General features: G+C 40.7%; 2 protein-coding genes across 8 annotated transcripts in view; both read right to left on the minus strand.

The window, feature by feature from the left end:
* Positions 1–7,906: 7,906 nt before the first annotated feature.
* Positions 7,907–93,268, minus strand: LOC127435485 (huntingtin-interacting protein 1-related protein-like). 6 transcript variants are annotated; one of them, XM_051689032.1, is made up of 32 exons: positions 93,025–93,266; positions 74,514–74,577; positions 73,726–73,868; positions 69,929–69,985; positions 69,718–69,804; positions 62,184–62,260; positions 58,561–58,622; positions 52,409–52,549; positions 51,362–51,419; positions 51,184–51,259; positions 50,901–51,059; positions 49,394–49,446; positions 49,155–49,227; positions 48,307–48,490; positions 48,130–48,218; positions 45,579–45,695; positions 44,755–44,856; positions 44,140–44,334; positions 43,708–43,855; positions 42,458–42,544; positions 33,051–33,158; positions 32,805–32,941; positions 22,493–22,603; positions 21,987–22,045; positions 21,768–21,798; positions 21,547–21,609; positions 18,611–18,711; positions 12,404–12,509; positions 12,036–12,159; positions 10,965–11,026; positions 10,077–10,310; positions 7,907–8,562 (listed from the first exon to the last, which is right to left on the minus strand). In XM_051689032.1, exons 1-32 carry the CDS (start codon positions 93,115–93,117, stop codon positions 8,554–8,556), a joined length of 3,210 nt encoding a protein of 1,069 aa, XP_051544992.1. In that variant the 5' UTR covers positions 93,118–93,266; the 3' UTR covers positions 7,907–8,553. The 6 variants fall into 6 exon arrangements, with proteins under 6 accessions (XP_051544992.1, XP_051545000.1, XP_051545018.1 ...); XM_051689040.1 differs by lacking the exons at positions 74,514–74,577; positions 93,025–93,266 and adding an exon at positions 70,474–70,616 and having other exon boundaries at positions 73,726–73,855; XM_051689058.1 differs by lacking the exons at positions 7,907–8,562; positions 10,077–10,310; positions 10,965–11,026; positions 12,036–12,159; positions 12,404–12,509 and adding an exon at positions 20,857–20,984 and having other exon boundaries at positions 93,025–93,268.
* Positions 93,269–116,634: 23,366 nt separating this feature from the next.
* The window catches only part of LOC127435450 (CAP-Gly domain-containing linker protein 1-like), a 96,927-nt gene continuing 69,382 nt past the window's right edge, over positions 116,635–144,179 (minus strand). For both annotated transcript variants that reach the window (XM_051688963.1, XM_051688972.1), the window contains 12 exons: positions 142,106–142,158; positions 141,409–141,526; positions 137,149–137,234; positions 132,975–133,095; positions 131,505–131,557; positions 130,770–130,887; positions 129,435–129,484; positions 129,019–129,136; positions 126,390–126,519; positions 122,123–122,175; positions 119,845–119,972; positions 116,635–117,471 (listed from right to left, as the gene is read on the minus strand). In XM_051688963.1, the coding sequence (XP_051544923.1) occupies positions 117,243–117,471; positions 119,845–119,972; positions 122,123–122,175; positions 126,390–126,519; positions 129,019–129,136; positions 129,435–129,484; positions 130,770–130,887; positions 131,505–131,557; positions 132,975–133,095; positions 137,149–137,234; positions 141,409–141,526; positions 142,106–142,158 (1,257 nt within the window). In that variant the 3' untranslated portion in view covers positions 116,635–117,242. The remainder of the gene's footprint in view (positions 117,472–119,844; positions 119,973–122,122; positions 122,176–126,389; positions 126,520–129,018; positions 129,137–129,434; positions 129,485–130,769; positions 130,888–131,504; positions 131,558–132,974; positions 133,096–137,148; positions 137,235–141,408; positions 141,527–142,105; positions 142,159–144,179) is intronic.

Here is a 144,179-nt window from a genome sequence, read left to right on the forward strand (position 1 = left end):
ACCTTTCCTGCGGTTTGCATTCAAGGGTCAGGCGTATCAATACAAAGTCCTCCCTTTCGGCCTGTCCTCGTCTCCTCGCGTCTTTACGAAGGTCGCAGAGGCTGCCCTGGCCTCGTTAAGGGAGGTGAGCATTCGCATTCTCAACTATCTCGACGACTGGCTAATCCTAGCTCACTCTCGAGACATGTTGTGCACACACAGGGACCTCAGCCGACTAGGGCTACGGGTCAACTGGGAAGAGAGCAAGCTCCTCCCGGTTCAGAGCATCTCTTTTCTTGGTTTGGAGTTGGACTTATGAATGAGCACGCCCAGTCGGTGCTGGCCTGTTTGAAGGCGTTCAAACAGAAAACAGCGGTTCCACTGAAACTTTTTCAGAGGCTCCTGGGGCATATGGCATCCTCGGCGGTGGCCACCTCGCTCGGGTTGATGCATATGAGGCCACTTCAGCACTGGCTCCAGACTTGAGTCCCGAGATGGGCATGGAGCCACGGGACACATCGCGTGGTCATCACGCCGGTCTGTCACCGTCTTTTCAGCCCTTGGACCGACCTCTCGTTTCTACGTGCAGGTGTTCCTCTAGAACTGGTCTCCAGGCACGTCGTGGTCATGACAGACACCTCCAAAAAGGGGCTGGGGTGCTGTTTGCAACAGGCACACAGCCGCCGGCCTCTGGACGGGTCCGCAACTGCATTGGCACATCAACTGCCTCGAGTTGTTGGCAATTCTGCTCGCCCTGCAGAGGTTCCAGCCGTTGATCCAGGGCAAGCACGTGTTAGTTCGGACAGACAACACGGCAACAGTAGCATATGTCAACCGCCAAGGTGGTCTGTGCTCTCGTTGTATGTCACAACTCGCCCGCCGTCTCCTCCTCTGGAGTCAGCAGCACTTCAAGTCACTGCAAACCATTAACATCCCGGGCAACATCAACACTACAGCGGATGCACTGTCATGGCAGATTACCCTCAGGGGAGAGTGGAGACTCCACCCTCAGGTGGTCCAGCTGATTTGGAGTTGATTCAGAAGGGCACAGGTGGACCTGTTCGCCTCCCAAGAATCCTCCCACTGCCTGCTCTGGTATGCCCTCACCGAGGCTCCCCTCGGCATAGACGCGCTGGCACACAGCTGGCCCCCTGGCCTGCACAAATATGCGTTTCCCCCAGTGAGCCTGCTTGCACAGAACCTGTGCATGGTCAGGGAGGACGAGGAGCAGGTCGTCCTGGTAGCACCCTATTGGCCCACCCAGATGTGGTTCTCGGACCTCATGCTCCTCGTGACAGCTCCCCCCTGGCGAATTCCCCTGAGGAAGGACCTTCTTTCTCAGGGACGGGGCACTCTCTGGCACCCGTGACCAGACCTCTGGACCTGCGGTGGTAGACACGATCACTCAGGCTAGGGCCCCCTCTACGAGGCGCCTGTATGCCTTTAAGTGCTGTCTGTTCGCTAAGTGGTGTTCTTCCCGATGTGAAGACCCCCAGAGATGCGCAGTCGGATCAGTGCTTTCCTTCCTGCAAGAGAGGACTTGTAAAGAAAGAGACGTTATGTTTAGGTTGTAAAACAATTAATAGCGAGATCCCTCCTCAGCAGTATTTCCCATGGCGAGCTGTACAGCATCTCCATCATTTCTGGAAATCATGGCTGGTTGGGCCATTTCGGCACAACTAATAGAACCGCTTCCTTGTGCTCTTGGACTTTGCATATGACAGAGTGAATCAGGCATACGGGGGGCTTGGAACAGTGGGCATTATCCACTGAGGCAAACAGATTGATTTCTGCTTTGCTGAATATTTCCCAAATCTTTAATACAGTTTGAGGATGGGGGCCAGGGTAGCTCAGTGAGTATTGATGCTGACTACCACCCCTGGAGTCGGGAGTTCGAATGCAGGGTGTGCTGAGTGACTCCAGCCAGGTCTCCTAAGCAACCAAATTGGACCAGTTGCTAGGGAGGGTAGAGTCACATGGGGTAACCTCCTCGTGGTCACGATTAGTGGTTCTCGCTCTCAATGGGGCGTGTAGTAAGTTGTGCATGGATGCCTCCACATGCTGGGAGTCTCTGTGGTGTCATGCACAACGAGCCAGGTGATAAGATGCGCGGATTGACTGTCTCAGAAGCAGAGGCAACTGAGACTTGTCCTCCACCACCCGGATTGAGGTGAGTAACCGTGTTACCACGAGGACCTACTAAGTAGTGGGAACTAGGCATTTTAACTTGGGGCTGAAAAGGGGATAAAAAAATGACAGCTCGCTATTTCTGACTGAAAAGCCTTTAAGGCTAGAAATACAGCCAATAGCTCTAGGCGGTTGATGTGCCACGCCCTCCTCGCACCTGTCCAGGTGCCGAAAGTGGGGCGTCCATCGCACACCGCCCCCCAACCTGTGTTGGAAGCATCCGTGGTCACCACTTTCTGCCTGACAACTTGCCCTAGCGTGACACCTCAAGGTGTCGCAGGATGCAGGAGCTGTCCATGGTGCTAAAGCAGTTATACAGTGGCAGGATATAGTGATGTGCCCTTGGCGCCAATCAGGTTGTGGATGATGGCGGATGCCGCCGCCATAAATCCTAATGCTTTCTGAAACAGCTTCAGTGGAAGTGTTCTCCCCAGTTTGAACTGAGACAGACACTGTAGAATGGCAAACCAATCGTGTGGGCGTACATGCAGTAAGATCCATTTCTGAGTAATCATTTTGAATGGCCACTTTATGAGTGCGTGATTTAAATGTCTCAGATCCAGGATTGCCCGAAGTCTGCTGTCTTTCTTTGGAACAAGAAAATAACGGCTGTAAAACCCTTTTTGTGCTTGACAATTTGGTACAATTTCTATCACATTTTTCACGATGAGATTGTGTATTTAGGCTCGTAATACTGACGCGTCTTTGGGTGAAACCATGGAAGACACAACGCCATTGAAACGGGGTGGCTGGCGTGCAGATTGGATTGTGTAACCATGTTCGATCATTTTTTGCACCCATTCCAAAACACCCGTTATGGCTCGCCACGCATCCACATAATGGGATCATTTGCTCTGAACTTCGGGGAAAAATGGGGCAGATCTGCAGAATGTGGCCGCTTGATGGCGTCCGGACTGCAAGAACCACTCATCAAGGTGAGACTGCCCAGGTTTCTGTGGGGGTGACCACTCGAGGTTGAGTTCTTCAACCGCCCTTGTAAGGACATGAAGCATCTCCGCATACATGGTCCTCACCCTCACTGGGGGGAGGGGTGGTAGCATCATCCATTGACCACTCGCCTTATGCAGCAAGAGACATGACATCGTCATTATCCTCATCATCTCCAGCGTCAGATCCACCGAACGAGACGAGGCTGCACGCTCCTTCAGAGGGCCGGAGTTCATCTCACACATAGCGTATTGGGAAACATGCGCTTCGTGGTGATTGAGGGGCTCGCGGGGCGTGTGCCAGCACGAGATCCACCTCAAATTCATCCTGCTCGACCTCACGGCCCCGTCGTGCCTCCTCGTGGGAATCCTCAGGTATCACAGAAGAGGCGGGCGGGAGGGCGCGAGAGGTTGAATCGTCCCCCAGAATGAGGGCGATTTGTGAGCGAAGCAACTTAAGACTCATGTCCTCACAGTGAGGACAGTCTGTATCCATGAGAGCTGACTCTGCGTGGGTGCAGCCCAGACAGAAAACGCAGCTCTCATGCTGGTCTGGCGGCAGGATGTGTCTCTCACACAGTGAATGACATCTTGAAAAAGACATGAACACGTAAGTGGTTCTATATATTTATATTTACATCACACAAATTACAATTGCTTTTAAAGGATACTCTACACCTGCTGACGAACTGCGGAGAATCAGGATGCTGAGGCCCGTTCACCAGTAAAGCGTCAAGCAGCGAAGTGAACTCCCCGGAACCAATGTCCAAGTGTGTGTGTGAGAGTCGAAGAGAGAGAGTAACAGTGGTCAGGCATGGTCTTTTAACTCTTTCTGTTCAGTCCAACCCCAAAGAAATTCTACCCAATCAGAAGTGTCTTTACGATGTCACATGATCAACTATCTCCCCCCTTCTTAGAGGTGATTTACGATCCATTGTGTGAAGGCCTCTTAAAATTTCTACTCGAAAAAGTATGTTTTAATCATGAATTGCTTAAGAGAACTATAACTGCAAATAACCCAAAAATACTTCACACCATCATTCTGGAATTTAAGAGAGAATAATTTACATACCAAACACTTGTACTTTCTTATTAAATTACAGTTATAGTTCAGTTATAATGCATGATAAACATCCTAATATTTAGTTTTTTAGTTTTAAACATGGATAATACATTACACATTATGAAAAACATAATTGTCGGGGTTATCATCTGCATAAGATGCATTTGTAAATTTTTGGTAAAATTGGAGAGTAGTGCAATAAGAAAAGTTCAAAGTCCATGTCAAATGTTCATGAATTAAGCTTCATGTGAGATGGTAAGCCAGAAACTTGCCTCATGATTAGTATAATAATTTTAAGTGTAGAGAGTCAGTTCTATTGAAGAACAATGGAGGCCTTAATTAGTTTGTTACGGCCACAATGAGAAAATAGTCTGATCAGTTATGTGATGAGTCGGGGTTTATCTGATTAACAACAAAGACTGAGGAGTTTTGCTGTGCTTCCCCCGTAGTTAAGATTTGCCAGATGCGACAAATTCAGACTTGCTGGCACCAGTCCGAATTTCTTTATAGCCCAGGAGAATGTCAGGCTGCATTTACACTGCAAGGCTTAATGCACAGATCTGATCATTTGACCGTATCTGATTTTTTGTCCCATCTGTTTACATTCACTGAAGACACGACTCGTATCTGATATCTGTGTTTACATTCATCTCCTGCCCAAACTTGAATGATTCCATTGCTGACCAAATCATTATCAGAAACTGCTCTTTTACATGGGTGAATATTTCATATTTAAAGGGCTCAAGTGCTGGAAAATGCAGATTTACTGACTTTTTATTAATTTGCACTGGATTGATGATACCAGGGGTTAATTTTACAGATTGTTTTATAGTAGGTAATCATGCTATCATTTTTACCAGTGTAGGAACACAGTTTGGAAAAAGTCAGGAAAACTTTCTGACATGACCGATTCGCACTGTATTAAAATTACTGAGAAGCTCTGGTAATTATTACATTACCCCACATCCCCATGTAAAACGAATTCCGTCCGAATAGGGCTAGAAGTCAGTAGTGGTGGGACCAAGTCCACACGTTTGACGATAGGGAGTGGGTACAAACATACACCTCAACAAGAGAACTTTTTGTGTGAGCGACTATAGGCACGTCTGCTTCATAAGGACACACAGTTAAGAAAAGCCAAGGGGAATCGGATATGCATGTTTAGACATAGGTCAGATGTCCAGATATCGGATATGTATCTGATTTAAAACCATGTTTGGAAATGGCTCAGATTGGATTAGAAAAAAAGCTGATCTCATGTGGATGCGTTTACACGCATGCAACAATATCAACAATATCACATCTGTCAGATGTGAGTAAAAAAATCAGATTTTTTGTGACTGTAAACAGCCTCAGTGTATTATTCTGGATTTAAGTCATTCTGCGTAGAATTTTTCAATTTCTCTTAGTTCTCTTCTGCCTCAAAGTCCTACATATAATTAAGAATATTGAATCAATGATAGTAAAAATTAAATGAGGGACATGCATCTCATGAAAACTGTAACAGGATGATTGACAGGTCGGTGTACGGTGACAAGATAAACGTAACAATGCGACTGATGGGTTTTTGGTTTCAAGACACGATTTTATGATGTGGTAGTATATACCAAAACTTGCACCCTTTTATGCTACACACTAAAGAGACTTCTCAAAAAGAGTGCACACTTTAAAGGGACAGTTCACACAAATACGAAAACTCTCTCATCACTCACTCACCCTCCCTCATGCCATCCCAGATGTGTATGACTTTCTTTATTCTGCAGAGCACAAATTATTATTTTTAGAAGAATATTTCAGCTATGTAGGCCCATACAATGCAAGTGAATGGGTGCCAAAATTTTGCAGCTCCAAAAAGCACATAAAGGCATCATAAAAGTAATCCATATGACTCCGCTGTTTTAATCCATATCTTCAGAAGTGATATGATAGGGGTGAGAAACAGATCAATATTTAAGTCCTTTTTTGCTAGAACAAAATTTATGATACCAGTGTTGTCAGATTTTATTGCTGATTTGAAATATGTTCTTTGATCATAATCTTGATCAACCATTTTTGAGATTTCGGTTTTCCCCCTTTTAATTAGATAGGAGCTGCATCTGTATGCCGATTGTTTACAAAAAGTTGCCCAACCTGCCTGGGAGCGTTCCAAAGATGGCCACTGAGTGGACTGCCTTGAAAGACTTTTGGGGGGCACTACATAACCTTTTGCATTTACAATTATATAAACACTAAAAATAATTTCATTTGATGTATGTGGAACTTCCCCATTAATATTAATTATTTAATAAATAATAATAGACCTATATATTAAATCATATTTTAGCATTTCCACATCCAAAATATCTTTATAATCAATGAAAAAAAAAAAAAGGAATCTATAGGTGTTTTCAGTGAAAAAAAATTCTGTATGTTTATGGGATCACTTCTAAGCTATATTTCATATGAAACTTCTTTTATTTTAACAAAACTGTTATCCAAGATTGATGCCAATTAAAATTTCCATGAACCAGCTGATGACAATAAGTCTGGTAAATGTCCAATGGAGAAATAAATAAATAATAATAATAAAAACAACAAAATAATAATAATACTTCATAATAATACTTTTGAAAAAATGTTGTTCTGGAAATTCACCCTTCCACCCTTGGGCTCAAATATTCTGCCCCAATCAGTGCAAACAGAGAAGACTCAAATAACAAAGGATAATGCATCTATGTACACTTCCGCAGTTAATTCAGAGTGGACTTCAAAGACATTTAGTCATTTATCGTACAATTCATACAAAATCCATTTGTTTAAACACTGGCCACCAACATCTACTCAGTTTACTAATTAAATTACTTACTTGACTCACACTTTGTCTGTTGATGTTGACACAATGTTGATGGGTGAATTTACCCATTCAAAATATTTAGTTGTTGTATTTCATGTATTTTAACCCTTTCCTAACATATTTAAAAATGTATACATTTATTTCATGATTTATATAAGCTGTTTTCTGGACTGGCCTATTCTGGGTGTTTCCCTGCCTTCGGCTCAAGGTAGTTAGGACAGGCTCCAGCACCTCTATGACCCTATAGGATAAATGGGTACAGGAAACATGGATGATGTGGCGGTGAGGGCGTGGTCAAGCACCCATCTGGGGAGAGAGAAAGCGGTAAGGACATCCACCTGAGATGAATTGTGACTAATTACCATCTCTACGTTCACAGTGAGAGTCGGGGGAGATAAAAGACGGCCAGTTCATAGAGAGAGGAGAGAGACAGACAGACCAGAGTCTTTGTGTCTGTCCCCTGAGATAGAGAGAGAGCCTTGTGTTGTGTGAAAAGCAGACTGTTTATTTGAGTTATGCTGAAAAGCCGTCTTGTGTTTTAAAGTGAAGCTGTACAGTGATTGCTGGTTATTTGTGAATAAAACGGACTCACGTGAACTGTGGAAACTGGTTCTCGCTTCCTCCTTTATCTGCCCAACCCGAACCTTTGTTACAGATGGATATATACATTAATATACTTGATTTCAAAAGCTAAATTGATGCAGCCAAATACTGTGGAAAGCCTGCAGAGATGGGGCCTATACACTTGCATCTCTGCACCTCTTTGAGTTTGTACTGTCTGGCCAGCTATGGAACTTTGCAGCACTTCTAACATAATTTATATAATGACAGTCACTGTAAGTCACTTTGGATCCTGGCTGTATTAATCATGCTACATAAAATGTCATCCAAAAACAGTCTCATTCATTTGGCAACAACGGAATCACATAATGACAAGTCAATAGCTTTTGTTTTATTCAAACAGTCAAGAGACAGTCAAACATGGCTAAAATATATAGATATGGATGTGTAAAGACATTTCATTAAGAAAGAGGGAGAGAAAAATGATAGACATTTTAATAAGATCCTAATTTAAAGAAAAAGGTTCAACATATACAGTTCTCAGTAGATATGCACATCATTGCAGAATTATTTTCTACCATGGTAATACTCTTATATTTATCATAAAATTAAGATGCTTTAAACATTTTATAAGAATCAAACATAAAATATTGTTAAAAATGCATTGCAACAATGTCATCTGTGATCAGAAGTCAGTATTCATGTTTTTGCCCTATTACATTCTACATGTTATCATTTACAACAAAATAGTTTGGAATTGCATGTAAATGATCAGCACCCAATACTATAGCTCAATATCTAGTATAAATAGAATGTGTAGCCTCTAAGGCACAAGTAACCCTCAAATGGAGAAAAAGTCTGACATGGAATATATGTCAGAACACTGTCATAAAAGCAGATAGGTGGCTAGAATTGTAGATTGTTTTCAATGCATGTTGATTTCCAGACACACATAGTCTTCAAATATCTTCATTCAGATGTGCTCACCTCAACTGTAAGAGACAGACAGAAAGCTTTACTTGATGATATGCAATAAAAAAAATAGGGTTTAGTCATATTCTTTTTTTTTTTTACTCTCATAGAAAAAAAAAAATCTACTTAAAAAGGTTTAAGGATGTTTTTATGACTCTCTTAATCAATTAACATGCCAATCTGCAAATCATTACCTAACACTATTGTAGTTGTACAAGATATACATTTATTTGGTAATATTTCAGTGTACCTAGTTGACATGCAAGGAATAACTGACCATATACAATTTAATTACCATTGAAAATTAATGCACACCCAATGTAGCACAGTATATGCTTAATGTTACATAACCAAACCCTTTTATGCTACACACTAAAGAGTAGACATATTTCCTTCACTAACTTTAAAGGTTTAAAAGTTCACCCAAAAATGAAAATTCTCTCATCATTAACTCACCCTCATACCTTTTCTTCTGCAAAACACAAAGATTTTTAAAATATCTCAGCTCTGTTGGTCCTCACAATACAAGTAAATGGTGGCCAGAACTCGGAAGGTCCAAAAAGCAGATCAAATCAGCATAAACATAATCCATCAAACTCCGGTGGTTAAATCAATGTCTTCTGAAGTGATCCAGTTGGTTTTAAGTGAGAACAGACCAAAATGTCACTCCTTTTTCACTATAAATCTTGTCACCAGTCTCCTTGGCCATCATGATTTAAAGCTTGATTACACTTTCTATAGCGCCATCTAGTGCGGGAAGTGTAATCGTGCTTAATCATGATTGTGTCTAGAGACTGCAATGGCAAGATATACTGTGAAAAATTAGTAACATTTGGGTCTGTTCTCACTCAAAACCAAGTGGATCACTTCAGAAGACATTGATTAAAACATTGGAGTTATGGATTATATTTATGTTGACTTTATTTGCTTTTTGGAGCTTCAAAGCCTGACCACCACACACTTGCATTGTATGGACCTACAGAGTTAAGATATTTTTCTTAAAATCTTTTTTTTGTGTTCATCAGAAGAGAGACAGTCATACACATCTGGGATGGCATAAGGGTGAGGAAATTATGAGAGAATTTTAATTTTTGGGTGAACTATCCCTTTAAAGCAGTTTTAAACTTCCAAACAAGGCCTTGCCAAGCCAACATTTTCTAGTTTTTGACAAAGTTTACATTTCTACTTTTCAGTAAAATCAATGCACATTCAAATTTTTTAATAACTTAACAGTCTGGAGTAAATGGTTTACTTCTACCACTGTTACCACATGTGCATGTACATAGTGTCTCATGACTTTTCAAATACTTGTCCCTAAATTGCTTGTGTTGAGAACTACATTATTAGTTCTTGTACACATGGCTATAACGTAAACCAGTTTGTTATTTGTTTTTGCTAATAGCTATAAAGACAAATTCAACCATGTTGTTAGTGTAGAAATCTTCTTGCAACATATGAAAACTCTCAAAGCCAATATGCAAAAATATATGCTTATAGAGGGAATACTACGCAACATTAAGAAAATGAGTGTTACCATGCTTTTGGGTGGGATGTTGGGTTTTTGTGCAAGGACTGGTTTCTTCATGAGAGAGGGTTTTGATGGTTTTGGAGAGGAGGGGGCAGCGTTCACATGTGACGGGGTCTGTAGGCCATTTTCCTGCACAAGCAGCTCCAGAGGAACTCCTACAATCTCATAGTGTTTCTTCCTGAGCTCACCCAAACGCAGACGCTCATTATCCAACATGCTCTCCAGCTCAAGAACCTTCACCTTATAGAGGGAAAAAACAGTGTTAAATACATGTTAGTCCTACTGCCTGATTTACATTCATATATGCCTAAATAACAACTGGGGCAGTGCCAGTCCTCCCTATATGCCCCCATGTTGACAAAGTCGCATTATTATACAAGCATAATGGTAAAAATTTTCTATAACATGCAAATATTTATTTCATGTGAACTGTAGAGGAGTCAGAATGTGAAATGTGGTGCGACCATGACTTCACTTATCTAAATATTACATTTCTCAACATTCAATACATTTCTCAACATTTTATATGGCAGCTGGAAACACATCATACATCCATTTCAATTGCCCCAAAATGTATTTGGACACTTAAATCACACTTAAAAATATATTAATTTCATTGCATTACATAAAATATCTAAGCAAGTGCCAACTGCTTAAAGCCACGCACAAATGGCTAGGAAAAGTGAAGTAAAGCTCTAGCATCTAGTTTGCAGGTGCCACTAGCTTTTATGTTTTGTTATCGAGTGCAATGACTAAAGTGTCTAAAAAAAGTGTTCACACTTATCTAACTGTGGCTTAAGTGTCCAAGTACTTTCTGGGGCTGCTGTACATGCCTTCAATACAATACCATTAAGCATGCGGTCTCAGTCTTTTGAATGTTTTGAGAGGACAAACCTGTGACTCCATTTCTTCTTTTTTTAACTTGATCAAAGACATGCCAGAGAAGTCCATAGTGTCTTAATATCCACAACAGAAGAGAGAAAAAAATCCATTGTCATTTTGTGAGTATTCTCTGTTGTTCTTATGAACACATGGATCATTGCAGTATCAACAAAATAGTATTGCATGTAGCAACACTATTTAATTCCCACTGAAGGGAAAGATGAAACCATGGCAAAAACACTGTAAAATCATGAGTAAATGACTATTTTTTTGTTTTGCTTTCCATTCAAAAATATTTAAACAGGGGGCCTGGGTAGCTCAGCGAGTATTGACGCCGACTACCACCCCTGGATTCCTGAGTTAGAATCCAGAGCATGCTGAGTGACTCCAGCCAGGTCTCCTAAGCAACCAAATTGGCCCGGTTGCTAGGGAGGGTAGAGTCACATGGGGTAACCTCCTCGTGGTCGCTATAATGTGTGGTTCGTGCTCTTGGTGGGGCGTGTAGTGAGTTGTGCCTGGATGCCGCAGAGAATAGCGTGGGCCTCCACACATGCTACTTCTCCGCGGTAACGCGCTCAACAAACCACGTGATAAGATGCGCGGATTGACGATTCGTCCTCCGCCACCCAGATTGAGGCGAATCACTACGCCGCCACAAGGACTTAGAGCACATTGGGAATTGGGCATTCCAAATTGGGGAGAAAAGGGAAGAAAAAAATAAATAAAATCTAAACATCCTTGAGACAAGATAAATTTACTTGATGAAGAGTAATTTAAAAATTATGCAAAATTGCAGATAACAAGAAAATAACATAGTATTAATAATAATAATAATAAAAAGAATATATCTTAAATTAATATTTTTTCTTATCCCACTGGCAACCTGTTTTTTCCTTTAAAAAGGATAAATCTAAAAAATGTGCAAGGTTTGTGCTTAGAACATGAAATAAACAATTTGCCATTGTGGTAAGAAAAAACCTAATTAAATTTATCATGTTTAGATATTTTTACTGGAAAACAAGACAAAATCCTGATTAAGACAATGATATTTGTAGTTGCAGGCCAACGTGACATCACACTGACCTTTATCCTCGATCTGCTCCAGTCCGGTCTTGGTGGACGCCACCACACTAGCAGCCATATCATTAACATGTCGTGAGGCCTGCTGAAGACTACTTAGCTTCTTACTGCCACGATCTGCTTTGACCTTCATATGGATAGAAAAACATGAGATTCAGAGAACAGCACAAGTGCGAGAGTGACAATTAAAATTTACCTTAGTCATTTTTAATCAAAGATTTGTGAGCTTAATTGGCTCACGTCCCCTAAATCTGAAAGTACCATCCTGTGAATTATGTAAGAAATTATGGTGTTACAGACCGACTGATAAAAAGGAACCAGAAATGAAACCGTGAGGTAAAATCAATTATATTATGATATAACAGTGGAACCTTGGAGGCTGCGACAAGCTGTGCAGTGCTAGCAGCGATCTCATGAGAGCAGACGATCAGTTCCTCATACTTCCCAGTCTGCAACACCACTTTATCAGCAGAATCACTATTAGGAGGGGCAAAACAGATGAGTTAAATACATAGAATCATCAAATACTGTTTCTGTAGCTCAACTGGTAAAGGTAAATGCAAATGTAATAAACCATGTGCAGTATGGATACGGATGTCAAATGTACTGGTAATTCAGTACCAAGTTTTCTGCAGTATTGTTAACTCAATTCAGTACATGGATGGGACAATAATGAATTGAACGATGGTAAAGGCTTAGCTCATAAATATTCATCAGGTCAAATCACTAACTGCCAATAGAATTTGTTAATTAAATTAGTCCACTGCACTTTTTTTTTTGTAATTAACATTTTTTTATTGATTCTTACAATAAAGAAAAGCAAAACATATACATAGAATCAACATTTAAACCCCACAACCACCCCTCCCCCTCCCAATCCCCAACCCTGCCCTGACCCCCAACAAACATCCCTGTGGTCACACGAGTATATACACAGAAAACAAAAAAAAAACAAAAAAAACAAAACAAAAAAAAAAAAACACACAAACAAAAATATGTATATATAACAATCACACACATTTATACCTTTGCCCATCTCCGTGCACCAGTCCCGAAATGGGGGCGCCCCAGCGGACCTTCAACCCCTCAAAATAATTTGCCTGCCGATTATCACACTAGTCAGAACCCAACTCTTTGTGTCTATTCCCCACATCGATGACCGCCCCATCGCCAAAAACACAGAGTCTGGGGCAAAACGAAACCCGAGTGCCCAATATGTCACACACAAAACTCTGAACCTTCAACCAGAATTCCTGGATCTCAACACACCATCAAAAAACATTGGCTGTCTCCATCCTCCGATTGGCATCGCCAGCAGGTGGGTGTGTCTTTAAGACCAAGCCTATACAATCTAGAGGGGGTCCAATAAAATCTGTGTAAAATCTTGAATTGCATAAGGCGCACGCTTGCATCTCTAGATGCAAACTTGACGTTTTTGTGAATCCTAGCCCACACTCCCTCCTCCGATACCAAGTTTAAATCTTTCTCCCATAATCTCTTGATAGAAGTTAAGAGCTCCGTCCCCCAGAGTCTGAATTAGCAGGGAATAATACACTGATGCCTCATGACCTTTTCCAAAAGCAGTAATCACCATTCCCAGAGTATCTGCCGATTTAGGGGGGTGTATGATACTCCCAAAAATAGTACAGAGCAGATGGCGCAGCTGTAAATACCTATAAAACTGAGATCTGGGAATCCCAAAATGTTGAACCAAATTTTCAAAAGGTCTCAATACTCCACCCTCATATAGGTCACTGAGTGCTAAAACCCCCCTCACAAACCAATCTGACCAACAGAAAGGGGACTTATTAATACATAGTTTAGGGTTCAGCCATATGCTCGAGGCTGCGTTTAAATAAATATCTGAATTAAACACTCTGGACACTTTTGTCCATATCGAGTGCAAATGCAAAATAACGGGGTGCGATTTAACCTCTCCAGCTAGTTTGATCGAAAGGCTTTGCAGTGGCGAGATAGGAGCAAGAACTTCCTTTTCAATACAAAACCAGGGAGGGGCTCTCTCAGGTGGAAGCGACCAATGAGCCAAATGTCTAAGACCGAACGCATAATAATAAAACAAAATCTTGGGTAGGCCTAACCCACCATTGTCAATCGGCCTATGTAACTTATTGAAATTTAACCTGGGGCGCTTACCATTCCAATTAAAGGACTTCACTATGCTATCAAATTGCTTGAAATAAGAGAGGGGGACATCTACAGGGAGAGACTAAAGCAGGTAGTTGAATTTTGGAATACAATTCATTTTAATAACATTAACCTTCCCAATCATCGATACATGTAATGAACCCCACCTGCCCACGTCGCTCAACTTTTTATTAAAGGGTCAATATTAACTGACTAAATCAGTCAAATTTGCTGGGAATAAAATCCCCAAATACTTAATGCCCTGTTTGGGCCAATGGAAGGTGCCCGGCTGGAAGGTAGTTACTGGACAATATTCTGTCAGAGCCAAAGCTTCGGATTTAGACCAACTGACTTTGTATCTTGAGAACTTGGAAAAGCAATTAATAATTCTGTGGAAGCAAGGCATAGATCTAGTAGGTTCAGAGACAAATAATAAAATATCATCTGCGTAAAGCAGAAGCTTATGCGCCACACTTCCCACAACCACCCCTGGAAAATCATCTTCCTTTCTTATCGCGGCTGCTAATGGTTCCAGGGCAAGACAGAACAATAATGGGGAAAGAGGGCAGCCCTGCCGAATGCCCCTATTCAGAGTAAAATAATCTGAAATTAATTCATTTGTTTGTACCGCTGCTACAGGGTGTCTATACAGTAACTTAATCCAACCATAAATGTACTCCCGAACCCATACATTTCTAAAATCTTAAAAAGATAATCCCATTCTACCATATCAAACGCCTTTTCGGCATCAAGTGAGATGGAAGCGATCGGAGATTGATCATTTGCTACTGACCACATGATATTGATGAGACGCCTGATGTTATCAGACTGATCCCGGCTTGTGTCATGGTTGGTGGAAGCTTTCCATTCTTTAATGATTCAATATAAATTTCTAACAAAAGTGGAGCCAGTTCTGTAGCATAAGATCTAAAAAAATCTGCGGCAAAACCATCTGTCCCCGGGGCCTTGCCTGTAGGTAGAGACTTAAATACCTTGTCAAGCTCCTCCAAGGTTATCTTGATTCTGAGAGAGTTTTTTTGCTCAATCGTCAGTTTAGGAAGATCTAATGGTTCCACAAAGTTTCTAATATCTTCATCAGTAGACGAAGACGTGGAACTATAAAGATCAATATAGAATTCTTTAAAGGCATTATTAATATCAATGGCTGAGGTAAATATTTCACCACCAACAGATTTCACTGAGGGAATGGTAGAAAAAGACTCTCTCTGCTTTATACATCTAGCCAAAAGCTTCCCTGCTTTGTCACCCGACTCAAAATATGAATGTCTTGCCCTGAATAACCAAAACTCCACTTTCCACGACAAAATAGTATTATATCTATATTTCAATCGGGTCAATTCTCTGAGGCCATCAGCTGACATTCAGCGCTTCAGCTCTGCCTCTGCACTTTTAATATTTCCTTCCGACTCCACAAGTTCTCGTGCTTTGGATTTTTTGATGAATGAGGCATACTGTATGATCTGACCCCTAAGAACCGCCTTAAGTGCCTCCCAAGCCACGCCCACAGAGGATAGTGAGGACCAGTTGGTCTCCATATAAACATTGATTTCAGTCTTTAACATTTGTTGGAAATCAGGATTTTGCAGAAGGGATACATTAAGGCGCCAACTATATGATTTCTTTTTCACTGTGGCATCACCTCTAAACTCACCAGGGCGTGATCTGAGACTAAAATGTTTCCAATTGAGCAGTCCACAACAGATGAAATGAGGGATTTTTAAAATTATTAAAAAAAAAATCTATTCTAGAATAAATCTTATGGACTGATGAAAAAAAAAAAATTACAGTCCCTACCAGATGGGTTCAAAAGTCTCCAAATATCTGTAAGACCAAGATTTTTTACACATACTGTGAAGCGTCAGTGTTGCTCTAGGTGGCTTACACACTTTTGCCTCACGATGATCAAGGACTAAGTCCATCAAAAGATTAAAGTCTCCTCCCAATATTTTATCATGACGGGTGCCAGCGGCTTGCAACATCCCTTCAAGATCTATACAAAAGCCCTGATCATCAGCGTTAGGTGCGTAAATATTAGCCAAAATCAACCATTGCCCCTGAATTTCTGCTAAAACTATAATGACTCTTCCTAATTTATCTTTAATCTGTTTGAGACATTTGAATTGTAGATGTTTACTTATCAGTGTAATGACTCCCCTACTTGAGCCAGTACTAAAGAAAATATGTCCACCCCATTTCTTCCCAAATTTTTCAGCTTCCTGCAGAGAAAGATGCATTTCTTTAAGAAACACTATATCATATTTCTTACGTTTAAGAAAAGAAATAACCTTCCTTCTGTTTATGGGGTGCCCCAACCCATTCACATTCCACGTGGAGAGAGAGACAATCCGCTCATATTAACATCTGACATTTTGACATATTAGAAAAATAGATTGTGTATATAATACATAAAATAAAAATTATAAAGACCACATTCCAACATTGGTGCAACAATCAACCTCCGAACATCCCCCAGAAAAAAAAAGAGAAACGTGTGCATTAACCCCGCACACGATGGCGCCAACCGGAATCCATCCCTCTAAACTCAAACAGTCCATGTACGCCTACGAGAGTCCCCGCGACAACTATGCCGTCGGATTGCTCAAGTCCGGTGCTTCTATACAAATTTTGTGAGACAGAATTACATAACACAAAATAATCTATAAAACAAACTCCAGCCAATAGGCGGAATAAGCACAAAGAACATGTAGATTCATCCACATAACTGTCCCGAAGGTGTGTTCCTCCACAAAACAAGCTCCAGCCACTAGCGGAACCAGCACAAAAAAAAAAAAAAAAAAAAAAAAAACTTACAGATTTCTTGGGCAGTCGGACGCATGTTCAGTGAGCCAGCCCATTCAGCTGTTACATGAATGTAACAAATGCCCTAATCACTCTAATGATTTGCAAGAAATATTCCACAAAACAAACTCCATCCAAAAGGCGGCACAAGCACAAAGAACATGCAGATTCATCCACAAACTGTCCCGAAGGAGTGTTATTCCACAAAACAAACTCCAGCCGCTAGGCGGAATCAACACAAAAAGAAACACAAAAGGCGCTCAGTTTCCTCAGACAGTCAAGTGAATGTTCAGTAAGTCAAGCCCACTCGGCTGCATCACACAATGACTTACTCATTCCATTGACTTTATAAAGGACATAAATTACTGTGGGCATGTACATATTTTGCGGCCATCCTTAGTATCTATTCTCAATTTGGCTGGGAACATCAGTGCAAAAGTGACCTTCCGTTGATGTAAGAGTTTCTTGCATTCCTTGAATCGATCACGTTTCTCTCTTGCCGAATTCACAAAGTCTGGGAACAAGAAAATGCTGTGGTTTTTCCACGAAAGCCTTCCTTTACTCCTCGCCTCACATAACACAAGATCTTTATCGGATGATCTCAGAACTTTGGCCAGAATTGATCGGGGCCTGTCTCCCTCTGCGGATCCCCGAGCCGTATCTCTGTGAGCTCGCTCGATTTCCAGCTTATGGCCTGTTATGTCGAGCAGACTCGGGAAGAGCTCATCTAGGAATTTCACCATATCTCGGCCTTCTTCGTCCTCAGGAATTCCAACAATTCGGACGTTGTTTTGCCGGTTACGATTCTCAAGGTCTTCCGACTTTTCCCAAACATGCTCCAAATCCACCTTGGTCGCTAGCAGGTTAGCAGCTAATTCCCTCTCCGATGACTCTAGATAATCAATCTGTTTCTCAACATCTGCAACTCTTGTAACCAACTCAGTGAATTTCATCTCCATGGCAGTGATCGATCGACGTATTACAGCAAGATCCTCCAAGTCAGCAACGACCTTCGTCAGCATTGCCATCATGTTCAACAGTTGACGCTGAATCTCTTTCACCTCTCTGGCCAAATTGAGTCCCTGGTCCGAGGCCTGCTGCTCAAGGGTTTCAGCTTGAGCACGTAAGAGTCTTTTAATGTCTCCAGAGCCCAAGGATTTTGAATTCTTTAATATATTGTCTTCATAGAACAGTTATGGAACAGGGTGTATCAAATCTCACCGGTTTATGACACAAAAATAATTAAAACTAGCAAAGTGTGCAGAGCTCACCTTTCACGCATCTGAACCCCGCATGGTGCCACGCGACTCTCCATTGCACTCACTTTTTAATACTCTCTGCTTTCTAATTTAGCAAACATCACTTAGTTATGCATACATAATATTCATGAGCCAAATTTTGTATAGTGAAAATACATCGGCTTGAAAGCTACATGCCACAATGTGACAAGCTACATTGTTTGTAATTTGTAAATATTTATGCAAACCTTTAAAAAAAAAGTAGTGTGTTTAATGGTATTTCAGTTTTTGCCTTTGAAATTGACATCAAGAATCATCAAATTATAATTAATATAATTAAGGAGCAGCTCTTGGACATGTAGCTAAAATACATACACCATCTGTGTTGCACCCCATCCCACTGCTTTAGAAGCAGAAATTAGACCCTCTGTCCAGCGAGAGTTGCGAGCATAGAACTCCTTTATTGTGGCTGCACCCTACAAAGAGAACATAGAAGCAAACAATGTAATGAATAAAACTGAATAAAGCCCATAAAGATGCAATTTGTAAAATATTATCAGAAAGACATTTAAATGATCAAAAATACAAATGTTTTAAAGTAATGGTGGGAATACATGAAGTGTTCCTTTCATATTTGGATAAAAATCCAAAGGTAATCCCTCTCTCTCCTCTTCCAGACGAGTTGTCTAATAAAAATTGTGATTGGACATTGCTCAAACATGGTTTTATTTCATATTTAAAAAAAACTATTATTGAAACTTAAAATGGACCTGTAAATGGATACAAATGCTGCAGGTAAGGTTTCTCTTAACTGTAAGTGGGAAATCAGCGATGAGTAGGGTTGGAGTGGAGTGATTACAAAAGGCTTTGAGAAGGGAGGTAAAATTCCTGACGCTCCACACCTTGCTAACATACTCTAGTGTTAACAATTCTTTCAAAAGTTAAGGTCTGTTTCTAATACTAGTCATTTGATATGTAATATCTGATATCTAAAGAATCTCAGAAAGTTTTACGTGTATGTGATTAATTCATGTCACAGACCAAAGTTAACGAGGAAGACAGGGTTTTCAGTGAACAGCAACTTAAATTTTGGTGTTTTTTTTATTTCCCACACAAAGCTATAGTATGTGTAGCTGGAAACATACAGCAAGTCAGTGGGAGGGGTTACCTGAGGTTGTGAGAACAGACAGTAGGTAGGAACTTGTGGAAAGCAGGGCTTGTTTCCAGTCGGCTGAATGAATCTAATAAATACTGTTATACTCAGTACTGAAGGAGTTCCCATTTATGCTGGGCACTTATTGGCTGCTTTTCTTTATTATTCAGTCCAAGACATCCATTTTAAAAAAAACATTTTAAAATAAAAATTTCGTTTTGTAATTAAATTAATATGCTGACAATTATATTTTTGTCTACAGAACTAATTTCAAACATTTAAGCATATGCCTTCAGATCAAAAGGTTTTTAAGATCATGAAAAACATTTAATTCAAGTGACCCCAAACTGCAATATACTGTGTATATATATATATATATATATATATATATATATATATATATATATACACACACTACCATTCAAAAGTTTGGGGTCACTTGCCCGAAATGTTTCTCATGATCTTAAAAACCTTTTGATCTGAAGGCATATGCTTAAATGTTTGAAATTAGTTTTGTAGACAAAAATATAATTGTGGCAACATATTAATTTATTTAATTACAAAAAAAAATAAAACGTTTTTGAAATGGATGACTTGGACCGAATAATTAAGAAAAGCAGCCACTAAGTGCACAGCATATAAATGGGAACTCCTTCAATACTGTTTAAAAAGCATCCCAGGGTGATACCTCAAGAAGTTGGTTGAGAAATGCCAAGAGTACATTTCTGCAAAATCTAGGCAAAGTGTGGCCACATTGAAGATGCTAAAATATAACAGTCTTAATTTATTTTGGATTTTTTTAGTCACAACATAATTCCCATATTTCCATTTCTATTATTCCATAGTTGTGATGACTTTACTATTATTCTAAAATGTGAAAATTAAAAAAAAGAATGAGTAAGTGACCCTAAACTTTTGAACGGTAGTGTGTATATATATTTACACTGGCGGCCAAAAGTTTGGAATAATGTACAGATTTTCTCTTAAGGAAAGAAATTGGTACTTTTATTCACCAAAGTGGCATTCAGCTGATCACAATGTTTAGTCATGACATTAATAACGTGAAAAAGTACTATTAAAAAAAAAAAAATTCAGAACTTCTTAAACTACTTCAAAGAGTTCTCATCAAAAAAATCCCCCACGTGCAGCAATGACAGCTTTGCAGATCCTTGGCATTCTATCTGTCAGTTTGTCCAGATACTCCACCCCACGCTTCCTGTAGCACTTGCCATAGATGTGGCTGTCTTGTCAGGCACTTCTCACGCACCTTACAGTCTAACTGATCCCACAAAATCTCAATGGGGTTAAGATTCATAACACTCTTTTCCAATTATCTGTTGTCCAATGTCTGTGTTTCTTTGCCCACTCTAACTTTGTTTCAAAAGTGGCTTTTTCTTTGCAGTTCTTCCCATAAGGCCTGCACCCCTGAGGCATCTATTTCTCAAACTAGAGACTCTGATGTACTTACCCTCTTGTTTAGTTGTATCTGGGCCTTCCACATCTCTTTCTGTCCTTGTTAGAGCCAGTTGTCCTTTGTCTTTGAAGACTGCAGTGTACACCTTTGTATGAAATCTTCAGTTTCAAGCATTGTATAGCCTTCATTCCCCAAAACAATGATTGACTGATGAGTTTCTAGAGAAAGCTGTTTCTTTTTTTGCCATTTTTGACCTAATATTGACCTTAAGACATGCCAGTCTATTGCATAATGTGGCAACTCAAAAACAAAACAAAGACAATGTTAAGCTTCATTTAATGAAACAAATAGCTTTCAACTGTGTTTGATTTAATGACAAGTGATTTTCTAGTACCAATTTAGCATGATTACTCAAGGATAAGGTGTTGGAGTGATGGCTGCTGGAAATGGAGCCTGTCTAGAATTGATCAAATTACTTTTTTCAAATAGTGATGGTGCTGTTTTTTACATCTGTAATGTCCTGACTATACTTTGTGATCAGTTGAATGACACTTTGGTGAATTAAAGCAGCAATTTACTTCCGAAACGCAAAATCTGTACATTATTCAAAACTTTTGGTTGCCAGTGTATATATATTTTTATCTTCATCAGATAATGAGCAAACACTATGGGTCATTAGTTTGTTTCTAAGGATGATTTAAGAATAAACAAGGATGACAATGTAAAAAACAATCAACACTTTACCCTTCCACCCTCCACAATCTCCTTCTGTAGATCTGTGGATGCCAACACTAGAAGACGAATGGCCTGCAGACAATTCATATACATTTAAAATGATATATAAATTATATTCTGATACAATAATGATAGAACAAGTTTTAGTGAACAAAACAAAACGCACCTGAAATCAACAGATTACCAATGTTAATTAAATTATAGGATCTATAATAAGGTTGTAATCTTACCTTCATAAGGTCAGTGCAGCTATTCAGGATTCTTGAAGAAAAATATGAAAATATACATAAAATTGCAATGTTGATTTATAATTGCAAAGGTGATTTAATGATTATACACCCTTAAATAATAAATTGATTAATAAAAAAACGTATTAATGATAATAGAAAAATGGATAATAAATGAGTGACAACTATTTACAGGCCTAAACAATAAAACAAAACACTGACCTCTCGTTGACCTCCAGTTTGACTCCTGTTGTGTCTCTCCTGGCTTGATTCATCATTTCCTGTAAAGACAAAACAATTAAAATCAAGACCAAAACAAACGTAAAAGCCAAAACTATAAAGCAATTACAAATTATTAGATTGAATGGATTGAAATAGTATGCATCATGAAAAGGTCTGACAATTAGTGTGTTGATATGTGAACTTTCCAACAAACACAACACAACTAACAGAGTTCAGACGCAAGAGCAATTGCTTGATATGCATAGGACAAAAAAAAAACCAAACACCAAAATTACATAATATGCCATGGATGTGCCAAACATAAAAAAGCTCCCTTAAAGGCACTCTGTTCGATCAAGAAGGATTGCGAGATGCATTTTGTCTGTCAGAGTGAACAGTCTCTGTAGTTCAGGATGATTTGTGTTAAATGCAAGAATTTACAGCATTTTCTAAAAACAGCAGAGATTTCTGTATCTAATAAATCTTCATCTGCTCTTTCTACTCACATCTATTCTTCTAACCGCTTCCTCAATAGCAGCAGAGGTGGCAGCCATTTCTTTATCCACCATGTCACCTAACTCTTCCTTTCCAACATCCATACCCTTCGGCCTCAGATCCTGCAAGAGAGGGAGAAAGAGAAAATGAAGAATGTGAGAGAGGGGAAGAGACTAAATTAAGCACGACAGAGAACCAGAGAATTTTTGTGTTAAACAACTGAAATAAGTGCATCCGGAAAGTATTCACAGCGCTTCACTTTTTCCACATTTTGTTATGTTACAGCCTTATTCCAAAATGGATTCAATTCATTATTTTCCTCAAAATTCCACAAACAATACCCCATAATGACAATGTGAAGGAAGTTTGTTTGAAATCTGTACAAATTTATAAAAAATAAAAAAAAAACAATCACATGTACATAAGTATTCACAGCCTTTGCTCAATACTTTGTTGAAGCACCTTTGGCACCAATTACAGCCTCAAGTCTTTTTGAGTATGATGCTACAAGCTTGGCATACCTATTTTTGGGCAGTTTCCCCCATTCTTCTTTGCAGGACCTCTCAAGCTCCATCTGGTTGGATGGGGAGTGTCGGTGCACAGCCATTTTCAGATCTCTCCAGAGATGTTCAATCGGGTTCAAGTCTGGGCTCTGGCTGGGCCACTCAAGGACATTCACAGAGTTGTCCCGTAGCCACTCCTTTGTTATCTTGGCTGTGTGCTTAGGGTCGTTGTCCTGTTGGAAGATGAACCTTCGTCCCAGTCTGAGGTCCAGAGAGCTCTGGAGCAGGTTTTCATCAAGGATGTCTCTGTACATTAATGCATTCATCTTTCCCTCGATCCTGACTAGTCTCCCAGTTCCTGCCGCTGAAAAACATCCCCACAGCATGATGCTGCCACCACCATGCTTCACTCTAGGGATGGTATTGGCCAGGTGATGAGCGGTGCCTGGTTTTCTCCAGACATGATGCTTGCCATTCAGGCCAAAGAGTTCAATCTTTGTTTCATCAGACCAGAGAATTTTGTTTCTCATGGTCTGAGAGTCCTTCAGGTGCCTTTTGGCAAACTCCAGGCGGGCTGTCATGTGTCTTTTACTGAGGAGTGGCTTCCGTCTGGCCACTCTACCATACAGGCCTGATTGGTGGAGTGCTGCAGAGATGGTTGTTCTTCTGGAAGGTTCTCCTCTCTCCACAGAGAAACGCCGGAGCTCTGTCAGAGTGACCATCGGGTTCTTGGTCACCTCCCTGACTAAGGCCCTTCTCCGCCGATCGCTCAGTTTGGCCGGGCGGCCAGCTCTAGGAAGAGTCCTGGTGGTTCCAAACTTCTTCCATTTACGGATGATGGAGGCCACTGTGCTCATTGGGACCTTCAATGCTGCAGAAATTTTTCTGTACCCTTCCCCAGATCTGTGCCTCAATACAATCCTGTCTCGGACTTCATGGCTTGGTTTGTGCTCTGACATGCACTATTAACTGTGGGACCTTATATAGACAGGTGTGTGCCTTTCCAAATCATGTCCAATCAACTGAATTTACCACAGGTGGACTCCAATCAAGTTGTAGAAACATCTCAAGGATGATCAGTGAAAACAGGATGCACCTGAGCTCAATTTTGAGTGTCATGGCAAAGGCTGTGAATACTTTGTTTCATCTGTGGCTGTGAATGTATGTATGGGGTATTGTTTGTAGAATTTTGAGGAAAATAATGAATTTAATCAATTTTGAAATAAGGCTGTAACATAACAAAATGTGGAAAAAGTGAAGCGCTGTGAATACTTTCCGGATGCACTGTATTACCACTACCATTTAGGACATTCACTTGACTGAATGTTTTATTTCTAATGACCTTTTGATTAAAACCATATTCTTAGATGCTTCTAATTAGTTTTGTAGATAATATAAGTCGTGCCTATGTATGATTGTCTTTAAAAACTAAAGTAGGGAGGGAAAAGTAGCACCAAGTACCCAGCAGAAATAGGAACTCCAAAGCTGTCTTAAAAGCATCCCAGGATGCACATCAAATTTGGTTGAGAGAATGCCCAGAGATTGCAGAGCTGTCATCTAAACAAAGGGTGGCATCTTTGAAGAAAATAAGATTTTAAATAACTTTAAAATAAGATTTGTTTAACATTTTTGGTCACTACATAATTCCTATACTTAAATTTCATAGTTTTGATCAGTTTTACTATTAAAATGTGGGAAAAACTAATACTAAAAAATGTGTATGTGTGTCAAATATTTGACTGATAGTGTATGAAAAGGCCATATAGAGCTAATGAAAGAGTAAATCACAGTCTCTAGTTTGAGAAACAGACTCCTCACAGGTCCTAAATGCCAAAGACCTGCATTGCTGCTAGAGGATTCTTGGACAACCAGAAAAGTTCAAGAATACAACATTTATTTAAATAGAAATAGCCATTTGTAACATTCTAAATGTCTCTAAATCGTCTCTAAACTTCATAATGTGCATTGTGACTGAAACACATTCCTGTTCAGGTTTATTCTCATTCCCGTATGTCCAAGTATTTTGGCTATTAAGTTATCATACTGTACAAAACGAATATAATGCAATATCATAGAGGAGGAACTTTATCCTCTATGATATTGCAGAAATTATCCAGATTTGGAATGAGATTATTAAGCAAACTGTTATCAACTCCTGCATGCCTACTGAATAAAATAAAGCAAAAATAAACATTTCACACAGTGTTTAGAGAGAGATATGATTGATTCAAACACTAAAAATGGCTGTTCTGTATATGTATTATTGTATTACAGTTGTAATAATAAAGTCTTAATTAACATTATAATTATTTAACATATTGAGATATTATCATTAAGTAAATGGTAGCATTTGGTCACATTTTGTATTGTGATTTCTCATACCTTTATATAACATCCATTCCTTGTGCACTATTGGCCTCTAGCGGGTAAGACAGGGCAGGTAAGTACGGTCCAGCACTGTGAGCGAGAGTGTTACCCACTAGGACAGTTTATTTTGAACAAGAGGGGCAAACGGTTACGGAATTTAACACGGGAGTACAATACCGAACTGATGCGGATTGATAGAAAAAAATAATGTTCAGTGAAAAATCAAAAGAAGATCGCAATGTATGTAATTGAAACTATATAAGATATCATTAATAAAACACGGGAACTTGTTGCGTGGGCATTTTTTGCCCCTATATTTAGAATTTTGTGGATATTTTGTCAATTTTGGTGACATTTCTGCTTCGAGTCCCCGTTAATTTCCAACACTATTGGCTTTGTATCTTTCTAAGGTATTTTAAAAGTTTGTTTTAGTAGCAAGTGTAAAGAACTTCACACCAGAAGGGAAGGAGGACACAGGGAAGCGGGTTTTCCAGGCTCAGGTAAGACTTTTAATCGGTCACTTCAGTGCTTCACAACTTCACAAACTCATCAGCTTCACAGGCACGTAGTCACTTAAACACATTAGCTTTTACAGGTACCTAGTTACTTAAACACATCAGCTTCACAAATACAACAGAATGAATGCAACAGCTTCAGGAGCACCGTGGCCTTCCTTGTGCCAGACTCTCTCTCCTCTCTGCTGGTGGCATGGCTGCTTATATGCCGCTCTCCCCATGCTCACTGGAATTAGAGACAGGTGTTACACATAATCTAGCTCAGGTGCAAGTGCCCTTACCGCTTTCTCTTTCTCCGGATGGACGCTTGACCACGCCCCCACTGCCACATATCCACACTGCCCGACTCAGGCCGGGGAGACATCCGGCCTGTCTACCACTCCCCCCCCATTTCTAGAAAGGAAGTCGGTGACAGCCATCTGTGCTCCCGGTCTTTGAACCACCTTGAACTTAAACAGCTGAAGAGCCAAATACCAATGGGTGATCCGTGCGTTGGTATCTTTCATGCGGTGGAGCCACTGGAGTGGGGCGTGATCCGAGCAGAGGGTGAAGGCCCGCCCCAACAGGTAGTACTGGAGAGTGAGGACTGCCCACTTGATGGCGAGACACACCTTTTCTACGGTGCTGTACTTAGTTTCCCTCAGGGAGAGCTTGCGGCTGATGTACAGGACCGGACGCTCCTCCCCCTCCACCACCTGCGAGAGCATGGCCCCCAGCCCTCTGTCTGAAGCGTCCGTCTGCAAGACAAAAGGGAGAGAGAAATCGTGTGAATGTAAAAGTGGCCCCCTGCAAAGTGCAGCTTTAACCTGCATGAACGCCTATTGACACTGCTCCGTCCACTGGACCAGGTCTGGAGCCCCCTTTTTGGTGAAATCAGTTAGCGGGCTGGTGACATCCAAATAATTAGGCATGAATCTCCTATAATAGCAAGCCAGCCCCAGGAACTGTCTCACCCCCTTTTTGGTCTTGGGCCTCGGGCAGGTTGCAATCGGCGTGGTCTTGTCAATTTGAGGACGCACCTGCCCATGGCCCAAGTGGAACCCCAGATACCGTACCTCCACCTGCCCAATCACGCACTTCTTGGGGTTTGCTGTGAGTCCCGCTCGTCGCAGCGATCTCAGAACCGTCCTCATATGCTGCATGTGCCGCTGCCAATCATTGCTTTAATGATGATATCATCTAAATAGGCATAAGCCGAATGCGGTCTGAGGATTCGGTCCATGAGACGCTGAAACGTAGCCGGGGCTCCGAACAAACCAAACGGAAGCGTCACAAATTGGTGTAATCCAAACGGCGGGGAGAAGGCTGTTTTTTCACGGGAAATTGGTGTCAAGGGGATCTGCCAATAGCCCTTTGTCAAATCCAGTGTCGAATAAAATCGAGCAGTGCTCAACCGATCAAGCAACTCATCAATGCGAGGCATTGGGTATGCATCAAATTTAGACACCGCGTTGACATTTTTGTAATCCACACAGAACCGTACAGACCCATCGCTCTTAGGAACTAGAACAACCAGGCTGGACCAGTCACTGTGGGATTCCTATATTACCCCCATATTGAGCATTGCATCCAATTCTTCCCGGACAATTTTCTTATTGTGCTCGGGCAATCAGTAGGGATGGCTACATACCACCAACCCCAGCTCGGTCTCGATGTGGTGCTGGATGAGGTACGTATGACACTGGTAGAGGGGAAAACATGTCTGCAAACTCCTGTTGCAACTTGGCAACCTCTGCGAGTTGCCACGGTGAGAGGTGGTCTCCGCAAATGACCGGGGTGAAATTATTGTGTTTTGTATTCACCTGCGGCCCGAGCTCCGCCCTCTCCGGAACTACCGAAGCCAATGTCACAGGGACCGCCTCCCTCCACAATTTCAGGAGGTTGAGGTGATATATTTGACGTTCACCCCCTCTATCGGTTCGCTTTACCTCATAATCGAGATCCCCCACACATCGTGTGACCTCAAAGGTTCCTTGCCACTTGGCAAGTAATTTGGAGCTCGATGTGGGGAGTAATACGAGTACCTTATCTCCCGGTGCAAATTCCCGCAGCTGAGTTCCCCTGTCGGCTCTGTCATTCTTGAGCTTGGAGCAAATTCTCCTGTGTTAGTTGCCCCAGAGTGTGGAGTTTTGCTCTAAGATCAAGAACGTATTGAATTTCATTCTTACTGTTTGAAGGTCTCTCCTCCCAAGCTTTGCGTATGACATCAAGCACGCCGTGCAGGCGCCACCCATACAGCAGCTTGAATGGGGAAAACCCAGTGGAGGCTTGCGGGCCTCTCGTACTGCGAATAACAGGGGATTGAGCCATTTGTCCCAATTTCTAGCATCCTCGTGCACTAATTTACAAATAATGTTTTTAAGGGTTTCATTAAATCATTCCACCAGGCCATCTGTTTGTGGATGGTAAACGCTGGTGCGGATCGATTTGATGCCCAATAATTCGTAAAGCCCATGTAGTATCTGTGACAAAGTTTGTGCCCTGATCAGTGAGGATTTCTTTTGGAATCTCCACCCGGGAGATTATTTTGAAGAGTGCCTCCGCAACACTATGTGCTGAGATGTTGCACAGGGGCACTGCTTCCGGATATCGCGTTGCATAATCCACCAGGACTAATACAAAGCGATGTCCGCGTGCTGACTGCTCTAATGGCCCGACGAGGTCCATTTCAATTCTCTCAAAGGGGACCTCAATCAATGTAAGGGGGCACAATGGCGCTTTTGGGGTGGCTTGCGGATTCACCAGCTGACATTCACGGCAAGCTGCACACCACCTGCGGACATCGCCGCCAATGCCCGGCCAATAAAAACGGGCTATTAGACGGTTCAGTGTTTTTCTTTCCCCTAGATGACCCGCCATGGGATTATAATGAGCCGCCTGGAACACCATTTCCCGACAGCTCAGTATTAAGAGCTGGGTTGCATCTTCCTTTGTTTGAGCGTCCAGCGTCACTCTATACAACCGCTCATTTATAATTGTGAAATAGGGATATGAAAGTGCAACATTTGGCTGGAGTTGTTGACCATCGATCACTCTCACTTGGTTGAAGGCGGTGCTTGAGGGTTTCGTCTCGTGACTGCTCCAAAGGGAAATCCCCTTTGGGAAATCCCCTGAGGACGGGAGGGGCTGCAGCCTCCCCCCCCCACGTCATCCTGACGTGGAGCTGACGAAGAAGGCCCCGGCTCCGCCTCCCCTGCCAGAGCATCGCACATTTCACATCTCATCGTTTTAGTGCAGGACCCATCCGCACATATTCCCTTTAATACATTTCTAAATTCAAGCCAATTAGTCACCAAAATCAGCAGATGGGTGAGGCGGGAACTAACCGCGGCCTCCAATCTGTTTTGTTCCCTGAAATTTAATCATAAGGGTCACCACAAGTAGTTGTGAATATCCCCATGCACACACTTCACCCTCACCGTTTTAGCTGTGCCCAAAGCCTCGTGCTGAACCAAGTGTTGGTGGATAGTGGTTTGATTACAACCCGTGTCCACCAATGCTTGGTTAGTACCCCCCTTGACACTTACCGGTATCCGGTACGCTCCGGCCCAGTCGGGGGCAGCCTGCGGAGTGTTGGGGATCCGGACCACCTTCCCCAGCTCCATCACAGGACACTGATCCTGGAAGTGTCCCGGATCTCCGCAACTCCAGCAGGCTGGCCCAGGTGCTACTCCCGCACCTGCATCAGCGGGCACCTCCACCTGAGGGGGAGAGCGGCGGGGCACCGTAGATGTTGGGGGTACTGTCCCCCGCACGCGGGGAGTTGGCCTCGGTGACAGGACTCCTCGCCTCTGCGGGGCAGGTACGGGCTCTGTGGAGACAGCAGAGTGAGAGAGAAGAGGGGAAGGGGAAGAGAGTGGGGAAAACACAGGGGGAGGGGGGAGAGAGTGGGAGGGCTCTTCCACCCTTGGGTACGCCGCCAAATGGTCCTCCGCCAGTCGGACAGCTTCCTCCAGTGACGCCGGGCGGTGGCACTGGAACCACTCTGTCATTCCTCTCAGTTGATGGATTAGCTGCTCCAACACCACCTGGTCGACAACTCCCATGATGTCGCGATCCCCTGCCAGCAGCCATTTCTGGCAGGCGTCTCGGAGCCGTTGGGTGAAAGCAAACGGGCGGCCAGTCTTCTCCAGCTTTGTGGACCGGAAGAGCTGCCGGTACTGCTCTGGACTGCAGCCAACCCACTGCAGGATGGACTTCTTCAGGTCTTCATAGGCCAGCAGGTTAGCCGCCGGCAGTTGTTGTGCAGCAAGCTGGGCTTCCCCGGACAGCAACGAGGAGTGATCTCGTGGCTAGATCCAGATCTCGGCGGTTATCTCGAACAAGTCGAGGAAGGCTTCCAGGTCATCTTCCGCCCCTATCTTCAGAACCGTGGGTCAAGTAAAAGTACTATTATTTATATATACTTAAAAAAGTTAAACAATTTGAAATATTTACTCAAGTACTGTAATGAGAGTAGTTGTAATTCGTTACTTTCCAACTCTGATCTTACGTGAGTTCTCTTATATCTCTAATTTAATATACTGTATATTGCAACATATTTGCCTTTGTATAATTTTTGTTAATAAACAACTTAATGGATCTCAAGTGTTTTTCTTCACCAAATATTAATAATATTAGAACTATTGCTGTGCAATCTGTGTGCCTTTGTATACCAAAAATGTGGTGCTTTCTCCACAAAATTATGTAATATTTATTGCTGAGCTTTCATTAAGTCATTAACAGCTCTGCTGCCATCAGCAGTGTTAAAATATCTAATAATATGTCAGACTGAAGATGGTTTTTGTGTTTATATGTTTTCATTTTTAATTAGTAACATGCAGGTTTGTAAGCAAATGTATAACACAAATACAGTAGATATACAGTACATGGCAATAAGATACAATCAGTATTGTTCCAAGTGACAACATTTGTTTTAACAGTCATTATATGTACAGAGTTAATTGGTCTAAATCCGAAGCTTTGGCTCTGACAGTGTACTGCCCGGTAACAGCTTTTCAGCCAGGCACCTTCCAGTGGCCCAAACAGGGCATTAAGTATTTGGGTATTTTATTCCCAGCAAATTTGTGTGAGTTAATTTTGACCCTTTAATAAAAAGATTTTCGAGCGATGTGGGCAGGTGGGCTTCATTACATTTATCTATGATTGGGAAGGTTAATGTTATTTAAATGAATTTTATTCCAAAATTCAACTACCTGCTACGATCTCTCCCTATAGATGTCCCCCTCTCTTATTTCAAGCAATTTGATAGCACAGCGAAGTCCTTCATTTGGAATGGTAAATGTCCCAGATTACACTTCAGTAAGTTGCATAGGCTGACTGGCAAAGGTGGGCTAGGCCTACCCAAGATTTTGTTTTATTATTATGCATTCGGTTTCAGACATTTGGCTCATTGGCCACTTCCACCTGAGAGATCCCCTCCCTATTTCGCCACTGCAAAGCCTTTCTATCAAACTAACCGGAGAAGTTAAGTTACACCCCGTTACCTCGTATTTGCACGCGGTATGGACAAAAGTGTCCAGAGTGTTTAATTCAGAAATTTATTTAAATGTTGCTTCGAGCATATGGCTGAACCCAAAATTATATATTAATAAGTCCCCTTTCTGCTGGACAGAGTGGATTGTGAGGGAGGTTAATACGCTCGGTGACCTACATGAGAGTGGAGTGTTGAGATCCTTTGAAAATATGGTTCAACATTTTGGGATTCCCAGGTCTCAATTCTTCAGGTATTTACAGCTGCGCCACCTGCACTGTACTATTTTTGGGAATAGCATACACCCCCCTAGAGCAGCGGATACTCTGGGAGTGGTGATTACTGCTTTTGGAAAAGGCCATGAGGCATCAGTGTATTACTCCCTGCTAATTCAGAGTCTGGGGGACGGAGCTTCAACTTCTCAAAAAACTCTCAAGAGTTTATGGGGGAAAGATTTAAACTTAGTATTGGAGGAGAGAGTGTGGGCTTCTAAAAAACGTCAAGTCTACATCTAGAGATGCAAGGATGCGGCTTATGCAATTTAAGATTTTACATCGATTCTATTGGACCCCCTCTAGATTGTATAGGCTTGGTCTTAAAGACACACCCACCTGCTGGCAATGCCAATCAGAAGATGGGGACACAACCCAAGTTTTTTGGTGGTGTGTTAAGATCCAAGATTTTTGAGGGTTCAGAGTTTTATGTGTGACGTATTGGACACTCAAATTTCATTTTGCCCCAGACTCTGTATTTTAGGCGATGGGGCGGTCATTAATATAGGGGATAAATACATAAAAAATTGGGTCCTAGCCAGTGTTATGATCGGCAGACAGATCAACCTTAGGGGATGGAAGTTGGCTGGAGCGCCCTCATTTAAGGAGTGGTGCACAGAGATGGGCAGGGTGATGGCATTCAAAGAAATGTCATATAGAAGGCTGGGAAACTTGGATTTATTTAATAAAATAAGGGGTGGCTATTTGGTATTTTTGAAAGTTTCTCGGGGAGGGGCAGTGGAGAGAGATGTGTAGTTTTAAATGTGTGTGATTATTATTATTATAATTTGTTATATATATATATATATATATATATATATATATATACACACACACACTGTATCTGCTCGCCAAGACAAGCAAAACTCGTTAGCTTGCATGGTTGTTTTGCAAACTTGTAAAAAAAGAAAAGAAAAAAGTAGTTCTTCTTCTACTGGGCGAAGGGCAGACCAGCTGAAAGATGTTCTGTGGCACCAACCATACTGTGGTAAAATTGCTTGTCGATTAGCATCACCCAAAAATGCAGCCAAAGGCGTGAATGTGTTTATGGCGATCATTCGCCTCACTTTTAATGAGAAAGGGCCTTTCGTCGGTTATTGGTTTCGCATTATTTTGTCACCTCTGGTGTGCAAAGGCCTTAGGGTTTTTCTTTTCTTGGGTAGTATTTTCAAATATGTTTTGGAACTCCTCACCTGTCCTATTCTGAGGATCTTCTGCACTGCTGCTCGAATGGAAGCAGGATCAGCCTTCTTTAAAGACACCTTTGATTTAAGAACTGTAAGAAACTGCAGACTCTGGGTGCCACAAGCCTTACAGTTCTCCGTCAAACCTACAGACATTCACGTAAACATAAATACACAGATCGGTCAGCACTTTAAATAAAGCCACTTAAATAAAACAATATCAAAGTATGTGTGTATGCAATTGTTTGTTCTCACGGTCAGCATGGTCAGTGGGAGCCATGTGTGCCGTTGCACTTCCATTGATTATTGTGTCAGCAGCAAGATGAGAGAACTGAGCGAGAGCCCTAACCAGACCACCAGCATCTATAACAAGAAAGAAAGTAAACATGGAATTAACAAGAATTCACATTCATAAGTACAGTAATGACAAACGTCTTTGGTACAAAAAACAGCATGTTGAATTGCACTAATTAAAAAATAACCGCATTGCATTAACAGTGCTTGCATTTTTGTGGGCTGCAATTTAACATCAGAATCAGAATCAGAATCAGAATGAGCTTTATTGCCAAGTATGCTTACACATACAAGGAATTTGTCTTGGCGACAGGAGCTTCCAGTGTACAACAATACAAAAACAGCAGCAAGACATAGATAATAATAAAAAATAAAAAATAATTATACACATACGTACAGACACACACATACATACATACATACACACATACACATGGGTATTGCAAATCTAATACAAATCTGTTATCTGTTACAGTGCAAATACAATCTGTTATGTAAATTGCAAATGTTTTTTTTGTTTGTTTTTTTGTTTGTGAAATGGCAGAAGAGGTTGGATGTGTTGGATAAATATAAGAAAGACTAAACTGTGTATTGCACAGTTATTGCTCAATGGGGCAATTTAACTGTTCATGAGATGGATAGCCTGAGGGAAAAAACTGTTCCTGTGCCTGACGGTTCTGGTGCTCAGAGCTCTGAAGTGTCGGCCAGAAGGCAACAGTTCAAAAAGGTAGTGGGCAGGGTGAGTGGGGTCCAGAGTGATTTTTACAGCCTTTTTCCTCACTCTGGAAGTGTATAGTTCTTGAAGGGGGGGCAGGGGGCAACCAATAATCCCCTCAGCAGTCCGAAATGTCCTTTGTAGTCTTCTGATGTCTGATTTCGTAGCTGAACCAAACCGGACAGTTATTGAAGTGCAGAGGACAGACTCAATGACTGCTGAGTAGAACTGTATCAGCAGCGCCTGTGGCAGGTTGAATTTCCTCAGCTGGCGAAGGAAGTACAACCTCTGCTGGGCCTTTTTCACAATGGAGTCAATGTGTGTCTCCCACTTCAGGTCCTGTGGTATGGTAGTGCCCAGGAACCTGAATGACTCCACTGCTGCAACAGTACTGTTTAGAATGGTGAGGAGGGTCAGTGTTGGGGTGTTCCTCCTAAAGTCCACAATCATCTCCACCATTTTGAGCGTGTTCAGTTCAAGGTTGTTTTGACTGCACCAGACAGCCAGCTGTTCAACCTCCCTTCTGTATGCAGACTCATCGTCATCTCGGATGAGGCCGATGACAGTGGTGTCGTCTGCAAACTTCAGGAGCTTGACAGAGGGGTCCTTGGCGATGCAGTCATTGGTGTAGAGGGAGAAGTAGTATCTTCTTTTAGCCACTCTGATTCCCTTATTCAGTGTGTTCCTGGCCTGATTGTACAAGACTTTATCCCCAACTCTGTAAGCATCCTCTTTGGCCTGACGAAGCTGCCTGAGTTCCACTGTAAACCATGGTTTGTCGTTGTTAAATGATAATAAGTCCTAGTAGGAATGCACATATCCTCACAAAAACTGATATATGATGTAACGATGTAACAGTATCTGTGAGCTCATCCAGATTGGTGTCTGCAGCCTCAAAAACACTCAAAAACATGCCTCTATATTAAAGTTGTAATTACTTTATCTTGTACAAAAATTTATAATTAAACTAAGTTCATTTAGTTTACTTCAACTAAGTTTGTTCAACATTTTTTTTTAAGTGTTTAAGTGATTTACTATATCAATTTATTTATCAAAACTGACTATCATCCATTGACAAAAATGCAGGTGAAACTTCGATTATGCAACTAATCGGAGCAAAATGTGATGACACACAGACTATGATCAAGGTTTATTTTAAGCCTGTTGCATGGAGCTAGTTGAATAAACTTTTCAGACATGAAACTCTGTTTCAGAGTAGGTTTCAGGTTGAAAAATATATGGAGCCAAACCGGACTAGATCGGCTTCCGCGAACTCAAGATGCTCGCTACAGAGAAAAATGGACGCCATGCAAGGAGCAGACGTGTGAGCGACGAGCTCCCCACTTTGCTGAATTTTCGATTATTCTCATGTTATAATCTGGTGAAATTTGATACACCCAGTTACACATTTGTCCTTTGTTGCAAAACATGGCAAAGAAGTCAAAATCCTTGTTCAGGATGAAAGCCCCGACAGGCCTACAGACCGGGGACTCGATTTGGATGGCAAAGCGGGAGAGGAGATCCAGCGTCAGTTGTCCAACATGTCGATGATGTTGACGAAGATTCTTGCTGACTTGGAGGATCTCCCTGTAATACGTCGATCGATCACGGCGATGGAAATAAAATTCTCTGAGTTAGGTACAAGAGTGTCTGATGTTGAAAAATGAATCGATTTTCTGGAATCTTCGGAGAGTGAATTATCTGCTAATCTGCCCGCGACCAAAGTTGATTTGGAACATCTCCTTGAAAAGCTTGAAGATCTTGAAAATAGAAACCGCAGGAATAACATAAGAATTGTTGGAATTCCTGAGCATGAGGAGGGCAGAGATATGGTGAAATTCCTGGACGAGCTCTTCCCGAGTCTGCTCGACATAAGAGGCCACAAGCTGGAAATTGAGCGAGCTTACAGAGTGCCGGCTCAGAGATCTGCTGAGGGAGACAGGCCCAGATCGATTCTGGCCAGATTTCTGAGATCATCTGATAAAGATCTTGTGTTGCGCCAGGCGAGGAGCAAAGGGAAGCTTTCTTGGAAGAACCATAATTTTTTCTTGTTCCCAGACTTTGCGAGTTCGACAAAAGAGAAATGCGATCGGTTCAAGGAATGTAAGAAACTCTTACGTCAGAAAAAGATCTCGTTTGCTCTGATGTTTCTGAGAATAGAAACGAAAAACGGTCGCAAAGTATTCACATGTCCAAATCTGGCAATGTCTTTTATAGAATCAATGACTGAGTAAACCATTGGATGTTTCTCATGTGAGTGGGCCTGACTCGCTGTACCTTACTCTTGAAGAAGCTGGGTGAAATTTTGGGTTTTTTGCGTTGGCTCCGCCGTGCGGCTGGAGCTTGTTTTGTGAATAACACTTTTCCTTAAAAAAACTTTTGCATTGATGGAAGATTACATTTGCATTGAAGTTCCCGGCCAATTTTGAGAGTGGACACTACGGATGACTGCAAAATATTTACATGCTCACACAAAGGATGTCTTTTATAAAGCTGACGGATTGTGTAAGTCATGGTATATACTTTTATGCAGCCTCCGAGTGAACTGACTTGACCATCCGGGGATCCGGGATGCCGGTTTTGTTTCTTTTTGTATTGGTTCCGCCTAGCGGCTGGAGCTTGTTCTATTGAATAACACTCCTTTGGAACAGCTGTGGATTAATCTGTTCGTTCTTCGTGCTTATTCCTCCTGCTGGCTGTAGTTTGTTTTGAGTTTTTTTTTTTTTTTTTTTTTCGCGGGACATTGGAATGATTACGTCATCCGCTGAACTCATAACAGCCGGCTCACGGAACATTCGTTTGTATGTCCGAGGAATCTGAATGGTTTTATATCAGCTGGAGTTTGTTTTGTGGAAGATCACATCCTTGAGACAGTTCTGTGAATGAATCTACACATTTTTTGTGTTCATTCTTCCTATTAACTGGGTTTATTTCACAAAGTATTTTCTGTTATGTAATTTTGCCTCACAAATTTGTGAGGCAAAATTGAGCAATCCGATGGCAAATTTGTCGTGGGGACTCGTGTGCGTTCATGGACCTTTTGAGTTTAGAGGGATTAACGCCGGTTGGCGCTGTCGTGCGCGGGGTTAACGCGCATGTTTTTCTTTTTTCTGTTTGTTTTGTTCCGGGGGATGTTCGGGGGTTGATTGTTTCACTAATGGGGAATGTGGTCTTCATAATTTTGTTTTTCACACACAATTTTTTATTTTTATTATATCAAAATGTCAAATGTTAATATGAATAAGTTGTCTCTCTCCACATGAAATGTGAATGGGTTGGGGCACCCCATAAAAAGAAGGAAGGTTATTTCTTTTCTTAAACATAAGAAATATGATATAGTGTTTCTTCAAGAAACACATCTCTCCCCGCAGGAAGCTGAAAAATTTGGGAAGATATGGGGTGGACATGTTTTCTTTAGTGTTGGCTCAAGTAAGAGCAAGGGAGTCATTATATTGATTAATAAACATTTACAATTCAAATTTCTCAAACAGATTAAAGATAAATTAGGAAGAGTAATTATTGTTTTAGCTGAAATTCAAGGGCAAAGTCTGATTTTGGCTAATATTTACGCACCTAACGTTGATGATCAGGGCTTTTTTATAGATCTTGAAGGGATGCTGCAAACCGCTGGCACCCCTCATGATATAATATTGGGAGGAGACTTTAATCTTTTGATGTATTCAGTCCTTGATCATAGTGAAGCTAAAGTATGTAAACCCCCTAGAGCAACATTGACGCTTCACAGGATGTGTAAAAATCTTGGTCTTTCGGATATTTGGAGACTTTTGAACCCATCCGGTAGGGACTATACATTTTTTTCATCAGTCCATAAGATTTATTCTAGAATAGATTTTTTTTCTTTAATCTGTTGTTGATTGCTCAATTGGAAACATTTTAGTCGCGGATCATGCCCTGGTGAGTTTAGAGGTGATGCCACATATAGAGAAAAAGAAATCATATAGTTGGCGCCTTAATGTATCCCTTTTACAAAATCCTGATTTCCAATAAATGTTAAAGACTGAAATCAATGTTTATATGGAGACCAACTGGTCCTCAGGTATCCTCTGTGGGCATGGCTTGGGATGCACTTAAAGCGGTTCTTAGGGGCCGGATCATACAGTATGCCTCATTCATCAAAAAAATCCAATGCACGAGAACTTGTGGAGTTGGAAGGAAATATTAAAAGTGCAGAGGCAGAGCTGAAGTGCCGTATGTCAGCTGATGGCCTCAGAGAATTGACCCGATTGAAATATAGATATAATACTATTTTGTTGCTGAAAGTGGAGTTTTGGTTATTCAGGGCAAGACAGTCATACTTTGAGTCGGGTGACAAAGCAGGGAAGCTTTTGGCTAGATATATAAAGCAGAGAGAGTCTCTTTCTATCATTCCCTCAGTGAAATCTGCTGGTGGTGAAATATTTACCTCGGCCATTGATATTAATAATGCCTTTAAAGAATTCTATATTGATCTTTATAGTTCCACATCTTCATCTACTGATGAAGATATTAGAAACTTTGTGGAACCATTAGATCTTCCTAAACTGATGAATGAGCAAAAAAACTCTTGATTCTGAGATAACCCTGGAAGAACTTAATGAGGTAATTAAGTCCCTACCTACTGGCAAGGCTCTGGGGCCAGATGGTTTTGCTGCAGAATTTTTTAGATCCTATGCTACAGAACTGGCCCCACTTTTGTTAGAAGTTTATACTGAATCATTAAAGAAGGGAAAACTTCCTCCAACCATGACACAAGCCCGGATCAGTCTGATTCTTAAAAAGGACAAAGATCCAAGCGAGTGTAAAAGTTACCATCCAATCTCCCTGATCCAACTAGATGTAAAAATATTGTCAAAAATTTTGGCTAACCGATTAAGTAAGGTTATGACATCTCTTATACATATAGATCAGGTGGGGTTTATTCAGGGCCGCAGCTCTTCTGATAACATCAGGCGTCTCATCAATATCATGTGGTCAGTGGCGAATGAACAATCTCCGGTCGCTGCCATCTCACTTGACGCCGAAAAGGCATTTGATATGGCAGAATGGGATTATCTTTTTAAGATTTTGGAAATGTATGGGTTCGGGAGTACATTTATTGGTTGGATTAAGTTACTTTATAGACACCCTGTAGCAGCGGTACAAACAAATGGATTAATTTCAGATTATTTTACTCTGGATAGGGGCACTCGACAGGGTTGGCCACTTTCCCCGTTATTGTTCTGTCTTGCCCTGGAGCCATTAGCAGCTGCGATAAGAAAGGAGGATGATTTTACAGGGGTGACAGCGGGAGGTGCGGCGCATAAGCTTCTGCTTTACGCAGATTATATTTTATTATTTGTCTCTGAACCTACTAGATCTATGCCTTGCCTCCACAGAATTATTCATTGCTTTTCCAAGTTCTCAGGATACAAAGTCAATTGGTCAATTGGTCCCAGAAACGGCTTTCCAACCGGGCGCTTTCCAGTGGCCCAAACAGGGCATTAAGTATTTGGGGATTTTATTCCCAGCAAATTTGTCTGATTTAGTTAGAGTTAATTTTGACCCTTTAATAAAAAGGTTTTCGAGCGATGTCAGCAGGTGGGCTTCATTACATTTATCGATGATTGGGAAGGTTAATGTTATTAAAATGAATTGTATTCCAAAATTCAACTACCTGCTTCAGTCTCTCCCTGTAGATGTCCCCCTCTCTTATTTCAAGCAATTTGATAGCATAGCAATGTCCTTTATTTGGAATGGTAAGTGCCCCAGGTTAAATTTCAATAAGTTACATAGGCCGATTGACAAAGGAGGGCTAGGCCTACCCAAGATTTTGTTTTATTATTATGCTTTCGGTCTTAGACATTTGGCTCATTGGTCACTTCCACCTGAGAGAGCCCCTCCCTGGTTTTGTATTGAAAAGGACGTTCTTGCCCCTATCTCGCCACTGCATAGCCTTTCGATTAAACTAGCCGGAGAGGTTAAGTCACATCCCGTTATTTTGCATTTGCACTCGATATGGACAAAAGTGTCCAGAGTGTTTAATTCTGATATTTATTTAAATGTTGCTTCGAGCATATGGCTGAACCCTAAACTATGTATTAATAAGTCCCCTTTTTGTTGGTCAGATTGGATTGTGAGGGGGGTTAATGCACTTGGTGACCTATATGAGGGTGGAGTATTGAGATCTTTTGAAAATTTGGTTCAACATTTGGCATTCCCAGATCTCAGTTTTGTAAGTATTTACAGCTTCGCCACCTACTCTGCACTATTTTTGGGAGTGGCACGCACCCCCCTAAAGTGGCAGGTGCTTTGGGAGAGGTGATTGCTGCTTTTGGAAAAGGCCATGAAGCATCAGTGTATTACTCCCTGCTAATTCAGAGTCTGGTGGATGGAGCCTTGACTTCTCTCAAGAGAGTATGGGAAAAAGATTTGAATTTGGTATTGGAGGATGGAGTGTGGACTAAGATTCTTAAAAATGTCAAGTCTGTATCTAGAGATGCAAGGGTTCGCCTTATGCAATTTAAGATTTTACATAGATTTTATTGGACCCCCTCTAGATTATATAGGCTTGGTCTTAAAGACACACCCACTTGCTGGCGATGCCAGTCAGAAGTTGGAGACACTACCCATGTCTTTTGGGGGTGTGTTAAGATCCAGGAGTTTTGGTTGAGGGTTCAGAGGTATTTGTGCGACGTTTTGAACACTCAGGTTTTGCTTTGTCCCAGACTCTGTATTTTGGGTGATGGGGCGGTCATGCATTTAGGGGACAATCATATAAAAAACTGATCGGCAGGCAAGTAATTTTAAGGGGTTGGAAGTCAAATGGAGCACCCTCTTTTTCGGAGTGGTGTGTGGAAATGGGGAAGGTAGCTGCATTTGAAGAGGCGGTAAGTAGAAGGCTGGGGTTGAGGGACTTATTTACTAAAAAATGGGGCAAATATTTAGTTTTTTGGGGGGAATCTCGGGGAGGGGATGTGGAGAGTGTAGTTTAATCATGTATGTTTATTATTTTATTTATTTGTGTGTGTATATATATATAAAATATATTTTATTTTATGTAAGTGTATGTATGTGTATCTGTGTATGTATATATATGTATATATGTGTATATGTATTTATTTTATTTTTTTGGATTGTGTGTATGTTATGTGGGACCACAGGGGTGTTCGTTAGGGGTCAGGGTGGGATTGTATTAGTAGGGTTTAAATGTAAAATGTTGATTCATTACATATGTGTTGAGTTTTTTTCACTGTCATATGCACATGAATCAATAAAAATGTTAATTACAAAAAAAAGATGCTCGCTACAAACGTTCTCTGTCAACTCAGAGTTTGATCCTGAATTTGAGCACATGAATGAGTGACATTTGCCACGAACAGCCAATGCGTAAAGCTTGGAGAGAGTCTGCGTGATTTACTTTTCGTGAGAAATTCAGAAATTCAAATTCCTCTGAAGATCAAGAGATCATTATGAAAATATGATGAATTCAAAGATTAGCACAGCCTGAAGAAACATAGCTGCTGCTGCATAAGTTTGAGATGACTGCTGGAAAAAATAACTGAATATAATGTGCAATTAAATTTTTTAACAATAACATACACAGGCTTTTTAATTTGAAAAGCATAAACATCGACATATTTATCTAAAATGTAAAAGCTTTTATATTAATTTAAAAGAATAATATAATTTAATGAAGTGCAAGCCATGTCACTTTGTGTGATAGTCTTCAATATAATTTAACCAGTATATTTGTTTAGGTGGAAAGACTTGTGTGTGAGAATCACCTTAAGAACACTTTTGCATCAGTATTTTTAATACTGCGTTACTGGAGGTTTTTAGCATTACGCACTGCATACAAGTACGGTATGAAACGAAATGCAAAGAAACAATAATATATTTTTTATGTGCTACACTAAAGATATAAGGTAAATAAATCTAATTATCTTAATATATAGGTCTAAGATATTAAATCATAACATATAAATCTAATTGTATTGAATATCTAAATGTATTAAATATATATATTTCTCTGTGAAGCATGCTTTAATTTGGAGCGAGAAATAGAGGGGGAGTGACTTTTTATTGCGTCAGAGATGTCAATTTACTCACAGCTGATTAGTCCAGTTTGTGTTTGTGATCTGTAACCCAGACTAAAACCAGCTCTGGAGCAGGTTTGTCATGTAGCGCAAGTTACTATGGCTATGAACACCGGTAAAAAGTGACCTGCCTTATTGAGACCAAAAACCACAGTTTTCTCTAACTAAACTCAAATTTACCTTGTTAGCCACTGAAACTGGCTTTGTGCGACAGGCTTTTGGGGATTTTAGAAGCAAACCTGTTGCTCTTGGTTTTCATCAACACCTAATTGCACCACATAGTGGTGATTGTTAGTAGTGGCAAGTGAAGATTGTGCATCGGCACTCTACTGCTTTTCTGGCAATGCCAGAAATATTGAAATATTCACAGCTTAAATATACAACCATATTAAATTGCAGCCCCAAAATTCAAGCAATGTTAATGCAATGCATTTGTTTTTCAATTAATACAATTCAACATGCTTTTTTCTTCAAAGATATTTGTCATTAATACTGTATACTTCCATATGGAAACATATACTGTAGACAGTTAGAGACAGACAGAGAGAGAGAGAGAGAGAGAGAGAGAGAACACACACCCCCCATATTCTTCACAAACTCAGAGTAGCCAGTCTGCACTTTATCAATGGAGCCCAGCGTGGCCTCTGCTCGGCTGATGAGGTAATCTAATGAACAGAAAAGATAAAGTTGAGGATATTTTACTAAAATCATGCATACCCAGTTAATAAAAACAATCTGGGGCGATGTTCATTACTTTCATTACCACACTTTTGCGTGTGGTATTTCAGAAACCTCTATGTTAAGCACTATTCAGACAAGATAATTTTTCCAGACAAATGTCTAAGTAATTGTTATTGATGATTACTGTAAATTCACATGGGGAAATGATGTGTCTTTTATATGTCATTCATACGTTGTTGTCATGTCAAAACAATCCTGTGTGTTGTGGCTAATTGAGGGTTAAATGTTACCCTTAAAATATAAACAGATCTTTCACTTTATTTATTTAGCTGATTACTTTTGCAGCAATTAGTTTATTAAATATAAGCATTATGGGTAATTTATGTACTGGGAGATATATGCTAGACCAGGCTTGCGATTGCAGAATAAATCTCACCTAACGCACAAGATTAAAATCACAGAGAAGCTCTGGCAATTATTAAATTACCCACTTCCCCATTTAAAAGTAATCCTGTCCGAACAATGCTTTATTAACTAAACACTCATAATCCAGTTTAACCAGCACTAAATGCACTGAAATAGCACTGTGCCATGTGAACACAAATTATGTCATTTTCATTCTTTTATAGATTATTCACAAAACTCAGCAATATTTGCCTGGTTTAATTTACGTTGTGCTTTTACCCTCTATGAAGAGCAGGAATTTTATTTCAAATTCTGCCAATCGTGGTAGCAGTAATTCATAAAATGGTGATCAAATGGCAGAAAAGAACATCATAACAGGGAATAAATCCAGATGAATAGTGAAGTCAGCGTTTTAAAGAGCAGATTCAGGTACTTGGATCACAGTGCAGCTGTTCAGTATGCCTGATCTTGGAAGTCTGCTGTATCCTCCACAACCTAGCACTAAAAGCTGGCCTGCAATATGGGGAATTGCGCTATGCAAAAATACGCTCAGGACAGATTTTAGGGCGTGTTTGTACAGTTATCTAATTTGCATAATTTCTTCAGTTAGTCGTGTACAAAAACAAAACAGGCAGCGTGTAAAAATATCTGCAGGTGTAATTATTCTTAGTGACTTCCCCCTTCTATAAATAATGTGTAGCTAATTTTTTTTTTGGGACCCAGAAGACAAGGATTGCATTACCTGGTGAGCTGGTGCAGCGGATGTGCAGTGGATCGTCTAGTTTAGCGACAGCATCCTGAATGATGTTCTCTGCCTCAGTAACAGTCGCCTGCAGCAGAACAAACTGCTCCTCCAATAACTTCTGCTGCAGCTGCTCTTCACGACTTAACTGCAAACACACACACAAAATAACTTTTAAGATTTCATTAATTTCCATGACTTTTCCAAGCCTGGAAACACAGTTTTAAAATTCCCTGATATATCCAGACTGTCCATAATCGTGGGGTTCGTTCATACAGAAAATATAAACCGAATTTGCACTCAAAATTGTTTGTGACAATGCAATGCCATATAAATCCATCCATAACTTTTTCATAGTACAAAAAAGGCAAAAGGACAAAATGTTTCATTTCATGCTTTATTTTCTCTTAAGAAATTTAGACCTGGCTGTACCTTCTCTTTGAGTTTTCCCTGTAGTTCTCCCAGTTCTTTGATGCTCCTGTCTCTCTCGTGCAGGAGTGAAGACTCTTTCAGCTGAGCTGCCTGCTTCAGGAACGAGAGCTCTGCATCCTTCTCACTCACGGAGTGCATGAGTCTCTCCTTCTCTGCCTGCAGTGCAGTCATAGAGCTGTTTAGCTGCACTCCTGTCTGAAAACATACCAAAAAGCGCAATGACCAAGTGCTAACTCAAAAACTTAGCCTGATCTTTAAAGGCTCTGAACTGGTATTAAAGGAAATATTTGCTTTTCAATACAAGTCAAGTTCTGTTAACAGCATTTATGTCATGTCGATGACCACAGAAAATAGTTTTCTCTCAGTAACTCATCTCTCAGTAACAACAAATTGTGGTAAATATTGGGTAAAACAGTCAATTTTTAATTAGACTTAACTATTATCATTGGCATTTTAAGGTGTCATAATTATGGTGCCTACTTATTGGAACAACCTTCACATCGAGAGCACACCTCATGCCTTAAAATGCTGTCCATGTTGGCAGCTCACTGGGTTTTGGACAGAGCCAAGGAAAAGTAACCTAAAACATAGCTTACTATGAAAATAATACTATACCTTCTCAGACATCTGTAATGAACCTTTGACTATTTGGATCTCTGCATTCTTCTCTTCAAGTTCTCTTCTCAGATTATCCATATCAAACTTCTGCTCCTCCAACTACAATAACAAGGTTTAGTATATTAAGAGAGGTAGTTGAATCGCTAGCTGGTTGGCAGAATGTGCTACTCACAGGTCATGGCACCTGTCAGCAATCACTGGCAGGCAAGTGGTATCAACGATTGAATCACTGCCGATGTACCAATTTGGAAGCAATACAGTGAATGCAATTCCTTGCAGTGAGAGTGGAAGGATAAATGCAAAATGCATAACTTGTTATCACAATAGCGGCTGGTTGAACTGACCAACCAGTAAAAGCTGTAATTTTCTGAGGGATTACGGTCATTAGACAGCTTTACCCACAAGCAAATTCCATAAAAAAAGTTATTGCATAAGAATAGACCCCTTAGAATAAATTAACATAATTTCTTGGAATGAGAGTGGAAGGGAGAGAGCAAAATTCAGAGCTCTTTAATGCAATAGAGACTGGCAAATGCACAAGAATATATTCATAACTCTACATTTATTAGGGAATAAATAGCGATTCAGGAGAGATCACCATTGCTTATTCCAAGTAGGGCCTATGCTTTGGAAATAGACTTAGAGACTTAAATGTTTTAAATGTGGCGGTGGTCAATGGCTCCTTCCGCTTGATAAAGCAGACTTTTGACCTGCCACTGCCATCTTCTCATCTGCCAGAGGCAGTTACTACCAGCCAGCGAGGGACTGAAGTTGAACCCTTATAGGGAGGATGTGTGCATTTTTGCCGTGTGCATTCTTACCTTCATATCTGATTCTTGTTTGACCCTGTCTATCTCAAAGGCTAACTGCTGCTTGGTTCTTTCAACTTCGTCTTGAGTCTGCTGTGTGGCTGACAGCATCTTTACTGTGTCTGCACTCTACAGAAGATAAAAGGACAGACTGACTGTGTTAATACACACAAGTAATGTATATTCTCATATTAATCAGAATTTGGTCATATTTCAATCAGGTAAGCACCATGTAATCATACTTACCAGATGCCATAACCAGATTAAGCAAATAAACGTTTTAATTGCACAAGTACATTCCAATATTAATAAGAATTTGGTCATATTCCAAAAATGTAAGCACAATGTAAAAGCATTAGCCTGATTGCCATAACCAGATTAAGACAAAAAACATCTTACATGCACAAGTATATTCTGATATTACTTAGAATTTGGTATTTTTCCAATTATGTAAACACCATGTACAGTGCATCCAGAAAGTATTCACAGCGCTTCACTTTTTCCACATTTTGTTATGTTACAGCCTTATTCCAAAATGGATTAAATTCATTATTTTCCTCAATTCTACAAACAATTCCCCATAATGACAACATGAAAGGAGTTTGTTTGAAATCTTTGCTAATTTATTAAAAAAGAAAAAAAAACAAAAAAAAAAAAACACATGTACATAAGTATTCACAGCCTTTGCTCAATACTTCGTTGAAGCACCTTTGGCAACAATTACAGCCTCAAGTCTTTTTGAGTATGATGCTACAAGCTTGGCACACCTATTTTTGGGCAGTTTTTCCCATTCTTCTCTGCAGGACCTCTCAAGCTCCATCTGGTTGGATGGGGAGCATCGGTGCACAGCCATTTTCAGATCTCTCAGAGATGTTCAATCGGGTTCAAGTCTGGGCTCTGGCTGGGCCACTCAAGGACATTCACAGAGTTGTTCCGTAGCCACTCCTTTGTTATCTTGGCTGTGTGCTTAGGGTCGTTGTCCTGTTGGAAGATGAACCTTCGCTCCAGTCTGAGGTCCAGAGCGCTCTGGAGCAGGTTTTCATCAAGGATGTCTCTGTACATTGCTGCATTCATCTTTCCCTCGATCCTGACTAGTCTCCCAGTTCCTGCCGCTGAAAAACATCCCCACAGCATGATGCTGCCACCACCATGCTTCACTCTAGGGATGGTTTTGGCCAGGTGATGAGCGGTGCCTGGTTTCCTCCATACATGATGCTTGCCATTCAGGCCAAAGAGTTCAATCTTTGTTTCATCAGACCAGAGAATTTTGTTTCTCATGGTCTGAGAGTCCTTCAGGTGCCTTTTGGCAAACTCCAGGCGGGCTGTCATGTGCCTTTTACTGAGGAGTGGCTTCCATCTGGCCACTCTACCATACAGGTCTGATTGGTGGAGTGCTGCAGAGATGGTTGTTCTTCTGGAAGGTTCTGCTCTCTCCACAGAGAAACGCTGGAGCTCTGTCAGAGTGACCATTGGGCTCTTGGTCACCTCCCTGACTAAGGCCCTTCTCCACCGATCGCTCTGTTTGGCCGGGCGGCCAGCTCTAGGAAGAGTCCTGGTGGTTCCAAACTTCTTCCATTTACGGATGATGGAGCCCACTGTGCTCATTGGGACCTCCAATGCTGCAGAAATTTTTCTGTACCCTTCCCCAGACCTGTGCCTTGATACAATCCTGTCTCGGAGGTCTACAGACAATTCCTTGGACTTCATGGCTTGGTTTGTGCTCTGACATGCACTGTTAACTGTGGGACCTTATATAGACAGGTGTGTGCCTTCCAAATCATGTCCAATCATCTGAATTTACCACAGGTGGACTCCAATCAAGTTGTAGAAACATCTCAAAAATGATCAGTGGAAACAGGATGCACCTGAGCTCAATTTTGAGTGGCATGGCAAAGGCTGTGAATACTTATGTACATGTGATTTGTTTTCATTTTTTTATTTTTAATAAATTTGCAAAGATTTCAAACAAACTTCTTTCACGTTGTCATTACGGGGTATTGTTTGTAGAATTTTGAGGAAAATAATGAATTTAATCCATTTTGGAATAAGGCTGTAACATAACAAAATGTGGAAAAAGTGAAGCGCTGTGAATACTTTCCGGATGCACTGTAAGGGCATTAAGCTGATTGCCATAAACATATTAAGCCAATAAACCTCTTTTCAGAATACAGCCTCATGGAGATGGCCAGGATTATATTTCCAGAATCATTTCTGACTCATATCCCGATTAAGATCCATATTCTGGTTAATCCTTTATTCTAGAAAAGAGGTTTAAATGCTCACTTAATATTTATTTTTTTGCCTCCCTTCTCTTCTGGAAATACTGGAGATGCTCTTGCCACTTGCAAGAGCACAATGAATTGCCAAAATGTAAGCCATGAGTCTGTTGCAATGCTTTCAACCATCTGTAAATGACTTTACAGTAAAAGAAAATGTTCATTTATTTTATTGTTCTGTCTCCTTCTCGCTCTAAAAATATGTTTCTTCATCAGAATTTTCAATCATTTAACAGTCATTGAAGCATACATGCAATGCATAATATGCATAGCAAAATTCTTCATACCTTTCGGAGGAGTTCAGCATGGTTGGCCACCAGTTCAGAGTGCTTCTCCTTCAGCTTATTATAACGCAACTCTGTTGCTTGCGCTTTTTCTATGTGTGAGAATTCATACACATCAGTTGATTCACTCTTGTTAAATTAGGAATGGGTGCATGCATGCATGCGCGTGTGTGCACTCACTCTCTGCCTCAACAAAGGTGGCCTGCATGCTTTCTTGCTCGGTGCTGTGGAGGCGGATGGCCTCAAGCTCCATGCGCAGCTGCTCGTTCTCAACCAGGGTGCGCTGTTTCAGTACACGCTGCTCCTCCAGCTCGGCCTCAAGACTGTTGATCTGAGATTTAAGCTGTGTAATATAACACTGAGCCTGAACACAGGAGAGAGGTAGAAAAGCAAAAGTGTGAGGGTGACAAGGAAAGAATAAAACATGGTGAGACCATGGTAAATGCAGTTATTTCTTTATATTGACTCTAAGTTTGGAAGTCATAGTTTGACAGCAAGTTTATAGAACTGATTGATTGATTCTTCATTTGATCAATAGATTGATTAATTTTTGTGGTCACATTTATTACTACTTTCTAAACTTCTTTTTAAATAAAAATAAAAAAACATCTGCTTCTCCTTATATTTGATTTATTTAAAGGTTTTTAGTCCGTACAGCTCTCCCTAGTTGGGACCTGTAAGTTGTTTAGAAATGTTTGCATTACAAAACTCAGACACAAGCAGATGTACAGGTAGACTCAAATGTTGTGGGCACTCAGCTTGGCATTCTTCTCAAACTCTAAACCAGACATTCAAATTTCACAGCCAAAATGGAAGCTAAATTCCACCTACAGCAATACTCACATACACATGTTAACAAACTCATAGTAAACAAGCTGATAGAATCAGCTGTGTGGACAATATTTTTTATATCTTTGTTGGACTGAGGTTTGTTATAGTAAAATATCAGCAAGTGGGAGTTTATTTGAATGATGCTAATCAAATATTATGTTTTTTAATACTTGAAAATAATGTGGCCAACATCTCACCTCTCCTTTGATTTTCTCAAGCTCAGTCTGAAGCAATTCAATTTCTTGCTTCAGACGTTCGATTTGGAGGTCCCTATGATACAGAGTGGAAGTACAGAGTGAAAAGCCTACCTAATCATAGAGGTACATTTTCGCCGATATACAGAATGTCAACAAAATGTAATTTTAGTTCACATAAAACATGCCATTCACACAATTCTATGCAAAAACAAATTATATATCTTTAGATTCTTTCCTACCTCTCATCAAATCCATCATTAGGTGGTCCAAATGCCTGATCAAATATGTCAGCCTTAAAAAAAAATACAGGTTATATTAAAGTAGTTGCATAACATTAAAGAAGCAATTTATGCTTTGCTGAGGTCCTCCACCTTGGCTTGAATCAATACGTAAATGAAGTAACATGAATTTGTTGGAAAAAATGTAGGTGTCTTGAATGACCAAAGTTCAGCCATGTAACTCTATGTGGTGCAATAGATTCTTTGAACTTGTTATCTGTGAGCCAATTAGTGTGCTCATATGTGACATGTTTAGCCAATTGGCTTGCATGGTGTAAGTTAATTGACATGTAATCCAATCAAATTTTAAAGCCGGTTTTACTGCAGCGCGCTGCCAGTTTTTTTTTCTCTGAAACCCACTTCCACCCCAGCTTCACATGTCTAGATCTGCTACAAGGGGATTGTTTGAAATGTCTATTTGTGCAGCAGCATGTCATACATGCTCAATGCAGCATGTCTTGCATTTTGTCTAATTGTGTAGCAGCAACATGTCCACATGCTTAACTCAGTATATCTGTGTATTTTCTAGCAGTAGCAAGTCTCCAAACTTGCTCTGCAGCAGCAGCAACAGTGATCAGATCTAGCCTGCCAAGACCAATTTCCTATCAATATGTCATACCCACATTAACATGCTAAATATTTCTGAGAGTTGTCATGACTGAACTGAAGTTATACATGTACATATCCTCTCTGGTACCTTGTGAGACTACTAAGTGCCCTGGAAACAATGTTTTCCCATACAATTTCTGTAAAATTCCATTTAAAACTATCCAAACATACTTGACTTCCATAGACTTACATTAGAAAAGAGCAAACGCTTGTCTGTTAATATGGCGGATGGCAACAGTTGCTAAGGTAGGATTAGTCAGTAATTTGTCTAAGATGAGGTTTTGCGAAGGGTCAGTTGTAGCCATTTAAAATTAACAAGAGCGCAGACAAATTAGAGAATGGTTCAGGTTAGATGTTAGATGAAAATTCTCTCATAAAATTCCAACCTGTGACATATTTTTACAAATATAGTGGGATCCTAAAATCTGAGACCACTAATTAGAATGTGTCTGTTTTGCACATTTCTAATGAAAAAATATGTAATTTACTTAATATATTACAATTTATATTTGACCTTTTGTACAAAGCAGTAAACATGTTCAAAGTAAAAAATATTGCTAACTGATTGATTAGTGATCCAGAAATCTTGCAGAATCTTAAATATTTAATTTTAAGTTATAGTACTTCTTTATTTTAAAATTTCCAAAATCCAAAAATGTTGTTTATTGCCAGGTTTAAAGATTATGTATCCCAGATTTTCAATGTGGTCTCAGGCTTTCGGGCCCCACTGTATATCTCTATATCTGTATGACAACATGATGTGACAACAGCTTTTGAACTCTTACAACTGCTTTTTACTCAACCCCCCATTAGATATCTGAATCTATCATCATGCTCATTGGTTTTGTCAGGTAAATACCGATGGCTGAGAGGCCATGCTAGGCAGTGCTTCGCTAACATCTATCAAAGGCTCAGGCTCATCCTCTTCCTGTTCCTCAGCATCCTCCTCATCCGGAATGACAACCATGGGCTTCACATGCTCAGCCAGGGCAGAGGCCCGGAAGAAGTTGGGTGGAGACTAAAAAAGAGGGATTTTGAAAAAGACCAAACCAGGGAAATGCTGACAAGGACAAACAGTGTATGATGACATTAAACAGGGTGAAAATCCAATAACTGTTGTTAATGAAAATGTGTTTCCTTACATCAGGTAGTCTTGGGATCTGAATGAGCCTCTTAAAGTATAACATGTCTCGTGCTTTATTTAGGAATGTTTTGAGGCTGGAAAAAAAACAGTAAATTGCTCAAATGATGGAGCATATATTTATTACTCTCTCTTTTTCTAATATACAATTATTATATATAAAAGTATTTTATGTGTACCTGTGGAACTGATCATGGAAGCGTTCACGGTGTCCCTGGAGTGTGTCTGCTGGTAAACCTGTCACCAAAAACACATACTCATTTACCCAGAGTATCAAAAACCATGTCCAGAAGTAAAGAGGGTGCACGTTTAAAAATACTAAAGCTTGGGGGCCTGGGTAGCTGGTAACACGCTCAATGAGCCACGTGATAAGATGCGTGGGTTGGCGGTCTTAGACATGGAGGCAGCTGAGATTTGTCCTCCGCCACCCAGATTGAGGTGAGTCACTACACCACCATGAGGACTTAGGGAATTGGGCATTCCAAATTGGGGGAGAAAAAGGGGAGAAAAAAAAAATAATGTCTTGGCATAATATTGCCTAAGTTTGGTAGCAGCCACAAGGAAGAGTATTCAAAAGTTTGGGAACTGGACATTCCAAACTGGGAGAAAATAAAAAATAAATAAAAATACTAAAGCTTGAAAATCAGCCACATTGTAGCAGAAATGTGGAAGCACATGATTTATGCATGTGAATTACACTTTAGAAAATTATGGATGATGATAGTACAGATATATTGGTCATGGCACCCACATCTAATACTTAAAAAACAAATTCTGTAATAATGTCATCAAAAAATATACAATGGACAAAAATTAAATAAGGATACAATGGACAAAATTAAATAAATATATCTTTAATAAATTTAATATCATGGATTGTTGCAATCAGTAAATAAAAATACAATGAAATTTGAGCATGAATTTACAAGATGTGGAGTTAATTTATGTAAAAGGAAAAACAACATTAAATCCACTAAAGAAAATTGTTTTAATTTATTGACTGCAACATTATTTCATGATATATGGTATATATGGAATATTTATTTTGTCCATTATATCCCTCCATAGATATCTGCCTTGTGTTTCTACAATGCTTTTATGATGCTTTTACAAAGAGACAAGAAGACATAAATTGTATTTATTTTTATTTTATTTTTTTTGTCCTTTCCTTTTTTTTTTTATCAGTTATTATCAGTGTCATGATGGAGCTAGCACCAAACACTCACAGGCATGCAGTTTGAAGAGCAGTTTGACGGTGTAGTGGTACAGGTGACTGCAGTCCTGGATGACCTGGATAAGCGGTGCTAGTTTACACTGGCCTGACGTCAATGTGGAGATGGCAATGGACATATTGAGCTGGCGGAGAACTGAGTATAAAGAACAGAGAGTGAGAATGACCTAGATTCAGATTACACAGGTGTTGTCATACATGTGAACAAACACAAAAGACAGTTACATTCATGACGTCTTTGACAACAAACAAACTGAAAAGTAGGAGATGGCAGACTCTATAACAAATTCTCAACCTCAGCATTCCTCTTACTGCCCCACTGGCTTAAAGCTGCACTTCGTAGGATTTTTTGATTAACAATTAATAAAATTCCATTATTGAGCGAGTACATAAACAATGTGTACTCACCTTACCCTGACTGACTTTTAAAGCCTACAATAACAATTACAATTTTGAGCTGCCGGGGCAGATTTGTCATGAAATTGCAGGCGTACGTCTTTGGGGGTTACATAATGTCCAAAAGCACAGAGAAGAAGGATTGGCTACTGTGTCGCGTGTGTGGTGGCTGGGGAAGCTGCAGTAGAGAATGGCAGTGACGGTACATCAGTCTGGAAGGATGTGTAACTGTTTATTGTTTGGTGAAGTTATTTACTTGATATACTGCTTAGATTTGTTTTCTGCTAGGGTTGTTGAAGCTTATATAGTTTGTCATGATTTATTACACGGCCCTCTGGAATACTAGATTCTAATTGGTCAATGGCGCCATCTAGCGGTCAGATATTTCTGAGTAACAACTGCACATCTGGGGATTAAGATCGTGATGTCATTGATAGGCTACATTTTCAGGTGAAGTTACTGTAACATGTTTACAAATATTAATGACTTCAGATTATTTAATAACATTGATGTAGTTTCGAGGTTCCCTAAGTGTGTGTGTGCCACTGTTTACTCATTTCTTTTACCCCAGTCGTAGAAATGCACAAGTCATTCTCACTTTCCATTGACCTTTTAGCAGATGGCCTGTTTTAAAGTCATTATACCCATGATAGTACCAAAAAATGCATGTAAGTATTCGGATTCAGTAAAATATCAAGATTTTACTTGGCTTGTAGAAACTTGGACAAATTGCTTCAACCTTCAGTGATTGGTTTAAGGCAATGGAAAAACTGTCAGCATTACACGCAGGGAGCCACTTCTTTCATGAAGTTGAACCTTCGCAATGCTTACCATCTTGTCAGGGTGAGGCAGGGGGATGAGTGGAAAACGCCCTTCAACACCCCCACTGGGCACTTCGAATACTTTGTTATGCCCTTTAGCCTTTATAATGCGCTTTCGTCTTCCAGGCACTCGTCAATGACTTGCTCCATGACATAGTTGATCACTTTGTCTTCGTGTACCTGGATGACATTCTGATTTTCTCCAGATCTCTCCAGGTGCATGTTGAGCACGTCAGGCGAGTGCTGCAACATCTGCTTGAGAATCAGCTGTTCGGGAAGGCAGAGAAGTGCTTGTTCCATGTGCAGTCAGTTTCATTCCTGGGATACACTGTGTCATCTGAGGGTGTTCGCATTGATCCGTCAAAAGTGAGAGCAGTCACTGACTGGCCCACCCCAGACTCTTGCAAAGCTTTGCAGAGATTTTTTTGGGTTTGCCAATTTCTACCGACTATTTATTCATAATTACAGCACGGTAGCCACCCCCCTCACGAGTCTGACCTCCACCAAAACCAAATTCTGCTGTCGTCTCTGACCCATGAGGTTTTTGTTAAACTTAAGGCACTCTTTTCACCTGCACCTATCCTTATTACTCCTGACATTTCTCGTCAGTTTGTGGTGGAGGTCGACGCGTCAGAGGTGGGCGTGGGTGCGACTCTTTCCCAGCATTCACCCAAGGATGGCAAGTTGCATCCCTGTGCATTCTTTTCGTACTGCCTATCATCGGTGTAACAGAATTACGACGTCGGTAATCGAGAACTGCTAGCCTTTGGGGAGTGGTGGCACTGGTTAGAGGGCATTGAAATGTCATATTTGGTATGGACCAACCATAAGAATTTGGAGTATATCAGTACTGCCAAACGTCTTAATTCCACATAGGCACGTTGGGCACTCTTTTTTTAGTAGATATAAGTTTACCATCTCCTACCGGCTGGGGTCTAAAAACATCAAACCTGACGAGCTCTCCCGCATCTTGGAAGAATTCTATCACGTGGGATCTCCTGATACGATCCTCCCCTCCTCGCTATCGTTTCTTGGGAGATCGAGTCTAAGGTGCGGGAGGCGCTTGGGGGAATGACGGCTCTGGCAGGAGTGCCGGCTGGTGTGCTCTTTGTTCCATGGTCGGTTCGATCCGTGGTCCTTCAGTGGGGCCACTCTTTGAGGATAGCGTGTCATCCAGGCATGAGACACATTGGCTGTGGTTCGGCAACATTTCTGGTGGCCATCCATGAGGCAGGACTATTTGTTTTGGCTTGTTCTGTCTGTGCCAGAGGGAAGACTTCTAATCATCCCCTGGCCGGACTTTTACAAACTTTGGATTCCAACCTCCACTCTTTCCCGATCGTGAACCAGAGGTTGTGGTGCCCTCGGTCCATTCATTTATCCAACGCTGCTGTCGCACCTGGATATCAGCTAAACAGGCTCTTCTCAAAGCGGGGAGCAAGATTAAAGCTGTGGCGGACAAGCACCGGACCGCACCTCCTCATTACGTCTTGGGCCAAAAGGTGTGGCTCTCATCCCGTAACATTCCCCTCACAATTTATTGGTCTGTTTCCTATTGTCAAAGTCATTTCTCTGGTGGTTGTCCGCCTCAAGTTGCCCCATGCCATGAGACAATTACACCCTGTTTTTAATGTCTCCAAATGAAGCCTATTTTCCGATCTCCACTACATCCTCCCACCCTCCCTGATCTGCCTCCTCTGCCGTTGGTTGATGGTGCACTTGCTTATGTGGTTCGCAGGTTGTTGGATGTCAGGCTTCAAGGAAGGCATCAATATCTGGTTAACTGGGAGGGGTATGGTCCAGAGGAGAGATGCTGGGTCCCAGCTCGAGATATTCTGGACCATTCCCTTATTGATGACTTCCATCATCATGGGTCTGTCCTCTCTGGAGCGTCAGGTGATGCTTCTTTGTTTGATTGTTCATTGAGATAATTACTCGCACCAGCTCCGCTATCATTATCTCCACCTGTCGCTTATTTTCTCTGGTCTATTTAGCTCACTCTCTTCCTTCAGTATTTGTCTGATTGTTGCATGGTGTTTGCTGTGCGTTTCACAGTTCAATCTAGACCTACGTATCTCACCTCTCTGTTTTGTTCCTCTGTTTTTGTCTGTGTCGGTTTTCGACCGATCTCATCTGCCCTGCTCCGGATCTCGCTTTTTCTCTGTGGTCATTTGGATGCTCATATCTCTCTCTCTCTGCTCTGCCAGCCCAGTTGTGTCTCCCTTCTCTCAGACTCACTGGAGGACTGACTCGTTCCCAGGAGTGTTTCCAGCTCTCTCTTTCCAGCTAAAAGGACTGGTCGCAGCTGTGGATTACTAGCCGGATTCCGCTATTCCTTCTCTGAGGATTCTGTGGATTACTGTTTTGTTTTTCTTTTTCTTAAGAAATAAAAGATTTACATTTTTGCATCCAGCACTTGGATACAGATTGGATAGCATTTGAAAATACTAAATATTCTTGTTTTTGTGTGTATATATACATATATATATATATATATATATATATTTACATTTATGCATTATCCACAGCGACTTACAGTGCACTTATTACAGGGACAATCCCCCTGGAGCAACCTGGAGTTAAATGCCTTGCTCAAGGACACAATGATGATGGCTGTGGGGACTGAACCAGCAACCTTCTGATTACCAGTTATGTGCTTTATCCCACTACACCACCACCACTCCTATATAACCATAATAAGAATATTTAGTATTTTCAAATACTATCCAATCTGTAAATAATTGTAACTCAGTGATACGGAAGAAGCAAGCCATAAACAATCCCTGGCATTATATTCTTGTATTTGAACATTACATTTATAATTAACATATAATGTACACAAAGATATGCTCCAAATTCAAATGATGTTCAAAATGCTCAGAGCAGGACGTTGAAAGAAAATTTTAGTGTAACTTTAACAGAGTGGCTGATGAATGATTCTGGGTGCGAAAAACAGACCACACTTGTCAATATAAGTTGAGCGAGTTTAATGGCAGCAACAAAGTGACCTGCAGTCATTAATTTCCAATGAGAGTTAGCAATTTCCGATGACATGAGCAACAGCTCCTCCTTCGACACGTTCCTTGGCTCCTCCTCCCTCCTCTGATCAGCCGGTTCCCTTCAAGTCACCGGCTCAACCATCAGCCCCGGTGACTCCACAGACAAGGAGATCTGTCTACCCTCCGCCTTCGCCCTCCGAACCCTGGACTCCGCTTTGACCCTCCAATGCCTCTGCATCACCTCCGCTCTGCGTCTCCTTGTCTCCACTGTGGGCCATCAGCCTATCTGCGTCACCGGGGTCCCTAGTCCCTCCAGTTCTGCCTTGCTCAGTCGGTCACCTGGCTCCGCCTTTGGCTTCACCAGAGACCTCCTTCACTCCAGCTCCGCCTTGGTCCTCACACCCACTGGCTCCGCCTCAGGGCTCCACCCTGGTCATTCGAGCCTTTCGCTACGCTCCAGGCACCAGGATCCCCAGTTCCGTCCCTCGAGCCTCTCACGGCTCCACCTTTCATGACTCCGCCTTCCTCGGTTCCGCCCCAGAGTCTTCCATGGCTCTGCTCCCAGAGTCTTCCACGGCTCCGCCTTCCATGGCTCCACCCCCAGAGTCTTCCACGGCTTCGCCTTCCATGGCTCCACCCACAGAGTCTTACACGGCTCCGCCTTCCATGGCTCCGCCCACAGAGTCTTACACGGCTCCGCCTCCTTTGACTCCGTCCCTCGAGCTTTCCATGGCTCCATCTTCCTTGGCTCCGCCTCTCATGATTCATTCTCCCAGGCCTCCTGATCCTTTCCCTGCCCTGTGGCCTCCTCCCAGGCCTCCTGATCCTGTCTCTGCCCTGCGGCCTCCTCCCGATCCTGTCCCTGCCCTGTGGCCTCCTCCCAGGCCTCCTGATCCTATTCCTGCCCTGTGGCCTTCTCCCAGGGCTCCTGATCCTGTCCCTGCTCCGTGGCCACCCCCCAGGTCTCCTGACTCTGTCCCGACCCTGAGGCCACCCCCCAAACCTCCTGACTCCACCCCTGTCTTTTGGTCACCTGTTTCCTCCTGTCCCTCCATCTTTAGGCACCAGGAGTCGCCTTGTGGGGGGGGGGCGGGGGTAGTAATGTTACGTTCTGTCTCCCTCATGTTTACCCTGGACTCTTATTTTGAAGTTTCCCTCTGGACTCCATTTTCCACAGTGCACTGCCCTCATCACCTCCATCTGTTCCACATCATCCTCACCTGTCTTCAATCCCCTCATTAGTTCTTGTGTGTGTATATATACCCTCCAGTTCTGTTCAATGTTTTTCAGTTCTCAGTTCTCAAACCAGCCCATCTGGCACCAACAATCATGCCACGGTCGAAATCACTGAGATCACATTTTTTCCACATTCTGATGGTTGATGTGAACAATAACTGAAGCTCCTGACCTGTATCTGCATGATTTTATGCACTGCACTGCTGCCACACGATTGGCTGATTAGATAATCACATGGATGACTGTTGGTGCCAGATGGGCTGGTTTGAGTATTTCTGTAACTGCTGATCTCCTGGGATTTTCACACACAACAGTCTCTAGAATTTACTCAGAATGGTGCCAAAAACAAAAAACATCCAGTGAGTGGCAGTTCTGCTGATGGAAATGCCTTGTTGATGAGAGAGGTCAACAGAGAATGGCCAGACTGGCTCGAACTGACAAAGTCTACGGTAACTCAGATAACCGCTCTGTACAATTGTGGTGAGATGAATATCATCTCAGAATGCTATTTTGAGATGTAAGTTGGTGCTGTTTTGGCGGCATGAGGGGGACCTAGACAATATTGCATGTGGTTTTAATGTTGTGGCTTATCGGTGTATATCTATCTATCTATCTATCTATATATATATATATATATATATATATATATATACTGTATATACTGTATATGAAATAAAAAAATGCAGAACACTCACCTGCTTCTGCTAATCGAAGCTCTACGTCCATGTAATCAAACACTTCCACTGTGAGCTGGAACCTGGAGGAGCAGAGAAACAATTTTTAGTTACAAGTTGACATCTTAGCTGCATTATGTGGCTGTGTAGAACATATAGTGCAAATAATAAGCACAAGCACAACTGATCCTTCATTAAGCTTGTGACCCCCTTGGTTAATATTGTTGCCTGCTCAGGCAAGCTTTATAGAACATCCCATAAGAATGAATTGGAGATTTCCATCAACAGTGCAATTTTCAGCTAAAAATGCAGTACGTTGATTAAAAACTGTGGAGACTGCGAATCAAGGTAAATTAAGTTATAAGCAAATGTAGGTGTCCTTACTGATATAAACAGGTTTATTTTGGAATGAGGACTGCCAAATAGTTTAATCTACAGCATGCACATCTCAATATTTATTAAAAGATTAAAAACTAAAGAAAAAATTCAGCATGTATCTGGGTTCCTTGTGTCAGTATTAAAGCTAACGTGTGTAACTTTTTCGTCATTAAAATACTTTCTCCTGTCCCAGCTTATTATGCAGAGACTTTTTTCGTAGGCCATTCAAAGGTTGATTTCCTTGAAATCTGTAAACACTATCTTTGGCGCCATAAAAATGGCTCTGTTTGTTTTGAGTGGCCCGTCCAGTCTGACACAGCAACACTTGCTGGACCAATGGCATGAGTTTTTGCCGGGTCTATCGGTTTGTTTAATCAATGGAAGATGGGAGGGGTGTTTGAAAAAGCTGTTTAAAAACAATGCTTACTTTTACAATTCTGTTTGGTGACACTAGTGGTGCAGAAATTACACACTTCAGCTTTAAGTGCCCTGACAACAACATCTTGCAATATTTTTGGATAATTTCTGTAAAATGCAGTGTAAAACTATCCAATCACACAAGACTTGCATAAACTTACATTAGAAAAAAGACAAAAACTTGTCTGATAATATGGCAGATGACAACAGTTCCTAAAGTGGGACTGGCCAGTAATATTTTTGAGGTGGGGCTTAGAAAATAACTGCAAACAGGATGCGCCCGCAGCCCTACACAGGGTTATGAGTCAATACATTTCAGGCCACTGTTAAAATGTTTACTAATTGATCCAAATTATAACTCCAGCCTTCAGGTAGAATGCCAGATTTAAACCTTTTAAATGACAGAAATCTAGAAAGCCATAAAAGAGAAGGTCAGACTAAAATAATACTATTTCCATAAAGTTTTCCACATTTTAGAAAAATAGCAAAGTCATCAAAACTATGGGATAACACAAATAGGAGAGTGGGAATTATAATTTTTTTTTTTTTTTTTTTTTTACACAAATCAAAACTATTTTCTATTTTTAATTCTTCAAAGTAGCCAGGGCAGCATGGTAGAAGGTCGCCTCACAGCAAGAAGGTCCGGGGTTCGAGTCCCCCCTCAACCAAGCCTTTTTGTGTGGAGTTTGCATGTTCTCCCTGTATTCGAGTAGGTTTCCTCCAGGTGCTCCGGTTTCCCCCACAAGTCCAAAAACATGCAGGTTAAGTGAATTGGAGACTCTAAATTGCCTGGTAGGTGTGAGTGAGAGTCCCCCAACCATTTGGGGTTGTGTCAGGAAGGGCATCTGCCGTAAAACCTGTGCCAAGTGAAATATGTGGATCATTGATGGTGTGTCCGCTGTGGTGACCCCTACCGGGAGCAGCAGCCGAAAGAAGAAGAAGAATTATTCAAAGTAGCCACTAGGGGTGTGCAGCAAAGCTGTTATTTGTATCTGTGTCTGTATCTGTCACAATGGCAAAATGATCTGTATATGTATTCGGATAAAACCGGACATGGGGCTAAACTAAATGAAAAGCCCATTTTAAATGTGACTATTCCATTTATAGTTTCCATATAACAAATATGCTTTGTATAATTCTTTCTTTCTTTAATTATTTCTTGTTCTTTTCCTTCTTCTTCTTATTATTATTATATTTAATTATATTATTTGTATTATTTTTTCTTACAAGATAAATCATCACAACAGTAGGGCTGGGCGATATAGCTAAAAAAATTAGGCAATAATTTTCAGCCTATTCAATAAATATCTAGATAATTATGTATTTGCTCCAAAATTACTTAAAAGTGATTTTTAATTAGAGGAACCATCATTTCAAATTAACCAACATTCTAGAAGAGCAGATTAAAAATGTTTAATGCATAATAGGGGTGTAACGGTTTATCATGGCACAATACATCGTGGTTCAAAAATGTGATGATGTGCATCATTTTTTTTTAATTATTACTATTTTAGCATCTGTACTATCCAAAGCATGCAACATTCTAAGTCTACGTAACACGGGCATACAAATGGAAATCACTTTATTGAACACAAGGAGCTCTAAAATATGACCGCTAACTAGAAGCCACAGGTGTTGTACGATGAGTTCGGCGGAAACTGAAATCAGGAGCAGGAGACGCGCCTTTCAAGCACAAGGGATCCAATGTCCGTTTGAAGCACAAGAGTGATCTACTCTGACTGTGCGAGAGAAAATTTAAGTTTACAGAGGTTTAATGACAGTGCCATATTAATCTACTTTATATAATGCTGAATATTATGTATAATAATGTTATGGGAGAATATAATCCTAATGTCAAATGTCATGTCTGATTTGATTTCATCAGTAAATTATTATTATTTAACTGGATAAGCATGCACTTCCATTAAGGATATATTTTTAAAATATTTAGATAAAATCAGAGACAATATTTAAGAAAATTCTATTTTAAATGTGTAATCAGTGACAGTGTGTAAGCAGCACATGTATCTAACATAATTCCATATATTCAGCAAGCAGAATTATTAATATTTCCATTTGGTGTCACCATTGCCCTTCTGGGCAGAAGTTTAGTCCCAGTACATCTCTGATGGATCATTTAACACTTTTAACAACAGTACTATTAGAAACATTTTAAAGGAAATGAGCTGTTTTCCATATGTCTTTAAAGTAATAATTATTAAAAAACTTTCAATCTTAACTTTTCTTGATTCAGGCTTAGTTTAAAGAATCGTGAACCGATCCGTGAGTTCAGCATCGTGAGAATCGTGAGATGAGTGAATCGTTACACCCCAAATGCATAAAGTAAAATCTAGTTAAAAATAATGAAGGCATGTTTTTCATAGTTTTTCACTCAATAAACACACCAAAGCATAATATTTAATATTCTGAAGCGCACTGAAACCATGCTGGCCATTAATATATATATATTTTTTGAAGCTTTTTGTAGTTTAAAAAATGTCATATGACCATATCATGATTTTGATGTTATTTTGATTAATTGTGCATCCCTGAAGAATGATGAAATTAGTCTAATGATGTGCTCTTTTAAAATCACTGCGATTAAACTCACTGTGATATTCACGATATTGCTTAATTTCTACTTTCACTTTATACAAAAGAGCAGCTAGACATTCTGCCAAACTTCTCCATTTGTGTTCCACAGATAAGATTCATATGGGTTTGAAATGATGTGAAAGTGAGTAAAATTATGAATGATGGGTGAACTTACCCATTGAAGGTCCTAAAAGCCATTTCTGCTGAGATATAATACAGAAGTGATAAAAACACAGAGAAAGAATTTAACATACACATTGTTGATGTCTGTTCCTGCTGTGTGCTCCAGGACTTCATCTGAGGCCTCTAGACTGGCTGGGATTTCAGAATGCTGCAAAGAGAACAAAGCGAAACACAAGTTACCAACTGTAGTTTACATGAGTGAGACATTTTATATTTTCAGTCTGCACCTTTCCATTAATTTTCCCTTCATCATTTGTGCATTTTGCATATGAAATCTACATATTTTACAGCAGTCATATTATCATTTAGATCTCTTTTCCTGTAGTGTAGGGCTGGGTGGTATGATGGTTCACCATTGTAGAAACTGTGTTTTATAATATCTTTGGTTCCCTATCTGTCACTCACTCGACGTTGGTGTCAATGTAGTGACACTAGGGGTCACTCTTGGGAGCCCGAGACACCTCTGGTCTTTGATAAAAGGCCAATGAAAATTGGCGAGTGGTATTTGCATGCCACTCCCCCGAACATACGGGTATAAAAGGAGCTGGTATGCAACCACTCATTCAGATTTTCTCTTCGGAGCCGAACGGTCATGCTCACTGAGCTGAATACTACTGTTCATTCACCTCTGCTGGATCTGACGGCGCATTTCAGCGGCTTCTCCCTCCTCTGCACTGGTACACTGCAGAGAACGCCCCTGGGTGCTTCAGCAGAAAAACTAGAGAGTATATTTTCTGAAAGAGCATTTTTCTCCTCTAAAAGAGTATATATTTCTCTAAAAGAGCGCACACACGGAACGTCTTTTTAAAAGATGCGTCTTTTTAAAGATGCTTTTCTGATTGTGTGTTATTCCTGGTTGTGCTCATTATCTCTCACCTTCTAACGGTCACGATCACTGTCTTTCGTGTCTGGGCACTGCTCATGTGGAGACAGCGTTCGTGGATGGTCATGTTCTCATTGCGAGAATATGTCCATGGCAACGTTGCGGTCGCGGCTCGCCTTCGTAAGAAAGCGAGCCACCCCAGAGGCTCCCGCCTCGGTCCTTTTACCCACGGGTTTGAGGCCAGCGCGGCTAGCACTGGGGGTGATTTGGGGACCCCAATGGGACTGCCTCCGCCGGGTATCCCCCCACGGACCTCCCATTCCCCAGCACGCTCGTCTGCCCCAATCGGGCTTCCGGGTGAGTCTGCCGGCTCGTCTCACGGCGAGTTCGACCTCTTATTCGGAGCCCGCGAAAGTGATGAGCTCTTGAGCACAGCATCGGAGAGCGGGCTCGTCCAATCGGAAGCCTCAGCTGGGCTCCTCCCTTCGGGGTCGATCGCCCAGTCACAGGCTGACGCGGAGATGACGACATGCTTTCCCGGGCAGCCGCGAGCGTCGGTTAGAGTGGATTTCACCGCTCTTCCCTGAACCCTCGCGGCTCGGTGATTAGTTCCTGGGCTCGCGGCGCCGCTCAAAGCCACGCCCCGCCCCGTTCCTTTCTTCCCGGAAGTGCATGAAGAGCTGACAAGGTCGCGGGAGGCACTTTTTACTGCCCGGTCCCAATCTTTTCAGCTTCCCCGCTCTCACTACCTTCGATGGTGGGGCGGCCAAGGGTTATTTGGCAATCCCCCGGTGGATAAAGGCGCTCGCGGTGCACCTATGCCCGCAGAGTGCCGCCACCTGGCGCGGGTGCCCAAAGCCCCCGTCCAAGGCCTGTAGGTTTACGTCGTCTCTGACGGCCAAGGCCTACGGTGCCGCTGGACAAGCCGCCTCCGCCCTGCATGCCATGGCTCACCTGCAAGTCCGCCAAGGCGCTAAAGGAACTGCACGAGGGAAGTTCCGCCCCGGGATTGATGCAGGAACTGGGCTCGGCGACTGACCTCGCTCTCCGAGCGACGGAGGTCACGGTGCGGTCTCTCGGGCGGACGATGGCCACACTAGTGGTCCAGGAGCGCCACCTTTGGCTCAACCTGGTCGAGATGGGTGAGGCCGACAAGACACGATTCCTTGCTGCCCCCATTTCCCAGGCGGGCCTATTCGGCGACACCGTCGAGGACTTTGCCCAGCAGTTCTCGATGGTAGAGCAGTAGATGGATGCTAGCCAGCTTATCCTGCCCCGGCACGGCTCAAGATCCCGCACCCCATCTACTCATCGCCAAGGGCGTCCCCCTGCGGTGACTGCACCGGCTCCGCCGCAGCCCGCCCCTTCGGCCTGGCCTCGCCCTGGCGTGGAGCCCACCGCAGGAAGCAGACGCCACCCGTCCGCGGCTGTCCAGAACCCATGAAAGGCTTCAAAGTGCCCTTGAGACGGGCGACCCAGGGAAAACAAAACCCGCTGCTCTGGAGCTGGTAAGCAGATCTTCATCTTTTTGTTACCTTTTGCATTTAATTGCGCTGCATGCCCAAGTGGCTGCAGTACTCAAGAGCTCAGCAAGAGTGGTTTCCTTGTTCCCTGGGTCACGTATCCGGTGTGTACAGCTGGCATCACGACCACCGTCCACCACTCCATTTGGCAGGTTGGCGCTCCAGCGGTGGTCTCCCGCCCTGAGCGCCCAGCTGTGGCACAAATCCGCCCCCGATGTGATAGTCTCCACGGGTCACGAGGACAGGCCACTTCCTCCCCCGTCCCAGGCTGTTCCGGGGGTGGTCACAAGGAGCCAGGTAAGTGCTTCGATGTCCTCGGACTCAGCACGGCCACGACGTGGTGTGGCACCTCGAGCTCCGCCCCGCCGCGAGGCCCCACCTGCCGGTACATCCGATGACGTTGTCCCTTTGGTCCCCCTTGCGCGGAACTTGGACGCATGGCTTGCGCCTTCCAGTCCGTCACGAGGGCTGGTCCGGACCGTCCGACTCGGCTGCACGATTCACTTCGCCGGGCATCCGCCCAGGTCCAGCGGTGTCCACTTCACCTTGGTGAAAGACGAAAACGCTGCTACCTTGCGCGGAGATCAATACCCTCCTACGGAAGGACGCGATAGAACCTGTCCCTCCAGCCGAGATGAAGAAAGGGTTTTAAAGCCCCTACTTCATTGTACCGAAAAAAGGCGGTGGGTTGCGTCCAATCTTGGACCTGCGAGTACTGAACCGGGCTTTACACAGACTCCCATTCAAGATGCTGACACAAAGACGCATTCTAGCGTGCGTCCGGCATCAAGATTGGTTCGCGGCGGTAGACCTGAAGGATGCGTACTTTCACGTCTCGATCCTTCCTCGACACAGACCCTTCCTGCGGTTCACGTTTGAGGGTCAGGCGTATCAGTACAAGTCCTCCCTTTCGGCCTGTCCCTGTCTTCTCGCGTCTTTACGAAGATCGCAGAGGCTGCCCTTGCCCAGTTAAGGGAGGTGGGCATTCGCATTCTCAACTATCTCGACGACTGGCTAACCTTAGCTCACTCTCAAGATGTGTTATGCGCACACAGGGACCTGGTGCTCTCACACCTCAGCCGACTAGGGCTTCGGGTCAGCTGGGAAAAGAGCAAGCTCCTCCCGGTTCAGAGCATCTCTTTTCTCGGTTTGGAGTTGGACTCAGTCTCCTTGATGGCGCACCTTACGAACGAGCGCACCCAGTCGGTGCTGGCCTGTTTGAAGGCGTTCAAACAGAAAACAGCGGTTCCACTGAAACTTTTTCAGAGGCTCCTGGGGCATATGACATCCTCGGCGGTGGCCACCCCGCTCGGGTTGATGCATATGAGGCCGCTTCAGCACTGGCTCCAGACTCGAGTCCCGAGACGGGCATGGCGCCATGGGACACACCGCATGGCCATTACGTCGGTCTGTCACCATCTTTTCAGCCCTTGGACCGACCTCTCGTTTCTACGAGCAGGTGTTCCCCTAGAACTGGTCTCCAGGCGCGTCGTGGTCATGACAGACGCCTCCAAAACGGGCTGGGGCGCTGTTGGCAATGGGCACGCAGCCGCCGGCCTCTGGACAGGTCTGCGGCTGCGTTGGCACATCAACTGCCTCGAGTTACTGGCAATTCTGCTTGCCCTGCGGAGGTTCCGGCCGTTGATCCAGGGCCAGCACGTGCTAGCTCGGACAGACAGCACGGCAGCGGTAGCATATGTCAACCGCCAAGGCGGTCTGCGCTCCCGCTGTATGTCACAACTCGCCCGCCGTCTCCTCCAACGGAGTCAGCAGCACCTCAAGTCACTGCAAGCCACTCACATCCTGGGCAACCTCAACACTTCGGCGGACGCGCCGTCACAACAGGTTACCCTCAAGGGAGAGTGGAGACTCCACCTTCAGGTGGTTCAGCTGATTTGGAGTCGATTCGACAGGCACAGGTGCACCTGTTCGCCTCCCAAGAATCCTCCCCACTGCCCGCTCTGGTACGCCCTGACCGAGGCCTTCCTCGGCATAGATGCGCTGGCACACAGCTGGTCCCCTGGCATTCGCAAATATGCGTTTTCCCCCAGTGAGCCTGCTTGCACAGACCATGTGCAAGGTCAGGGAGGACGAGGAGAAGGTCGTCCTGGTAAGCACCCTACTGGCCCACCCAGACGTGGTGCTCGGACCTCACGCTCCTCGCGACAGCTCCCCCCGGGCAAATTCCCCTGAGGAAGGACCTTCTTTCTCAGGGAAGGGGCGCCATCCGGCACCCACGCCCAGACCTCTGGAATCTCCATGTCTGGCCCCTGGACGGGACGCGGAAGACCTAAGCTGTCGCCCACCTGCAATGGTAGACACGTTCACTCAGGCTAGGGCTCCCTCTACAAGGCGCCTGTATGCCTTTAAGTGGCGTCTGTTCGCTAAGTGGTGTTCTTCCCGTCGGGAAGACCCCCAGAGATGTGCAGTCAGATCAGTGCTTTCCTTCCTGCAAGAGAGGTTGGAAGGGAGGCTGTCCCCTTCCACCTTGAAGGTGTACGTTGCTGCCATAGCAGCACACCACGACGCAGTCGACGGTAAGTCCTTAGGGAAGCATGATCTGATCATCAGGTTCCTAAGAGGTGCCAGGAGGCTGAATCCCTCCAGGCCGCGCCTCGTTCCCTCATCGGACCTCTGTAGTTTTTCAGGGTCTACAGAGAGCCCCCTTTGAGCTTTGCAGTCAGCCGAGCTTAAGGCACTCTCCTTGAAGACTGCCCTCCTGACTGCGCTCACTTCCATCAAGAGGGTAGGTGACCTGCAAGCGTTCTCTGTCAGCGAAACCTGCCTGGAGTTTGGTCCGGGCTATTCTCATGTGATCCTGAGACCCCGACCGGGCTATGTGCCCAAGGTTCCCACCACTCCTTTTAGGGACCAGGTGGTGAACCTGCAAGTGCTGCCCCAGGAGGAGGCAGACCCAGCCCTGTCGTTGCTGTATCCGGTGCGCGCTTTACGCATCTATTTGGATCGCACGCAGAACTTTAGAGTCTCTGAGCAGCTCTTTGTCTGCTTTGGTGCACAGCGGAAAGGAAGCGCTGTCTCCAAGCAGAGGATTGCCCGCTGGCTCATTGACGCCATAACTATGGCATATCTCGCCCAAAACATGCCGCCCCCGGTAGGGTTACGAGCCCATTCTACCCGTGGTGTAGCGGCTTCTTGGGCCCTGGCCAGAGGTGCCTCTCTAACAGACATTTGCAGAGCAGCGGGTTGGGCAACACCCAACACCTTTGCAAGGTTCTACAACCTCCGGGTGGAACCGGTTTCGTCCCAGGTAGTGGCACGCAACACAAGCGGATAAGTCCGGGATAGCTGGGTGTAGCGCTGTTAATTCCCAGTAGTGTTCACAAAAGTGGTTCCCTGGTTGACTTCCTCCGAGCCCTGTGGCAGTCGAGTTTTCGGAGAGACTCGCTGCCGGCCCAGTACACGCGCTAACTAAGAGCCCGGTTCTGGGGTAGGTGCTCCGCATGTGGCTGTTCCCTGTAAGGCTAACCCCATGCGATCTATATCTTCCGCTAATTCATTTCCCTGCTGGCAAACTGCATCTTCCTTGGGCAGAGCCCCTCTGCCCCAGTCTCCATGTTGTAGTAACTCCTCCCCCATTGGGCAGGATCTACCTTGAAGGCTCTCCACATGGTTGGAAAGACCATGTGATGTATTCTTCCATTTAAATATCCCCCCCTCTCTTGGGGCGAGGTGTGGTCTCCGCGGTGTCCTCCCCTTGGGAGGGACACCCCCCGACTAGACTTGGCGGCCCAGTCGGATAATCCCCCTTCTTTTTTAGGGAGTGGAAAAAGAGAAGGGGAAAGAGGCCACGACTGGGTTAAGCCTGTCTCTATCTCTGGGTAGTCGACTTGTCCCCAAAAAGGGCCGTTCGACACTCATAACTGTGTTGGGGGAGGTTACGTGTGGACCTGGTGTGCTGGCTATGAGGCACACAGCAAGTCTGCCCACCGCACACCGCCAGTTCACGTAACACAGTTCAGCCCTGTGGCGTTTTGTCTAGGGACCCCTAGTGTCACTACATCGACACCAACGTTGAGTGAGTGACAGATAGGGAACGTCATGGTTACTGGTGTAACCTCCGTTCCCTGATGGAGGGAACGAGACGTTGGTCCCTCCTGCCACAACGCTGAACTACCCGCTGAAATGGCCGGACCTTATATCGGCTCCTCAGCGTAAAACCTGAATGAGTGGTTGCATACCAGCTCCTTTTATGTTCAGGGGAGTGGCATACAAATACCACTCGCCAATTTTCATTGGCCTTTTATCAAAGACCAGAGGTGTCTCAGGCTCCCAAGAGTGACCCCTAGTGTCACTACATCGACACCAACGTCTCGTTCCCTCCATCAGGGAACGGAGGTTACACCAGTAACCATGACATTTTTAACTCCTTTTAGAGTGAAGGTGTTTTTTTTTTTTGTTTTTGTTTTTTTTGCTGGTGCCAGAAATCTTATTCATCAATGTTATCTTTTAGGGCTTGCATCCATCAAGTTACAAAAAAAAAAAAAAAAAATGTACATTTCATTTGCACAGTATTTTTTACTGGATTATCATAAACTAGGCGTTACCACATTTTAGAGTTTTCTGGAAAAAAATAAATAAATTGTGATACTGTTACCATGATATAATATTACTTATAAAGTGATTTAAGATTTTGGTCATACCCCTACTGTAGTGTACTGCATGCTTTAAAGACCACTGACTATGAATTCACAATAGTCCTCATGTTTCATAACAGTCCATTCATGGAATAACTTCCCATGTATGAACTGTTATGAATAATGACGTTTTATCTCAACACAACCTTTAAAGCTGCACTCATTAATTTTTTGTTTATGTTTGACTGGATGATATTGTAGTCATTTTTGGCTTCATTCGGGCATGTAGCGGCATGGATGCTTTCCAGTTTCATATACAGATAGAAATGTGCTACTCCACGAGGAGATGTATCCAAGAATATGGAAATTACAGACATAAAGCGAGTGGCTTTTGGCTGGTTATGTGATCTCAACATGAGGTGTCACACTCCATGTAATACAAAACAGCTTAGGCCATTGATAGGACTGGATTCTTCATTTAATGTGAGCGTTTTTTTAGGAGTAACACTTTTTTAAAGAACCAAAAATACTGAGTGCACCCTTAATAAAGTACACACCTTAACTGTCGAGTTAACTGAGGTTTACTTGTATACATTTACATTTATAATATTTAAAATAATCAGTTTGTCAAAAGTGAAAATAAATCACAGAGTTTGAAATGTACCTTAGTGTGGAACTCCATTTTAGTGCAGAGGAGTTTGGCATGTAGAGAAACCAGCTGTCCATATCCATGCCTGTCTCGAATGTTATTCTGAAGATGGGAATGAATTGCATCAGTCATAAAACAGTTTCTGTCTTTTTATCAAACCTGTTAAAAATAAATTCTTACTTTTGAAATCTGAAATGATGGTTGGTGAACATGAACTTGGACTTACCCATAGTAACCCCGTCTCGGCAATATTGCTGTAGTGTCTCATGCAGTCTTGTAAGCTCTGGTAAGAATAAAGGATATAATTAGTATGGAAGAACACTATTTGCTTCAAACAACAAGAGACATTCATTATAGTATTCTAAGATTATAAGGGCTGTTTATTAGGTACAGCATTGTCAGCTATATACAGTTGAAGTCAGAAGTTTACATAGTGTACATTTAGGTTGAAGTCATTAAAACAAATTTTTTAACCACTCCACAGATTTAATATTAGCAAACTATAGTTTTGGCAAGTCGTTTAGGACATCTACTTTGTGCATGACACAAGTAATGTTTCCAACAATTGTTTACAGATAGATTGTTTCACTTTTAATTGACTATATCACAATTCCAGTGGGTCAGAAGTTTATCCACTAAGTTAACTGTGCCTTTAAGCAGCTTGGAAACTTTCAGAAAATTATGTCAAGCCTTTAGACAATTAACCAATTATCTTCTGATAGGAGGTGTACTTAATTGGAGGTGTAGTTGTGGATGTATTTTAAGGCCTACCTTCAAACTCAGTGCCTCTTTGCTTGGCATCATGGGAAAATCAAAAGAAATCAGACCTCAGAAAAAAAAAAAAACTGTGGACCTCCATAAGTTTGGTTCATCCTTGGGAGCAATTTCCAAATGCCTGAAGGTACCACGTTCATCTGTACAAACAACAGTACGCAAGTATAAACACTATGGGACCACGCAGCCATCATACTGCTCAGGAAGGAGACGCATTCTGTCTCCCAGAGAAGAACATAGTTTTGTGCAAAAAGTGCAAATAAATCCCTGAACAACAGCAAAGAACCTTTTGAAAATGCTGGAGGAAAACGAGTAAAACAAGTCCTACAGTGCATCTGGAAAGTATTCACAGCGCTTCACTTTTTCCACATTTTGTTATGTTACAGCCTTATTCCAAAATGGATTAAATTCATTATTTTCCTCAAAATTCTACAAACAATTCCCCATAATGACAATGTGAAAGTAGTTTGTTTGAAATCTTTGCAAATGTATTAAAAAAAAAAAAAAAAAAACGAAAAAAGACAAAAAAAATCACATGTACTTAAGTATTCACAGCCTTTGCTCAATACTTTGTTGAAGCACCTTTGGCACCAGTTACAGCCTCAAGTCTTTTTGAGTATGATGCTACAAGCTTGGCACACCTATTTTTGGCCAGTTTCTCCCATTCTTCTTTGCAGGACCTCTCAAGCTCCATCTGGTTGGATGGGGAGCGTCAGTGCACAGCCATTTTCAGATCTCTCCAGAGATGTTCAATCGGGTTCAAGTCTGGGCTCTGGCTGAGCCACTCAAGGACATTCACAGAATTGTCCCGTAACCACTCCTTTGTTATCTTGGCTGTGTGCTTAGGGTCGTTGTCCTGTTGGAAGATGAACCTTCGCCCCAGTCTGAGGTCCAGAGAGCTCTGGAGCAGGTTTTCATCAAGGATGTCTCTGTACATTAATGCATTCATCTTTCCCTCGATCCTGACTAGTCTCCCAGATCCTGCTGCTGAAAAACATCCCCACAGCATGATGCTGCCACCACCATGCTTCACTGTAGGGATGGTATTGGCCAGGTGATGAGCAGTGCCTGGTTTCCTCCAGACATGACGCTTGCCATTCAGGCCAAAGAGTTCAATCTTTGTTTCATCAGACCAGAGAATTTTGTTTCTCATGGTCTGAGAGTCCTTCAGGTGCCTTCTGGCAAACTCCAGGCGGGCTGTCATGTGCCTTTTACTGAGGAGTGGCTTCCGTCTGGCCACTCTACCATACAGGCCTGATTGGTGGAGTGCTGCAGAGATGGTTGTTCTTCTGGAAGGTTCTCCTCTCTCCACAGAGAAACGCTGGAGCTCTGTCAGAGTGACCATCGGGTTCTTGGTCACCTCCCTGACTAAGGCCCTTCTCCGCCGATCACTCTGTTTGGCCGGGTGGCCAGCTCTAGGAAGAGTGCTGGTGGTTCCAAACTTCTTCCATTTACAGATGATGGAGGCCACTGTGCTCATTGGGACCTCCAATGCTGCAGACATTTTTCTGTACCATTCCCCAGATCTGTGCCTCGATACAATCCTGTCTCGGAGGTCTACAGACAATTTCTTGGACTTCATGGCTTGGTTTGGGCTCTGACATGCACTGTTAACTGTGGGATCTTATATAGACAGGTGTGTGCCTTCCAAATCATGTCCAATCAACTGAATTTACCATATGTGGACTCTAATCAAGTTGTAGAAACATCTCAAGGATGATCAGTGGAAACAGGATGCACCTGAGCTCAATTTTGAGTGTCATGGCAAAGGCTGTGAATACTTATGTACATGTGATTTTTTTTTTTCATTTTTTTATTTTTAATAAATTTGCAAAGATTTCAAACAAACTTATTTCATGTTGTCATTATGGGGTATTGTTTGTAGAATTTTGAGGAAAATAATGAATTTAATCCATTTTGGATCCATTCTGGCCGGAAACTTCAGTGTAACAAAAAATCTTCCGTCAATGCAAAAGTTTCTTGGAGTCATGCCATAAAACAAACTCCAGCCACTAGGCAGAGTCAACACAAAAAGAAACAAAAATGGCAACCAGCTTCCTCAGATAATAGAGTCCCTGAACCGCGAGTCAGTCCACTAATATAAGAAACATCAAATGGCTTAATCCAATGTATTTATAAAGGAGAGTGCCTGTTTTGGACAAGTAAATACTTTGCGACCATTCTTCTTTTCTATTCTCAGTTTGGCCGGGAACATCAGAGCTTTCCAGCTTGTGGCCTGTTATGTCGAGCAGACTCGGGAAAAACTCGTCCAGGAATTTCACCATATCTTTGCCCTCTTCATGCTCAGGAATTCCAACAATTCGTACGTTATTCCTTCGGCTCATATTTACGAAATATTCCAGTTTTTCCGAAATTAATTCCAAATCTGTTTTGGACGCGGGCGGATTAGCGGATAATTCCCTTTCCAATGACTCAAGATAATCGATTCGTTTTTCAACTTCTGTCACTCTTGTAAACAACTCAGAGAATTTTGTTTCCATCGCCGTAATTGATCGATGTATTACAGCGAGATCCTCCAAGTCAGCAAGAACCTTCGTCAACATCACCGACATGTTGGACAACTGACGCTGAATATCTTCTCCCGACGTGCCGTCCAAATCATGTCTCCGGTCCGCAGTCCCGTCAGAGGCCTCAGCTTGAACACGTAAGTGTCTTTTAATGTCTCCAGAGTCTGAGAATTTTGACTTCTTTGCCATATTTACCTCAAAGAGCAAGTATGTAATTGGGTGTATCGAATCTCACCGGATAACAACATGAAAATAATTAAAAAACTAGCAAAGTTCGCAGAGCTCGTCAATCACACGTCTGTATGACGTACTCGCATGGCGTCACGTGAACCCCCGATATTTCACATTCTTAAAATAAAGTAGTGATCCTAACTGACCTAAGACAGGGAATGTTTTCTACAATTAAATGTCAGGAATTGTGAAAAACTGACTTTAAATGTATTTGGCTAAGGTTTATGTAAACTTCTGAATTCAGCTGTATTTATATGGTTACCAACTAATTCTCTATTTCAGAGGACCTACAGAGAACAGAATGAATCAATAATATTGTGATATTATGGAAATGTATTAAATGTGTTAAAAAAATTTACATGTTAAATAAGTTTAAAGATTCTCAGTCAATGTGTTAACTTGGCAGTCCTTAAGAGTACTAAAACTAAATAAAAACTAAATATACCAGAAAACTAACTACAAAGAGAGATGTAAAATGTAGCATGCTTACATTGCGGTGGCCATCTCGAAGGATTTTGTGCAATACATGGCAAAACTTCCAGCTGAGGATGGCACTGCTTGGTAATGGCAGGCCGATAGCATATGACCAGAAGGTGTAAGCCCCCTTCTCTCTGTGCGTTCCCAAAATAATTCCTGAAAATGGCACTAAGGAAAAGATGTCAAAAACTATTGAACATATCACATTCACCTGCAAATTCCCTCAAACTCCCCCATTGTTTATTTATAACATCTAACAAGAATGAATCGGAGATAGAACAGTGTGATTTTCAGACAAATGTGCTCATAAATTGGTAAAAATGGAATAGATGTTATTCTTACATGGGATGGATTGAAATGTGACATTACAATGCATTTTTTTTTTTAAAGAAATTGTTAAGTTAGGTTAAATTTCTGTACATTTTCATTCAAAACTATCCAAACAGACAGGATTGATCAGTAAGGCTTAGTGAAGGATCGATTTCTCTAAGACTTCATCTCCTGTGAGATTTTTGGAAGGTTCAAGACTTGTTTCTGCCTTAAAATATTTGAGAAACATGGAAAATTTCCATACTCTCACTTTCATAATAATTAATTAACACAGACACTGACCAGCACTGCTCTTATTCTTCACTTTGGTGCTTTGAGACACCAGACTGTGATGCTTTATGCCTGCAACCTTAGAGCAAATTCTTTATTTTAAATGAAAACAGGTTACAGAGTTTAATATGAATAAGAACATTTAAATTAAATTAAACAAAAATAAATAAGTAAATGGATGTCTGGTGGAATTGAGGATACTGCGTGCATGTTTTTCCTTCAGGGGTGTCTCTGTGGAGTTGATGGCCTTACTGATACTGCTGAGCTATGGTGAAAAAGACAAGAGAGAAAGAAAAAAAAATAATTACTAGGCAAAACAATGTTTTGGTATTTGTCATGTTTTGTGTGCTAATGCTGATTACATGTCTGCTATGTTAAATGACCAGCTTGTAATAGAGAGAAAGTGTCTGCAACAGGTAGGGTTAGGAATTGAGAACGTCATGGTTACTTGTGTAACCTCCGTTCCCTGATGGAGGGACGAGACGTTGTGTCGATGTAGTGACACTAGGGGTCACTCTTGGGAGCCCGAGACACCTCTGGTCTTTGATAAAAGGCCAATGAAAATTGGCAAGTGGTATTTGCATGCCACTCCCCCGGACATACGGGTATAAAAGGAGCTGGTATGCAACCACTCATTCAGGTTTTATGCTGGGGTCCGGCCATTTCAGCAGGTAGTTCAGTGTTGTGACAGGAGGGACACAACATCTCGTTCCCTCCATCAGGGAACTGAGGTTACACAAGTAACCATGACATTCCCTATCTGTCACTCACTCGACGTTGTGTCGATGTAGTGACACTAGGGGTCCCTATACGAAACGCCACAATTGGCTGAACTGTGTTACGTGAACTGGCGGTGTGTGGTGGGCAGACTACTGTGTACCTCATAGCCAGCACACCAGGTCCACACGTAACCTCCCCCAACACAGTTATGAGTGTCGAACGGCCCTTTTTGGAGACAAGTCGACTACCCAAGAGATAGAGACAGGTTTAACCCAGTCGTGGCCTCTTTTCCCCTTTTCTTTTTTCCACTCCCTAAAAAAGAAGGGGGATTATCCGACTGGGCCGCCAGGTCTAGTCGGGGGGTGTCCCTCCCAAGGGGAAGACACAGCGGAGACCACACCTCGCCCAAAGAGAGGGGGGGATATTTAAGTGGAAGGATACGTCACATGGTCTTTCCAACCATGTGGAGAGTCTTCAAGGTAGATCCTGCCCAATGGGGGAGGAGTTACTACAAACATAGAGACTGGGGTAGAGGGGCTCTGCCCAAGGAAAATGCAGTTTGCCAACAGGGAAACGAATTAGAGGAAGATATATCGCATGGGGTTAGCCTTACAGGGAACCGCCACATGCGGAGCACCTACCCCAGAACAGGACTCTTAGTTAGCATGTGTACTGGGCCGGCAGCGAATCTCTCCGAAAACTCGACTGCCACAGGGCTCGGAGGAAGTTAACCAGGGAACAAACTTGTGAACACTACTGGGAATTAATGGCGCACGTCTTCAGCTCAAAAGGAGGAGGAAGGCGCTATGTGCAAGCGATACATCCGGCCGGCTATCCCGGGCTTATCCGCTTGTGTTGCGTGCCACTACCTGGGACGAAACCGGTTCCACCCGGAGGTTGTAGAAACTTGCAAAGGTGTTGGGTGTTGCCCTGCCCGCTGCTCTGCAAATGTCTGTTAGAGAGGCACCTCTGGCCAGGGCCCAGGAAGCCGCTACACCCCTGGTAGAATGGGCTCGTAGCCCTACCGGGGGCGGCATGTCCTGGGCATGCTCGTTCGTGAGGCGCGCTGTCAAAGAGACTGAGTCCAACTCCAAACCGAGAAAAGAGATGCTCTGAACTGGAGGAGCTTGCTATTTTCCCAGTTGACCCGAAGTCCTAGTTGGCTGAGGTGTGAGAGCACCAAGTCCCTGTGTGCTAACAACATGTCCCGATAGTGAGCTAAGATTAGCCAGTTGTCGAGATAGTTAAGAATGCAAATGTCCACCTCCCTTAGTGGGGCAAGGGCTGCCTCTGCGACCTTCGTGAGGATGCGAGGAGACAGGGACAGGCCGAAAGGGAGGACTTTGTACTGATATTCCTGACACTCGAACGCAAACCGCAGGAAGGGTCTGTGTCGAGGAAGGATCGAGACGTGGAAGTACACGTCCTTCAGGTCTACCGCCGCGAACCAATCTTGATGCCGGATGCTCGCCAGAATGCGTCTTTGTGTCAGCATCTTGAACGGGAGTCTGTGTAAGGCCTGGTTCAGTACTCGCAGGTCCAAGATTGGCTGCAACCCACCGCCTTTTTTCAGTACGATGAAGTAGGGGCTGTAAAACCCTTTCTTCATCTCGGCTGGAGGGACAGGTTCTATCGCGTCCTTCCATAGGAGGGTAGCGATCTCCGCGCGCAGGGTGGCGGCGTTTTCGCCCTTTACCAAGGTGAAGTGAATACCGCTGAACCTGGGAGGGCGCCTGGTGAACTGAATCGCGTAGCCGAGTCGGACGGTCCGATTCAGCCACCGCGACGGATTGGAAAGCGTGAGCCACGCATCCAAATTCCGTGTGAGGGGGACCAAGGGGACAACGTCGTCGGACGTACCGGCAGGTGGGGCCTCGCGGTGGGGCGAAGCGCGAGGTGCCACAGCACGTCTTGGCCGTGCTGAGTCTAGGGACATCGAAGCACCTGGCTCCTTGTGATCACCCCCGGAACAGCCTGAATGAGAACATGAACCATTCACAAATGCTGCTTCCGTGTGGGTCGCGCCCAGACATGAAAGACAGCGATCATGACCATCCAAAGTTGAGAGATAACGACCGCAACCAGGAATAATACACAATCGGAAAGGCATCTTTGAAAAGACGTGTCTTTATAAAGACTTTCCGTGTATGCGCTCTTTTAGAGAAATATATACTCTTTTAGAGGGGAAAAATGCTCTTTCAGAAAATATACTCTCTAGTTTTTCTGCTGAAGCACCCAGGGGCGTTCTCTGCAGTGTACCAGTGCAGAGGAGGGAGAAGCCGCTGAAATGCGCCGTCAGATCCAGCAGAGGTGAATGAACAGTGATATTCAGCTCAATGAGCATGACCGTTCAGCTCCAAAGATAAAATCTGAATGAGTGGTTGCATACCAGCTCCTTTTATACCCGTATGTTCGGGGGAGTGGCATGCAAATACCACTCGCCAATTTTCATTGACCTTTTATCAAAGACCAGAGGTGTCTCGGGCTCCCAAGAGTGACCCCTAGTGTCACTACATCGACACAACGTTGAGTGAGTGACAGATAGGGAACAATTACTGAGTGCACCTTTAAGAAGGAACTCATGGCCAGACCTTAAAAATGTTAATTGAATACCCCTGAATATTTTAATGTTAAAACACACAGTATTAATGATGTTTATTTATTTATTTGGTTTTTTATGTTCACGTTACTTACGATAAAAGTGCTTGCAAAGATAAATACAGAAAAATGTTTTGCCCCTGTCAAATTTTCATTTGGATAATCTGGCCCCCACAAGAAAGTAACTGAAGAGCCCTGTCTTATATGTCAAAATATCAAGGAAATTCCTCATGTCTTGACCCCTTTAAACATATAGCCTAAGTGTTCAATGAGTTTGATTACAAATTATAATAGCATTAAGGAGGATTGTGGATGATTGTCTGAAGTGGTGAAATAAAGCAGTTGGTAGATCTGAAAAGTTTTCAAACTCATTTTATGCTCTGGCATAAATGTTATTTTTTATTTTAATTTTTTTGTATTCTTTAAAGATATTGAAAGATTTACTTCATTTAAAAATTGACTCTTTGCCGATGTAACTTTTAAACACATATTTTAAAGTGTATCCCATGGATTATGATGCATACATGGATGTCTCTGGCTTAAGCCCTGGATATCCACTGACCACCGCCTCTAGACTGATGTGAAAGAGCAAGCGTAGCTGTGAAATGTGGAACATACTGTATCTATACTGTTGGTCTTTATCAGCTTAAAGGTGCACTCAGTAATTCTAATCCAATACACTTTTTGTCAAATTCTACAAATATCTCCTCACAGTCTGCTAGCTGTCCATTCTGTGGGTGGGCTGAATAAATCTACATTTTGTACACAGCCCTGACTCTGTAAATGGGACAAAAACAAAGTGGAACAGATCGATCCACACAACACTACTCCAGCCAATCAGCAACAGGGGGTGGTTCTTGCGCGTGCACAGGATGGGGGGTGGGGGCAGAGCGAGAGGGAAATTCATAAGAAGAGCAAAGGCAAATCTGGCTGATGCAAACTTTCTAAACTCCAAGGAGGACAAATGGCTGAGAAACAGACCAAGAGAAAAAGGTCAGACGAATATAAACTAAAAAGGAAGGATTATGATAAGTCAAGGGCCGCGTCAACATCGGCGAGGCTTTTCAGCGGTGGAGAGACCTCCGAGAGGTAAAAGGCTTGAAGACAGATGCAGAAGTTGCTCTTTTTCTTCTCGATAGGTGGGTAACATAAATTTTATGTTTCACAGAACCCATATATGCTGTTGTTGTGATGTTAGATTTAGTAGCAGGAGAGTTGTGAGTGTCTGGAGTTGGTGTGCGTAAAACCATCTCGCGTGCATGAATTTGGAGGGCGGAGCTTCCAAAGGAGCACTGAAGGGAGGGGTGTGTTTGTTTTGGCAGTTGAGTTTGAATATCAACAGTGTTTCTCAGGAACTGCTAAGTGCACCTTTAATTCAACAGACTGCCACTCTGTTCAAAACCAGTGCTGAAGGTTGGTGGAAAAGGCTCCTGGAGCTACTTAGTTACTGCTAAATATATATCTTACAAAACTGAACACCAAATACCAACAAATACTACATTATCACAAACACAGATATATAGTATATTAAATGCAAATTAATTAGCTGCACACATGTAGCTTTTAGACTTATGTTAGAACTAACTTCACTTTTCAGAGCAATATTCCAATGACTTTTCAGCAACTGGTGTCAAGCTGATTTTCAGTGGATGTGTGAAGTCTGTTCACACATGCCCTAGCAGAGAAACCACAGGTGTAGTTCATTGCATTAGCTGTGGGCATGTTTCACTAAAGTTTGACAACAAGAAAGTGTCCAAATGTCCTTCATTTTGAGTTTATTTTAAGAAGTATGACTGTCTTATTATTTCAAAACTTTCTGAGATTCTTTTTCTTGCACACTAATGTTGGCTTAATACTGACCAAAAAACAACAACCATGTGACAAAAATTATAAATCTAATTTAAAATCATTTATATACATATACATTTTTTTTTCAGTGAAAATGTTGGTTAAAAAGGATCTAACACAAAAATGCAACAAATCACTACCTGAGAGCCAATATTAACTCCACACTACAACTGTAACAAACAAGCAACTGATTCTTTAAAACAGATCACTGATTCCTTCAATGTTCGTTCAGAGATCAGAGAATATTAATCAGTAGAATTATGCAAGACGTATATTGTACAAGATGACCACAAGTGAATCCTTCAATAATGATTGCAAGTCCTTTTCTCCTGCATATCAGTCTTCAGTACAGAGCCAAAGCTCTAGAGAATCAATAGAGAATTTGCTTTCCTATAGAAATATTGCCACATTTGGCCAATATGAAAGAGCAGAAATATTAAGTTGAAAAAGTTTCTTGTTTCACTGTGTATACCTGTTTCACATTTTGTGTGTATACCTGTTTTCACATCTGTCTTTTTCTGTCACCAAATAGAGAATAACAGCAGGCAGATCAAACATTGAGGGAAGCCTGAGGTGGACTGGGTATGTCCTTCTTGTTCTCACTGAAAGGTATGTCACACCCTGAATGAGAAAGGATAACCATGTGAAACTAAGGGGCAAGAACACTGCCAACTTAACACTGCATACAGTAGCCTTAAGTTTTTCCCACATTTTAATTTTTCCTGGTTTGGGATTTTCCAAAGAATGTCTTGTGCCTAGACTCTTTTTAAATTCTTATTATGAAGAGTAAGCTGCTTTGAGCCTTTCTGTTTTGAATGTCTTAGAATTTGGCACTCAAAGAGCACTACTTAAGGATTTTATCATCACTGGACCATTTGAAGGTATAAAAACTAATAGTAAAACATAGTTCTGACCCTAAATATTAATGCACCAAGTTGCTACATTGCTTAGCAATCATAAACAGTCTACAGTTAAGCTAATGATATGATATATGATATGATATGATATGATAATGAAGCTAATTTAATTGTATTACTTGGCAAAAAAGTATTTATTTTGATTATTAGTATCATTAATAAATGTAACTACTGAACATTTGTGTCCTATCTAGCCATTGTCACAGTTTTGTAAAAGGGTTATTCTGTGTCAAATCAACCAAATTTCAGAAACTTCTCTGGCTGAAAATTTCTTTTTTATTCAAACTTTTTCTGAAGAAAGATAATCATAGATGATGATAAAAGCCAACATATTAAATGTCATGGATTAATATTTACTAATATTTATCAATAAGTAATCCATTATTTTGTAGAGGAAAATAATGGAGCCCCAATACTCTGGGATTAAACCATAAAGGGTCTTAAAATTAAAAAAAGGAATGTTTTTTTCTGAACCAGAATCTATTTAATATTTCTGGAGTTACACTCCAAAAGGTGTTTTATATGGAGTTAATTAACAGAGTTTCAGGAGGCATGTTAATTTTAATCTGACAAATTACAGCCTGCGAGTAGGAGTATATAAGCCGCTGCTTGCCTGCTTCCTGTGACAACTCTCCTGACATGACAGTCTTTCCGGCATTCAGCAATGCCCATTGCCCACGAACAGACCAAGGCAGTCGGATCATCGGATGCATTTTCGCTGCAAAGCATTAGCCTTCATCAGAACAGCTCTTCCATCCAAACAATCTCGTTATTCTACAAAAGCTGCCACAGCAGCTATTTTTTTTTTTTTTTTTTTGCAGTATTGACGACAACCACGTTAAGGGTGGGTAGCACCAATAAGGATTAAATTAAGCAGAGTTTAGAGCTATTCCAGGGTTTGTTGATCCCAGTTTTATTATAATTTGAGTTGTGTTGCACCACTTAATTTTAAATATGGCTTAACAAATCAGAGATTCAACTTTTAACTTGTGTAAGACTGTCACAAGAATTGTTTGCATCACTTCCGGGAAAGTCAAAGAATTCTGCGAGAACCAACGTCATAAAACTCTCACACAGAGGAGCATCTCCACCTGAGAAAACACACCCTACTGATTGGGGACCATAAAACTCAAATCACACTCACATCTGCTCTCTATCTCTCACCTCAGGTCACTTTAAGGATACTAAAAACTAAGTTTAAAAGGTTTTCTGATCATACATGTTTGGTATCATTCAAGAGGTCTCAGTGCAACTGGTAAAATGGTCTCATTCCCTTTCAGCAAAGTCAAATCACAAGTAAGATTTAAGAACTTAGTAAAATACAGTATTCTATATGGGGCATGCCCCTCCCAAGTCTCACACAGAGACCAGATGCTGTATGCAGATTAGGTGTATTCTTTGTAAACACCAAACAACCTACTCAATCAAAGGTCGACTTACAACTCCCTAAATTGTAAACCAAATCCTAAATAACATCAAAAACACATCTGAAACAACAATAGAATCGTTTGGTACTTAAGGATGGATGGCAGAGAAGCTCGGGGAATCTGTAAGCCAGATCTCCCATGCTTTGCCATTTGTATGTAGTATTTCTCTACCAGGTATTTCTTATTATTGATAAATGTTTGAAGGAATCTGTAAGCCAGATCTCCCATGCTGTACCGCTGCATATAGTTTATATTTATCAAGGTCTCTCTGTAGCAAGAAGATCCATACAGTAAACATTGTGTGTAGATTTTTCTCTACCAGGTAATTGCAATTTGTATTTCTTATGTTTGGTAAATGTTTGAATGGAATGCAACTTTAATTATATTATTATGCTTGGTTATTTTAATTGGATTGTTTGAATGTATTTGGATTGCCATTGGATACCGTCCTTGGACCAGTGGGTGACTTCCCCCTTACACCTGTGATTAAAATGGTCACCTGCAATTAATTTTGTCTGCCATGATGGATTCTGAATTTAGCTGTAGATTAATTTAAGAAAAAAGGACCACATGGGTCTCGGATCGACCGCCTCCCCTCATTAGCGCCACTATTGTGGCCAGAAATGAACAGCCCATGCTGCCGACTGAAAAGAGTATTGGAGAGGAGCAATAATGATCACCTGTCACTTGTAACCATTCTCGTTAAATGCCGAAATTACACTTTACTTCTCCTTGAGAGACCCATCTCTGTCCAGTGTCTCCGCATGTAATGGATGGAGAAGCAGGTAATCACGCCACCACCGAGACGAGCCGCCACACTCGCACACCGAATTTGAAAGCACATATTGCGGCCAACGGCCCAACATTTTGGATCATAATAAACATAAATAATATGATAAACATCTCTCAGAGGGCTAACAGTACATCCATTGTTCATTTACCTAGTCATTCATGTTTAATTGTAGGTAAGTTTTTTTTATTTAAACCACCTCAACTGCAAGTTTAAAGTTAATCCCTAACTGAGATTTAAATAAGAGTTTAAATTATTGGAGCAACAGGATTAAAGTTAATTCAGATTTACTGTAAAATTTAAATCAGGATTAAATCAATGGTTAAAATTTAAACTTGATTATTTTTAAACAAGGTTTAAAGTTTGGTGCAACAAAATAATCAGATAAACCTTGATTTAATCTAAATTTAAGATTAATCCTTGATGGTGCAACCCACCCTAAGTGTTATATTTTTTACTCTGTCTTTCTTTCTATGCTCCATTTGCTGAAGCAGTTTATAGCGTGAAGCTGCTTCACAAACTGGCTGCTCTGTACACATGTGAAACAGCTCTCCACGACTGCTCATATGTTATATAAACTTTCCACCCAGAACGGTCCATCTCGTGAGCTGCCTCCGTCAATGGGCGCCGTTCTGGCTTCATGCCATTCGAGTTCCATTACAGTGCCTTTTTTATTCGAAAGCGGGAGAAACAAGGATTAACTATTCAATCCAAACACCATTTCAACCCCCCCAGCATTTTTTTAATCTGGTTCTTCCACACAGGTGATACCAGTCAGCCTCATTACCTCACCACACAGCTCATTTAGGCCGTGCTCTATCCAGCGATTGTTCGTCATCTTCTAACATGAATATCACGATTGTTTCTCCCTCCAAAGTTCTCTTCAGAGCGTGATTTATTCCATTCTTTCCAAATGACCGATACTCTAATTACAACTTCTTTCCAAACCAACGCAGACATTTTAGCACAAGCTCGCTGCCGCACAACACTCGCTCTGACCATTCCACAGCACACTGCAGTTATACACAGCCTCTGTCTGAACAGACATGAGCCGAATTCAGCTTCACAAGAGGCGGATCATGCGCCGTGCCCCAACTCATTCATAATCATCCTGCATCGTGTCTTGCCTCCTCTCAGCATTTGAGCTTGTCCTGCCGCGCAGCCCCGATAACACGAAGCAAGCGCTGCTACAAACTTCCACTCATCTCTACACTATAACATGACTTTCCCTCATCCCATCAGGACAAATGCTTCACAAAAGTAAAATCAATCCATAATAATGCTGTTCACACCTATTGCTATGCGATGCATTTCCTATGCAAGATGTATATTGTACAGCAGGTGGCAGTCGTTCTCCTAAGGAGTGAATGACCACAAGTGAATCCTTCAATAATGATTGCAAGTCCTTTTCTCCTGCATATCAGTATGCAGTAAAGAGCCAAAGCTCTTTTATTTCTCAGATCATTTTCTGCTGTTTTTTCACATCGTTTATTGAGATGTATTTCCCAGCACATTTCTCCTGCATTTCCATATGCATTGCAGAGCTATAACTCTCTTTATTCCTAGATCATTTATGCTGCTGTTCACATTGTTTCTAAATGTTACTAATATTTATTTTCTCTTCTCTCTAGACTCATGTCCCCGAAATGTCGACTGCATGCTTTTCCCTCTATTAAGCATTAGCAGTACTAATGTTTTCCCCTCAAATAAGCATTAGCAGCCTGAGGTTACCCCTCTACCGGTGCAAGTGCAGCCCACACTCCAGTGGCCATGGATCTAACTTTTCACAGATTTCTTAGGGTTGTGCAATGTGTATACGTTTCACCTAAATATGAATATTTTGTCGTTTCAACAGAAATGCCTGAAATTGCACCATCCACAACGGTTTCACCAATACTACTTCCAGCAGGTCTCTATGAGGGCCAGTCTAAAATCCCTTCCATGGGATTGTTCACAGGTTTTCCTCTTGCTTTCAATATCTAGGTATCATTCCAATACTTCACAGTTACATTCCAAGGAGCCAAAGATGGCAAACATTTACGTTTCTAGAAAGCACAACTGCGATGCTCCTACCATTGGCTCAAAACATCCCTAAGCAGCACAAATGGGCTGTCATATGAAAAACTCCCCCAACATAGCAAAGTAGCGCAAAAACTGCGGCGTCATTCCTGCAAATGGCGCAAATGCATTGTCCAAGCACCGCATTAATGGGCCTGTTTTCCTCATTCAAAGTCTAGGGGTATATATATATATATATATATATATATATATATATATATATATATATATATATATATATATATATATATATATATACAGGTGCATCTCAATAAATTAGAATGTCGTGGAAAAGTTCATTTATTTCAGTAATTCAACTCAAATTGTGAAACTCGTGTATTAAATAAATTCAGTGCACACAGACTGAAGTAGTTTAAGTCTTTGGTTCTTTTAATTGTGATGATTTTGGCTCACATTTAACAGAAACCCACCAATTCACTATCTCAAAAAATTAGAATATAGTGACATGCCAATCAGCTAATCAACTCAAAACACCTGCAAAGGTTTCCTGAGCCTTCAAAATGGTCTCTCAGTTTGGTTCACTAGGCTACACAATCATGGGGAAGACTGCTGATCTGACAGTTGTCCAGAAGACAATCATTGACACCCTTCACAAGGAGGGTAAGCCACAAACATTCATTGCCAAAGAAGCTGGCTGTTCACAGAGTGCTGTATCCAAGCATGTTAACAGAAAGTTGAGTGGAAGGAAAAAGTGTGGAAGAAAAAGATGCACAACCAACTGAGAGAACCGCAGCCTTATGATTGTCAAGCAAAATTGATTCAAGAATTTGGGTGAACTTCACAAGGAATGGACTGAGGTTGGGGTCAAGGCATCAAGAGCCACCACACACAGACATGTCAAGGAATTTGGCTACAGTTGTCGTATTCCTCTTGTTAAGCCACTCCTGAACCACAGACAACGTCAGAGGCGTCTTACCTGGGCTAAGGAGAAGAAGGACTGGACTGTTGCCCAGTGTTCCAAAGTCCTCTTTTCAGATGAGAGCAAGTTTTGTATTTCATTTGGAAACCAAGGTCCTAGAGTCTGGAGGAATGGTGGAGAAGCTCATAGCCCAAGTTGCTTGAAGTCCAGTGTTAAGTTTCCACAGTCTGTGATGATTTGGGGTGCAATGTCATCTGCTGGTGTTGGTCCATTGTGTTTTTTGAAAACCAAAGTCACTGCACCTGTTTACCAAGAAATTTTGGAGCACTTCATGCTTCCTTCTACTGACCAGCTTTTTAAAGATGCTGATTTCATTTTCCAGCAGGATTTGGTACCTGCCCACACTGCCAAATGCACCAGAAGTTGGTTAAATGACCATGGTGTTGGTGTGCTTGACTGACCAACAAACTCACCAGCCCTGAACCCCATAGAGAATCTATGGGGTATTGTCAAGAGGAAAATGAGAAACAAGAGACCAAAAAAATGCAGATGAGCTGAAGGCCACTGTCAAAGAAACCTGGGCTTCCATACCACCTCAGCAGTGCCACAAACTGATCACCTCCATGCCACGCTGAATTGAGGCAGTAATTAAAGCAAAAGGAGCCCCTACCAAGTATGAAGTACATATACAGTAAATTAACATACTTTCCAGAAGGCCAACAATTCACTAAAAATGTTTTTTTTATTGGTCTTATGATGTATTCTAATTTTTTGAGATAGTGAATTGGTGGGTTTTTGTTAAATGTGAGCCAAAATCATCACAATTAAAAGAACCAAAGACTTAAACTACTTCAGTCTGTGTGCACTGAATTTATTTAATACACGAGTTTCACAATTTGAGTTGAATTACTGAAATAAATGAACTTTTCCACGACATTCTAATTTATTGAGATGCACCTGTATATATACACACACATCACAAACCACAATTCGGCAAGGTTCTCTACTCTGCGCCACCTGCCATTCGAATGCAGTGTGGGCTCTTCCGTTCAGACGCAGTGTGAACCTATGCAATTTGGGCCACAGGTTCTACCTTTCGAATGAAATACCAGCTCTCCCATTCAAGCATAGGGGTGGTGCAGTAATATTAAGAGCCTTTTAGCATTTCCCATTAACCTTCGCATGGCATTCCCTTCACTCACGGTTAAAACGAGCCCAACACATAATAAATAGCGCTTGATATAACTTTCAAAATAACTTTTGTTTCCTTACAGATGCGCATAAATGTAATAAAACCATGTGTGCCCCATTTGATACTACAGCTGCTGTTCCCCACCAGACAATGTGCCGCGGTGCCTGCCCACGCTCAATACTGCCGAAGCATCACTCACATACTCTCGATAATGCCACAGCACCACCCCTTTCGCATTTTGATGCTGCCACAGTAGTGCCCCGCCATGACAAACGTAATAAAGTTGTATTCTAAACTAACCTTTTGCTTTCGTCAAAGCTGCATATAAAAGTAATGGACATGTTTTCCATAACTAGCCTTTTGCTTCCCTTACAGACGTACTGTATATAAAGGTAATAAATGTATGTATTCCTAACTAACCATTTTCTCCCCCTACAGGTAAGTACAAACTAACCTTTGCTTCCCTTACAGGTGTTGATAAATCAAATAAAGTAATTTGTGCCCTACTTGATACCGCAACAACAGTGCCCCACCTGACACTGCCGCAACAGTGCTCCGCCCATGCCAAATGTGTGTACACAGAGTTATTACTATTTTCTCCACAGGCACTTTCAAATCTTAAGTTCCATAAATTTATAGATTTGCATCTACAGCAATGGAAACACCGCAGCGCTCCCATGGAAGTCCCTTTACCATGCCCCCAAATACTCAGTCCACTGCAGCAACAGTACTCTAAACTCTGCTCCTGCAGGAGGCCCACTTACTCTACATTTACCATTCAGAAAAGAGCTTGCATGCTCAACACTATGTTTATCCTAGCCTTTTCGGCTTTCTGCGTTGCTCAGAAATCACTGGCAATACACAGTTTGATCCCAACATTCATCCCACCTTCTCAGACCTGCAAATTATAGATAAACGAAACAATCAGACTCTTCAATAAATAATGCAGATCAAGTTAAAAGGGGCATTCGATTTACATTTTCAACTTGTCCACCCCCATACAACCTAACCAATCTAAGTCCCCTCTTGATCCGCTATTCGCCGATGATAATAACCATGCAGCTTCAAGATTCTGGTTCCAAAAGCACCTCAAATCAGTCCTCCTCCAATCTGGCATCCTGGACAAACAACAAATTCAATCTCTCGGTCGCTGGTCCTCAGACGCATATCACAGCTACACCAAAGTCAATCGTTTCCACATCAGGAAAGCTCATCAATCACTAATCAGCTAATCCCCCTATCAGTATCACCTGTCTCTATCACTCATGTCACCACCCGCCGTTGTCTCGATACATCTGACATGCACGCATGCATATGTGTACACGTACGTACGTATATGTGTGTATGTGCACGGATACGCGTACGTATATGTACATGTGCATATATGTGTGTGTATATATACAGTATTGTGCAAAAGTTTTAGGCACTTGTGAAAAATTTTGCATAGTGAGGATAAAAGTAATGCGATAAATAGTTTTCATTTATCAATTAACATCATACAAAGTCCAGTAAACATAAAAAAAGCTAAATCAATATTTGGTGTGACCACCTTTGCCTTCAAAACAGCACCAATTCTCCTAGGCACACCTGGACACAGTTTTTCTTGGTTGTTGGCAGATAGGATGTTCCAAGCTTCTTGGAGAATTCACCACAGTTCTTCTAACTATTTCGGCTGTCTCAATTGCTTCTTTCTCTTCTTGTAATCCCAGACTGACTCAATGTTCAGTGGGGGGCACTGTGGGGGCAATGCCATCTGTTGCAGGGCTCCCTGTTCTTCTATTCTAATCTTTTCTATTTGTAAAAGAAATGTTTGGGAGTATAAAATGTATTTTTCCTATTGACACACTGAAGCTGAAGATATAAATAACCATCTTAAGACAAATGCTTTTGTTAACCATCTTAAGACAAAAGCTTCTTAAGTTTACATTTATGCATTTGGCAGACGCTTTTATCCAAAGCGACTTACAGTGCACTTATTACAGGGACAATTCCCCTGGAGCAACCTGGAGTTAAGTGCCTTGCTCAATGACACAATGGTGGTGGCTGTGGGGATCAAACCAGCAACCATATGATTACAAGTTATGTGCTTTAGCCCACTAAGCCATCACCACTCCTGTACTAATATATATATATATATATATATATATATATAAAAACAAAAATCCTCCCTATCGAATCACAGTAAGAGCCCTCCTGTTTGAATGCTGCGTGAGCCCACCCATGTTCACACGTATAGTGGGCTCTCCCTTTCGAAGCGCTGAGTGGGCTTTTCCATTCGGATGCAGAGTGGACCCATGTTCGGATGCATGCTGGGCTTACCCCTTCGAAATAGAGCCAAAATAGAGCAGTATCCCATTCAAATCGCCATGTGAGCCAACTGCCTTTCTCACTTTCCCAGTTCGAATGCTGTGAGCCCATCCACATCTTGCTTAGTGGAGGTCTCCCATTCGAATCACAGCATAGGCCCTTTAATCAAATGCTGTTCAAGCTCATCCACGTCCTTGTATTATGGGCTCTCCCCTCTGAGGCGATGGACGGGCTTTCCGTTTCAGACGCAGAGTGGACCTCGTTCGAATGCATGCTGGGCTTACCCGTTCGAATGCCACGAGCTAAACCACTCTCTCGTTAGAGCAGGCTCCCATTCGAATTGCAGCGTGTGCCCTCCCTTTCGAATGCAGCGCGAGCCAACTCTCGTTGGTACCGATCTTTCACCTTAATGCCTTTTTAGGGGGTAATCAGGACTCAAGTTGTGTCTCAAGCTCCGAGCCCTCCAGTATAAGGACAGCAAGCCAAAGAAGTTTACCACTTCAATACAAGATTACATTAACATACAAACTACTGAAATGGAGTTAATTAACAGAGGTTCGGGAGGAGCATGTTAATTTTAAAATGACAAATCACAGCCCGCAAGTAGGAGTATATAAACCGCTGCTTAACTGCTTCTTGTGACAACTCTCCTGACATCCCATCTCCACCCCCTCTCTACCTATACTCTAGATTCATTATTTATCTAAATAAGTAAAGTCCGTCGGGGGTAATCAGGACTCAAGTTGAGTCTCGAGCTCAGAGCCCTCCAGTATACGGACAGCAAGCCAAAGACATTTACCACTTCAACACAAGATACAATAACATACGAACTACTGAATTTATATTTTTGAAACACTGGCATAAAATGTAACAAGGGGTGCTGAAGTCAAATGATTTTAGTAGTAGATCTACCTATCTCTGAGTTAAAATAAAATAATGATGCAGTCACCTTTCTAAGGTTATTGTTTTGACCTGTAGTTTTGCTCCAAATTCATAGGTGAAAATCACTTTGACGATTAATTAAAAAAATAATAATTATTGTTTATTCTTATGAGTATAACACATATAAACTGCTCAAGTTGATTTAGCATTATTTTGGGGCCATGTGGAGTACAGCGTGTTTAAGAATGTATAGCCATGAAGAATACAGTATTTTCAAAAATGAAATCAGGGAGCAGTAACAAGGATGGAATGAAGGAGTAAGGAGCTGTTTATGTGTGTGTGTCTCAGGTTACCAGAAAAGTATAAAGTGTGTGTGTGTAAAACTTTCCATTTACAAATAAACTCTAGAGAGAAAACTGGACTTTTTGCTTATTGAATTCCACCATAACCCCCCTCTACAAAATAATGGATTACTCAGTAAACATTGATCCATGTGATTTCATATTTTGGCTTTCATCATCATTTATGTTTATCTATCACTGGAAAAAACAGACAAACAAACAAACAAAATGATCAAAAACAAAGTTTTGATCCTGAGACCTCTGGTTCAGTTGACACAGAATGACCCAAAAGCAAAAGCCACTTTGTGCCTAAGAACACCCCTTTCCCATAGTCAGATTTATGTGTGAATACTGTTTTTGGTAGCATTGCTAGAATATTAATGACACATTAATACTTTGAGCCATAGTGTTAGCATTAGCTCAGCATGTACAATGCACCCTGTTCTCTCCAATTAACTCCCCTCCCTCCCACAGGGATGTCCCACAATCATATGGTCTCTACATACATACACCTCCGCTGGACACCTGCTTTACACAGAGAACACAAAGGCACTCGGTTGCCTGGCAAACTTCGTCAATGCAGGACAACTCAACTCACATGGGAACTTACAGCGAAGCGACACAAAACGCACAGAGCTGTAAAGTAAACACACAGCACTATGTGCCATATCTGACCTTGAAGTAAGAAAAAAAAAAACATGGTTTGAATGCAGTGTTATCGCGAGAAAGTAGTGACCTGGTCTGGAAAAACAAGCCCAAAATAAGTGACTTCCCTCAGGAATGATGCCCTATGGAGGGATAATGATCCTCCTCATGTTTTATATAACCATTCAACTTGCTTTCAGGTTGCAAAACTCTGGTCAATTGTCATGAACACCTAAACATACACAGTTCTGCAATTTTCTTTTTCAAAGAGATATGTCCTACAACCACCAATTAATTGTTAGGTGCTATTTTCATTGCATAAATATAGCTGAAGTCATTTAGCACATTTAGTCTGTACTCCACACTGAAAGACATTGATAATTTCAGCAAAGCTATGCACTGTAGTACACACCACAGCTGAGCCAAGAAGAACCTGCCAAACCAGGTTGTTGGACTTGCATAACCCAAGAAAAATTAGGAGCCTTCAAAGAGCATGTGATTTTTGACATGTTTTAATATATGATGGTTCATAAAACACAAACATCAACACACTAATGTAAAAATTATAGTTATTAATCAGAGGCCAACATTAAAGGAATATTCCAGGTTCAAAGAAAAGGAGGGACAAAATAATTTTTTTGTGGTAATATGCATTATCCCACAAATGCTGTAGATTGAGCGTAACTTGCAAAATATTATTTTAAGGAACTAATTAAATTGAACAGGCAACATGTCAAAGCACAATTTAAGGACTTACCACTGTAGACATGGATTTATTTGCTTTAAAGAGCAATAAAATGTAACAAAATATACAGTGACTCTACATTCACTGTCCCAGGACATTTATGTATGACTCCACTCTTTATTTGGTTGAAATGTTTAAAATGCAATGTACCTCAATACAGTGGAAGAAAAAACATTTTAAGTTCTGTCTGTAAATTTTAAGGTCTGGCTATAAATGAAGAACAAACATGACCTCACACCCTCAAATAACAAACAGGTTTTGATTAACTTTACTTTTAAAAAAAAATCTGTAAGGGCCTGAACAGAAAATATAAGCAATTCTTTCAGAACAATCTCTGATCATTAGTCAAAAACACCTACAGGAATACACATGTAGCCTATTGCTCATGTACTTTCTATACTAATTTGTAACCAATCCTAAATGAATCAAATATGGATTTTCTATTAATTAATATTCTAAACTAAAATGAGAAACTGAAGTTTGAGAGGGTTCCTATTTGATTCCTTTATGATTGGTTCCAAATTATGATGGACAATTAATTAGCAATAGCAACAGGCCTACATTAGCAATCCTTTAGGAGTTTTTGACCAGGGACGGATACTGTATGTCAGTTAGGTCATTTTGACTTTTGATAGGGCCCGAGTATGAATGGGCCTAATGTCGTTTGTTTGCTATTTGTTTGTCTTTTATTATTATTATTATTATTATTATTATTATTATTATTTGTTTGCGATTTGTTGTAGCAAAGTTATTTTGGTTAATTTGCTTTGGCAATATAAACTGTGACAACTGTTTACTTAGGACGTCTTAACGATTTACTTAAATACACACGTTCCCACAATTGATGAACCTAATCATTTACGGACATTTCCCATTTCCATATGTAGTTAAGTAATTTCTTCTCTAATTCAGAAACTTCCAGTAACAAACAACGCCATATATTTTATCGTATGTTAACAGCCGATCTGAATATATCTGTTGGCAACGTTCATCGCAGGTGACTAAGTTGTATGGACAGGTGCAACGAGTTTTTAATGATTGAAAACGAGTCTGACCAGTCGTATTAAAAACATTTCGCTTCGTTTCAGCAATACGGTTTGCAATGACTAAGTAATCGACAAAATAAACGCTCTCACGTCAACACATTTGTAGTTAATGACCGACATCTTCTGTCAATACGCGATTACGGCAATGGATTGTGTAGCACATTAGAGCTTAAACGCTTGGAATCGTGCACCCACAATAATGATATTCTGATGGTTTATTCTTTATATTGTAAAAATGTAACCATTGCTGGCAGAGTATGCAGATCGAAAAGCTGATGGCACCGCCACACAGTGTAACCAATCGACCATTCATTACCTGCTGTTTTTCGAAATGCTCTCTCTCGGCTCCAAGAATCGTTTCCGTCCTTTTGCTTTTCACCCGCGACGGCATCTGTCGTATTGAATTCATCCTGTATGGTGCCTCGTAATTTTTGTGGGTGACAAATAGTTTCGTAGCAAAAATGCCTTTTGGTCCAAGTATTCGTAATTTTACAATCCAGTGTGAGGTTTATTTTATAGGTCGCAACGAAGGACACCGCGACGCAGAAAAAAAAAAAAAAAAAAAAAAAAAACCTGCTCTCGCTTCTTGCCGGATTGAGTCCTAGCTACTACATCATTGCTGTGGGAGGAGAGAGAGGTGGAGAGACAGAGAGAGACATTCTATTTGCAGACAAACATTGCTTTATATTAATGCTCCCTTTGTTAATGGAGTATAAAGGGGTTCATTAAACATTTAATTTATAAATGCATTATGAATCATTAATATGCGGTTATAACAACATATATGAACGTGACTTTCATGTAATACCTGCCAAATAGAGCCAATTTATGTCACGTTATAAATGCTTAATAACACTTATTTAACATCAGCAACCAAAAGTGGACACGGAATCCTTTATTATATAGCTGCCAACGATAGAAACCTGTACATGAAAGTATGCTTTAATGGTCATCAGGCTTTATTATGCTATGAATGAATATGAAGACCTGAAAAGTCTAACGGTAACTAGGACTAGGTAAAACCATTCTTTTGACATCAATGTGACAAAGAAAGTGACAACACAAGTGAGTCAAGACATTACAGTAGGCTATTGAATATAAACACAAAGTTGACTAGCAAAATAACAATTGCTCCTTTTAATCTCACTATGATTTGTCTATTTTTGCTACATTATGTTTTTGATTAAAATAAGTATGAATATGTGCATTTATAACATGCTCAGTATTTGGCAAGAAAGATGAAAGTTGCCCTTTTTATGCATGTTGCAATAACTGCATATAAATTATTTATAATGTATGTGTAAATGACATATTGGTAATTAAAACCCCTTTAAAAACACTTAACATAGGGAACATTAATGTAAAATGTTACCTACTTATCTGCATAGAGTATCCGATCATAATATAGCATGGACTTTTAGAAGTAAAACAAGTTTCATCATTCACTTGTCCCCATAGAAGATATTTTTTAAGGTATTTCTAAAGAATCTAATGACAGACTGATAAACAGTATAATAATGATTAAATATTAAATCCCATATTATATCAATGATTTAAAAAACTAAAATCTTTAAGAATGCCACTCTGACAGCAAAGCCATTAGAATGCTTAAATAGAATTTTAATGTATGCAGCAGCTCATAACAAATTTTCATTTTATTTAAAACATGTAATTTAATTTATTGCAATCTCATGCACATCTGATGTGCGATTCAGATGTTTAATCTGAGAACATTGGAAGACACGGTCCTTTAACTGTTTTCTCAAGCTAGAACCAAATTGAGCTAATGACCCTCTAGATTATCATGTATTTGTTTAACTTTTCAGAGGATGAGATTTTAACCAGGATGTGCACTTGATCAGGATGTGCACTTGATTCAAATGTTCCAGGACTCTTGTTCGTTATCGCTGAACAGGCGGACTGTGTTCATGTCCTTGTTCAGCAGAAGTTCAACATTATTCCACATTCTTCATGAAGGACAGTTTGACACCTACCACACCGAAACGTTTCAGGCATCTCCTGTCAACAATTCAAAAGGAGCAAGACGATGAAAGAATATTCAAACCATTAGTTTCATCTAGCTCAGTTTATTGCAAAAAGACTACAATTGCTGCACAAAATGCACACAGAAAATGCACAGAGAAAACAAACTACGCAAAGAACACTTAAATTTGGCACCAAGATGAAAAATATTTCCGGTGATACCAGATGCGTGATGACACAAAAGAAATTACAAACCTTTGTTTTGTTTACTTTTTGGCTTAGCATTTATAAAGCGAAAAAGTGAAAATATTACGACCTTCAAAACCATAGTATATTTACTTTTGGAATATAAATGAACTCTAAATTGTTGATTTCACAAATTATTGGATGTAGAAGTCTTTAAACTTGTAAAAAAAAAAAAAAAAAAAAAAAATTTAAATCTGACATAGTATTAAAAAAACAGTATTGCATTATATTAAGGCTCAACAGATCGTTAATGGACATTCATTCATAGCTGGAAATGTCATTAAACTTTTATTTATTTATTTGGGTAATGTTAAACTGTGACAGCAGTTAAAGTAGGGTACAACTGTGCTAAAGGCACACCTTAAGGAAAATTAGTTTATTTAAATTTTTTTCAAGGTTGAAAAAAATACATTTCTTTTTATTGAATATTGATGGAGCAGGTGAGGAGGGGGTATTTTAACCACAGGGGGGTTAAAGTGATATGTGTAGATTTAGGGACAGTAGTTACTTTTATAGGGCAAAATTTGTCCAAAACTTATGCAAATACTTCAAGAAGCTTTTTCTGAGTATCAACCACTTCAGAAAAGGGATAACTATTTCTTGTTAATTTCAATCACATTTGGCATTTCATAACATCTCAATGATTTTATAAACAAAAGAATCTCAATTGTAACTGGATCAGTCAATGTGAGCCCACTTTGATAATTCTTCTTCACATCAAATCTATTACCCCCACTTTAGCCCCTGCAACAAGGGAGCTTTTTACCCCAAACTCTATCCTTTCACTTTGGCTATTGAACAGTTATAGAAAAACTTTCGATTTAATCACATTGAACAAAACTGAAAATGACAAATATGTATTTTGTCTTTAAATTTTTTTTATAATTTTAGGTACATAAGCTACATCGATTAGCAAAAATTAAAAATTACAGTATTAGATCAAATTACCTCAAAATCAACCTCTAGACATTGCACGCAATGATCTCATGGAACAGGAAAATGTTGCAGTGCATAGTGGCAAACAGGTGTTTAGGAAAGTACTGTGGTAGTTTTTGTTGTTGTTTATTGTTTTAGGAGAAAATAAAATCAAAAGTGCCTTTTACCCCAGGGAGCCTTTAGCCCTGTTGTACCCTACTTTAAAAACTACAACAGTGTCTTGCAGTTACACTGCAACACTGTAACCTTGACCTAAAACTGGACAATTAAAACTATTTGAAGCATTTCTTAAATTCTTGTTTAACTGTTACACATGCTTATAGCGAACTAATCATCTTTTGTTGTAAATAAATAAAATATTTAAAAAGTGTTTCCCACATTACTAGTAATTAACCCAGGACCAAGCCACCAGGGGGCCCTGCAAAGCGAGGTCATGCTCCTAGTGAGCCTACACACATGCAGCAACTTCCAGCAACATAGCGACCTCATCTCATTCATATTGTCAATGAGAGCTGGAGACTTCCGGCGACACCAGCGACAGCGACCTCTGGCTAATAGATGTGGTCATGGCAAGCAACAGACAAAGTTGAGAAAAGTTTAACTTGATGCAAATGAGGAGCGACTTTCAACAGCAACAACCAATAGGAGTGAAGACTGTAACTGCGTCTGAAACCGCATACTGTCACACTATGTACTGTATTTGATAAGAAACGCATTTCTCGGCCGGTAAAACAGTACGCTCTTTAGGTATGTGAGAGGCAGTATGAATAGAATTTGGACATACAAACATCCGGGAATGTACGCATGGTTCCACCAGAATATATGACGTGGCACAAACAACCGTGAAAATAATCCAATCAAGTTCGGTTAAACAAGGGCCATTTAAGCACAATGAGCAACGTTCTTTGTGTATACAGCACTTACTGTTGAAAACAGCCTTCCGCCCCATGGTTCTCCACCATTTGTTTTAAATCCAGTGTTTGAATGTAACATCTCCTCAGCTCCAGATGCATTGTGGTATAGGAAATTGTTCAACCGATCCACACTTCGGATTCCCGCCAGAAGTAGTAGGTCATCTGGGCATTTCTCCTTTACTGTCTTATGAATATTATGGATTCGGACATACTACTCCACTGGCATACTGTTTTTGGCATACTATATGGTAGGGAAGTATGGATATTCAGACACAGGGTGTGTCAGTGGAGCTCACGTCACCCGTCTCCTTTGAGATAATGAGTCGAGTGCCAATCCATTCTCATTCACTAAGCGTCCAATTTTAATGCTTGTAACACCAGAAAACACAACAAAATTACAATCCTTGCAGTCTAAATTGGACGAGATGTACATAGAAAAAGCAAATGGAGCATATATCCGATCAAAACCCAGGTAGATTGAAAAAGGTGAAAAAGTTCATCCTTTTCGGCCTTGAGAAACAAAGACAGACAAAAAAATAAATAAATAAGCTTAAGATTATTGACATTTTAATAGAAGTTCAGAAACTGGTTTAGGACAAAATTTGGCTTTTTTTATCATAACCTTTATAAATCCAAATATGAAAAAGCAGATTGTGACTCTCTAAAAATAATCAATCGTTTGGATTATTTTGATGCACCCTAAATATGCATTTTGGACTGTCAAAAAATGGCGTACATTCACTTGCATTGTTTAAAGGAGGAGGCCTGTAATGAAATCCTAAAAGTCTTAAATTCTGTTTTGATGAAGAAAGAAACTCAGATACATCTTGGATGGTCTGAGTGTGAGTAAATTATCAGCAAATTTTCATTTTTGGGTGAACTATTCCTTTAAGTACATCGGATAAGACTGACAAACAATGTCTATATTATCCTAAATTTATTTCAATTTTGATTGAAATGCGTCCTTGGGCTCCCTCTCTTTCTCTCTCTTTCGCTCTCGTCTCACCCACAAACACAAACACACACACACACACAAACTTGTTTTTATATCATTGTGGGGACTCTCCACAGGCTTCCATGCATTTTATGGATTTTATACAGATCTAATGACACTTTCTACCCCCTAACCCTACCCCTAAACCTAACCCTCACAGAAACCTTTTTGCATTTTTACATTTTCAAAAAAACATAGTTTAGTATGTTTAATAAGCCATTTCCCTCATGGGGACCGCTGGCTGGGCCCCACAAGGTAGGTGATCTCAGGTTTTACTATCCTTGTACTATCCTCTGCGCAGCGCTGCATGAAGTCGAACACACCTATTCATAAAATGATTACAACCGAACTTGAGCTCGTCACAACCGGTTACACTACACACTCTGCTGGGGTTTGTATTTTGAAAAATCGCTTTAAAGGGAAAATATCAAGTTCTGATTGTGATGTGCATGGGTATTACATTCTACTTGCACTTGAAATGTCAAATTTAACGTGTATTATCATAAATGTTTATGGTTTTAATTTACAAAAAGAAAATAAGGCCTTTTTTGACAGATTAGGGGATCGGTGATTCACATGTTAGCCAGGTATCCCAATTCGTCACTAATCTTAGGAGGGAATTTTAATGTAGTTCTGAAAAGTACATTAGATTGATGGCCTCCACAGACTGGTAATCTCAGTCCTAATTATGTAATTACATTTATGGAGAAATTTTCCTTAATCAATGCATGGAGGAAATCTCACTCATTACAAGAATCTTTTACATGGAGTAATAATTGATTATTGAGTCATTCTAGGACTGATTATTGGCTTACTTCTAAGGATTTAGAAAATATTGTCACTGATATAATACCATCCCCATTTTCTGACCACAAGGCTATCTCTATAAATATTCCCTTTAAATCTTCAGCTAATTTAAACAGAAAATCTGCATGCTTGAAACGGAATGATTAAATTCTTCAGCATAATGATATTGTCACCGGTGTAGAAAAGCTGATCTTGTCCTACTGGAATAAAGCGAAAATAGATAACAATTACTGTAGCAACTGGGAACTTAAACTGGAAATTGGAAACTTTTTTAGGAAATATTGTAGTGACCTAGCTAAAAGGAGAAAATCGATGAGGATAAAATTATAGCTAACATTTCCTCTTTATTATCTAAAAAAGTAGAAGAACTATCAGAATTGGAAAAAGCAGAACTTACTGAACAGCAACATCAATTAGAGGATATATACAAAGGAAAGTCTGAAGGAGACTTTATAAGATCTCGAAGAAAATGGCTTGAAGATGGTGAACAGAGCTCTGCCTACTTTTTCCGACTTCAGAGGCAACAAGCCAAAAATAATCATATTGAACAACTGCATATTAGTGGTGACATTGTTGAGGACCCCAGAATCATTGCCAATTTTTGCTCTGTGTTTTATAGTAATCTGTAAACTTCTAATTTTTGTCAACAATCTACCTCTGAGTTCTTTGAGTCTTTACCCAACATGAAGCAGTTTAGCATTGAGAACTGTAATATATGTAAGGCCCATCTTAGAATACAAGAAATTATCCCATAAACAATGTGATGATTGATTAACATATTGGATCACTTCACACATGCACTAAAATGTCCGGTCTAATTAACAAGCTTGTTGAGTAATTAAGGAGAGAATCGTGTTTGTTGAGTGTTCCAATTACATGTAATTAGAAGTTGATGCCCACACCCGGGAATCCATCAGACTTTATTAAAAAGAAAAAAAACCCTGTGCAGATGTATAACAAAACTGCATACTGAAGAAGGCCGTGAGGCCGAAACGTCTGTGTTCTCCTGTACTGTGAGATATGAATAAAATATAAGAAATTGAGAAAAAGAAGTGCAGATCATTTTGCTGTTGAGACTGTCAAATATTTTTTGTGGATCTACGCACCCTGTACTGGTAGAGCACAGTGATTCCATTTCTTTGATCGTAGTTGAATTCTCTAATCACTAGCTGCCACCAAAATGCCTTTTGAGACAATCAGTGAATCATTAGATGCAAGAGTGAAAATGTTCACCTACAGCACAGGAGATAAATCTAGAATCCTGATCCCTGGAGATTTATTTGATCAAATCACCCTAGAAAGAGTCATTGCACCAGTTGGAAGAGAAACCCAAGAAATTCCATCAAAAACACTTTCGCTTTGAACTTCATGCTAAAACCTTGAGTGAATATTATTGCAGTGGAAGAATACCAAGAGGGTTATGTATGGAAAAAGCCCCCACAATCGGCAGAGATGATGAAAACTTCTGCCAAAGGTGGAGTGAGATTCTTAACTTCATTGCTCTATGGACTTGATGCTTTTGATTATTTAATTTTCTACTAACTGTCCAACATTGAGAATTCTCTCAGCAAATGTGAAAAAGAAATTCAAACAACTTACAATCTCAGCAAGCTGGAAGAGTCACGAAAGAATATTCAACATGAACTGGATTCATTTTGAGAGAATCTAAAAAAACTACGAAAGTTTCAATGAGACACCATGGATTACAAGGAAAGTAAAGTCTACAAGTGGATGTTCAGTACACCCCATAGAAAATATCACAACACAAGATGGGCCCAACATTTCCAATATTCGAAATCGAATGAATCCAATTCACCCATGTCTTCTGCAACAACTACCTCCAGCATTGCTTCCACCTCAAGGAAAACTTTTTTGGAACCAACTCGGAAATCAGAACATACAAAAACAAGAAAAGGAAACCAACGAGAGGAGAGTCGAGGGTCCGGAAGTTACAGCAGGTAAATTCGATCGAGTTCATTAATACAGTTGAAGTAGACAATGAAAAGGACAATGTAGTGTTTAATTTATCAGAGAAACAGCTATCTCAAGATCATGTAACTGTATTAAACAAAGGTCTTTCTTTCATTCCTTCCCCTATTACTAACCTGTTTTTGGTCAAAGTAGAACTGTTTAAATTTATGAGACAGATTAAAGTTTTTTTTTTTTTTTTTGGGCCATCGCAAATCGCAGGAACTTATAGTTCCTCTAAGGTGTTTAAACCTAAAAGCACGTTCACTCCTCAAATAACTAATCCCTCTGTTAATACCTTCTTCAGATTGGTGGAAAATGACATGGAGGACTTATTAAAAAGTGGAAACACTTCATTTAAAAGGGATAATTTAGGGAGAAATCAAAGACATGCATTACAATAGCTAGCTTAAGATGAATCTATTGTTTTTCAAAAAACAGACTGTAACAGGGTTCAGTGGAAAGGAGGAGGCAGGAACCGGAGGAAGCATCAAAGTAATGTTTTTTAATAAACTTAAACACAAAGACACACAAACGTAAACGCATACAGGGCAGCTGCCTGTAGCTCTCTCCCAAACTGTTGCATCTCGTTGCACCTATCCCTCTCTTCGGCTGATTGCCCTCCTCCTTGTCACACAGATAAAGGAGGGGGTATAGTGATACAAGATGTGGAGGTGAGGGCATGGTCAATCATTCGTCTGGGGATAGAGGAAGCGGTAAGTGTTTTCACTTGAGATGAATTGCTGGTAATTGCTGTTTCTATGTTCACAGTGAGAGATGGGGGAAATAAAAAGGGGCCAGACCAAAGAGTGGAAGAGAGAGTTCAGCTGACAAGTTGTGTGTGTGTTGGCCGTTGCCATTCCCAGAGCGTTTGAGTGTATCTGTGAAGCTTTAGCGTTACACCGTCAAGTGAACGTGTTTTCTGTTATTAATAAATTTTCCTTTGAGTTGGATTTGCCACCTCCCGCTTCCTCATTCCTTGAACCTTGTACACAAGATAAACACAAATATGTAAGGAAGGTTAAATGTATGTTAAAGGATGAGAGATGTCACACTAAATTATTGTTCAATACAACATTGAATTATAAATCAGAACTTTATATATTAATGAATAAAGCTGTCAAAAATAAATGGATAACTGAGAAAGAATTTAAGTTCTTGATAAACGATCACCCAGTGAAATCAGTGTTGTATACTCTTCCAAAAATCTACAAATGCAGTACTGATCCTCCATACCACCCAATAGTTGAGTATTGGTTCTTTAACAGAAAAGGTTTCTGAATTTGTTGATTATCACTTGCAACCTTATGTAAAAAAATCTTCCGTCATTTATAAAAGACACTACTGATTTTTTGACTAAAATACAATCGGTACATTTAGAAGCAAAAATTGGCTGGTAACGTTAGATGTCTCCTCATTATATCCGTCCATTCCCCATAAAGAAGGTTTGGAATCAATTGATTTCTTTATAACATCTGAAAACTCTGATAGATCAGTAGAGTTCATTACAGAACTAAACTAAAAACTAAGTTTGTTCTGATGAAGAATTTTTTTTTTATTTACAAATACATGGAACTGCCATGGGAACACCGTTAGCTCCAAATTATGCCAATATTTTTATGGAGAAATTTGAGTCAAATTATGTTCACAACAATAATCTCTTCATAGAAAATATAAAATTGTGGATGAGGTACATTGATGATTGCTTCCTAATTTGGACAGGGACAGAGAAGACACTATTTGAATTTGTAGATTTCTAAAATTCATAGAAGTTTTCTATGGAAAGGGATCAAAATACGATTCATTTCCTTGATGTATTAGTTTTAAAGCAGAATAACACATTAAATACCATGTTTTTTTGGAAGCCTACGGACAGAAACACAATATTCTCAGTTGACAGTTATCACCCTCTCTCGTTAAAAAAAGGTTTACCGCTTAGTCAATTCCACCGGTTATGTCGGATCTGTGATTCAGAGGAGAAGTTTAAAGAACAGTCCCACATAGTGTTTAATCAGTTTAAATCAAGGGGAAATCCACGCGATTGGCTTCAATCGGCATATAATAAGGTAAAAGTGTTGGATAGGCAACAATAACTAAATCAGAATTATAAAAGAAAGAGTAAATAATTTTCTGTTAATTATGTACTAACAATAAATCTTCTCAGGAAATTAAAAATAATATTTAAAAATATTGGTACATTCTTTCCACAGACCCTTCGTTACAGGAAAAAATTTTAACGTTCTCCCTTATTCATTCACAAACGATCCAGTAATTTAGCAAATAAATTGGTAAAATCTGCTGCAGTTACAGAAAATAAACATACATTCATGTTGTCAAGGGTTGTTATCCATGCAGAAACTGTGCAGCTTGCACCTCTAAGAGCCAATCAATTCACAGATTTGCATACGGGAAAATCTTTTATATTAACTCATTGATCACATATTCTATGTCACATGTGATCTACGTATATGTTAAAATGCCCCTGTCCATTAATCTATGTTGGGAAGATGTCAAGATCTTTAAAAATACATATAAGTGAACATAAATCAGCTAATCGCCAATCTCTAGACATTTTCATGATTGTAATCAAGATATAAAACAGTCAACCTGTACAGAAATTGAAAAGGTAGATAGATTCAGAAGAGGTGGGAATGTGGAGAAAAAACAGCGGGAAGCTTATTGGATGTATTATTTGAATTCCATGTCTCCATTGGGCCTTAATGAGGTGTAATGTTCTTCAAGTTGAGGGGGAAAGGAGGACGCAGGAGTCGGCAGGGCAGTCCACGTAAGTCCAATTTCATTCTCTGAATTGAACTCAAAATTTGCTTTCCAGCAAGTCTTTTTACTTCGCACACACAGCTTCAATGATAACAGACAGTACAATCTCAAATCAGTTAATAAATAGCTTTCCAGCGTGGAGCTTCAGGGTGTGTGTATGGCTCGGACTCTCTCTCTCTCTCTCTCTCTCTCTCTCTCTCTCTCTCTGGCGTTCCGCCATCACTGAAATGAGACACAGGTGTTTAGCATCAATAATCACCAGGTAATGACTCTTACCGCTTCTTCTCTCCCCACTAACAGACACACAACCATGTCCCGCTCCACATACCCCCACCGCCCGACTCAGGCCCGGGATCCGTCTGACCTGCTAATCCCCCCCCCCCACCCCCCCACACACACACACACACATTCCTGGAGAGGAAATCAGCCACAACCATCTGTGGCCCCGGCCTGTGGACCACCATAAATTTGAACAGCTGAAGTGCCAGGTACCAACGAGTGATCCGCGCGTTGGCATCCTTCATATGGTGGAGACACTGAAGCGGGGTGTGCTCCGAGCAGAGGATCGAAGCAGGTTATAGTGAAGGGTTAGGACAGCCCATTTGATGGCCAGGCACTCTTTCTCAATCATGCTGTAATTAGTCTCCCTCAAAGAGAGCTTACGACTAATGTACAGCACAGGCTGCTCCACACCTTCCACCTCCTGCGAGAGCATGGCACCCAATCTCCTCTCTGATGCATCTGTCTGCAAAATGAAGGGGAGACAGAAGTTTGGAGCATGTAAAAGTGGCTCACCACAGAGTATAGATTTCACTCTTGTGAAAGCCTGTTGGCGCGCCTTCGTCCACTGGACCGGATCTGGCACCCCCCTTTTAATGAGATCAGTCAAGGGGCTGGTGACATCAGAGAAACTTGGCACAAACTTTCGGTAGTAGCCAGCCAGCCCCATAAACTATCTCACCTCCTTTTTGGTCTTGGGTCGTGGTCAGGCCGCTATCGTGGCGGTCTTATCAACTTGGGGCCATACCTGCCCATGACCCAAGTGGAAGCCCAGATACCGTATTTCCACCCATCCAATTGTGCACTTTTTCGGGTTTGCTGTGAGCCACGCCCACCTCAGCGACCTCAGGACGGCTTTCAGATGCTGTATATGCCTCTGAAAATCATTACTGTATATATTAATGTTGTCTAAATAGGCAGCGACGTACACGGCGTGCGACCAGAGAATCTTATTCATGAGGTGCTGGAATGTGGTGGCAGCCCTGAACAAACCGAATGGAAGTCGGACGAATTGGTGTAATCCGAACGGTGTGGAAAATGCAGTTTTTTTCTTGGGATAATGGAAATAAGCGGATCTGCCAATACCCCTTTGTTAAATCCAGTGTGGAATAAAATTGAGCCGCACCCAACCAATCGAGCAGTTCGTCAATTTTGTGACATTGTGTATGCGTCAAATTTAGACACCACGTTGACTTTTCAGTGATCTACACAGAACTGGACTGACCCATCGCTCATAGGTACGAGAACAACTGGGCTGGCCCAATCGCTTTGCAATTCTTCTATTACCCCCATCTCGAGCATTGCCTCTAATTCGTCCCGAATCACTTTTTTCTTGTGTTCGGGCAAGCGGTACGCCCGGCTACGTACTACCACTCCCAGTGGGGTCTCGATATGGTGTTGTATGAGGTTCATACGACCGGGAAGAGGAGAGAACACATCCGCAAATTCCTTTTGCAACTTGGCCACCTCTGCGAGCTTGGACGGTGAGAGGTGGTCTCCACAAGGGACCGGGGTGAATGGATTGGCTTTGAACTTCACTTCCGGCCCGAGTTCCGCCCTCTCCGGAACTACCGTCGCCATGGACATGGGGATCGCCACTCTCCATAATTTAAGAAGGTTGAAGTGGTAAATTTGATGTGCTCCGCATCTATCCGTTTGTTTAACCTCATAATCGAGATCCCCGACTCGCCATGTAACCTCAAAGGGTCCTTGCCACTTGGCGAGCAATTTCATGCTCGAAGTGGGCAGTAATACAAGGACTTTGTCTCCCAGTGCAAATTCCCATAGCTGGGCACCCCTATTATAGAGCTGTCATTATCTCTCTTGAGCTTGGAGCAAATTTTCCTGTGACAACCAACCCAGCGTGTGTAGCTTTGATCGAAGATCAAGGACATACTGACTTTCATTTTTGCTTTGGCAAGGTCCTTCCTCCCATGCCTCCCATATGAAGTCAAGCACCCCACGGGGCCGATGTCCATACAGGAGCTTGAAGGGGGAAAACCCTGTGGAGGCTTGCGGGACCTCCCTGACTGCAAATAATAGGGGTTCCAGCCATTTGTCCCAGTTTCTAGTGTCCTCATGTACGAATTTATGAATCATATTTTTCAGGGTTCGATTAAATCGTTCAACCAGCCCATCAGTTTGCGGGTGGTAAATGCTGGTGCGAATCAATTGAATCCCCAGCAATTCATAAAGTTTACATGGTGAAAAGTTTATGCCTTGATCGGTGAGGATTCCCCACCCGGGAGATCATTTTGAAGAGTGCCTCCACAACACTGCGTGCTGAGATGTTGCGAAAAGGCACCGCTTCCAGATATCGCATTGCATAATCCACCAGGACTAATACAAACCGATATCCGCGTGCTGACCGCTTTAATGGCCCGAAGAGGTCCATAACAATTCTTTCAAAGGGGGCCTCAATTAATGGTAATGGCGCTCTTGGGGTGGCTGGTGGATTCACCAGCTGACATTCACGGCATGCCGCACACCATCTGTGCACGTCCCCGCGAATGCCCGGCGAATACCCATTCCACGGTTCCTTGGGGCAGGCGAACGGTCAAATGCTCCAGCACCATCAGATCAATGACGTCCTCCACGTCGCAGCCTTCCTCGGCAAGCACCCACTTTCGGCAGGCATCATGGAGCTGCTGGGCAAACGTGAACACGCAGCCAGCTTCGCTCAGGGTGAGGGAGTGGAACTGCTAGCGGTGTTGTTCTGGTGTGCAGCCAACTCTTTGCAGGACAGCTGTCTTCAGTTTCGTGTAGTCCAGGCAGTCCTCAATGGGTAGTTGTTGCTTGGCCTCCCCGGAATGCAGCAGGTGGAGGGCCCATTGGGTTCACGGCCAGCCGGAGGTGGTGGCAGACTGCTCAAACAGACACAAAAATGCCTCCGGATCGTCCTGTGGCCCCATCTTTTAGAGGTGCAAGGTGCGGCTTCATTGTTGCTTCCAGGGCCACGGTGGAGGATCTGCCTGGAGCCAACCAGCTCCATAAGGCCTGCCAATCCTCGGCCTGTGCTTGGAGGAGTTCCTGGAAAACGCCACTCCTGGGCGAGGAGGGCTTGGTGATGAGTCTCCTGGATGCTAGCCAGGGCACGGATGACTTTGCCCAGAGGTGAGGTGTCCATGGTGGCCAGTCTTCTTCCCACTACTGGGTTTTGGCACCAGTGTAACGTTCTTCAAGTTGAGGAGGAAAGGAGGGCGCAGGAGTCGGCAGGGCAGTCCACGTAAGTCTAATTTTATTCTCTGAATTGAACTCAGAATCTGCTTTCCAACAAGTCTTTTTACTTCGCACACACAGCTTCAATGATAATAGACAGTACAAACAATTAATAAATGGCTTTCCAGCATGGAGCTTCAGGGTGTGTATGGCTCAGACTCTCTCTCTCTCTGGTGTTCCACTGGCCTTTTTAAAGCCCATCTCCACCATCACTGAAATTAGACACAGGTGTTTAGCATCAATAATCACCAGGTGATGGCTATTACCACTTCCTCTCTCCCCACTGACAGACACACGACCACGTCCCGCTCCACATGAGGATTTCAATCTCTCCTGTTATCACTAAGCATCCCTAAATAGTCTCTCACCAATACTCTGTAGAATATAAATCATTATTGTACTGTTATTTTGTATTTCACTTTGCTATTGATTAATTTTTTCACTTGACTATAGGTGGTGATATTGATTTATGAATGGCATTTGTTGCTTGATGTGTCAGATGTGTCAGCCATTTATTTTCATAAAATATGTTTTGATGTATTCATGATTTTATAGTGGCTCATATACTGTGATGGGGCGAATTAATGTTTGCACCTTATATGATTGTATTAATATGTACTCAGTCCTATCTGGTGAACTCTTTATGAGATTCTAGGTGGTGATATGGACCTATGAAAGGCACTAGTTGCTTAACATATTGGATCACTTCAAACATGCACCAAGATGTCCAGTCTAATTAATGATCTTGCTAAGTAATTAAGGAGAGAATCATGTTTGTTGCATGTTCCAGTTACCTGTAATTAGAAGCTGATGCCCACACCAAGTAATCCATCATACTTAATTAAAAGAAAACTCTGTGCAGTTGTATAACAAAATTAAGAGCCCTCCCACTCTCTCTCTCTCTCTCTCTCCCCTCCCCTCCTCCTGTGTCCACCCCCCCTTTCCTCTCACTCTGTCCCCTCACTTCAGCCCATCCCAGTACCCCGAAGGCATGGAATCCTGCCGCCGAAGCCAGCTCCCCATTCGCGGGGGTTTGTCCCGCCACCGGTGGCCTCGGTGTCTCATCGCTCTACCCCTCAGGTGGATATACCTGCCAACACAGGTGCAGCCATAATGCCTGGGCCGGCCTGCTGGAGTTGTGGGGACCCGGATCACTTCCGGGACCAATGCCCAGTGATGGAGCTGGGAACTGTGGTCCGGGCCCCCGACACTCCATGGGCTGCCCCCATCGAGCCGGAGCATACAGAATATCGGTGAGTGTCAAGGGGAGTACACATCAAGCCTTGGTGGATACAGGCTGTAACCAGACCACTATACACCAATGTTTGGTTCAACATGCGGCACAAGCAAAAGGGTGAGGTGTGTGCATGGGGATATTCACAGTTATCCTGTAGTGACACTCGTTATAAAATTTCAGGGAAAAAAGCATAGAGTGGAGGCAGCAGTTAGTTCCCACCTCACCCATCCACTAATTTTGGGAACTAATTGGCCAGAGTTTAAAAGTGTATTAAAGGAAATATGTGTGGATGGGTCCTGCGAGAAAGTTGTCAGATGTGAAATGTGCAATGTCTTGACAGAGGAGGCAGAGCCAAGGCAGTCCTCGTCAGCGCTACATCAGGATGACGTAAGGGAGGGGGAGGCTTTGGCCCCTCCCATCCTTAGAGGATTTTCCGAAAGGGATTTCCCTCTAGAGCAGTTGAGAGAAGAAACCCTTAGGCATGCCTTTGACCAAGTGAAAGTTATTGATGGTCGACGACTTCAATCAAACATCGCACTTTCATATCCCTATTTTGCTATCATAAAAGTGCAGTTGTATCGAGTGACGCAGGATGCTCAGACAAAAGAGGATACAACCCAGCTGTTGATACCGCAGAGCTGTCTGGAAATGTTATTCCAGACTGCTCATTATAATCCGATGGCGGGTCACTTAGGGCAGGAAAAGACACTGAACTGACTAATGGTCCATTTCTATTGGCCGGGCATTTGCGGGGATGTTCGCAGGTGGTGTGTGGCATGCCGTGAATGTCAGCTGGTGAGTCCGCTGGCTACCCCAAGAGTGCCATTGCGCCCCCTTCCATTAATCGAGGTCCCCTTCGAAAGAAGGCATGGTCCTCATTGGGCTATTAGAACGGACAGCACGTGGGCATCACTTTGTATTACTTCTGATGGATTATGCATGCGATATCCGGAAGTAGTGCCTCTGCGCAACATCTCAGCATATTGTGTTGTGGAGGCACTCTTCAGAATAATCTCCCGAGTGGGGATTCCGAAAGAAATCCTCACTGATCAAGGCACTACGTTTATGTCACGAACACTACGCAAACTGTATGAATTATTGGGGATTAACCAGTGTTTACCATCCACAAACAGACAGGTTGGTGGAACGATTTAATAAAATCCTGAAAAATATGATTTGTAAGTTCTTGCATGAGGACACTAGAAATTGTGATAAATGGCTCAAACCTGTTATTTGCCGTGCGAGAAGTCCCGCAAGCCTCCACAGGGTTTTGCCCGTTTGAACTGCTCTATGGGCAGTGGCCACGTGGCGTGCTTGACTTCATACTAAAGTAATGAATGCCCAAGATCAAACTCCCAGAGCCCAGAACTGGGTATTCACAAAAAGAGCCAAAGCCCAGAGAGAGAGAACGGGGGGGTTGACAGCCGAGGTAAGGCCCAGGGAGTTACCCTGGTGCCGACTGGCAAGGAGCAGAGCCAAAGGAGACTGGTGGAGGAGCAGCTCATAAGGCGCCGCTGGGTTCAGGGTTCTGAGGAAGAGGAAGACAAGGAAAATAGGAGAACCAAGGAAGGTGAAAGGGAGAGGAAAAGGGAAAGGAGGAGGGAGCAGGAAGCTCAATGGCAGGCAATGCAGCCCAAGCAAAGACCTCATACCAACAGTGAGCATCATCCTCAAGTGGAATGCAACCAACTCTACCTTGAAGAGCAAAAGAGGAAGAAGAGAAGGCAGAGCAGTGAGGACATCTCATCCCAATCTCATGTGATAGACTGTAGCCCTTCTCCTCCACTTTCTCCACCCTCTCCTACTCCGGTCATCCAGCCCACACAACCATCCTCTTCTTCATCATCATCCTCCCCATCATCTTCCTCTGAATCAGACTCTGAGTCCAGTCCACCCCGGAACATTGCCGAAGTCCCTGCAGATTCAACATCAATCCAAAAAAAGAGGGGGCACAAAAAAGAGGGCACAAGTACTGGTGCTCACCCCGACAGGCCGAGTTCAGACTCCACAGAGGCAGATGAACAAGGTCGGCAGAAGCACAAACTCTACACGCTTGTTTCTTTCGGCCGTTCTGAAAATTCCCCCACCGTCTCGCATCGATGCCTGAGAAATCTAGTAGTGAGGATAGACCTCTCGCTCCTTGCCAAAGTTCCTACTATAAATGAGATTATAGAGAGACAGTCCTTGTCTTCATCTTCGTCATCAGGAAAGTCGAAAGGAAAGACATTGATGAGGCATCTGCACCACTCTGAGCAACTACCAGGGGATGGTAGAAGTAAAAGAAAAGTGAGCAGAAACAGGAAACATCTTTACATTCAAATCAAAAATGTTAAATTCATATTTAAAGGAATAGTTCACCTAAAAATGAAAATTCTTTCATTATTTACTCACCCTCAGGTCGTGTAAAACCTGTATGCTTAAATTGTTTCAGAGGAAGACAAAAGTAGACATTTTTGAATAATGATGCTCTTGTCCATACATCGACATAGGGGTGGGCAATATGACCGATTATATCATGATAAGTGTAATTTTATATCACGATAATGATATATATCGCAATAGAGTAATTTTTTTCCGGAAAACCAATAAAAATCAGTTAACATAATAAATAATCATATTGTAATGCCTATTTTTGAAAAGTCTAGTCAGAGAAATAAATATTTTTTAAAAGACTTCCTCTTATATAATTTTCTCTTTATTTAGATCTTGACAAACAAATTTACTTGGGAGGAGGGACCTTCAAACAGTAAAAATGAAATTCAATATGTTCTTGATCTTAGAGCAAAACTCCACACTCTGGATCAACTAACACAGGAGAATTTGCTCCAAGCTCAGGAACGTCAAAGCCGACTGTATAACAGGGGTACCCGGCTACGGGAATTTGCACCAGGAGATAAAGTGCTCGTATTACTCTCCACATCGAGCTTACACCAATTACTCATCAAGTGGCAAGTGCCCTTTGAGGTCACACGACGAGTGGGAGATCTCAGTTATGAGGTGAAAAGAACAGATAGAGGTGACGCACATCAAATATACCATCTCAACCACCTGAGATTATGGAGGGAGGCGGTCCCTGTGACGTTGGCAATGGTAGTTCTGGAGAGGGCGCAGCTCGGTCCAGAGGTGAACGTAAAAGCCAATCATTTCACCCTGGTCACTTGTGGAGACCATCTCTCACTATATCAAGTCACAGAGGTTGCCAAGTTGCAGAAAGAATTTGCAGATGTGTTTTCTCCTCTGCCGGGTCGTAAAAACCTCATTCAGCACCAGAATCAGAATCAGAATCAGCTTTATTGCCAAGTATGCTTACACATACAAGGAATTTGTCTTGGTGACAGGAGCTTCCAGTGTACAACAAAACAAAAACAAAACAAAAACAGCAGCAAGACATAGATAATAATAAAAAATTAAAATAATTATACACATACATACATACGCACACAGACACACACATACATACATACACACATACACATACGTAGTGCAAATCTAATACAAACCTGTTATCTCTTATGTACAGTGCAATTACAATCTGTTATGTACATTGAAAATGTTTTTTTTTTGTTGTTGTTGTTTTTTTTTTTTTCAGAGGAATGAAATGGCAGAAGATGTTGGATGTGTTGGATAAATATAATAAAAGACTAAACTGTGTATTGCACGTAGTTATTGCTCAATGGGGCAATTTAACTGTTCATGAGATGGATAGCCTGAGGGAAAAAACTGTTGCTGTGCCTGACGGTTCTGGTGCTCAGAGCTCTGAAGCGTCGGCCAGAAGGCAACAGTTCAAAAAGGTAATGGCAGGGTGAGTGGGGTCCAGAGTGATTGTTCCAGCCTTTTTCCTTACTCTGGAAGTGTATAGTTCTTGAAGGGGGGGGGGCAGGGGGCATCCAATAATCCTCTCAGCAGTCCAAACTGTCCTTTGTAGTCTTCTGATGTTTGATTTCATAGCTGAACCAAACCAGACAGTTATTGAAGTGCAGAGGACAGACTCAATGACTGCTGAGTAGAACTGTATCAGCAGCGCCTGTGGCAGGTTGACCTTCCTCAGCTGGCGAAGGAAGTACAACCTCTGCTTGGCCTTTTTCACAATGGAGTCAATGTGTGTCTCCCACTTAAGGTCCTGTGAGATGGTAGTGCCCAGGAACCTGAATGACTCCACTGCTGCCACAGTGCTGTTTAGAATGGTGAGGGGGGTCAGTGTTGGGGTGTTCCTCCTAAAGTCCACAATCATCTCCAATGTTTTGAGCGTGTTCAGCTCAAGGTTGTTTTGACTGCACCAGACAGCTAGCTGTTCAACCTCCCTTCTGTATGCAGACTCATCGTCATCTCGGATGAGGCTGATGACAGTGGTGTCGTCTGCAAACTTCAGGAGCTTGACAGAGGGGTCCTTGGCGATGCAGTCACTGGTGTAGAGGGAGAAGAGTAGTGAGGAGAGCACACATCCCTGGGGGGCACCAGTGCTGATTGTACAGGTGCTGGAAGTGAGTTTCCCCTGTCTCACAAGCTGCTGCCTGTCTGTCAGAAAGCTGGTAATCCACTGACAGATAGACATGGGAACAGAGAGTTGGTGTAATTTATTCTGGAGTATAGCTGTGATTATGGTGTTGAAATCCGAGCTGAAGTCCACAAAAAGGATCCTTGCATATGTCCCTGGTCTGTCCAGATGTTGCAGGATATGATGCAATCCCATGTTGACTGCATCATCCACAGAGCTGTTTGCTCGATAAGCAAATTGAAGGGGATCTAGAAAGGGTCCAGTGATGTTCTTCAGGTGGGCCAACACCAGTCTCTCAAATGATTTCATGACCACAGACATTAGGGCAACAGGTCTGTAGTTATTAAGTCCTGTGATTTTTGGTTTCTTTGGTACAGGAATAATGATTGAGTGTTTGAAGCAGCATGGGACTTCACACTGCTCCAGTGATCTATTGAAGATCTGTGTGAAGATGGGGGCCAGCTGGTTAGCACAGGATCAAAGACACGCTGGTGAGACGCCATCTGGGCCTGAAGCTTTCCTTGTCTTTTGTTTCCGAAAGATCCAGCTCACATCATCTTCACAGATCTTAAGTGCAGGTTGAGTAGCAGGAGGGGGGAGGAGGGGAGTTGCAGGAGGTGTTGGTGTTTGTGTGAAGTGAAAGTCAGAGTGGGTGTGAGATTGGGCCTTTCAAATCTGCAGTACAACACATTCAGGTCGTCAGCCAGTTGTTGGTCCACCACAGGGTTGGGGGTAGGATTCCAGTAATTTGTGAGTTGTTTCATGCCACTCCACACTGATGCAGGGTCGTTAGCTGAAAACTTGTTTTTCAGCTTCTCAGAGTATCTTCTTTTAGCCACTCTGATTTCCTTGTTCAGTGTGTTCCTGGCCTGATTGTACAAGACTTTATCCCCACCCCTGTAAGCATCCTCTTTGGCTTGACGAAGCTGCCTGAGCTCTGCTGTAAACCACGGTTTGTCATTGTTGAACTTTAAATAAGTCCTAGTAGGAATGCACATATCCTCACAGAAACTGATATATGATGTAACAGTATCTGTGAGCTCATCCAGATTGGTGTCTGCAGCCTCAAAAACACTCCAATCCATGCAATCGAAGCAGACTTGTAGTTTCCGCTCTGCTTCATTGGTCCATCTCTTTACAGTCCTTACTACTGGCTTGGTTGATTTTAATTTCTGCCTGTAGGTTGGAATAAGTTGAACCAGATATTGATCAGAGAGTCCCAAAGCTGCTCTAGGGACAGAGCGATATGCATCCTTTGTTGTTGTGTAGCAATGATCCAGTATGTTTCTGTCTCTGGTGGGGCATGTAATGTGCTGTTTGTATTTGGGCAGTTCACGTGTGAGATTTGCTTTGTTAAAATCCCCAAGAATAATAATAACTGAGTCTAGGTATTGTTGTTCTATGTCTGTGATTTGATCAGTCAGCTGTTGCAGCGCTGTGTTCACACATGCATTTGGCGCGATATACACACTCACCAGAATAAACGAGGAAAACTCCCGCGGCGAGTAGAACGGCTTACAGTTAATAAAGAGCGCTTCCAAATTAGGACAGCACCAAGCACTGCTGTAGTTCTTTACCGTTGTTAAATCTGTACACCAACTTTTTTTAAAAGCATGTTCTACCGCCTCTCGTTTTCCCCGTCAACTCCGCGATGCAATCCGCTCTGAACAGCTGAAAGCCCAGCAGATGTAACGCGCTGTCTGGAATGGCTTTACTCAGCCAGGTTTCTGTTAAGCACAAAGCAGCAGAGTTTGAAAAGTCCTTGTTTGTGCAGGTGAGGAGATGTAGTTCGTCCGTTTTGTTAGGAAGAGAGCGGAGATTCGCTAGATGAATACTCGGCAGCGCTGTTCGAAAGCCGCGCCGACGGAGCCTGACCAGCTCGCCTGCTCGTCTCCCTCGCATGCGTCTCCAAGCGCATTTAAACAACACAGCCGTGCCTCTGACTAAAATGTCCAGCAAAACGTCCGAATATTCAAAAACCGGGAAAAGGTTGTCTGGTATAAGCTGCCGAATGTTCAGCAGTTTGTCCCTGGTAAAACTGACTGGAAAAATATTACTAAACACAGGACAAACAAACAAAAACAACAAAAGAACTGAAGAGCTACACACCGAGGCGGCCATCCGCGGTGCTATCTTGTATCTAGATCGAGACTGCGCCCAGGGTAGTGGTATGTAGCCATCCCTACTGACTGTCCGAGCACAAAAAGAAAATAGTTCAGGAAGAAATTACATTTAGGTTTGTTCATCACATAAAATGATTGTAAAACTCAAAATACACCCGGAATGAAACGGGTCACTTCAGCAGTGCAGGATGTGTACAGATTAAACAGATTAAATATTAATAGCACTTTGAATACATGTTGCTGATTTGAAATTAAATGAAAATCATACCCCCAACATATGTCACAATGACAAAATTGTACCCCAACGTATAAATTAAACGATGCTAAAGTTCTGATGCCCTTCGCGTCTGTCAGTTGACGTCAAAAGTTTCTTGTTGAAAAGAACGCACTTGCCGGTTGCGGAAAACTGACGCCAGAGGGCGCTTTCGGGCGTCTGTAGTTTGACGCGCTGGGATCTCGCACAAGCGGCTGTTTTTGACGCATTATTTGGGAGTGAGAACGTGTTGCGTGTGCAGACAATACAGAGAAGTTAAAGTTTCTGTGAGCGATTTCACTGTTCTATATGATTCGTATGTAACCACAAACATGAATATAATAAAAAATGATGCGTGGAAAAGAAATGGTCGGCAGTCTGAATTTGATTCGTACATTGATAGTTCGTTTATCTTATTGATGTTATGATGCATTAAGCACTGCTGTAGTTCATATAAAAACACTCTCTCCTGCAGAATGTGCACAAGAAAACTGATTCCTTGTCAAATTAGAATGAAATCTTAGTTTTACTAGCAAAATGCCTGATTTGTGATCATATTTTCAAAAGACATGGCCAGACGCGCAGTCCACCAGCAACGTTACAGGCTCCATTTGGTTAGGATTATGGTGGTGGCGGGGTTAGGACGTATATTGCCTTCCAGGAATAAATTGAGGCACCTTTGGACAACGGGCATCATTTCCGGTATTTTAGAGTTCCTTGGCTCTATTAGACAGTTATAGGGGGCACCCGTGTGACCCGAGAGGGAAGGGAGAATGTAACTGCAAGGAGAGTTGCAGCAAGATGTGAAAGGGATGCGCTTTTTTTTTTTTTCGACCTAAAATGTGAAATGTGTAAATCCGTGATGGAGAAGGGTAGTACCCCAAGTAGGATTTTGCTTAGTGCCCCCATATGATCAGAAACGGCCTTGAATTAACCCTTAGATACCTCATGGTTATTTTCAAGTTAATCTGGTCATATACTCCATATGTACAATGGTAAATTGTTTGTTGAACCCTTATTAGTACATTTCTAATCCCGATAAAAACATGAAATATCCTGAAAATATATTTTTGTTGATACCAGACTAAAAAGTGTGAGCAGTATAAAAAGGTTTTGTCTAACTCTCTCTCTCTATATATAAGATAACAAATTAGAAGCATTTTCACTAGTGGTCTCAGACTTTTGGACCCCATGAAACAAGATAGCCAGGGTGTCTAGCAGATTAATTTTAGTATTCATTGTTATGACTTAATACACCATAAGACAGTTGTATTAGAAAATTAGCATATTTATAGCATATTTATATATTTATGACACTGCTTCATTCAAGCAGTTTCATTTTCAAAAACATGAAGCTGTATCTGGCTTACAGAAGGTCCAAACAGCCCTACATTTCCCACAGATGATGTTTTTTTAAGGAGTTTAAATAGCTTTTAATGTTTTTTGTTTTAGTTTTTTTTGGAGCAGCATACAAGCATTAACAAATAACACAACATAGAGAATATTTTTTGCACTCATTAAAAGTGTTTTTTTTTTTTTTTTTTCCATAAGATTTTAACAAACTTTCTCTCGCTTGACCTCTATACAAATACATGTTTCGCAAACATAATCTGGAAAACACATATGCTGACATAACTGAAAAGTTCACAGTACATACCCGAACATCACAACTTGTAATAAAGCAACAAAAGCAGTAATATTATCAATATTAATAATAATATTACATTTATTTATTTATTTTTTTTTTTGGTGCAACATTTTCAGAAAACATGAAAATTGCTCTAACAGTCATTCAATGATTGAAACATACCGGTTTACTTATTTTTTTTTTTTGCCCAGAACAAATTATATATTCACAATTCTAGAACAATGTACTCTGTTAATATTTATTTTACAGGATCCAAACTAATATGCGAAAAGCATTCTTTTTTCATATATATGAGACATTGAGAAGTCAAGCTTTGAACTGAAGTCCAAAGACTTTTACATATCGGTCATCGCCGCATTTTATGGTTAACCATCTACACTTCTATTTGAGCGTTCAATACAATGTTCTTTCAAAGCAACCCTGTGATCTTTAAAAAAAATTCTCCTAACAGTCAATCTGTGCAACAAATGCTACTGTTTAAACATTAGATGCTTCTTTAAAGTGACTGAAGATTTAGGTTTGTATGGGGTATGATGGTAAACACACAAGTGAAAACAAACCACACACACTTGTACAAAGTCTCTTGTGCACTGTTTGATTCAAGGCATGTACAGTATTGCAAGGAACTAAAGGAGAAAGGGTGAGTGCAGGACCCTAGAAAGTTTGATCGTCATTGCAGGACTCAGTCGAGTGGCCAAAGACCTCGCAGATGTCACAGTAAGGTCTTTCATCATTGGGACTGCCGTGGTAGGTGGTGTGCGGGGGGGAATCTAGCATCTGGTCTTGGGTGGGACAGTCTTCAGTGTCGTGTAGGTCAAAGCAGTCGCATATGTCACAGAAGAGACGGGGAGGGGGCTTCTTCTTAATTGTTGCCTCAACGTGACTGCATAGACAAGGCAAGAATCTTAGAAACTGGGTGACAAATGTATATGTTCGCAAATCATTTAAAAGTCATGAACTTGAATTTTAAAAACATGGAAGTAAAATTAACTCCATTTACTGTATGTTTCTGGTCTTACTGTGCACAATTCACTGGATTCTAATTTTTTTTCTATCTTTGTAAACTTTTATCTAAATATAACAACTTTCTCTGCCTCTGAAACGATTTTCCTTTTTGTCTGCTTCTATATATTAAGGTGTTAGAAGAAAGCTGATAACAGATTAATCGGCGGACAGTTCTTAAAATAAATATATTGAGAGGCGAATTCAATAAACAGTTGTGCCACTTTCGCGAGTGATATTGCAGCGCAATAACCTGCATCTTTTTCACTAACCACCCACAATCTAATTTAAAGGAATAGTTCGCCCAAAAAAATTCTCTCATCATTTACTCACCCTCATGCCATCCCAGATGTGTATGACTTTCTTTCTACTTTAGAATACAAATTATGATTTGAAGAAGAATTTCAGCTCTGTAGGTCCATACAATGCAAGTGAATGGGTGCCAAAATTTTGACACCAAAATTTGACACCTCCTTTTTATTTAAATTAGTGATTTATATAAATTGTGCTTTATTCACATTGCACTTTTATCACCAGATGAAAACAGGCGGTAAACTAAACTTTATATAAAAGAGATGCTTGTGTACATTGATCATGGCAGCAGTAATTAATTAATTAATGATAAAAAGATGTTGAAGAGCACTCATATATCCTGCTACATATCCAGATGTGCGATGTAGTCAAGCGCACTTTCTGCATGTTAGTGAGATGATTCAGGTGTCTGGATCCTAATTGTGGAGTGATGCTGTACAGTCACAGCAAAGTGTTCCAGATCGGGGTGTTCTGCTGTATCCTCCACTATATAGGCCTCAGAATCGGCATGCAACATTGAGGATTGCACGTGCAAATTGCATTCAGAACAGATTTAGCAAAAACAAGATGCTTTTATTGGGCGGAATTCATTCTTAGTGAATTTTTTTGTTGTTGCAGATTTTGCAGGGTTGCAGATCTGATTCATAGCATGGAATTTTTAACTTTAAAGGCACTTTAACTTTTAAATACACCAGGGACTCTTATTTTGAAATGTTTGCACCTAACTGCTTCCAGCTGCTCATTAAAACAAATAAGGGATATAAAATGTGCACTCCTACAATAATCTACGTTTTACTAATAAACACTTAAAAGTAAACACTGTCTGCTGAGTGACTCCAGCCAGGTCTCCTAAGAAACCAAATTGGCCCGGTTGCTAGGGAGGGTAGAGTCACATGGGGTAACCTCCTCGTGGCCGCTATAATGTGGTTCTCGCTCTCGGTGGGGCGCGTGGTAAATTGTGCGTGGACGTCAATCCGCGCATCTTATCACGTGGCTTGTTGAGCACGTTACCACGGAGATATTGCGCGTGTGGAGGCCCACGCTATTCTCCGCGGTAACGCGCTCAACAAGCCACTTGATAAGATGTGCGGATTGACGGTCTCAGACACGGAGGCAACTGAGATTCGTCCTCCGCCACCCGGATTGAGGCGTGTCACTACACCACCATGAGCACATTGGGAATTGGGCATTCCAAATTGGGGAGTAAAGGAGCGAAAGGAAAAAAAAGTAAACATTGTCATATTTCATCAATACTACATCATCATCAACAGTTGATCTTTAGTGATAGTTTGTCATACATTTCCGATGTGGCTTACTGATTACGAACTGCTCTGCAATATCTGGAAACACTCACAAGCCCCCGAGTGCTTGGAGAAAATACAACAGTGCCATGCTTTCACTTTGAAGGACGCAGCGCATGCATTTAATTAATTAAATTGTATTCGTTTGAAGTTTGATAATCATATTAGGTCATATCACGTATCCTGTCTTTCCGCTCCCAAATTTAAGACCTCTTTAAATAAAAATTAAGACTTTTGTTGTATCATTTAAGATATTTAAGAATTTTTTATGACCTTAAATTTTGGAAAACTGAATTTAAGACATTTTAAGGATCCGTGGGAACTCTGTAGATACAGCAAATCCCCACACGGTGTCAGTGATTGTTTGTATTTCACCTCCAGAGGCTGTGATTAAACTGTGGAAAAAACTATTGCAGAACAATTGTCATTGATTTTTTTGCTGATAAACTGGTCGACCTCTACTTTAACTACCACAAAGTTTGCAATCTGTAAATGATTGAATACTACAAAATCTTTGTTGTCCAAGTAAACTAACACAAAACCAGTTATGTTAGAAATGAAGAAAAATAATTTATGTAATTTAATAATAAATTAAATCAAGTCTAAATTCAATAATGAGGATAAAAATAAAAGAAAATCACCTGTTATGGCTGTCCATTTCACCAGAAGTTTTTGCATTGAGTGCTGCCTCTGCCATCTTCTCTAGTTTAGACTTCAATTCGTCATTCTTCCGCTGCAGATCCACAATAACCGAATTCAGAAATTCAACCTGCTCCAAAGACAGCAGTTAATCAACAAAAGATGTATTGATCACTTTAATGCAAGAAAATACATTTCATTTATCCACCAAAGGCCTTTCTGTTTACAAATGGACTGCAATTCTTGCCAAGCTTGCGATGGTAAAGCATTAGCATATATCATTACATCTTGATCATCCATTTCCAGTTTACTATACAAATCTGTACAATGATTCAAAAAGTATATGGAATATTGAAATTTAAATGCAAACTAAATTGTTCATTTAACTAAAAGAGTGAATCATTCTGTATGACCATTTCACCTTTTCCTTAATAATTTCTTAACACATAACTCTGTGTATATACAGTTGTGCTCAAAAGTTTGCATACCCTTGGAGATTTGGTAATATATGTACCATTTTTAAAGAAAACATGAGTGAGCAGGCAAAACACATTTCTTTTATTTCTTATGGGATTCATATTCAACTTTAGTTTATAACAGAATGGCACAATCATAAAACAAAACATGGCAACAAAGAAAAAAATGAAATGACCCCTGTTCAGAAGTCTGCATACCCTTAGTTCTTAATACTGTGTATTGCCCCCTTTAGCATCAATGACAGCATGCAGTCTTTTGTAATAGTTGTCTATGAGGCCCCAAATTCTTGCAGGTGGTATAGCTGCCCATTCGCCTTGGCAAAATGCCCCCAGGTCATGCAAAATCTTTGGTCGTCTTGCATGAACCGCACGTCTGAGATCTCCCCAGAGTGGCTCGATGATTTTAAGGTCAGGAGACTGTGATGGCCACTCCAGAACCTTCACCTTTTTCTGCTGTAACCACTGGAGGGTCAACTTGGCCTTGTGCTTAGGGTCATTGTTGTGCTGGAAAGTCCAAGAGCGTCCCAGGCGCAGCTTTCGTGCAGAAGAATGCAAATTGTCTGCCAGTATTTTCTGATAACATGCTGCATTCATCTTGCCATCAATTTTCACATGATTCCCCGTGCCTTTAGAGCTCAAACACCCCCAAAACATCAGTGAGCCACCACCATGCTTTACAGTGGGGATGGTATTCTTTTCACTATAGGCCTTGTTGACCCATCTCCAAACATAGCGCTTATGGTTGTGACCATAAAGCTCTATTTTGGTCTCGTCACTCCAAATTACAGTGTGCCAGAAGCCTTGAGGCGTGTCAAGGTCTTGTCGGGCATATTGTAACTGGGCTTTTTTGTGGCATTGGCGCAGTAAAGGCTTCTTTCTGGCAACTCGACCATGCAGCTCATTTTTGTTCAAGTATCATCGTATTGTGCTCCTTGAAACAACCACACCATCTTTTTCCAGAGCAGCCTGTATTTCTCCTGAGGTTACCTGTGGGTTTTTCTTTGTATCCCGAACAATTCTTCTGGCAGTTGTGGCTGAAATCTTTCTTGGTCTACCTGACCTTGGCTTGGAATCAAGAGATCCCCGAATTTTTCACTTCTTAATAAGTGATTGAACAGTACTGACTGGCATTTTCAAGGCTTTGGATATCTTTTTATATCCTTTTCCATCTTTATAAAGTTCCATTACCTTGTTTCGCAGGTCTTTTGACAGTTATTTTCTGCTCCCCATGGCTCAGTATCTAGCCTGCACTGAGAGCTAACAAACTCATTGACTATTTATACACAGACACTAATTGCAATTTAAAAAGCCACAGGTGTGGGAAATTAACCATTAATTGCCATTTAAACCTGTATGTGTCACCTTATGTGTCTGTAACAAGGCCAAACATTCAAGGGTATGTAAACTTTTGATCAGGGCCATTTGGGTGATTTCTGTTATCATTATGATTTAAAAAGGAGCCAAACAACTATGTGATAATAAATGGCTTCATACGATCACTATCCTTAAATAAAAGACATTTGGCATGATCAGTCATATTTTCAAAATCAATGCCAAAATTTCACAATTTCTGCCAGGGTATGCAAACTTTTGAGCACAACTGTATACTGTATACTTGCAATTTGTTTCCAGCCCAGTTTGTCCATCAAAGTTATTTTCAGTACTTTTTAGTTGTTCTAGGGATGATATATGGTGACCATTTTGGATAATTAATTGAACGGTATTAATAATCAGTCTATTATTAAAATAAATTGTAGAGATAGTAATAGATTATGAGAAAAATATAACCGCTCTGCACACATACCTGACGCTCAGCATTCTCCTTTGCTTCCCTCCACTGATTCAGAGCAGAATCATCTAATAAAGTGAACACAAAACACATACATGTAAACCGCTCAAATCAACTGAACCTATCAAGGATAAAAAGAAGAAAAAATTGTTTTAATGCATGAAGATTCTACTTGTAATACACAAGTATATGTTAGGTTTCTAAATGTAACAATAATTTGATAATTTAATGCATATCTTCTATACCTTTGTTGCGTATCAAATTGATTAGAAAGATTAGAATAATTTAGACAACATTAATAAGAGTGGCTTTTGCAGTTTGTTTCTCATCATGATCATTTAAATTAGTTGATTTGGAACAAACATCTTTAAATGGAAAATCTAAAGCCATGTATTTATTAAAATAGACTACAAGTTGAATTTAGATCCTAATTCTGACCAAAAGGCAACTGTAGAACTGCAGTCTGTCTGGAAGAGTTGAATGCAAATGCTAATGCTAATAAAATAAAATCTGGAGTTTTAATGAATTACTCGTTTGTTACTTCTGAAAGCCTGCTTTTGTCATGGAAAAGCACTTTGACAATACATTACATCCAAAATGTAAATCATTATTTAATAGGGCGAACACAGGCAATGTGCGACACTTAAGTGTAATCATTAATAATTATCGTTGTGTGTACATTCAATTACTAAAAGTTAGCATTGAGTTATTCCTAAACTAGTATGGGATTATGGGTTTTCTTAGTTCTGACATCATTTCAGGGGGCATGTGGACAAACCACATTTGGACAATAGTGGTGGGAAACACTATGGTACAATTTACAAAGTACAATGACTAAACCTTCTGAGGTGAATCATGTTAAGGTTATAAAATAGTGAAATGTGATAGATTGTGAGTCCAATATATTTTGGCACCCTTCATTCTTGCCAACAGTGTATTGGCAAACTGGGACTATGTATTATAGGTAAACTGGGACAGACATTTAAGTTATTTTAAAGGTAGCAAAGATCAAATGTCTTAACCATTCTAGGCTGAACTACAGGGTTAAGAATTGTACTTTTATATCCAGTATTTGCCCATCATTAAAGTACAATTCCTAAACCTAACCATATAGTCTAAAAACAATTAATTTATGTAAATTAGCTCTTAAAATAGCTTAAGTTCTATTGGTATGCTGTCCAATTAACTACAATAATAATAATAATAATAATAATAATAAACCATGTATTTCAAAATCCAAATGGCAGGGAAGAGAGACAGTAAAGGGAAAAGGAAGATTTGACCTTTTGCTAAGCCCTGCCTTGAAATTGTTTCTGACCAACCATATCTTAGCAACTGTTGCCCCGCCGTCATTTCTCTGACAAGCGTTTGCATTTTTACAATGAGAGCCTAAAGGAGTAATGTGTGTTTGAGTAGTTTTAAGAGGGATTTTATCGAAATTATCAAAAAAAATAAATGTATAACACATTGTTGCAGGGTCACTTGTAATAGTGACATGAGTTACCCAGAGAGGATACATGGGGTGTTTTTATTCTCTTTCTTTTTAAGAAATCTTTAAACAAATCTCACGAAGACCATGCTATGGATTAAACTGTGTCTGCCCTCATTCCTAAATGAACATGTATATCATCAGCGAGGACACCTACATTTTCTCCAAGTTAAATTAAAGCTAACAACTTAACATTCATTCATTTACATATTGTTTTAGGTCTTAGTAAAGGTGATAGTAAATAAAAGAGTTCACAGCATCAAAATGAGTGTTATGAGACATAAGCAGTTCTGTTCACTTACAGTACACTAATGTTATGAGGTTTGTAATCAATATCAAATGACACTTTTCTCTTTTCAAGTGACTGCGATAATTGTTTGCCTCAATTCCGATTCAGTCTCCACAGTTTTCAATCAAATTACTGTGTAATTTAACAAATTATATCAGATAAATACAGTTGAATTCAGAAGTTTACATAAACCTTAGCCAAATACATTTAAACTCAGTTTTTCACAATTCCTGACATTTAATCGTAGAAAACATTCCCTGTCTTAGGTCAGTTAGGATCACTTCTTTATTTTAAGAATGCCTAGAGTCTCTAATGAATAGTAGAGAGAATTATTTATTTCAGCTTTTATTTCTTTCATCACATTCCCAGTGGGTCAGAAGTTTACATACACTTTGTTAGTATTTGGTAGCATTGCCTTTAAATTGTTTATCTTGGGTCAAACGTTTTGGGTAGCCTTCCACAAGCTTCTCACAATAAATTGCTGGAATTTTGGCCCATTCCTCCAGACAGAACTGGTGTAACTGAGTCAGATTTGTAGGCCTCCGTGCTCGCACATGCTTTTTCAGTTTTGCCCACAAAATTGTCAATGGATTGAGGTCAGGGCTTTGTGATAGCCACTCCAATACCTTGACTTTGTTGTCCTTAAGCCATTTGCCACAACTTTAGAGGTATGCTTGGGGTTACTGTCCATTTGGAAGATCCATTTGCAACCAAGCTTTAACTTCCTGGCTGATGTCTTGAGATGTTGCTTCAATATATCCACATAATTTTCCTTCCTCATGATGCCATCTATTTTGTGAAGTGCACTAGTCCTTCCTGCAGCAAAGCACCCCCACAACATGATGCTGCCACCCCCATGCTTCACGGTTGCGATGGTGTTCTTCGGCTCACAAGCCTCACCCTTTTTCCTCCAAACATAATGATGGTCATTATGGCCAAACAGTTCAATTTTTGTTTCATTAGACTAGAGGACATTTCACCAAAAAGTAAGATCTTTGTCCTCATGTGCACTTGCAAACTGTAGTCTGGCTTTTTTATGGTGGTTTTGGAGCAGTGGCTTCTTCCTTGCTGAGCAGCCTTTCAGATTATGTTGATATAGGGATCGTTTTACTGTGGATATAGATACTAGTCTACCTGTTTCCTCCAGCATCTTCAAAAGGTTCTTTGCTGTTGTTCTGGGATTGATTTGCACTTTTCGCACCAAACTACACTAATCTCTAGGAGACAGAATGTGTCTCCTTCCTGAGTGGTATGATGGCTGCGTGGTCCCATGGTGTTTATACTTGCTTACTATTGTTTGTACAGATGAACGTAATATCTTCAGGTGTTTGAAAATTGCTCCCAAGGATGAACCAGACTTGTGGAGGTCCACAATTTTTTTCTGAGGTCTTGGCTGATGTCTTTTGATTTTCACATTATGTCAAACAAAGAGGCACTGAGTTTGAAGGTAGGCCTTAAAATACATCCAAAGTACACCTCCAATTCAGTACACCTTCTATCAGAAGCTAATTGGCTAATTGTCTAAAGGCTTGACATCATTTTCTTGAATTTTCCAAGCTGCTTAAAGGCACAGTTAACTTATTGTATGCAAACTCCTGACCCACTGGAACTGTGATATAGTCAATTAAATTGAAACAATCCGTATGTAAACAACAGTAGGAAAAATTACTTGTGTCATGCACAAAGTAGATATCCTAAACGACTTGCCAAAACTATAGTTTGCTAACATGAAATCTGTGGAGTGGTAAAAAAAAAGAGTTTTAATGAACCTAAGTGTATGTAAACTTCTGACTTCAACTGTATGCTTTACAATGTCACTTTTCATTCCAGCCCACATAATAATATTATCCATTCGGTTAATGAGAATATTTTGCCAAAAACCGCACCATTCACGGCAATCTCCCATTCATTCCAATGGGAAGTTCTGCAGAGCTTGTCAGAGTGAGCAACAGTGACCAAGGGGGGACGAGGCTTAGCGAAGGGTCAATTAAGCACAAGTAAGAAAGACAGGAAGTTATGTAAGTGCAATGAAGAGAGGGTAAGGGGGCCCATATATCGAATTCAAATCTTTTTGTAGACTAAATCCAAGCATAAAAGTGTTCTACCTTAATTGAAAGATTAATCTCAAATTGTAAACCTAATAAGATAAAGTTTTACTGTTAGTAAGCATTTAATTAATTACATTTCGAAATAACATTGATGTATTTAAAAGAACTAGGCCTCCCACTTTGACAAAACAGTGCCCCAGTTTGAAAATAACACTTGGAAGCTGCATATCCCCTTTTTTATCAGTATAGTGTAATAGAGATTCTAGCTTATCTAAAATGGTATTGTTCGAGGGGCTAAGCCATTTTAAACAAATTTTAAAACAACGACAATAACAAAAATGTCCACTTAACCCATATTCACCATATGTGTGTCCAACCTTTGTATTTTATTTTTCATAATTTTTAAAGAGACATGCTGGTTCAACAAAACTACCCATAAAGCCACGTGTAGAATACCTGAGGAAGTGTCTCCCTGGCTGCTGATTTGAGCATCTGCCAGACTCTTCTCTAGATGCTTCACTCGCTCCAGCAGCTGAGCTTTCTCACTCTCATGAGACTTCACAGAGGACTGCAGAATCTGTGCCATCTGCTCAAACCAGTCACATTTACACAAACAATATAAAATAGACAAACAAAAAAAGCAATAGAAAGACAATTTTACAGTGCATGGGTGTATTTCAAAGTTAAAATGTGCAATGTTCTCAGCACTACTGTCACCAAAAAGAACTACAATATATATATATATATATATATATATATATATATATATATATATATTATATATATATATATATATATATATATATATATATATATATATATATATTTATTCTAAGCAGGTTGGCTAGTCAGGCCACTCAAACAAACAGAGCAATGCCACAAAGCCACAGTGTTTATGCTTCTCAGGGAAGTCATCCAACAATTGGTTCACTTAGTTATTAAAATTATACTAATTAATGAATAAATCACTATAAATTGCATAATATTTGCCAAGAAAGGCCCCCAACTACAGATAATGCCATATACACTCACACAGCACTTTATTAGGAACACTATGATCCTAATAAAGTGCCCAACTTCTGGTCTTCTGCTGTTGTGGTCCATCCACCTCAAGGTTTGACATGTTGTGCATTCTGAGATGCTATTCTGCTCACTACAATTGTACACAGGGTTTATCGGAGTAACCGTAGCCTTTCTGAACCAGTCTGGCCAGTCTCCGTTGACCTCTTTCATCAAGGCGTTTCCATCCACAGAACTGCCGCTCACAGGATGGTTTTTTGTTTTTCGCACCATTCTGAGTAAAGTCTAGAGACTGTTCTGGAAAATCCCAGAAGATCAGCAGTTACAGAAATACTCAAACCAGCCCGTCTGGCACTAAAAATCATGCCACGGTCAAAATCACTTAGATCAAAATTGTCCCCATTTTGATGGTTGATGTGAATATTTACTGAAGCTCCTGACCTGTATCTGCATGATTTTATACATTGCACTGCTGCCACACGATTGGCTGATTAGATAATCACATGAATAAGGTGTACAGGTGTTCCTAATAAAGTGCTCGGTGAGTGTATAACAATTAAAATAATTATAAACATAATATATTAATTATTCTATTTTAAATTAATTATACATATGTTATAATTCAAATAATTCAAATACATTACATTATTGTGGCTTTAGTAGTCAACATATTGTTTGTATTACTTCCATATCATTGAGTCTATCAAAGGCCTACAGTCTACAAGACTTGAGTATACTTTGTTCTGCAATCCAGATGGGAATCGCACCCGGTTGATCACATTGCCTTCCAAAGTATACTCTTTTGACCGCAGATGAATACGAACGCATTCGACGCATGCACAATACGACTGCTTTGTGATACTCTTTTAGTTGTCAATGACAGGCGCAAGACAAAATTTGCAGCACGCATACTGTGTGTAGAGCGATCAGCAACACGGACATTGGCCTTTTCAGGATGCATTCTGTGGTAGTTTTGTTGGTTAATGTACACGAGTCAGACAGAGGCTTCTAGAACGTTCACGCTGGTTGCATCTCACTAGTTTTAAGCATCTCGAACCATAGACACCACTTTTAAAGCTCACAGTGTCGATTAAAAAGCAGTTTGAAACTTTGAAAAACACATCTTGAGACACCTCCACTGTTACGTGTCGCTGAGTGATGATTAAATGCAGCCAGTGCCAGCCAGATATCACTACAGTCTATTACGATGGACTTCAAAGGATGAACTGATACCAACTCCAACCATAAGACATGGGATACTTCATATGCCACTGCCTGAACCTTGGAATTATGAAAGACCTCACCGAAATGACCTGCTGGTTGAACTGCAATACGCCTCACTGATCTCTGCCTGCATTACCTTGGTCTAATGATGGACTACACTCTTAAAATGGAATACATAGACTATCAATTAATTGCCAACAAAAGCCTTCACCAGCCAACTAACAAAGAAATATGCATCTATGTGAACTTCTGCAGTTAATCCAGGATGAACTTCAAAGACATTAGTCATTAATCTTACAGTTCATACAAAATCTTTGTTTAAACACTGGCCCTTAACACTTACTTAGTTTACTCATTTTAAACCATGACTTGCACTGCACACAAATAACTAATATTGGCATTATATTCATGATGGTTAGCCAGAGGGGAACTGGCCCCCACAGTGAGCCTGGTTTCTCCCAAGGTTATTTTTCTCCATCAACCAACATCTTAAGGAGTTTTGTGTTCCTTATCAGTCGCCTTTGGCTTGCTCACTGGGGTTCTAAACACAATTATTATTTAACTATTTATTTTTATACACAATCATATTTAATCAAACTACACAATTATGACTCCAAGACTTAATAGATATTACAGTTTCATTTTCTGTTAATGCATGATTTTCTGTAAAGCTGCTTTGAAAAAATGCATGTTGTGAAAAGTGCAATTAAAAATAAAAATGACGACCTGTTGTTCTGCTGTATTCTGTTGACTGGTATACTAAAACAATTACACACTTTACCATTAAGAAAAATGTTAGGATCTTTTGCAGCTGTTTACTGCAGTTTGCACATAAACATACCTCATTTCTCAGAGAGTCTAATTCTTTGTCCTTTTGTGACATCAAGGCACTCTGTGTTTGGAGAGATTGCTGAAGTGCTTCTTTCTCCTTTTCTGTTTCACTTGTTAAAGTGCTCTCTCTGTGCACAGAGACACAGTATCAGGGCCAAACCAACAAACAAATTGAGAAGGATGTGTCTACCCCATTATTCATAATGTAATTTAAGTCAATCATAACATGTTTTTCAATGACAGACTCTTAACTTCCGGTCCCTTTCAATCTTAAATATCTGGTTCCATCCTTGTATTGTTTGACATAAATATTCTGCATTCCCTCATGAGTGTGTAGGGTCAGCACATCTAAAGTTGAAACAATTAAGCAAGACTGTCTATTCATGGCATCATCATAAATACTTTAAATTATCTGTACTTTCTTACCTCATTTTCATCTCCTTCAAATGACTGAGTTTGTCACACTCCTTTTTGAGCTGCATTAGAATTAAAGAGAATTTAAAACATTCATTGGACTTTTTTTTTCCCAACATTATGTAAGGCTTAATAATCGCAGACTACGTACATAAAATAAAAACTGAAACTGTGAAACTTCAAATTCAAATATGACCCCTGAACAACATGAATAAAATAAAAAAGAGCACTATATTTCATCCAGTTAAACATTAAATGCATTTTTTTTAAGATGTTTACTGCAGTTTGGCAAATCTTGGGCATATAAACTAGAATTCAAGGGTAGTATTAAAGAACTAATCTTGATATCAAATATTCAATTTCTACAAAAACCAAGCCGGTGCTAATCTGGCCCCGTTCTGAGCATTTCCAACAAAAGAGGTGGTTCTGGGATGGAAAATTGGCTCTGCACCGATAATGTTGTTGGTGATTACAAAGTAATTAGTTAATGCAATCTAATTACCTTTCCATCAAACAGTAGTGCAACGCATGACATTTTACATTTTTGCAATCAGATTACAGTTAGACCCCGTTTACAGCTGGTATTAAAATGCCTTTTGGGCGATCCGATCACGTGGTCAGCACTAAATACAAGTCTAAACGGGGTTTAAAATGTTTTGTGATTGGATCACAAAAACCACATTCGAATGAATGAAAATGTCTACGAAAAAGTATTTTCGAAAGCCACTTAAAAGTAATTAGTAATGTGATTACTTTTTTATAGAAGGCACTGTAATTTGTAGTAGATTCAGCAACTTACCTTACAATATATCTTGTCACCACAAGCTTTTGAAACAAAACTAGATTTCGCCCAATATAATAATTGAAACGGTCTAGTCAGGAAGCGGCTGATGTGGCATGTTGCAATGAGCCTTTACTTGATGGAGGCCCCATTCTTCACTCCAGCCACTTTATTTTCACCATCCGTCCACTAACATACAGTATGTTCCCTTATCATATGTGTGAGCTGATTGCCGTGAATTATTTTTAAATAACTTCTTATTTTTACATCAAAATCAGCTAATGATGGCATAAATATGATGAATTAAATTACTTTGGATGTTAAAATATGTTCCCAAAACAAGGAAATAGACTTGTAGAGGAAGGCCGTGATATGACATGGCAATGCCAAGAGCATGACAGAGCACGGGACTCATGGGTTCGATCCCAGGTAACAAACATGCTGAAAATCTACACCTTGAATGCATTAGATAAAAGCGTCTGACAAGTAATAAAATGTCAATTTAATGTACAAATCTATTTAATATATAAAAATCCTTATTAAATAAAGGTCATTCAGGATGTTACCTCATTTCTCAGAGAGTCTAATTCTTTGTCCTTTTTGGAGGTCAAGGCACTCTGTGTTTGGAGAGACTGCTGAAGTGCTGCTTTCTCCTTTTCTGATTCACTTGATAGAGTGCCCTCTCTGTGGACATTGTGCATTCATTCATTTGAGGGTACACAACCAGTATGACTATCCACAGTTTTCCTGACCAACCACTGGGCCCGCCACGATGATTCTGATTGCCGTTGGACTGTTTTCTAGTTCCAGTCTCCATAAGAAGCAAATGTAAAATCTACCAATACGAGCATTCCAGACAGAGAACAACCACCATTTTAAGTGTTAGTTGGAGTAAAAACTTGTGCAGCTGTTGGCTGTCATAACAAGTGGAAGTAGTAAATGATATCAGTGTAACTCACCTCAGTCCATAGCTTCACGTCATCCACCCACTCCTTAATATTTGACGGGTGAGGATGGTCAAAAAACGCTTCCATCATTGTGACTCTCTAGAGTATCTGCACTATGGAGCCACATTCATATTTTGGACAATTTTTACAAATGTAATACGGTAAATATCACAATACCTGTTAAGAACACACGCTGATGCTGACTGGAGACCGGAAAAAGAAAACAGGCTTTCTTTATAAATCATAACACTACCGTTTTCAGGAAAAGGGTGGATACGGTACATAAAACAAAGCAGCAAGGCCTTCAACACAAGACACAATCACAAATACTTTCCATTCTCTGCAGTTTCTTACCTCATTTTAATCTCCTTCAACTGATCATTGAGCTTCTCACACTCCTTTTTAAGCTGCATTTAGATAAAAGTGTAGAGAATTTAGGACATTTATTTCTTATGAATTGAGCTTATAAATGCACAATATTATATTCAAATGAATTAAGGCGTAAAAATATTTACCCAGCAAACTACATAATTCAGACACACACACAAAGAAATCTTTCTGAATAAAATTAATAATTTTATATTATATATATATATATATACATACATACACACACACACACACTGATCAGCCACAACATTAAAACCACTGGCAGGTGAAGTGAATAACATTATCTCGTTACAATGGCACCTGTCAAGGGGTAGGATATATTAGGCGGCAAGTGAGCAGTCAGTTCTTGAATTCAATGTATTGGAAGCAGGAAAAATGGGCAAGCGTAAGGATCTGAGCGACTTTGACAAGGGCCAAACTGTGATGGCTAGACGACTGGGTCAGAGCATCTCCAAAACGGGAGGTCTTGTGGGGTGTTCCTGGTATGCAGTGGTTAGTACCTACCAAAAGTGGTCCAAGGAAGGACAACCGGTGAACCGGCGACAGGGTCATGGGCGCCCAAGGATCATCGATGCGTGTGGGGAATGAAGGATAGCCCGTCTAGTCCGATCCCACAGAAGAACTACTGTAGCACAAACTGCTGAAAAAACGTAATGCTGGCCATTATAGAAAGGAGTCAGAACACAGTGCATCGCAGCTTGCTGGGTATGGGGCTGCGTAGCTGCAGACCGGTCAGAGTGCCCATACTGATCCCTGTCCACCGCTTACAATGGGCACGTGAGCGTCAGAACTGGACCATGGAGAAATGGAAGAAGGTGGCCAGGTCTGATGAATCACGCTTCCTTTTAGATCATGTGGACGGCTGGGTGCGTGTGCGTTGTTTACCTGGGGAAACCTTGGGTCCTGACATTCATGTGCATGTTACTTTGACACGTACCACCAACCTAAAGATTGTTGCAGACCACGTACACCTCTTCATGGCAACTTCACTGACGACAGTGGCCTCTTTCAGCAGGATAATGCGCCCTGCCACACTGCAAAAATTGTTCAGGAATGGTTTGAGGAACATGACAAAGAGTTCAAGGTGTTGACTTGGCCTCCAAATTCCCCAGATCTCAATCCGATTGAGCATCTATGGGATGTGCAGGACCAACAAGTCCGATCCATAGAGGCCCCACCTCACAACTTACAGGATTTAAAGGATCAGCTGCTAACGTCTTGCTGCCAGATACCACAGGACACCTTCAGAGTCCAGGCCTCGACGGGTCAGAGCAGTTTTGGCAGCACGAGGGAGACCTACACGATATTAGGCTTTAATGTTGTGGCTGATCGGTGTATATATATATATATATATATATATATATATATATATATATATATATATATATATATATATATATAAATATGTTGCTACAATTCTACTATTTAACATACACTGAGTATGATGTCACTGTCTTTGTGGCTGCTGGCGAGTTCTGTGGTTAGCTTTTCATTCTGTTGTTTCAGGGAGTCCACTGCCTGAGTTTTATCAGCGACTACTTGTTTCAACTCCTCACTGAAACACACAAAGAGCATTTAATCACAAATACAGAATTTTAAAATAAAACTTTTTAAATAATTTGAACACATGACTGGTCAATACTTTAAGAGAGCCACAATGAAAGATTAAAACAAGATAAAAAAAAAAAATTAGAAAAATAGGATAGTATGACCACTGATGTGGGAAAAAAAGTAAACATTTTGCACAACAGAACTTGCACATTTTACTTATTATGATAGAACATTAGAAATTCATATTATACATTCAACATTGTTGGATTTCATTTATTTTGGTAGGTATTTCTTTATATTACACACTGAAAACACAATAAACTTCTGCAAATAATTATAAATAAACAAATGTTTTTTAATATTGTGTTGTCATGCCTAAGACCATTATGCAGATGGTTTTAATTTAGTCAATAATTGGCCGAAATGACTAACAATCACTTAATTTTCTGTACAGATCTGCAGCTCTGTTGCAGAAAATCTTTATAAAAAAACATCTATAAATAAACCATCTATAAAACAAACAAACCTTTATATATACATATCTATACATAGATACAAAGTGTGTTATACATACAGTGTATATTATAAATGCATGAAACTATGGGTTGCACCGACTAGTCGAATTCTCTGTCAGTTTAACCACTAGTCGACTGCGTCTAAATACAAATACATATATGCAAATATATATTAAATGAGACTTAAGAGTAAAAAGTGAATACGAAGCGTTTTGCGTTTACAAAGCATGTTTGAGGAAACCGCACTGCAGACATTTAAAATTTTTCAAGAACAAGCCAAAATACAACCTGAAACCAATCAAGAAATTATAGGGACATGACACCGTAAGTAACATTCATCTGTCAATGGAGGCATACATGCTTTCATTTCTCACCCACATCGTCTCAGTTGTGCTGACATTCTCTTCACTCACACATTAATGCAGCATTGAGCACACACACACACGTTGGTACTCCTATCATTACGAGGACTCTTCATAGACAATGATTTTTATACTGTACAAACTATATATTCTATCCCCTAACCCTACCCTAAACCTAACCCTCACAGAAACCTTTTGGCTTCATAAATCCCTAGTGTCCCTGTAATCCAAATGGCTTTAAAAACATATTAAACAATGTTTTCAAAAAATTTGGATTACAGGGACACTAGGGATGTCCTCATAAACCACATTTATAGCATAATACCCTCATAAATACTAGTGTGTAACCTAAAAGAATGTCCTTGTAAACCACAAAACCAACTCACATCACATTTATAATTTGCGAGATGTGATTTATGCCTTATGTAATCCCATATAAGCACTTTACAGATATCAATTCATAAATACATCTTATTAACCTCAGCCATACTGCCATTTACACATGAGTTTTAAGTGAAGAGTTCTGTGGAGGAGATTGTGTGTTTTCGGTCACCCGTTTAGTCATGCTGTCATGCAACTTTTGGCCATGTGTAGTGTATTCACACACAGGATCAAAGATTTAATTACTGAGTTAAAGATGTAATTATTGTCTGAATGTAATAATTTGTCTGAATGTTTTGGTGTCCATTGCTACCAAATCGGTTGTGACGTGTAATATACATTAGGGAGATATTAGGCCTAATCTGTGAATTAACAATGTGTACTGTATATAACATGAAATCAGACAACCTAAAGACCAACACAGACTGATGCACAAAGCACAAAAATAAAAATACCTGTACGGTCCAGAAATGAGAAATGTAACTGGTGTTTTATGAGGATGATATGAAGTAGACTGTTTTGAATATTCATCTTCACCCTGCAGCTGAACAGCTCTGATAAGAATAGCCTAAAATTTGGATTACAGGGACACTAGGGATGTCCTCATAAACCACATTTATAGCATAATACCCTCATAAATACTAGTGTGTAACCTAAAAGAATGTCCTTGTAAACCACAAAACCAACTCACATCACATTTATAATTTGCAAGATATGATTTTATGCAGAAAATCTTTATAAAAAAACATCTATAAATAAACCATCTATAAAACAAACAAACCTTTATATATACATATCTATACATAGATACAAAGTGTGTTATACATACAGTGTATATTATAAATGCATGAAACTATGGGTTGCACCGACTAGTCGATTTTGCTTCTTTTCATATCAAACGCTATTATTATGTTGAATTAATATTTACGTTTTGAAACAAACCTAATTAAATCTATACTTACATTTTGGATATTGAGCAGCTCGTGATTTCCAGACACGTGTATAACTGGGGTTTAACAAAGTTTATTACGTCTCATTCGGCGCTTCATCTCTAAAAGCGAATTAATGAGAGAAAATGTATTTGTTTTTTTACAGTGGGAATCAAACGAGTGCTCTGTCCCTTTACGAGAGCGCATGCATGTTAAACAGTCTACGCTGCACGGAGAGAGATGATGATGAGACATATGCACGGAGAGACATGGATTTTCAGTCCTATAGATTACTGCTTTTCACCAACATGTAAAAACGAAAAATGTGGGGATTTCACGCACTGTGAACACGGAATGTGCGTGGATACTTAAAATATTGTGCAAGACGTGCAATCCCGCTACGAAATTCATTAAGTGGGGTTTTTTCCCTTCTATTTTCTACACATTGGTAATAGCTGCTGCTAAGACACTTGGAAAAGAGCGAGGACAGTATGAGGAGAGTGCACTCGGTGTCTGCATGCGACTGTGCCTTGGTGCATCCAGTATATTATGCGCTTGTGCATCTTTGCGAGCTAAATAGAATTGCGCTTGCTCGTCGGTTAGAATACTTCGTTCGCTCAGTGTAATTTTTGTGCTCTCTCACTTGTTGTTTTCTTGCACTAATGTTATAAATGCAGCACTGGCCCGATCGGGCAAGTGACAGTTCTAGCAACTGGCCAGAATCTCTCTCTCACTGGCCCCGGGCCATCGGGCAGTCCTTACTGTCGAGCCCTGTGTATGTGAAACTACAGCATTACAACCGCAGACTTGAGACTTAATTCACACTAACAGTGGTTTTGTTATGTAATAGAGCTGCAGATCTATTCAGAAAATTAAGTAATTGTTAATTATATAGCCCAATTATTGACCAAATGAAAACCATCTGCATTTCAGTTATAAGCATGACAACGCAATATTAAAAACCAATATTTTATTTATAATTGCGCAAATTAATTGTGTTTAAAGTTTGTAATAATTTTTTTCTGTGTAGTATAAAGAAAAACCTACTAAAATTAATAAAATCCAACAGAGCATGTTGAATGCATAATAGGAAATTGTAATTTTCTATCATAATATGGAAACTGTGAGTTTTGTTCTGTAAAAAAGTTTGTGCAAAATAAAAAAAAATTCCCCACATTAATGGTCATGTTATCTTTCATTTGTTCTTATCTTTTTTTATTTAACTTTTTTTTATCTTCTATTCTATTCTAATCTTTCATTGTGGCTCTCTTAAATGTTGGCCTTTCCTGTGTATAACAGATCCTATCCATGTTCAGTAGAAATGATGTATTGTTAGAACAATAAAATAGTTTTGTACCTTTTTGTAATTTTTTAAAGCATAATTCCTAAGCAAAACAGTGATCTAATGACAAAATAATTGTGAGTGTAAGTGGCAAAATATTGGTATAGTTTGTTTCATTAAAATCTGTATCGGCCAAAGATTTTCATACAGATGCATCAATAAAAATAAAAGTAAATTACTAAGGAGAGACTAATTTAAACTGCATGGAAATTTATCATGAATATAAAATTCTGGTAACACTTTATTTTACAGTGTCCTTGTTACACATATTACATGTATTGACTATAATAATAACAGTAAATTATGCATAATTATATGTAACTAACCATAATCCAGAATCTAACCCTATAGTATGTACATGCTGATAATTAATATTACTCAGTACTTGTGTAATTACACTGTAACACACACTGTAAATTAAAGTGTAACCAAAATACTTAATATATAACTGAACTTTCTTATACAAGTAAGAACACATATATGAAGTATTGCAGTAAAGTATATATACAGAGGGTTGAAGACACTCACATCTTTTTAGAAAGACTGCTGATCTTCTGACCGTCACAACTCAGATCCTGTTGATACTGCGAGTTCTGCCGCATTACTGCATCCAGCTACAAAACATACAGAAAAAAACTATTTGGATACATTTTAACCATTTACTGACCAACTATTAATAAAAGCATCACTGGAATTGAGCAACCTGAAGCAGACACCAGTTAAAGACATTAAAAAATTATTTCTATAGAGTTGTTCACTGGGGGCATTAAGACATTAAGGAATGACCTTCTGTAAAGCTGCTTTGAAACTATGAAAATTGTGAAAAGCAAAAAAAAAAAAAAAGAATGCTATACAAATAAAAATGAAATGTGGAAAACATTTTGTAACAGTTTGTAAAAAACAAGAATCATGTTCACAGAAATGCACTTACAATGTACATCTATGCGGTAAGTGTACAAGAGTGTTTAAAAGCTGAAATGTGCAGCCAGTACACATTTATTTCATACCACGGTTTTACTACAGAAACCATAATTCAACCATGACATTTGTAGTGAATCCATAGTAATAATACAGGAAAACGAAAACTATGGTAATAAAAATCATAATTTGTGGTTATTATGATATTACTATTATACCATAGTTTAACTATGGTTACAATACAGTTCAAGCATGGTTTTTAGTAAAACCATAGTGACTACAAGATTAACCATGGTTAATCTATAGTAAAACCATGGTCACTACATGGATGCAGTATACTCTATAAAAACCATGGTTTCTGCCCAAAAACCATGGTTAAAACAATATAACTTTAATAAAACCATGGGTTCTATATAAAAAAGTTAAGCCTTTTACAGTCATAGTTTCTACAATATTACTATAGTAAAACCATGTTTCCACAAAAAAAAAAATGGAAACTATGGAATTAATAGTAAAACCATAACAAAATTTGGATTTTTATTACCATAGTTTTCATTTTCTTGTATAAATACTATGGTTTCACTATGAAAATAATGAATGCAAAATGTATTACGAGGGAATACAAATTCCTCCCCCGTCCCCTAAGTGGCTCCATATAATCTTAATCTGTAACATTGACCAAATTCCTGATAGCACACACACATCACCCAGACGTCTTGATGCGTGTTTTCATGTGGAAGATGACAAGTTAATTTTTTTTATTTAAATTTTTGGCTAATCAAAGGACAATGCATCTATGTGAACTTCTGCAGTTAATCCAGGATGGACTTCAAAGACATTATCATTAATCTTACAGCTCAAACAAAATCTTCTTGTTTAAACACTGGCCCTTAACTTACTTAGGATACTAATTTAAAACCATGACTTGCACTACACACACACACACAAAATAATATTGGCATTCTATTCATGCTGTTTATAGCCAGAAGGGAACTGGCCCCCACAGTGAGCCTGGTTTCTCCCAAGGTTATTTTTCTCCATTAACCAACATCTTATGGAGTTTTGTATTCCTTGCCACAGTTGCCTTCTGCTTGCTCACTGCAGTTCTAAATACAATTATGATTTAATTATTTTCTTAATTATTTATTTTATACACAATTTACAATCATATTTAATCAAACTACACAATGATGAATCGAAGACTTTATTGATATTACAGTTTCATTTTCTGTTAATGCATGATTTTCTGTAAAACTGCTTTGAAACGATGCATGTTGTGAAAAGTGTAATACAAATAAAAATTACTTGACTACTCTATTTGTTTAAAATCATTTTATTATCTTCCATGAGGTCCACTTATATTGTAAGTTTTTTTTTTTTTTTTTGCACCAAAACAATCATAATTTAGTAATTTATTAATAATAATTAAAAATAATGCTCATTCAATAACAGTTCCTTTGCAAAGCTTGAATCGTATTATGACTGGTTCACAAGCAATCCACACTGATATCAGCTGAAAACACATACAATCAATGCTGAAATGTTCTGAATACACAAACGTAATACAATCCATGGTGATGTTGGGTGCATCAACAGGCCAAAGCATAGACGCTGGTCTTTACAGGAGCGACATCTCTTCCATGTTTGTTTAAACCTTTAAAAAAATTGCGCTTGTCCAGCTCATGAAACGCATCCAAACAATCAAAGACATCCATATAGTGCATGTTTACAAAAGACTAACAATAACAATAGCACAGATAGGTGCAAAAACTGTCCAGAACGCCTTCAAAACAGCAACAAACAGCATTGCTGAATGAAACAGAATGCTGGTCTCCTTTTTAGAGTTATAACTAGACATCACATCTCTTGCTGTTTGTCTAGTGCATGTTTATGTAGAAAAACATTTAAATCCAGATAGGCACATGAAGGTGTCCTGTGTAATTCACCTTAAAAGTGTAGATGAATCTCCCATGACAGGCCCTCTCTCCTCTTCAACAGTGTGACTGACTGTGAGCACCAGTGGGCGGGGCCAAGGGTGCAATGATGAAAAAAAGACATTGATGTCTTGCTGAAGAGGCAGTCATATACATGTGTATTTGGTTCTTGTGATGTCACACGTTCCACAAATTCCAAACAAGCCATTTCTGGAGCCTGGTTTAAATAAATGCTCTTTTTCTATTAAGGAGGAAGTTTTCAGTTCTGAAACTTACAGTATGTTTTTATAGTACAATGATCTCTTATGTGCCAAAAGATCAAGGAAAATTTGATTCCTCATGTCATGACTACTTTAAACGTCGAACATCGGAGATGTTCATGTGCTATCTGGGAATCATTCTTTTAGCAGTGGGACTACTTTTCTGGGCAACTGAACTTGGGTGAAATGGGTGGATTTTTCCCATGCATACAACATGGGAAAGTTACAAGCTTTATTGACTATTAGCTGAAATGTTGGATATAACTTTAATTACATGAGGTTAGTGGTTCTATAACACTAGTCTAATGTAAAAATGTACACTGGTGGCCAAAAGTTTGGAATAATGTACAGATTTTGCTCTTATTGAAAGAAATTGGTACTTTTATTCACCAAAGTGGCACTCAACAATGTATAGTCAGGACACTAATAATGTGAAGAAAACAAATATTAAAAAAAAAAAAAAAAAAAAAAAAAAAAAAAGTTCAGAACTTCTTAAACTACTTAAAATGTTCTCATCAAAAAAATCCTCCATGTGCAGAGCAATGACAGCTTTGCAGATCCTTGGCATTCTAGCTGTCAGTTTGTCCAGATACTCAGGTAACATTTCACCCCACGCTTCCTGTAGCACTTGCCATAGATGTGGCTGTCTTGTCGGGCACTTCTCACGCACCTTACAGTCTAGCTGTTCCCACAAAAGCTCAATGGGTTTAAGATCCACAACACTCTTTTCCAATTATCTATTGTCCAGTGTCTGTTTCTTTGCCCACTCTAACCATTTTTTTTGTTTTTCTGTTTCAAAAGTGGCTTTTTCTTTGCAATTTGTCCCATAAAGTCTGCACCCCTGAGTCTTCTCTTTACTGTTGTACATGAAACTGGTTTTGAGCAGGTAGAATTCAATGAAGCTGTCAGCTGAGGACATGTGAGGCATCTATTTCTCAAACTAGAGACTCTGATGTACTTATCCTCTTGTTTAGTTGCTCATCTGGCCTTCCACACCAATTTATGTCCTTGTTAGAGTCAGTTGTCCTTTGTCTTTGGAGACTGTAGTGTACACTTTTGTATGAAATCTTAGATCTAGAGATTTCATACCATTTTTGACCTAATATTGACCTTAAGACATGCCAGTCTATTGCATACGGTGGCAACACAAAGACAATGTTAAGCTTCATTTAATGAACCAAATAGCTTTCAACTGTGTTTGATATAATGGCAAGTGATTTTCTAGTACCAAATTAGCAATTTAGCATGATTACTCAAGGATAAGGTGTTGGAGTGATGGCAGCTGGAAATTGGGCCTGTCTAGATTTGATCAAAATGACTTTTTTTTAAATCGTGATGGTGCTGTTTTTTACATCAGTAATGTCCTGACTATACTTTGTGATCAGTGGAATGCCACTTTGGTGAATTAAAGTAACAATTTCCTTCCGAAACAGCAAAATCTGTACATTAATCCAAACTTCTGGCCGCCAGTGTATAATGTTTCATTCTTGTGGCAATAGTTTCAAAACAGTGTGTATTTGATAGTTTTTTTTTCTGGTAAAATGCCTTGCCCCATAGACTTTCCTTTAGTTTTGTTTTCCTTGTGGAACTTTTAGTAAGAATATTGATTACAGTATTACAGTGCTTATTTAGAACCTTAGACACTCATAATTTTAAAACTTCATTCAGGATGTTACCTCATTTCTCAGAGAGTCTAATTCTTTGTCCTTTTGTGAGATCAAGGCACTCTGTGTTTGGAGAGCCTGCTGAAGTGCTGCTTTCTCCTTTTCTGATTCACTTGTTAAAGTGCTCTCCCTGTACACAAGAGACATTGTATGATGTGATCATTATGCATTAATGGAATAGTTCACTTGAAAAATGTCATTCACCATTACTCTCATGTCGTTTCAAACCCATGTGAGTGTCTTTCTTCAGTGGAGCACAAAAGGAGAAGATAAGCAAAATGGCCACACTGCAATTTTCCATACAACATTAGCATACAGCAACCAAAGAAGACAATAGCACCATAAAAGTACACTTGCACATATCTTGTTTCACAGTCTTTTGACTGAGTGCAATGTGTTTGAGTGAACTGTAATATAAATTTCCATTCCTCACAAAAATCTGTTGTGTGACATTCACAAAAATTGCACCAGTTTCATTTTATGCTGCTTTTTGTCCTTTCTGGAGCTAGACAGCCACTGGTCACATCTACTTTTGTCACCTGGAAAAAAATAAAATGAGTAGCTTAAACAAGTTTTTTGTGTTCCATGGAAGAAAAATTACATTTTGGCCGCTTCTTAATTTTGGGGTATTTTTTTGTATTCTTTTAATTCAATAGGGTGTATGGTCAGCATCATCACAATTCCATAACCATTCTCTGTAGTTTCTTACCTCGTTTTAATCTCATTCAATTGATCGTTGAATTTATCACATTCCTTTTTGAGCTGCAATAAGAGTGAAGAGAATTTAGGGTATTTACTAAGCACATAAACGTGCACAACACTGTATGCCAATTATTTAAGTAAAGCATCAAAATATTTAGGCACTTCCATAATGTGATGGGGGAAAAAAAAGTGGTACATAATTGTATCCATGGGAAATTGATGTTGCAGTTCCACTGTATGCCTGAATGGCACCAGATATATGGTAATGCTTTTTTTTCTTCTAATCTACTGTTATTTAATATTATTGCTAGGGGTGGGCGATTTAAGCAAACATTTCTTGAAACTTTTGGTCAATAATGATATACAGTGCATTCATAAAGAATTCAGACCCCTTCATTTTTTTCATGTTGCAGTCTTAGTAATATGCTTTAAAAAAATACAATCCATACCCCATAATGACAAAGCAAAAAACAGATTTTTGATAACTTTGCAAATGTATTAAAAAGAAAAAACTGAAATATCACATTTACAAGTATTCAGACCATTTGCTCTGACACTTGAAATTTAGCTCAGGAGCATCCCATTTCTCTGGATCATATTTGAGATGAATCTACACTTTGATTGGAGTCCACCTGTGGCACATTCAATTGATTGGACATGATTTGGGAAGGCACACACCTGTCTATATAAGGTCTCACAGCTGAAAATGCATATCAGAGCAAAAACCAAGCCATGAGGTCAAAGGAACTGCCTGCAGAACTCAGAGACAGGATTGTGTTAAAGCAAAGATCTGGGGGAGGCTACAAAACATTTTTGCCTGGATTGAAAGTTCCCAGGAGCACAGTGGCCTCCTTAATTCTTAAATGGAAGAAGTTTGGAACAATCAGGACTCTTCCTAGAGCTGGCCGCCTGGCCAAACAGAGCAATCTGGGGAGAAGGGCCTTGGTAAGAGAGGTGACCAAGAACCCAATGGTCACTCTGATTGAGCTCCAGAGATCATGTGTGGAGATAGGAGGAACTTGCAAAAGGACAACCATCACTGCAACACTCCAATGATCTGGGCTTTATGGCAGAGGGGCCAGACGGAAGCCTCTCCTTAGTGCAAGACACATGAAAGCCCGCTTGGAATTTGCAAAAAAGCACCTAAAGGACTGTGAGAAACAAAATTCTCTGGTCTGATGAAACAAAGATTGAACTGTTTGGCCTCATTTCCAAGCATCATGTCAGGAGGAAACCAGGCACCGCTCATCACCTGCGCAATACCATCCCAACAGTGAAGCATGGTGGAGGTAGCATCATGCTGTGGGGGTGTTTTTCAGCAGAAGGGACTGGGGGAATGGTCAAGGTAGAAGGATAGCTGAACGCAGCAAAATACAGAGATATCCTTAATGAAAACCTGGTCCAGAGTGCTCAGGACCTCAAACTGGGCCGAAGGTTCACCTTCCAACAGGACACAGCCAAGACAAAACAAGAGTGGCTTAGGGACAACTCTGTAAACGTCCTTGAGTGGCCCAGCCAGAGCCTGGACTTGAACCAAATCGAACATCTCTGGAGAGACCTGAAAATGGCTGTCCACCGACGGTCCCCATTAAACCTGACAGAGCTTGAGAGGATCTGCAGAGAAGAATGGCAGAAAATCCTCAAATCCAGGTGTGCAAAGTATGCCACATCATATCCAAAAAAGACCTGAGGCTGTAATCGCAGCCAAAGGTGCTTCAACTAAGTACTGAGTTAAGGGTCTGAATACTTATGTCAATATTTCAGCTTTTTCTTTTTAATACATTTTTAAAAGTTATCAAAAATCTGTTTTTTGCTTTGTCATTATTGGATATGGAGTGTAGAGTGATGTGAAAAAAATAATAATAATCTAAAGCATTTTATCATACAGCTACAACATTACAAATATTTGAAAAAAAATGAAGGGGTCTGAATACTTTCTGAATGCACCGTACATCATGAAACACTTATTTTTATAAAAAGTGATCCAATAACAGAAAAAGTAATGAATTAGTTCCTATACAATATCCAAAGTAATGGTAGACCTATAAAGTTCATTGTGATGAAAAAACTTTATCTATAAA

The sequence above is a fragment of the Myxocyprinus asiaticus genome, chromosome 4 (assembly GCF_019703515.2).
Source record: "Myxocyprinus asiaticus isolate MX2 ecotype Aquarium Trade chromosome 4, UBuf_Myxa_2, whole genome shotgun sequence".
Classification (NCBI taxonomy): domain Eukaryota; kingdom Metazoa; phylum Chordata; class Actinopteri; order Cypriniformes; family Catostomidae; genus Myxocyprinus; species Myxocyprinus asiaticus.

What these genes read in the sequence shown, in the direction of transcription:
- LOC127435485 (XM_051689032.1), bottom strand. Translation starts at nt 93,117, where the DNA reads ATGAATTCAATACGACAGATGCCGTCGCGGGTGAAAAGCAAAAGGACG. An exon ending in GCTTCGATTAGCAGAAGCAG is followed by an intron (nt 52,550 to 58,560) that starts GTGAGTGTTCTG and finishes CTTTATACTCAG; the next exon opens with TTCTCCGCCAGCTCAATATG. An exon ending in AATGATGGATTTGATGAGAG is followed by an intron (nt 49,228 to 49,393) that starts GTAGGAAAGAAT and finishes TCTGTATCATAG; the next exon opens with GGACCTCCAAATCGAACGTC.